The 120,413-nt window shown below is 41.9% G+C and overlaps 6 protein-coding genes and 1 long non-coding RNA gene across 13 annotated transcripts; 1 reads left to right on the top strand and 6 right to left on the bottom strand.

Annotated features, from left to right (window-relative positions):
- Positions 1-2,738: 2,738 nt before the first annotated feature.
- ccr12a (chemokine (C-C motif) receptor 12a) lies at positions 2,739-5,367 on the bottom strand. The gene has a single exon (XM_053651894.1). It carries the CDS (start codon positions 5,136-5,138, stop codon positions 4,071-4,073), a length of 1,068 nt encoding a protein of 355 aa, XP_053507869.1. The 5' UTR covers positions 5,139-5,367; the 3' UTR covers positions 2,739-4,070.
- Positions 5,368-5,426: 59 nt separating this feature from the next.
- On the bottom strand, positions 5,427-35,851 carry si:ch211-106n13.3 (vWFA and Collagen domain-containing protein). Its single transcript, XM_053651919.1, has 31 exons — positions 34,962-35,851; positions 34,709-34,811; positions 34,450-34,583; positions 33,631-34,194; positions 32,685-32,850; positions 32,335-32,560; positions 32,072-32,245; positions 31,549-31,626; positions 31,451-31,462; positions 31,264-31,347; positions 31,079-31,132; positions 30,456-30,509; positions 30,175-30,228; positions 29,909-29,962; positions 28,994-29,041; positions 28,855-28,908; positions 27,573-27,626; positions 21,409-21,462; positions 19,621-19,665; positions 18,818-18,871; positions 16,492-16,545; positions 15,782-15,835; positions 14,334-14,405; positions 14,170-14,205; positions 11,683-11,727; positions 11,469-11,501; positions 10,421-10,567; positions 9,179-9,233; positions 8,038-8,229; positions 7,778-7,855; positions 5,427-7,156 (listed from the first exon to the last, which is right to left on the bottom strand). The coding sequence occupies exons 3-31, from the start codon at positions 34,532-34,534 to the stop codon at positions 6,966-6,968; spliced, it is 2,871 nt and encodes a 956-aa protein (XP_053507894.1). The 5' UTR covers positions 34,535-34,583; positions 34,709-34,811; positions 34,962-35,851; the 3' UTR covers positions 5,427-6,965.
- Positions 35,852-43,839: 7,988 nt separating this feature from the next.
- On the top strand, positions 43,840-71,183 carry zcchc2 (zinc finger, CCHC domain containing 2). 7 transcript variants are annotated; one of them, XR_008388719.1, is made up of 15 exons: positions 43,840-44,774; positions 49,435-49,540; positions 49,657-49,727; positions 60,609-60,680; positions 61,067-61,164; positions 64,575-64,669; positions 64,960-65,043; positions 65,993-66,053; positions 66,790-66,910; positions 67,027-67,070; positions 67,891-67,988; positions 68,759-68,854; positions 69,072-70,091; positions 70,302-70,506; positions 71,005-71,183. XR_008388719.1 is itself a non-coding variant. In XM_053651430.1 (14 exons), the coding sequence occupies exons 1-14, from the start codon at positions 44,085-44,087 to the stop codon at positions 70,433-70,435; spliced, it is 2,787 nt and encodes a 928-aa protein (XP_053507405.1). In that variant the 5' UTR covers positions 43,840-44,084; the 3' UTR covers positions 70,436-71,183. The 7 variants fall into 7 exon arrangements, 5 of the variants coding, with proteins under 5 accessions (XP_053507405.1, XP_053507407.1, XP_053507404.1 ...); XR_008388721.1 differs by having other exon boundaries at positions 69,072-70,110; XM_053651430.1 differs by having other exon boundaries at positions 49,438-49,540; positions 70,302-71,183.
- LOC128624105 (uncharacterized) lies at positions 50,628-51,354 on the bottom strand. The gene is made up of 2 exons (XR_008388723.1): positions 51,217-51,354; positions 50,628-51,116 (listed from the first exon to the last, which is right to left on the bottom strand). It is a non-coding gene; the product is annotated as an uncharacterized LOC128624105 (long non-coding RNA).
- A 1,776-nt stretch (positions 71,184-72,959) lies between the features above and the next one.
- On the bottom strand, positions 72,960-82,475 carry exoc3 (exocyst complex component 3). Its single transcript, XM_053651454.1, has 13 exons — positions 82,337-82,475; positions 79,842-80,003; positions 79,303-79,522; positions 78,035-78,716; positions 76,866-76,983; positions 76,335-76,460; positions 76,161-76,261; positions 75,952-76,062; positions 75,717-75,858; positions 75,357-75,479; positions 75,053-75,214; positions 74,651-74,772; positions 72,960-74,552 (listed from the first exon to the last, which is right to left on the bottom strand). Exons 2-13 carry the CDS (start codon positions 79,983-79,985, stop codon positions 74,372-74,374), a joined length of 2,232 nt encoding a protein of 743 aa, XP_053507429.1. The 5' UTR covers positions 79,986-80,003; positions 82,337-82,475; the 3' UTR covers positions 72,960-74,371.
- Positions 82,476-83,072: 597 nt separating this feature from the next.
- ahrrb (aryl-hydrocarbon receptor repressor b) lies at positions 83,073-109,252 on the bottom strand. Its single transcript, XM_053651456.1, has 10 exons — positions 109,076-109,252; positions 108,583-108,624; positions 108,340-108,433; positions 106,138-106,319; positions 95,175-95,281; positions 93,655-93,744; positions 91,410-91,530; positions 90,165-90,298; positions 89,658-89,836; positions 83,073-86,722 (listed from the first exon to the last, which is right to left on the bottom strand). Exons 3-10 carry the CDS (start codon positions 108,399-108,401, stop codon positions 85,783-85,785), a joined length of 1,815 nt encoding a protein of 604 aa, XP_053507431.1. The 5' UTR covers positions 108,402-108,433; positions 108,583-108,624; positions 109,076-109,252; the 3' UTR covers positions 83,073-85,782.
- A 2,050-nt stretch (positions 109,253-111,302) lies between these two features.
- On the bottom strand, positions 111,303-119,236 carry mcm6l (MCM6 minichromosome maintenance deficient 6, like). Its single transcript, XM_053652192.1, has 17 exons — positions 119,084-119,236; positions 117,639-117,785; positions 117,163-117,273; positions 116,703-116,952; positions 116,435-116,600; positions 115,936-116,081; positions 115,630-115,780; positions 115,385-115,526; positions 115,144-115,285; positions 114,900-115,007; positions 113,995-114,150; positions 113,736-113,864; positions 113,496-113,657; positions 112,898-113,006; positions 112,618-112,812; positions 112,394-112,533; positions 111,303-111,696 (listed from the first exon to the last, which is right to left on the bottom strand). The coding sequence occupies exons 1-17, from the start codon at positions 119,176-119,178 to the stop codon at positions 111,574-111,576; spliced, it is 2,472 nt and encodes an 823-aa protein (XP_053508167.1). The 5' UTR covers positions 119,179-119,236; the 3' UTR covers positions 111,303-111,573.
- Between the last annotated feature and the right edge of the window lie 1,177 nt (positions 119,237-120,413).

The raw sequence follows: 120,413 nt of genomic DNA, 5'->3' as shown, positions 1-120,413 counted from the left end.
ACGTCCCGAATGGGGCACCAGTCCATCCATGGACACCATGCAAACATACTTTCACACCCATTGGCAGTTTAGAGTCAGATTAGATTTCCATCGTGTCTGGAAATCCGAGAACCTGACAGACGCTGGGAGAATATTGGAAATGCCATACAGAGTCACACAGAGTCCGATGGAGCTGTGAGGTTAATTGTAATGATAATGATAACGAGTCTTCATTGATCGCATATACATTAAAGAACAGTGACATTATTTTCTTCTCATACCCCAGCATGTCAGGAAGTTGGGGTCAGAGCCCCTGAGGGTTAAGCAAGGCCTTCCTTGCTCAAGGGCAGTGACAGCTTGGCAGTGCTGGGGCTTGAACCCCCACTCTTTCGATCAGTAACCCAGAGCCTTAACCACCAAGCCACCATTTCCCACCACTAATAAGAGTCGCCTTCGATTCAGAGCCTGTTCCAAGGAACACTAGGTGGGATGTGAGGATACACGCTGAATGGGACACCACATCACAGGGCGCCATGCATACACCCTGATCTAGAGTGACTTATATGTATGTCATTTATACAACTTAGCAGTCGCCTTGCTCAAGGTGACAGCAGGGACAACTTGGCAGTGCACAACCTTCTGATCAGTAGTCCAACATCTTAATCCACCATCTCTGGAAACGTGAGATTGCAGAGAAAACCCACACTGACACTTGGAATGGAACTCCACACAGGAGTTCAGGACCGAACTGAGCAACCCTACCCACATCACCACGTGTCTCCCTGACTGGAGGCAGATTGGGTTGGGGGTTTTTTTGTTTTGTTTTGTTTTTTAAATAAAAAAGCAGTTATTTTGTTCAGCTAAAATAGCAAACGTATGTCAAACCTTAGTGGCTGTGCCATTTTCACACCAATACCAATGGGGGGTGAAACTACCACACCAATCTGGCAACCATGATGACACCACCCACCAGCGCGCGCGTAAACAGGTCTGTGGTGGGTGACACAAGCAGTCAGTAACACATGTCCAAGCTGAATATTAAGGTCGAAAAAGCTGTTTAGTCTGCCTTTAAACTCATACAGCTGCTATAGTTCGACATTTTCGATGAGGGTTATGGTCAAAACCGTGTAACCAAACTGTCCTCTATCTCTGAAACAGGAAAAATCACTCCAGAATTTCCCACCATTAAACTAAATATACTAAGAAAAGAGGCTATTTACCTTATTAGATATTTACCTTATTTAGGATGGATGTGTGCGGTTTTGTTCATAGCCTAAATGTTAGAAATGTCACGAAAGATATTTTCAAGTCGAGAAAAACAATTCATTAATTCAAAACAGACCCTCACAGGGGGCAAAAAAAGCTGCTAAACAGCGCCATCTGTAGGTATAATTAACCGCGTTTCATTTACAATCCTACCATTATGTCTAATATCTAATTAACACTTTAAGACCTTGGACTAAAAACTAGAAAGCTAGGTACCACAGATTTCAGGACATCTCCTCAGATCTCCTCATCGCCTCTGAATTCAACCATATGTCACATGTTTTTGAAATTATACACGTATTAACCGTTTAAACTGTGTGAATTCATCTCAGCAACAATTATTTTATATATTTTACAAGACTGTTTTTTTTGTTGTTGCTGACAATAGCTGCTAAATAAGTGACAGTATTGAGGTTTTCAGCATGGGATTAGCAAATACGCATCCATGCTAATGACACAAGGACATGACGTAAAGATGTACTGATGATTTACGTAACATTTACAATAATAATAATAATAATAATAATTCACTTTCGGTCTATAATTTAGGTAACAGTGTTGTACTTTCAAAGTGACTTCATCAGTCATTATTACAATATCATTAAAAAAATAATAATAATAAAGAAAAAAAGTGAGAGAATGTACTCTTTTCTTCTTCACGTGATCTTCAGAAAATTCAGATGATGCAACTTCCTGTTGAATGACTTTCCGCATAATTCATAAGGATCATTGTGTTCAGATTGAGGGAATGTTGTGGGACACTAAAATATTTTTTTTTTTTCAGTAACCAAGTCAGGGCACTGATAAGAGACTTTTAAGGGCTGTCTCAATCGCAAAATCCTTTCAGTGCACTGGAACGTTCGCTCTCTAAAAAAAATCCCACAATGCACCGCAAAAAAATCAGGGAGCATCGATGCTCACTATGTTCCTGTACTGGAAATGACATCATATTTTCTGAAGCCTCTCAGATCAGAAAAAAAAATCCGGATGAACTCTCAGCCAATAAGTTCAGTCATAAGTGTCCCAATGTGTAGTGAACCAGGGTCCTTACCAGTGCCCCAACTCGTGTATACGATATACTGATTCACGACCTAGGGAGCTGATTGAGACGTACCCAAGGACTCTTTCAACAACCCTTCAGTGCAAAGTACATGCTGTGTGTTTTCAGACCAGTTGATAGCAAGCATTTACATATATATATATATATATATATATATATATATATATATATATATATATATATATATATATATATATATATATATGTCTGGTTTCTGATCCTGTTCTGGTTATCATGTTTTTGCCCTTGCCTAATCTAGTACATGTTGTTTGTTCATCGCCTGACTATTGCTGGTTTCGTGACCATGTTCTTGTCTCACATTTTGGATTATCTTGCAAGGTTTTTAGAATAAAGCCATTGTTTACCTGCATAATAATAATAATAATAATAATAATAATAATAATAATAATAATGATGATGATGATGACGATGATAAAATCACAGGTTTATTTTAATGCACTTGTTCTATGTTATCATTTTCATAGCAACAACATACACAGAGACTTCTATGGAGTACACGCCACATAAGCAGATAAAAAACAAACAAACATGTAATTGTAAATATTGGGGAAATTTTCTGTGAAGAAACATTTATTTAACATTTTTGGGAAGGAGTCTCCAGTGTCAGCCCTTTTTAACAGTCAGAGGTAAAGCTGTAAGGTTTTTTGACACCTCCCATTAAAACTTCAGAACAAAGGGCTTTGCAGTTTTTCAATAACATGACGTTAAACGTAACTATAAACAGATGAAAAGTACACGTTCTTTAATGAAGTAAAAAATTGTTAGTATTGCAAATTGAAAAAAAAAGAGGAATAAAAACACTTGGAGGCATGCTGTTATTGGAAAATAATCAACTTTGATGGGGTCAGAGTAACGCTGCTTCACGTAAGACTACACCACACTGATTATTTTCCTATAACAGCATGTCTTCAAGTGTTTTATTCCTTACTTAATACCAGGATGCATTTAGTTAATCAGGAAGGAACGTCTACTCTGAGTTGAATTGAGAAAAAAAATATGAAGTTAAAATCTTAACTCACTATACATAACTGAAAAAGACACATTGATCAGATTCGAGGGTTTAAAATTTTTTTTTTTTTAAATTCATCAGTTGTTTCAGTTTCCAAGCATCAACAACACAATAAGAAAAAAAATTAGAACTATTTACATCTTATTCCTAAAGATCTGAATAGTAAATTTCATGCTACATTTTCATAATATGCTAAATACTCCTCATTTACACAACAGCTACAATTAACCATAGAAAAACAGCATAAGCACAAAGAAACCAAAGATGGTTTTATCACATGTTGTGCAACTTCCTCGTATTCATTCCTTTTTGACTCATTGCAAATTCTGAGTATTATCACAACAGCTTTCAACACTTTTCTGAAAGGCACACACCATACAAACTACTTTTGACAAACCATTGAAAATGCTCGCAGTCTTAAACCCTGCAGCCAGCATCAGTGTGTCAGCTATATACAAAACTTTCAGAAACTTCCCAATATTCAGAAATTCAAAACTTCCCAATATTCTGAACTTCAGAACCTCGCAGTATTAAGCGGTTCAGAAGCTCACAATGTCAAGAAGTTCAGAACCTCCCAATATTAAGAAATTCAGAAGAGCCCAGTATTCAGAAGTTAAAAACCTCACAATATTATCGTGTGAGAACCGTGAAATATTCAGAAGTTCAGAAGAACCCAGTATTCAGAAGTTTAAAATGACCAAATTCCAAATTCCTTCCAGTGTGAAGTTTCATCAGTTAGTAGTACTCAGTATTGGGGCTCCTGAAAGATGTGGTCCTGCTGCTTTGAGACGACAGGATGGTGGTCTTCAAACACGGTATGTGCTTAGCTAGAAGTTTCCGGAAATGACTCTGGAATTTCTTCCCCACAAAGGTGTAGAACACAGGGCTGATGCAGCAGTATAAGTATGCGATGTTACGCGTGACATATTCTGCGTAGTCCAGGTCATCGCCACATGATTTGTCTCTGGAGGACAAGCGAAGGGCCTTGAGGAGGATGACCACATTGTAGGGAGTCCAGCAGATGAAGAATGTGAAGATGATGACAAAGATGAGCTTGACAGCCCTGCACTTCTCTTGTATGCGCGTGGAGACGATGCGAATGGTGATTCGGCCGTAGCAATAGAACACCATCAACAGTGGAAGCAGGAAGAACAACCCGAACTGCTGGTAGTAACCCATCAGCTGCCATTTGACTATGGTCTGGTACGAGTAGCCACTCTCTTCACACACCCAGCCACTTGGTTTATTCTCCCGTACATTGTAGAGGACCATGTCTTTAAGGCTAGAGATGAGACTGAGAACCCAGACGACAGAAGACATGGAGAAGGCGTACACCCTCCGGCGGTTCTGGGCAGCCGTGACGGCATGGACCACAGCCAGGTAGCGATCGAAGGTCATGAGCGTGAGGAAGAGGATGGAGCTGGAAAAGCCAATCGAGTACAAGCTACCTACCAGCTTGCAGAGGGCAGGGCCAAAGATCCACTCGGAACGGTGGTAGACGGCCCAGAAAGGCAAGGTGGAGGCGAACAAGAGGTCCGAGATGACCAGGTTGAGCAGGAAGATGTTGGTGACCGTACCGAGCTTCTCATACTTGTAGATGATGCACAGAACCAGACCATTTCCCAAAAGGCTCAACAAGAAGTTCATGTAGTAGAACGTCGGGATGAACAGCGCACCAAACCGAATCACGTTTTTCTTTTCGCACAAAATCACAGTCTCGTTGTGCACGACATATTGTGCGTCTTCGGTGATGTTGGACGAAAAAAAATCTTCCAGATATTCGTCATACTGGTCGGTATCCATGGCAACCTCGGAGGAATGACAACAAATAGAATTTCTTTGTTCTAGCAGCCCCTCGGCCGTCTGATGTCTTTTGGAAGTCAGGGGGGTTTTTTTTGTTAGCGCAGGGGAACTTGCACTCTCAAGCTGTGAATCCTTCTGTGGCTTTCGCTCAACTGCACTTCAACAAGTACTGCTACTAGCGCAGCACCAGAAAGAGGAACTACACACTCATTTACTGGCAACTTAAATCCGCTTCCTATCGAGTGTACTTCTAATCTGGGCACAGAAACCCATAAGAATAAATTCATTACTCCAGAGCAAATTGTATGTTTTAGGGATAATTTTTTTTTTTTTATTTGATCACTGTTACATATAAATGGTTTCAGTTCCAATGTAAACAACACAATGAGTATGGAAATGAAAACACATGAAAATCTAGTCAATTAGCAGACAATCTTAAACCAACCGAACGAACAAACAAACAAACAAACAAAAAATACTCATGGCTTCAATTCGACGAGAATATAAATAGAACGTGTTGCTGATGCACCCAGTTTGAACTTGGGCTGAGTAAAAGAGCTGCTAAAACTATAAATATGAAAGGGTTGCTTTTGAGATAAATGTTTAAACATTCAAAAAATGCAGTAGTCCACACACACACACACACTCACACACACAAAACTTGGACGTGATTCATCACACGCATCCATCACAAAAAACAGAACAAAAACAAGAGATAACCTGAGCAGTCTGAGATATCAGCCAACACTTTTATAACAAAATATCGTTACAGTCTAGCTGTTGGACTACTTCGCGTCTAATACAGAGGTAGTATATCAGAAGGCAGTGCAACACCTATGTCTATTTACAATAAAATGGAATTCACCAAAGCGAGCACCAATGTGAAATTGAAACAAAGTTTGTGGTTGTGGGAGGACAAAGTTTTTTGTGGTCAGGTGACTCAATACGAAATGATCTTATCTTTGTTGTCCTAGTTTTGTTTTCCCAATACAATTTCTCTCATCAATATAGACTTCTATATATTAAAAGGCTGCCACAAAGCAAACACCTACATGCTGTCAGAGCGGTGCGCGGACATTTGTGAACCCTTTAGAATTTTCGAAACATTTCTGCATAAATATGGCCTAAAACATCATCGGATTTTCACACAAGTCCTGACCTTAATCCAAGAGAAATGTTGTGGAAGGACCTGAAGCAGGCAGTTCATGTGAGGAAACCCACCAGCATCCCAGAGTTGAAGCTGTTCTGTACTGAGGAACGGGCTAAAATTCTTCCGAGCCGACGTGCAGGACTGATCAACTGTTACCCCAAACGTTTATCTGCAGTTATTGCTGCACAAGGGGGTCACACCAGATACTGAAAGCAAATGTTCACATACTTTGCCATTCAGAGATACGTAACATTGGATCATTTTCCTCAATAAATAAATGACCAAGTATGATATTTTTGTCTCATTTGTTTAATTGGGTTCTCTTGGTCTACTTTTAGGACTTGTGTGAAAATCTGATCATCTTTTAGGTCATATTTATACAGAAATATAGACATTTTTAAAGGGTTCACAAACTTTCAAGCACCGCTGTACATTACATGATCGTTATTCTAGCTTCGAACCAAAAGTAGTAGGTTTGACAAATAATCTCAAGTAAAAACTGCCACGGTCAAATCCTAAGCCCTCGTTTTTGGGCCTAATACGAAAGTTAATATCAAATCAATCCAAATCCAACACAAGCCAGTACACACGAGTCACGTCAGTGTGCCAAGTTTGGGCTCAGGAGCATGGAGGGAGGCCCTTAAAAGTCGGTACAAAGTGTGGATCAAGGTGGTTTGCTAAAAGTCAGGCCCTTTGATGAAGTGACCTTGTTGGCCAGCGTAACCCATGTAACAGGAGGATGGGTCACAAACACCGGCAGCTCCTGGAGGACCTCGTTTTCCCGGGATACCAGGTGAGCCAGGTTTCCCTGTTGATCCTGGGGGTCCTGAATATCCCTCTCCGTCCAGTCCACGAGGACCTTGCAAACCTGGAAGAACAAAAAAACAAAAAAAAAAAACAAAGTTATGTAATAGGAGATTATATCACAGTTATTACAATCAGAGTTATTAGCTAGCCCACCAGGCTAGTGAAACCTCCAGTGTCCTAAGGTTTGGTTGCCTGGAAACCTAAAAGTAGTAGGTAAGGTAATTTAATAACATAGTTTAAGAGCTCGTTAGATTGAATAACAGCATGGTCTGGACTGGAGTGTGTTATTCCACTTATACTACAGCGATGTACCAACGAAACAGTGTTTAATTGAATGGTTTAGAGTTCGTTTTGATATTGTGACATTACTCGAGTTGTAATTTAATCCGCCTAGTCAAAGCTGATGCGTGAGATTCGGAAGCGTGCGCTACAGTTACAGTAATCAGGTTTGTTGCATCACCGTGAAAGCATGTTAGGCTTAAAAATAACCACATATCAAATGAAAATGTTTGTTTTGTGAAGGTCAACAAAGAGTCCCCCCACACACACACATTTTCTGGTTATTTAACCTATTTGAACCACAAAAAAAAAAAACTACAAGCCTAGATATGGTATTCTGCTTGTGGATTATGGTTTATCAACCCCTTTAAAAGTTACATCTAAACTGAACAGGATAATATACCTGGTGGGCCAGGTGGACCTGGGAGCCCGTTGTCACTCTCTCCTTTGGCACCTTTCATGCCCATTGGTCCAATTTGACCTGTGGAGTGCAGATCAAATTAACAATAGATGAAAACCGCTGAAATATGCAAAGAGTTTCTGTTTCATTTATGAAGACTGAAAGTACGCGAATAGCAGCAGTTCCTCTCATTTTAAATCAACAACATGACAACTGTTTCAGAAAGGAAAAAACAATCGGTGGCCATAATTGTTCTGTCTTACCTTTCGGGCCTACTGGACCCATCGCCCCCGGTTGTCCCGGGTAACCCTGGGCTCCAGGTCTGCCCGGATAGCCTGGAGTTCCAGTTGGGCCTTTGGATCCAGGTGGGCCTGGATCACCTGGGGGTCCCTTAATCGTCTCACACTGTTGGCACCCTCTGGGGGACATCGCCTGAAGGAGCTGTGGCAGTTGATCTGTTGAGAAAGTAAAATGTTGTTAATTGGTCAGAAGTGACGCTTTTGGCTAGTATCATAACTAGCAGGGATTTTAAAGCAGCACCCTTTTGATGGTTAGCATAAATGGTACGGAAATAATCTAAAGCTAATCGTAAACAGAAAACCTGCTTGTGGTTATTTAAGCAAGTTTAAAAGTATGTTTGCATTTTTTGTCAATCTGTGTTCTATTTACAGTTGCAATCAAAATGATTCAACCCCCATTGCCAATCATTGTCCAAATTGACAGACTTTCAGCTGTTTGCACTGAACAAATCAAACAAAAGCGATTGAAATAGTTCAACACAACGAATGACAACACTTGTTTTGCATATTTGTGCTGTTGTGAGGGATTCTATTCTGGGGGTTGAATAATTGTGAGACTGGAGAAGTCATTATAAGTTGCATTTTCAGTTGAATTACGGGAAACCACTCGAAGCATTCGTTGTGTTGAACTATTTCAATTGCTTTACAATTTTGATTGCAACTGGACATACAAAATTTGAGCTTGCGATGACCCAAGCGTGATTGCTGAACTATAACATATATGAAAAATACAGTAAAGTGCTGAAACATATGGATTGGGCAACTGTGTCTGTTAAACAGACTTATGGTTTTCCTCTAAAATAGAGAATTGAAAGTGAAGTCCCTTCTTCCACAACTGCAGATGTTTCCAGCTTGCTGCTAACTGACAGAGCCGGTCTTTCCAAAGCTAACTAATATGCTGATGCGCACAATAACACAAGTACACAGTGACGCAGACACCTGAACCCGTGTGGAATCGGTTAAATGCTGTTAGAACTGGGCTGTGTTGAGTTTTTTGTGTGGACAGATGTTGGTGTGTGTAGTAACAGTGTGTGTAGTGACTATTAGAGCTTAGAATTTTGAAATCTGTTTCTTGATGATACAGTGTATTTTATCGAGCACTTACTCTGCAACACTGATGCACAAATCTTCATCAAGTGTTCTTCTGAAGGAGGCTTCCCCTGAAACACAGATCAGTGGCTAAGGCATATATGATCAGGAAGAAATCCCTTGGGGTAATGGAAAATAGCTGATAAAGAAAAGAATTTAGACCAAGACATTTAGTGATGATGTTCATCACTCATTCATTCATTTTCAGTAACCGTTTCGTTCTGCTCAGGTGGATCCAGAGCCTATCCCAGGATGGGCGTGAAGCGGGAATACGCTCTGGATGGGACTCCTGTCCATCGCAGGACACCATGCACACACACGTTCACACACTCTTTCACACTTATGGGCAATCTAGGGTTTAGGAAACCAGAGAACCCAGATGAAATCCATGCAGACATGTAGGTAAAGAGTAAACCAAGCTCAGGATCAAACTGAGGAACCTTGAGTTGTGAGGCTGCAACACTACCTTCCCTTCATCCATCCAATCTCCGTACCGCTTACCCTATACAGGGTCGCGGGGAGGATACCCTGGACGGGGGGCCAAACCATCGCAGGACACAATCACACACACTAAAGACAATTTGGAAATGCCAGTCAAGCCTACAATGCATATCTTTTGACTGGGGGAGGAAACCAGAGTACCCAGAGGAAACCCATGCAAACATGCAAAACTCCATGCAAACAGGGCAGAGGCGGGATTCAAACCCCCAACCCTGGAGGGGTTGGACAAATCATATATTTGGATGTTAGCGCATGGACAAATCATCTATTTATTAGTTAGCCCACTGGGAAAGTGAAAGCTCCAGTGTTCTGCCTAGTTCCATTTTTTGGAAACTGAAGTGTAATATGAACTCAGGAGAAGACAACTGTGTAGCCATAGTCCTAGGCGACCTACAATTCATTTTGAACTTCTTGCAATTCTTTGGATTTGTAGATGAATTGTAAAACAAGAGGCAAATTTCTCTTTTTTTTTCTTCCAAAATTCAAAAATGATTAGGGGGTACAAAACTTTGCAGTATCGTATTGCAGCCTGTGACATGTTGTTTCCTCAGCAAGGCTGGGCATCACTTTATTTTATTTTGTTAACAAAATCTAGTTTTTTATTTTAAAAAATAATAATAATAATAATCACTTGGGGTGATTAATCAGAGCATGGACATGGACATCATCTTGGACGTGATTTGGTGCTCACTGAGTTGTTGCCTTCTGTCTGTTCTTCCTCAGGAATGTGTAATCCTGTGAACTGAGCAACACTTACCGGTTTTCCTGGGTATCCTGGGATACCTGGTTGCCCTGGCAACCCATTGTTTCCTGGATATCCTCGCGGACCTGCAGGTCCCATTAAACCGATTTCTCCCTTCTTCCCATCGGCGCCTCTGATTCCCTGATCTCCGGCTCCACCTCGCTGAGACAGAGAGAAACAGAGACATCATAACCCATGGCCTAACGAGCTTTGCAACGATTCTGCGTGTACATGTGAATAAAACAGATGACGCAAATTCTTGAAAAATGACTTTTGATAAAGTAATTTGGTCACCTGCCAGTTCCCACCCACCAGCCAACTCACCCCTATTATACAACAGCGTCCAACCAGAGAAGGGGAAAGCTAATATGTTCTTCCTCCTAGATACAACAGCCACCTGCACCCTTTCAAACTACTGCTCATGCTGAAAATCCCAGTGGTATGACACACCTTGTAGGTGTAATTTTAGAGCTATAAAGCTACACGTTCCGAATTGTGCCACCCGCTGCACTACACACGTTCCAGGCAACTTTAACATGGGACCAGGTGGCTTAGTGGAACTTTAACTTTTTCGATTTGTCCAATTGTGATATGATAGCATTCTGTATGATAATGATGATAATTTTCCCTTCTCGTCTGACTATCTCCTATACTGTCGGGTGTGGATTTACATATTTTCCCATTAGCCAAGATAAGACTCGTGGTTCTTACAAAGTGACCTGCAATTCCAGTGAAATCATTGACAAATGTTCTGACTCCACCCCCTTTCTAATGAAACTAGTGGATTATCTGCTCCACTTTGCCTTAAGATAAAAAGGCAACTCTCTCAGAAGGGATGTTCTAAGCATGTCACAAAGGAAATAGTTAGGTCCTACAGTATCTTTATAATGTTCTGGAAAACAAAATTTGCAAACTACACCTTTAATCACTAGGTCTCTGTTTAAAGTACCAAAAAAAAAAAAAGTCTGAAAAAATGTCAGGAACTGAAAGAGCTCCCAGTTTGTGAATAAGCAGGAAGCACTGTTGTGAAAGTGTCTGAGTGTGCTTCAGTGTGAATACACACCTCTCCTTTGCTCCCCCTGAGGCCTGGCTCACCCTGCAAAAGCCCAGGTATAGAAAGAAAACACACATCCATTCATTCATTTGTTCCACGTCTACAGCATAACACACATTTTAAAATGTTTACATTTTAAAATTCCTGCTGAAAATGACACTTATTAATACTATTAATAATATTATGGGCTATTGTTATCATGAAGTGATTGTATGTTACGTACAGGTTTCCCAGGTAACCCAGGTGATCCCTCGCTGCCTTTCTCTCCCTGGAAAGAGAAATGCAAGGCATGTTAGTATAATTATATATATATATATATATATATATATATATATATATATATATATATATATATATATATATATGTGTGTGTGTGTGTGAGATTATATATTTGTGCGTGTGTGTGTACGCACAACCTCACAATAGTGCCTCTGCTGTGGTTAAAATAGATGACAATGAGTTTCCGTTTATTGATGGAGAAACATCGTGTTTCAGAGAAACCGTGAGTCATGCCCAATACTTCAGTGGCCCTGAAACAGCAAATCTGTGTGATACTTTTCGTCAACGTATTTCGTATACGCGTCTAATTTCTCGAGTACTCCCTGCAAACTGTGCTATGATAGAAAACCGAAAATAAATAAATGTACACATTCCGCTGTTAGCAACAATTTGAAAAATAATGCAAAATATGCTCATTCAAATGTTATCGTTTCTATCGTAACGACTTACACGGGTCTGTGGATATGGATAACGCCGTAGAAATGGATTAAAACGTGTTGTAAATGTCGATACTGTGACGTTTTCTTTGATGAGAGGTTTATGTAACATTTGTAGGAGTCTCAAGTGTCAGACGTGAAGTTGTAGCGGTAACACTTTACAATAACAGTGCATGAATTGCATGCTTAGTAAATTCGCATATTTTGAACGTAGTTTTAGGATTACGGTTACCGTTTGAATTCACGAGATTTCTGAGTGATAGAAGCTCCCACAGCATGGGGAAACTGTGGCGTGCTTTGGACATCCTGTGGGCAGATGCATTCTCTGCTCCATAACCTACCACGAAACCCACCATACCAGGTCGTGGTGAGCTAAAATGTGTGCAGACAAACCACACACGATAACATTTAAACACGCAATCAGGTCTTTTAAACAAACTCAGAAAGGATGGCTACCTATGAAACTAAATTCAACACTATACATGTTGTAAATACAATTTCCCCACGGATGCTTCCAAGCAATGCTGTGCTGCCTGCATCGTGACCAGGTACCATTATCTTCCCAGAAGAGCAATGACTATCTTAGATGATCATTTTAATTTGATAAACTGTGTAACTGGTGTCATTTATTACGTTAATGTCATCGTGCTGTTTAGCTCGCTATCTGATAAGTCTACAAAGTGTACAACAATATATAGTGGTAACCTGTTAGCTATGGAAAGGGTACTGGAGTTTTCTTTTCTTAATTCTAAAGACAAACTGCCATCACTAGTTCTGAATGGATGACTACAATATGGCCACAACTCAGACGTTAGTTCCATATCTCTCGTTGCCAAGCTAGCACACCTCAGCATTATGCTGAGCCTTATATCTGTAAAATCGCTTAGTTGTCCTTAGCCCAAATGTAGTGTAAAGGAACGAAACTTTCCTCACTTTCACCCGCATTTATAACAGTCTGTCACAACGTGAGCGTTCACAGCGAACTCGGCGGGAGGATACGCAAGTGAATGGAACGTTAACGGTCAAAAACCGGAACTGACGTCAGCCTAGCCTACTTGTAAATTATGAAAGTGATCCGGCGCCATCCGATGATGTTTGCGTACGCAGCTGCACACGGCAAATGATATAAACAATTCGAAAGGATGCACGTTTAATTCATATTCTTTCTTGAAGAGCGTGTTTGATTTAGTTTACCCCTACGTGTTAATTAATACATTAACTAGCGAACGTATTAACATGTACTTAAGGTTGTCGTTATTCATGCATGAACTCTCATCGAGGACTCACGTCATACTTAAGGTTAGCTCGTCATTAGTTCGTGATTAGTACGTGCCTTATGTCATCATTAGTACATATTGAAGTACAATAAGTATTCATTTAGGGCATGATTATTCATGTACGGTTATCGAACTTGACATTTTTTCCAAAATTGGAAAGTCTCCACGACAGACTTTGCGTTTTCTTGTTACTCTCTAATATGATGAGTTCATTTTTCATTTTTTAAAAAAATTAAAAGGGCCTGTAAAAGGGAACAACAATTTATAGCTGCTATAACATAACCGATAACTTATTTCTTGGGTGTCCACAGCATTACACATAGCTATAAATGGATAAAAAGTGCGTGTCGTTCTGTAATTGAAAAAATATATATTATTGGCAAGATTGCTGTGGGAATAGAAGAATCAAACATTTCAAAAATAACTCTGCGGGAGTAAACATAGCTCCACGTCACCCCAGACTTTTGCTGTTACAAATATGTTGTTCCTATAGCAACGGGTCGTTTTAGTTCTTACATAAATGTATTGGGTTGTTCATAACAACCTCCACCTTGCTCTCGGTTTCCATCTCTGTCTGTTTCGAGCAGAAAGAGCTGAGTAAGATCTCAGCACATCGTTCACACCATCCACTGCACAGAGACTAAACATCCTCGATACTAACACACACAGCAGGAAAATAAATGTCACAGTCCATCACCCTCCACTGAGCTGCAGTACCTGACTTCCTTTTGGACCAGGTTCTCCTGATTCCCCCTGCAAAAGTAAGTCACAATGCGTACAATTAGAGACGGTGACAATTTCACACGTTAAACTAATCTCAGAATGAACACTGATTGAAAACTGCGTCTACTGGATTTGGCAGCGTTAGAAAATAGTCTCACATTATGGCCTTTTAAACCTGGTAGACCCATGACGCCTTGAGGGCCTTGAACTCCGGGTTCGCCCTGTGATCCCTATGACACACACACACACACACAAAATGAGACACTCGTACAAACTCACAGAAGGTGTATGGACTACAAACGCAAAGATGATGTGTAATAAAAGGACGTGACTGGTAGAAAAGTGTGAATAGTGTTTCCTGTCAATCTTTTCTGTACAAAGAATAAATATGTTGCAGTTAATTTGCCCCTCACAACTGACAAGATGTGTTCAGGGACAAAAATAAGTGTGTGCCTGATACAACCTCATCTGAAAATGGAAGTGGGCTGATTTTAGAGAAAGTCTTAATTCCTCAGAAGAAACAAACAAAAAAAAGAAATGCAGAAAAACCCCACAGATATAGATTTATCAGCACTTGTGTTTACAGAACCTAGATTAAAACTTTCCACTTCACTCTAATACTTACTATACATTTCCTGCTGGCTCCAGAAAAGTTTCATAACCTAAAATAAAGTTTCATTTGAGGGTTTAATTCTTATTCCTTACTGATCTGGTCATTTTATTTTAATTACAGTGAATTGACAGACATCATTTGAGAATACACTTTCACAAAGTTTTTATTTCTTTTTTTTATTTTTTATCAAGGATCTGGTATTATATCACAACTCCACCTCAGATATCTATTACTGATAAAGATTTATCCGTTGCATGTATCAAGTTTTCGACGTGTTCCTATGAGGTCTGTGTAGTCATACTGAGGATGTGGTTATGATGAGAAGGTGAGGAAATGACTGCATTTTAACCTTTAAAATAGAGCAGAACAAACTTCACAACACGATTCAGCCCGAGCTAATGAGGCAGTAAATCTGAGTTTTAGGACATAATATTTAATTATGTTATGAAGCATTCATTAAGCTCTTTTATTTTTAGGCTGGGTCGGTAACTGACTAACCGGACTCTCAGTCTGCGCCTCTCGGAGCCCGTTTTGTCGTGTCTTATTGTTGAACATGAGTCTCAGTTAAGACAAAGACACTTATAGCCCAAGACAAAAAAAATGTTAATACATTTTCATCAGAGATTTATTTTTTATTATATATTTTGATGCAAATCAGCTTTCCCACTCCTCTTGCTCATCCTGTGGCTGTTTTATTTGATTTTTTTTTTTTACTATAGTTTGATTTATAGCATTTTGTTTTGATACTCAGAACCCCACTGGGACCGTGTTGGGTCAGTCCGACTTGATATGGGTCATACCTGGGTTCTACATACGACATACAGTAAATTACCGCGTACATATCACTATAATGTAACGATTTGCAATCTAAACTGCTCCTCTTTCGTTTGACGCCACCATCCGCTCTTGCCATTTTCTAAGCTCTGAGTAGCAGGATATTGTTTTCACACCTTTTATGAGGGGAAAACCCTCAAATTATGCCATGTAACTCACTTTCGATCCAGGTGCACCCGGGACGCCGTCCTGCCCTCGAGGCCCTGAGTTGCCCTGAAAGAACAGTATCATTTATTGCCATTACACAAAAGAATCTATTCACGGACATATAGTCAGGTCCATAAGTATTTGGACACTGACACAATTGCTGAGCTCGCCAGTGCATTTCTTTCTTTTTAAGAACGTACCAATTGTTGATTCGGCCACACCTAAAGTTTCCGCTATGTCTCTGATAGGTCTGTTTTGTTTTGTTTTTTTCAGCCTATTGACATCTCTTTGGACCGCATATGAACTCATGAGAGTTCCCATGAACAGCTATTAAATGCAAATTCAACGCTTGGAATCAACTCCAGACCTTTCATCTCCTTCATTTGTCATGAAATAATGAGGAAACGGGCCACACCTGGCCATAAAATTGCTCATCAGTCGATTGTCCAATTACTTTTGAGCCTGTGAAAATGGAGGGACTCGGTTAATGGTTAATGCAATATTTTTTGTTAAGGCCTTTGAATTAAAGCTGAACGTCACATCTTGATTGTTTCATTTCAAATCCACTGCGGTGGAGTACAGAGGTAAACTTACGATAATTGTGTCACTGTCCAAATACTTATGGGCTTGACTGTATATCAGTTTAATTGTATCACACACACACACACACACACACACACACACACAGATGTTCCTGTTTGTTTAAAATTACAATCAAATACCTTTGGCCCGACTGGTCCTTCTAGACCAGGTGGTCCCATTGGGCCTGGGGGTCCCTGAAAGGTCACAGATTAGTTTTGTTAAACCAGTATATTTTGTACTAGCAGTTCTATGAGTCTGTGGGGCAAAATTACACCTACAGTAAATAGCTAAATACAGTTGCAATGAAAATTGTTCAACCCCCATTGCAAATCAGGTTTATTGTCCAAATGTGCAGACTTTCAGTTGTTTGCGATGAACAAATCAAACAAAAGCAATTGAAATAGTTCAACACAACAAATGCTTCAAGTGGTTTCCCCAAATTCAACTGAAAACTGACTTCAACTGACTTCTCCAGTTTCAAAATTATTCAACCCCTTCATGGCGAGCATTTTTAGTACTTAGTAGAGCACGATTTTGCTCTTATGACCTGCTGCAAACGAGATGCACAGCCAGGCATCAGCTTCTGGCAGAGTTCCTGAGGAATCTTCTCCCGTTCCTCATGAGCAATGGCCTCCAGTTCAGTAATATTCGTGGGTTTGCGTGCTGCAACCGCCTTCTTCAAATCCCACCAGAGATTTTCTATGGGGTTCAAGTCAGGTGACTGTGATGGCCCTGTAGAATCTTCCAGGATTCTTCTGCACCCAAGCCTTGGTGGAATTTGAGGTATGCTTGGGATCATTGTCCTGTTGGAAGGTCCAATGATGCCCAAGCTTCAGCTTCCTCACAGACGGCATGAGGTTTTCTCCTAGGATTTCCTGATACTTCAATGAATCCATCTCGCCTTCCACGTGCTGCAGGTTTCCAGTGTCAGAGGATGCAAAGCAGCCGCAGAGCATCACCGATCCTCCACCATGCTTGACTGTGGACAGAGTTTTCTTTCTTCATTCTTCTTCCTCCAGACATACCGCTGATCCATCGTGCCAACAAGTTCCAGTTCTGTTTCATCGCTCCACAGAACAGAATCCCAAAACTTCTGTGGTTTATTTATATGATTCTGAGGCGAATTTTCTTGTGCTTTTGGGTCAGTAGTGGTGAACGTCTTGGAGTTCTGGCATGGAAACCTTCTGTGTTTAGTACGCGCCTTACTGTCCTCACTGAAACCTCAGTGCATGTTACACCAAGTCTTGCTGCAGGTCTTTTGCAGTCATTCGAGGGTTTTTCACAACCTGTCTTCTCAGAAATCTGCTTGCAGCTGTTGACAGCTTCCTTTTTCTGCCCCGTCCACGTATTTAATGAATTTTCTTCCCCTAGCCAGTTCAGGTATTTCATGTGTTCCAGCTCAAGCACACCTGTGCAACTAATGAAGCCCTTGATGAGTTGCATCAGGTGTGCTTGAGACAATACCTGTTTTGCATATTTGTACTATTGTGAGGGATTCTATTCAGGGGGTTGAAATAATTTTGTCTGTAGATTTTTAACAGTAAACCTGATTTGCAATGGGGGTTGCATAATTTTGATTGCAACTGTGTGTCCCAACACCCCCCACACACACAGAATCAGTGCATACATGACAAGAATTTTTTTCAGTCTTTTTAAATCTTTTCCTTGAAAAGTACCTGAAGGGTTAACGTCACTCTAGCCAAAGCAACTATAAAACTAAGCTCCACTATCTAGTGGCTAGCTAACATAAACAAGCACATATCGATGTTCCCAGGGTCCTATGTTCCCCAGATTTATACGGCACTTAATATCACTGCATGGGTATTTGGACATTTCAGCAATGAGATTCAAAATTCACTTTAATTTATGTTCGTCACATTAGCTAACTCGCTCAGTACACGTTAAATCAATCCCCACTTAATACTGCTCTCAAATGTACCCATCTTTGACTCAGTTTAGAGCAAACTAAATCGAGACATAAACAGATCTATCTACACACTGTCAAAGAAGTATTCATTTGACTGCATTTGTTGATTCAGAAAAGACATGTGGCATGAACCACATCAGAAAGCACAAGTCTCGAACAAATCCCAGGAAGTGAAACCAAGATGTTGGCAACCGAGAAAGAAAAAAAGCAAAGCAAACGGTCTCTCTAAATTTAGACTTTTAATTTTGCTGAAGTGCCCAACCAGGATAAAACACATATCCTCTCTCTTCATCCTTCCTACACTGAACACACTCTAACAACCATGCTCAATATAGTCAACATCAGCCTAGAAGTCATAGTACCCCTGGCCTGAACATATCAAAACATACTGTTCGATCATGACATTATGAGCACTAGTAATAGGTTGAGGTGCAACACTAGAAGCCTCCAGGTGGCAGTAGTGTCCCATTAGGAATGCACGGTTCTCCATTAGCTCACGATATGAAGAACACATACTCGTTCTATTGCACTATACATACCTGAGGTCCTTTTGTTCCCACTGAACCCGGTGTCCCTGGCAAGCCTCGTTCACCCTGTTACAGTTAAATACTGCGTTCACAAATAGCAACACCACAGACATAGACAACTTGTAGAAATGATATTGTTTCACGTCAAGGTAAACACCGTTCCACTGTACTCGGAAAGCAGATATTTCTGACTCATAAATTCACCGTTCGTCTGGCTTTGTCCTAAAACAGCACACCACTGCAGTTCTGAATTCGTGAACCTAATGATCGAGAGATGTTGATTCATTTTCTAATACATAATACATCATTTTCTGTAATAACAACATACGCAAGGATTTATATAGTGAACGCTGTATAGTGTGAACAGATTTCAGAAGCCTTTGCGTTTTGCAGGGTTTTTTGCTTTGTTTTGTCAGATTAACCCAAGTGATCAGTTGGTTTCGCAGATGTTCCACAGTTTTAAATGTAAATCATTTTAAAGTATGATTCTTAAATAAAGAAAGCATTGTTAGGATTGGCAAATCGCTGTTATTTTCTTATAACAGCACATCCTGTTATGATTTATCCCTTACTTAAATCCTTTATTTGTCCAAATAGATCATCAGAGGCACAGGAAATAGAGTATATCGTCAACACATGGTCTGACTCAGCTTCTTCTGAACTCTTGCAACTCTCTAGTAATGTATAATGGGAACCAGAAATGCTGTTTTTACATAGAACGCTATATTTATATTTAAATATATATATATCTTTTCTTGATTTTGAGTACAATGAAACACTTTGTGTCATTAGGTATGTTTATTGCAAATGCTTACCTGAGGTCCAGCAGGCCCTGTTTCACCTGGATGTCCTCTCATGCCCTGAAACACGCAGAGACCAAAATGCACGTACGTGAGATTAAATTCTAGCAACATCTCATTCGTAAGTGCAAATACAGTCCATACCGAGTAATGTATAAACTTATACAGTACATAATGTGCAGAAGGAGATCTACTAGTGATCTAGAAGGTTGTGAGTTCCTATCCTGTCGTTTTGTCTGAGAACCCGTGGTGGATTCTTTAACCTTTAATTCCTCAGTGCTGTGCTGTGCTGGGTTTTGGCCTCACTTCCAAATTGTTTTTAGAAGAAGAAAAAAAGTGTCTCCCAAATGAATAAATAGTAGGATACAGAAATGCTACTCGGTAATGGGCTTCTTAAGTCTAGTTTTCTGGGTGTTCGGTTTCCATCAGCCGTTTGTTATTTGTCGTCTGGCAAGTGGACTTCTCCCTCGTTAGAGCAGTAATTACACCCGAGAGAGACTTGACGAGAGTGTTGATTAAAGATTGGAGGAGAGGAGAAGACTTTAAACCGGCACAGTCGTTTAGCTGTTCAGGTCGTGTTCCTTTCGAAAGCTCCCCCACCCAAACAGCCTCAGGAAGATGCTAAAGATTTCTTGTTGAAATGAACCGGCTCGGTTTGGCGTAAACAGGAAGGGCAACCCTTGCCTTGAGTTAAGGAGTGAACGAACGCCACACTTTTCAGCAACCGAGCAGAACGTTCCCTCATCAACGGTCTTTTCCATAAACTACCAGTGGATCAAAATGAGAATAGTGTGCAAGTCTTTGCTTAGAGAAATAAGGAGAATCTAGAGGGACTTGACGACCTGAAGTAAGGCGCGTTCACGTTCTGGAAATATCCCCCTGCACCTGAAGGCTTAAATGTTCCACTGGAAACAGAACATCCAGAGGTTCACCGCAGGCACAGCCGAGGGTCTGTATTAACCACCGGATTAATCACAAAGACTCAAAATAGTGCTCAGGCATGTGACATGAAACGGCCGTCTATCTACCTAAAAGATTCCATAGATCCTGCTTCCCACAAGGAGGCCACAAGAAAACCTTCACGCAGCCGCAATAACCGCCTGCCAAGATGAATAAACGTCAAATAAACTTAGCTGAGAGTATTTAAAGCTTTAAATTTATAGCAGAAGCGTCCTCGCCAAAAAACCTTCACTGCTGGTAGGATAGAATGAGAGCAGATGTCTGCTGAGGAGTGACATCACACCAAGCTGTTCCATTTCGTTTTGCATTAAGAGCCCCTGGCCTCCGAGATAGATCACTGGTGGCGTCAGGATTCTTCGGCTTTATCCACCAGCTGTTTGTGTTATGTCATTAGTCAAGCTGTTCCAAATTTGTGGAAAATACAGAAGCTAATCAGACCTGATTGGTGGTTTGTTACAGATAGTTACAGATCGGAACGGGATCCGATCTCACTTCAGCTGCCCACAAAGGAGCTGCTCTACTACAACCCAGCAGTGTATTCTGGGAGAGCGCAATTACTGTGGTCACGCTGTTATTTGGACTGGAATCACGCCAAAGATGGCGACTTTATTAAAGCAAACGACTCGAATGACATTTAAAGCTGAAATTGGAAATGCTTCCACGTGTATGGAAAATCTATGAAAACTGGAGGACAGGAAACCATAACTAGAGAACAACAACGCTGTGGTTGATGACTAAATATGACAGTAACACCAGTGACGATGACAGTGATGACAATGATGACTACCCGGGGGGGAGGGGGGGGGGGGTGTGAAGTTCATAACATTCAGAAGGTTATCCTACCGGAATACCGTTCTGTCCATCACTTCCAGGCTCACCGACATCTCCCTTTTCACCCTGCGACACAAACACATGGCCACACGCTGCATCAGAGAAAAACAGTCGATGTAATATCAAATGATTAATGAACCGATTCATTAATTGATCTATAGGTGAAATGAAGCGACTTCAAATTGCGCAAAATGAAAAAACACCAACAACTTCATTTCAACATTTGAAGAGGAAGAGAAAGCATAAAGAAAGAAGTTCAATAGGTGAGTCACTCTACACTATTTATGCAACCGTCTTATATCGAAAATATTCGACACGGAAGAACGTGAACTGTAGATTAGGCTCTCTTCTTTGATTTCCAGCACACCGTGTTGATTTCATGCAAAATGCACATGCACATCTCAGACAACTCCCAAAGATAAAACAAACAAACAAACAAACAAAAAAACAGCAAGATAATGCAAAAACAATTGTATTTTAACATTCCTGGTAAAATAAAAAATAAAAAAATTTTGTATTAAATGCCTCAAGTAAGGAGAAAACATTTGGGGGCTTGCTGTTATACAGGAAAAGAATCGACAACAGGGTATAATACGAAGCAAACTGGATGTTAACTTTCAATAAATGAATAAATCGTGATGATCTTTAGTAACGTGAACTCAATGAGACACGACGTCCAATCATAAGACATATTCGCATTTAAAATCTTGCTGACATATTGAAACAGGTCTTGCATCACTTACTCGGTTAACAATTCTCAGAATTGCTCTTTAACACCTCTATAGTTAATAGGAAAGTTTCAGATCATGTATCGCTACAGTTAGACACGGCGATCCGGCTGTCTAATCAGCCGTCGACATCTATGAACAAAACTACACTCCTGCGCCGACCGCACGCACCACAGACGAAGTGTGTCAGGTTTACCCATAAAGCAATGCAGAAAGAGCAGGCCCTTTATGAGGTTCACCACATGCACATGTGCAAAATCTTCATGCAACTGCTAAACATAAGCAACACACCCTGTCATTTAAAAAATAAGAACCTGGTGGGGACTCGAGGCGAGGTTGTAATAGCCGTAAATATTGAGCAAGACAAGTGCTGCTTGTGGCGAGAGAGGTCTGACCACAGGGGAGTGTGAGAACTTGGCGGGATATGAGTCTGATCATGAAGAGGATAGCACCTCCAAATGAGGTGCTCCCATTTCCTCCAAGTTAATACTGCAAAATAAATACTGTGTTTTTTGGCCCAACCATAGTTAGACTGGTGTGTCTATCAAAATGTGATTGCTACTAACAGAGCAGTTATCATAAACAACTAAGCAAAAGCGTGCTCAGCAATTGATGTTCAAAAGTAACGTCAATAATTAGGCAGGAAAAGTTCCTGGTATTCCGAGTCGTGTTGCGCACCTGCTTAAGTCGTGTTTCTGGCTTTTATTAAAAAGACCTGCGTGTAGTTCACGTCTCTGAAATCGGCCACAGCGGAGTCTGGAGCCTATCCCAGGGACCTCGGGGCACGAGGTCAAGGGTCACCCTGGACAGGGCACAATCACACACACATCCACGGACAATTCGGGAACACCAATCAGCCTACAACGCGTGTCTTTAGACCGGAGGAGGAAACCGGAGTCCTCAGAGGAAATCCCGAAAGGTGGGATTCAAACCCACATCCCTGGAGGTGCAAGGCAAATGAGCTAACGTCGAAGCCACCGTGGACCCCATGGTTGAAGATACAGATCTTTTGTTGTCCAATATAATACAGCGTACAACGTACGAAAGCAAGGGGAATTTTTTAATAAATAAATAATTTCAAAATACGACGATATATGACTGAGAAAATGGAAAGCATTCAATGTAATTGTATAATTCTATGTTTTAATTTGATCAGGGCCTAAATAACAATTGTGTGGTCGTATGTAGTCCTTTCATTCCCCTTAAAAAAATAATGCAACATTCAGAAAGCTGGGAAAAAGTAAATACACCCTTTCTTCTTCCATATTCATTAAAAGAGTAATTAACAGCCAGATGTTACTAATGAAACGTACAAGAATACTTAATCAAGAATTGTGACTACCTCTATAAACAGCACTTGATGCAGCGAATCATATTATTTTCGATTTTGTCGACAGTTACTCATGCTCACTTTAAGTTAATTCATAACTTTATCCATAAAAACTCCGGTTTCCTCCTCCGGTCTGTCTAAGCAACGTCATTGAGTGCAATGCTGTTTTCTGCATGCAAAGATGATTTTTTTTAAAGGGGCAGTACTTTTAATTCATTAACAGGGTCATCATTATGTGTTTAACATTGCCCTCGAATGGCATTCCATAGTTTGAGTGTATTCATGGCCCGAAACTTAAATTTCAGAGTGAAATATTGGGGATAATTAGCGTAACGACCTACTGAGCTCAGTATTGGTTTCAAATATGCATATCTTTGAGCAACATGAGGACGATAACGTTTGAGTATTTTTTAAATCAACACATGAGGCCACTTCACCACACCAAACTGTCACTTTACCAGCCTGATGGAAATCCTGGCCCTGGTATGTATATCCTGATATAGATCTCAGAGCGCTATAGAAAACTTTTAAACACGTTAAGATTAAACCATACACTGTATAATTAGAGCTTAAACCTGGAAAGCTGGAAAATCCACGACATTTTTACATGCTATAAAAGAAAGCAAAAATGTCGCTGTAGAAATTACATGCGCGAGTATATAGCACGCACGTGTCCTAATTGGAAAGCGAGTAGGAACTTTGAGGCAGCCTGTTATTAAGATCTGAAATATGCTACGCCCATGACAGCCAGACACAGAGATATCTATAAGATTCGTAATTTCACTCACTTTTCCCCCGAGTGCCAAATTACAAGCCACATTCACGCTGAAACCCTTGGGGGAGACTTCAGTGGGACCCTCCTTTCCAAGGAGACACCGGTCTGTGGTCATACCTATGTTAAAAATAGCATCTGTATTTCTGGCTACACATGTGTGCAATGTGTCAGAGTAGCACGTGAGGGACGAACATGGACACGCCGAGCTAATGGGGGAAAATGAATTCCGTGACATTTACTATACGTGCAAAATCAGCAACAAACGTTTACCCCAATCGAAATATTTCCAATCAGATTCCTTCACAAGAATTCTTATGTTTTGGTTTGACATTTTACTCACAGTTTTATGCTGTTTGCAAAACCGACAAAGGAAAACCGTGGCCAGGGAATTAAGTTCAAAAGTTACGTCAGTAATCACGCGGGAAAAGTTCCTGGTATTCAGAACCGGGTTGCGCACCTGCTTGAGTCGATTTTCTGCTTTCCCTATACAGATTACTAAGATGGAGTACTCAGGACAGCTGTGAACCCCGATCACAAAGCTGGCATGCTAACTACTGTAGAAACGATAACTACAGAAAATATTAGTGAACGCTAATAACAGTGTTAGCATAATATGCGTAACTGCAAGGGAAAACGTCTTACTTCAAAAGTTAAACTGTATAGCTATAGCTGTATTACTAAGCTACAGTTATACACTAGTTGCTGATTTATTAGGTATCAGGTGCTAACAGGATCTAACCTGAATTCTCCTGGATGTTCCCTAAAATTAGGCGTCCCTACAGTATAAACGGATAAAAAGTATGACGGGTAGTTCATTAAAAAATAATAATAATAATTTAATTATCGGGAAACTGCTGGTACACGAGAAATAACACACTGTAATCAGTTTTGTCGTGGCATCAGCAGCTCTACGGCACTCTATTGTTGATTATTTTCCTGTATCAACACACCTAAGTATTTAACTAGTCCTTTTCCATTCATAAATGGGCTACAGACAGTAATCATGGCTGTACATATGAAGTGGCACCTGATACGAGTGCATGCATATACAGTGTGGTACAGTGTGTACCTAATAAAATGGCCGCTTGTTGATGGACATGAGCGTCCCTGCTCTAGACAGAGCTACCAAACACCCTTTCATCGCTGTGAAAAAAAAGCCCGTATGCAACCGTAAGCCTTTGATAGTCAGAGACCTCACACAAAGCACACGGTACTCAAACACGACATGGAATAATTGCACCCTGAACCACCCGTTGCCTCTGAAATCATTTCCACGCACCAATTACGCAGCTTTTTTTAACGAGACAGCACCTTAGCTGCAGCCTTACGAGTGTTCCGTGAGGAATTTTATTTTAACGCAAAGAAATCCTGTTGCGTTTGGCATTTCGCGATAACACGACGACGCATACAGAATTTTACAAACACAGGAGCAAGCTTCTGAGAACAGGGCGGCTGGTTTTACTGGCCTTGAGCATATTCCTCCGAACCCTGTAATTACACAGCTTTTTCAGCGACAACCGTGCCAGCTGGGCCCCGGCAAACCTAGCCCGGGTCGAGCATCTTTTATCCGCTGTGCCACATCAAACCGTACCACGGTTAGCTAATCACCCGCTACAGCCCTCAACACGGTGACGGGAAGCCTGGAGGAGAGATGTGGTGGGGTTTCTGATCTAGGAGTGGAAGCCAAAATGGGAAGGTGCATGGAGAGGGTGGAGAAACAGCCACATGAGACAAGATCATCCCACTGATCCTCACATCTCATTCCGTTCGCCACTAGTGTATTGTTTACTCAAGTGTCTTTTAATGGTTTTGCCTGGCTGACATCAACCAGTCATTTAGACAGGTCTGGGATTTAAAAAAAAAAAAAAACAAAACCCAAGTTTTTGGACACACTGTGTTAACATTTTTGGTCGAAAACAAAACAAAAAACAGGCTCAAGTTATACTGTAGAGATAGAAAATCTAATTATTGTCATCGACGTGTTACATCATATACGCATCCATTTCCCTTAGTCTGTAATAATGCTCTTAACCATCTAACGAGCTCTCTATGCATTATTACATTACGTTAGCTAACACTGGATCTGGAGCTCTTTAATGAGGCAGCCTAATGTATTTGTATTACAGCTGATATTACCGTGATCTAATATCAACTGTAAGACAAATCTCAGCTTACAGTATAAGTGTAATTAATAAAGCATTAATTCAGAGTACCATTCAGAGTGGATGAGAGTGCGAGTGAGACTGGATGATGAAGAAGTCCTTATAACCCACCCACCCCTTCATCCCCGCCCTTATTTCATTGCTAATAGTGGTTGAGCCGTAAACGTTTGACTGGTAGCTCAAGACACTTGAAGGCCAAGTTTAAATAAGATGCTAAAAATATTCCGTTCAGGATAAAGAAATGATCTTTCCTCTCCACTATGCAGGATTATTTTTAATTAAGTGAAATAAATCAAAGGGGGGGTTGGGACGACAAACCAAAAAGGTCACATCTTCTAAACAGACCCATTTTGAATGATCAAAAAAAATCATTAACCATTAAGCTTTGGCGTGCAATTTAATAAAAATCCATTTACTACTAGGTCTGCACAAGTTAATGGGGCAGTAAATGGAAGGGATCTTAATTTTCACTACGCACGCAGGGCGAGCACGAGTTCTCCTCGACACAGATGCTGCAACAGATGCACGGAGTTGAAAATAGATTTGGGTGAAAGACGCCACATGTGCAACTTAAATACGGCCATTCACGTCCCAGCTCGTTATAATCTCAAAACACCCGCCTACTCCGACGGTCTCTCTTAGTTGATGCGTTTATTTTTACTCAAAACAAGCATAACTATATATATATATATATAAAAATCTTTGGAGGTTAAAGTCTTTTTTTGGGCTTCAGTAAATGAACAGCCAGCCCACTGTCAATGTTTTGACTTTAAACACACCTTTAGCAACGTGCAGCAAAATAGACCTGAACAGAGAACTGTGTCATCCACCTAGCATACTCTAGGAATTGGATGTTCTTTGTTTTACATGATTAACAGCGATATATCTGCGTCCTGTCATTGAACAGCTCGAGAATGTCAGAGAGGACGAGGAAAAAGAGCAACCGCAAATATGCGCCGAGAGCCGAAAATAAATCTGCATAGTCTTTCCTAAGAAAACTACTCATCTGACATCCAGTAACTACATGGAGCTCATTATGTCACAAGATCCGGCGCTTGTTTGTCATACAAAATCTAGACATTCTGGTGCAGTCAGGAGAGGTGTGTGTAGTGTCGTGAGAATAGTAATCACGGTTAAGAAGACATGCCATTTGCATCCTGTGATTAGAGATATTACTGTACCTTTAGTCCAAGTTGTCCTGGAAGTCCATCATTTCCAGGTATCCCAGGCTCCCCCTACATCGAAAACATGATTTATTTATTGGCAGTTTCCCCCCTGACCCAGTGCAGAAAACATATTCTGCTTACAAGCCTCTTTAAAAACAGCACTTTTATCCTATTTACATACCACTAAACATTTAAAACAACCTTTGTAGAAAAAACAATTGTAAATGGGTAGGATCATGTCTACACCTGCTGTGACATTAATACAAATTTAAGGATCAATAAATATACATGAACATGTGTAACAAAGAATATGTTATAATAATAAATATGAACATAAAAAAAATATGAACAACCATATTTAGACCATAGTACCCATGGTAAAACCACACTAGTCTTGGTACAACTGTAGTTAAACCAGTAACCATAGTTAAACTATAGTAGCCATGGTGAAACTGTAGGTAAACTATAGTAACCATGTTAAAACCGGAGTTAAACCATAGTAGTCTTGCTAAAACCATAGGTAAACCATAGTAGCCATAGTTAAACCACAGATAAACCAGAGTAGCCATGGTAAAACCATAGTTAAACTATTGCAGCCATGGTAAAATCACAATTAAACCATAGTAGTCATGGTAACACCAGAGTTAAACCACGTATTCTTCTTAAAACCATAGGTAAACCATAGTAACCATGGTAAAACTATAGGTAAATCATAGTAACCATGTTAAAACCACAGTTAAACCATAGTAGTCTTGGTACAACCATAGTTAAACCATTGTAAGGATTGTAAAACCACAGTTAAACCATGGTAGCCATGGTAAAACCACAGCTAAACCATAGTACCCATGGTAAAACCACAGTTAAACCATAGTAGCCATGGTAAAACCAGAGTTAAACCATAGTAGTCATGGTAAAACCAGAGTTAAACCATAGTAGTCTTGCTAAAACCACAGTTAAACCATAGTAGCCTTGCTAAAGCCAGTGTTAAACCATAGTACCCATGATAAAACCATAGTTAAACCATAGTACCCATGGTAAAACCATAGTTAAACCATAGTACCCATGGTAAAACCAGAGTTAACCCATAGTAGTCTTGGTACAAGTACAGTTAAACCATAGTAGCCTTGCTAAAGCCAGAATTAAACCATAGTAGCCATGGTAAAACCATAGTTAAACTATATAAGCCATGATAAAATGGCAAATGACCAAATAACAATATACTGTATAACCAAAGCCAGCCATCCAAAAGGAGTTCACCTTTTAAGAATCAGCTTTTTGAGTTCAGACGATGACTCACCTGTGGTCCAGGTTTCCCTGGGGGTCCTATTTCCCCTTGCTGCCATGGGATTCCCTGTGAGTTAACACACTCAGCTAGATCAGTTCGGGTGGAATAACATCGGAACTGTTTATCCATGATGTGATGTATAAAATCGTACCTTGCTTGCTTCTACACCATAATCATTCCATTTCGGGAGTCCAGGGCCCTAAAAAATCAATGTGTGTCAATTGGTATACTGTACATGCTAAGTAGCAATCCATATCATACTTTTTCTGACAGTAAGTTGCTCTGACATACTGTATAATGGTGCAGCAAAATGGAAACGGGAGTCAAGTACAGTACACAATACATAGGTCACTGAAGTGGATTAAGTTGTAAGAATACCGTTGCTATGCAACTGGGAAATATGGACATATATGGGCAGAAGCTACAAGTAGCCTACTGTAGCTAATGACTGAAGCTAATGATATATCTAGCCAGCACATAAGATATTAGACCTTATAAGGACATTGCGAAGGCATATTTCCCTCAACTGTGTTGGTAAATGAATTTCTCTAGTTTCCTGCATATTGAGAAATGTCAACATTGTGTCACAACTTGTGAAATCAGACCTTCTGAAAGTCTTTATTTTTGTACGTTACAGTAAATATCTAATGAACTGGTTTACTTATACTCGTGAGGCCAAAATAATGTTTATTAAAGGTTTCAAACAGTGTTTTTGTCAGCCAGTGTTAAAAAAGTCTTAGTCGAATAAAGGTAATCAGTTAGCAAATAGCAAATCTCATACTTTAGCTGCATACCTTTCGTGATTTTTGCTTGGAGTTTGTTTATGAGCATGCTAATTATTTACATGAGAGGTTTTACTTTGTGTTTTGATTTCTTGTTTGTATAGCGCTAATGCAATAATAATAACCCCACGTGAACAATATAGTATAACAAAAGTTCGTTCTGGAAATCTGTATGTGTGTATATATATATATATATATATATATATATATATATATATATATATATATATATATAAATCAGCTGTATTTTTTGAGAATTTTTTGAGAATTAAGATTAGCCTTACTGTTGGTCCTGGAGGGCCCGGCCGTCCTGGTGGCCCTTGGATTCCCATATCACCCTGTGGAAAGAGGTATACATCATAATCAGCAATATGCATGCAAATATTGATAAAAAAAACCCAAACATGTAATAATCATCAAAGGTGTGTTCCAAATCTGTCGGCTAAAAACCTACGTCACTTCTTAATATAGGTACACTGCTAAATAAAAGCCGTTACATGACTAATTTGGGCAGCTTAGGCTAACTTTAAAGAATGATTATAAGACTTACTTTGGGACCAGCTAGTCCTCTCTCCCCCTTTTGTCCTGGTTGACCTGCTTCGCCCTGGAAATGGACAAGGAAGCGTTAAAGGGAATAAAGTAAAAATGAACACTCACTATAAATGAAAGCTGACAGACACCACTACAGCATATCTACCAGCTTTCATACATTAGAATCAGTGTTAGCTGATTCGTTTGGGCTTTTTTAGGCCTCGACTATCAAACGAATTGTCTTTTTATTATTATTATTATTATTATTATTATTATTATTATTATTATTACATCACTCACTTTCTCACCGTCTCTTCCAGGCTGCCCAGGTGGACCCCTCTCTCCCAGCTTTCCCTTAACACAGAGAGACCATGTGATGCAGATCCAAACTTTATTTAAGCTTTATTCATTTCGATTCTCCACCATCCACTAGTATTACAGTGCTAAAATTATATTCCGCTTTAATTATACTATTACTACAAGAGATTCTTTTATTTTAACCGATCCGTTCATATTCATTCACCGATCCGTTCAGCGACAAACAGTTTGTATATTGTAAAACAGCTAATAATCATAGTTATTTCATAGGATGCTTGTATGTGTGTGTTATTAAGACAGATACCCAGCCTAACTTAATCTACTAATAAAGAAAAATTCCAGCTTGGACTAAATGACTGGGAACAGAATTCACTGAGACATTTCATGAATAAACATATAATGGAGACGTACATCATATCTCTGTTTGGCAAACATAAATCCGGCTATCTATGGAAATGGCTTCCATGGTTCAGTTTTGTTGAATGACTCGTGCATGGCAGTGACTGATACTGATTTGTTCACCTTAGGGACTTGCACAAAAAACCCCCCGAAACAGTCCTAGCTACTACTGAAGGTGCTAAATATGACATAAATGAGCCACTCACAGGTTTTCCGTCTGGGCCAGGAGGTCCCTCTCGACCCTTCTCTCCCCTGAAGCCCTATGATTAGCGCAGATGAAGTTCAAATCTGATCAGATTTTCTAAACTATACCATGATTAAGACCACAGCTACATCCTTACATGAACTATGAATATATTAATCTATCCATTCAGCTTAATTAATGACTCACCATGGGTCCAGGTAGGCCTGGTGGGCCAGGTTTACCACTGGGGCAATCACAGCCCTCTACAGCACGAGAACGATCAGTAGGACACTAAAAAAAGTCGTGACATGGATTAAAAAACAACAACAACAACAACAACCAAAACTGAAAACACTCCTTATAAAATTCATATATACGTAGACTGGAGACTCACCCTGTCATCGTCCTGTAAAAAAGACATAAGGAGAAGTTAGAAAGTGAAGGAAATTGTAGGTGCCAAATGCTGTAGGTAAACACTGAGCATGGTCTTACTGCGGAGTAGATCTCACACGCTGTCTCTCGTTCGCTCTGCAGAGGGTCACAGTAGAGCCGCAGCTTCTGCAAGACGATCTAAACAGGAGACATGGACACTGCAAGCTTTGCTTAAAGGCTAATATGGCTAACAATCAGAGGAAGCAGGGCATGAAAGTACAAGCTGATCTCGATTGACCTGGCTACCTTTTTAGCAGTTTGCTTTAAATCAGGGGATCTCATCTTCTGTCCTGGGGACCACCTGACCTGCGTCAGCTAATTATTAAGTCTTTGAGCAGTAAGAAAAACTTTCCCGCAGGAAAGCAGAGGACCCCTAGGACTTGAGTTGAGAACCCCTGGTTTAAACTTATTAGCATATTATTAATTAGGGACTACCCAAATGAGTAAATAAGTTACAGTAGCAAAATAGCTACCACTGGAATACACAGCAAGTCCATTTGATCCAGCTCCATTTGGATAAACAATTAGGTTAGTGCATAGAGATTTGTGGTGTTCTAAAACTGCTATTCATGAGGCCACCTACTGGCACAGTGGTTTCTATGTTGACTTTTTTGGCCACTTGGGTCTTCCCGTTGATGTAGATGGGGACAGCTTCTTCCAAGAGCTGCTCCTCGACATATGCATCATCTACAAAACAGGTGATGCGTTTGGGCCTCACCAACAACTTCAGCTGGTGCCAGTCTGTGTCAAAGAGCCTCTTCAGTGGATAGAACACAAGAGTGAGTCGAGTTGCATACCAGGTCACATAAAACAGGGGCTCGGATTTTTTTGTGAAATCTGACAGACCTTAATGCCTCGGTCATTAAATATGACAGTCTGCTCTTTCTTCATCGTGCTGGTACTGGTAAAGGTAACCGACTTGTCTAGGCCATTCAAGGTCACTGCGACTTGCTTGACACCTTCTTCAGACAGCACCCTCCAGAGGTCAAACTTCATGCGGTGGACTGGGTTCTTCACCTGCAGAGTGGCCACAAATACATACGAAGGAGGCAGGCCTTCTGGAAAGATCCCTCTGTGAAATAATCAGATGCATCAAATATGAAGGTCAAGGTCAATTTGAGTCAATATGGCTAAGTAGATTAATCTGCATTAACCGTACGTAGACAATTCTACAAGTCGAGTATGCTGGCTGTTACCTGGTGCTGCGAGTAAGGTTCAAGCGAGGGTTCAGGAGGTAAGCCCTTTCTGATACGAGAGATCCCTGGACCTTTTTAGCCACGACCTCGATCCCCATCATACTTATCAGGTCGAAGCCCTTCTGCCCATTGATAGTACCAGGGATCCTCACAGGACACACCGACTCTGGGAATGAGACCAATAAGATTAGTTACGTCACAGTTCTGAAGTAGCTTAGAACAAGAAGGATGTAGATTTGTCACGTATGTATTACAGTATAGTAAAATTCAACTCTTTGCATATTCCAGGAAGTTGCAGGTCAGAGCACAGGGTCAACCATGATAGGGCTCGCCTGGAGTAAATAGAACATAAGCACACTAAGGGCGACTGGGGATTGATCTCCTGACCTTCTGCACAGTAACGCAGAGCCTTAACCACTGAGCCATCACTGCCACTGTATGTGGTGCAACTGATTACCTAAAATAGGTTCTCAATCCAGTTAAACTAGGTTTTTAATCAGAGAACCAAAAGACTGAAAGCCCTTGAGCTCCTGGTTCAGGTGCATGAGGAGCTAGAACAAAACACAACATTTGGGCTGGAAGACTGCCCCAGAATAATGAATTGAAAACCCCTAACCTAAAAAAAAAAAAATGGTGTAAAAATACTATAATTTGAAATGAATGAACTTCACTGTGCTCTTAAAGCTATTAAGGTAATTGCTGCACTTCATGAAGATAACATAAGAAGACACAAAATAAAAATCATTCATCATCAGTCTTTCATCATCCTCTCCATCCAAACACACATCCCTAAACAGTGTTTGAGGAGGGTGCCATCATTTCCAAATCATCCTCAACAGCTCATCCTCACGATTAGATGGTGTCGGGCCTCAGTAACCCTTGAAGCCAGAAACAACCCAATTGTTGGTCGTCTCTTTCTGAAATGACCCAGTGGAGCTTGACTCACCCTCACAGAGTTTCTGCTCCATCACATCCCTTATATTCCCAATGGAGGTGTAGTCCTCCACATGCAGCACGTATGTAGAAGAAGGCTTGTTGGCCATGGACACCAGCTCAGCATTGGTAATCTCATCTCCCACGCCCACAGCAAACAGGACAATGTTCTGTGCTTTGGCCTCCATTGCTGGATCCACCACATCGTCTTGTGACCGTCCGTCCGTCAGAACCACGGCAATACGGTTCCTTGTGGTCTTCGTGGTATGGTTTACCACAGAGAACACATGGTCAGTGGCGAACTTAATAGCACGGCCTGTCTGGGTTTTGCCACCAAGGTAGGAGATTGCAGCGATGTCCCTCAGAAGGGTCTGGGTGTCCTGGTGCTTCCCGAGAGGGATCTCCAGACGTGGCGTATCGCTGTACTGGACCACAGCCACCTGAGTGTGTCGGGAGCTCACATCAAAGCCACTGGTGATGTTAACGAGCCAGCGCTTAGCTGTGTTGAAGTCCGCAATCCCAAGACTTGACGAGCCATCGATGATGTACACCAAGTCATTGGATGTGGTGCTACAACCTGCAAGTCCAGGAAAACCTTTTTCCACAGGTGTATATGTACAGTGCAATACATTTCCAAAGAAGATCAGGGCAAATAATTCAAGCAAAGTATACTCTCAAATCACATACCAATAGTGCAAAAATTAAATAGAGAATTTCACCAACAAGGAAACATAGCAGTAATGTGGACATTGCTGTAGCAGTTGGCCAACATTGATAAGATCTTGGTAACTACAAGAAAGTGTAGCAAAGGAAAAGCAATATAATAACAAACCAGCTTGACTGTCCTCCTGATCATGTCCTTTGGTGTGGGTCAGGAATAGACAGACAATTAGCGATCCCAAATAACATTCCCTCATTATAGGTCAATGGGGCATCAAATCTGGGTCTGGCAAAAGGAAAGAATTCCTGTATGTGAAAGGGCAGACATGAGTCATGGACTGGTATTACCTCCAAAGCTCAGTCTTTAAAACCATGTAAAAATGAGACAATCATATTCATCAATCTGGAAATGGAAAGAGATGAATCCCTACATTTAAAATGGTAATGCGGATGTAAAGCGGTATCTCAGGGTGCCCCAGACACCTGTACCAGGTAGTCGGTGTTCTTGATTGCCTGGTTTAGGTATGCTAGAAGCTGTGAGAAAACAAACAAGTCTTTACATTTGACTTCCTTCATTGCTAACTCATCACCACTCTTCTGCACGTTCGTGAAACTTTCACTGAGACCCAACTGCACGTTTTCTGAGATAAATTAAGCTGAGTAGTAAACATTCATTTTACTCACCTCTTGTTAGGACTCTCAGATCACTGCGACTTCCCAGAACAGTAACTAAAAGATTAGTCTAGCTGTGCTCATCATGAACACAAGTCACTGTGCAGACGTCCAGTGGGATGGAAGGAGGGATGCAGGAGAGTGTTTATAGCTACACAGACAGTGACGTATAACCTCAGAGCTCTGAATGAGAGGGTGAGAGGGCTCCAAAAGAGAGAGACACAGAGAGAGAGAGAGGAAGGGAGGAGTGTGTGTTCAGCCCCTCCACAAAAACCACCTTCAAAGAAATTCTAAATGGCTACACACTTTCAAGACATAAATAGTACAACCGACACGGCCTACTGTCAACCGTTTAATTATTTGGTGCAGCCTATTAACATTAGCGCTACCTTAGGAGGTGCGTTTACTCCTCAGAGGAGGACAATGCTCTTGTTCTTCTCCAGATATGCAGTTGGACTCCAACATAATATTTGCCCAGGTTTAAGCTAAATACATTAACACAGATGTCGGCTACTTGCATTTACTCGAGGTGAGCGTTAACCCAGCCAGCAGGGTTCTGAAGGAAAAGATATGTTTACAGGAGAAGGTGCAGACAGGACGGATTTGGATAAAAACAGTCAGCGTGAACCACAAACGGGAGACGAGGTGGGCTTCTCAAACCGTGAAGGGCTATTTAAAACAGTCCCCTCTGTGTTTATTTACACATCCACAGACCTGCACTCATCCTCAGTTCAAACACCGGTATATTCGAACGGCTATTTTGAATCAAAGGTGCGTTTACCGCTGGCGGAACCAAACTCGGTTCAGGTAGGAAGCTGAGACGGACGTAGACGAGTCATTTGAGGCAAAGGTTTTCGTAGTGGGGACAGCAGGGGGTCTGTGATTTCTACATGTTTGTTACACAACCCACTCTTAGATTGTATTCATTGAGTTTTTATAGTTATACGCTGGTCTAATTGGTCATCCACATAATGGATTCACTCAGAAACAAGTAGGCCTTGTCAAATCGGATCTAATTACAATTTTAATAAAAACGTCAGGAATAAAAATAAAATATCATGAAAACGAATTAATTGGCACCCTGTCCAGGGTGTACCACGCCTTGTGCCCGATGCTCCCTGGGATAGGCTCCAGGTTTCCCCGTGACCCTGAAAAGGATAAAGCGGTATAGAAGATGGACGGATGGAAAAACTAATTACGTTTAAGAAACAAAAAGCTTGACAGCACTAGTGAATCTTCAAAATATCATTTTAATGTGCACGTTTATTGTATATAATTTAGGCAAAGAGCCCGTGCTTCAATCCTGAGCTCAGGTTCCTATCTTTTTTAAAAAATTTCCATGTCATGTTCACATGGGTTTCCTCTGGGTTCTTGGGTTTCCTCATCCTCACTAACCTCTCTCTCTCTCTCTCTCTCTCTCTCTCTCTCTCTCTCTCTCTCTCTGTGTGTTTAAAATGGTAGAGCGGGCTTTAGTTTAGTTTTGCATCCAAAGCGAAAACAGAAAAAAGAAACCGTACATTCCAGCTGTATGCATGTCTCAAGGCAGCTGTTGCAGGCTGTAAAGAAATGACAAAATATCGACGTTGAGCACCAACAACACAAAAAGGTTACGGGCTAGACGGTTGGTCTGATTATTAATATCATAATAGTGTTATCTTCAAATCTCTTAATTTTTCCTCATTAGGACACGGGTTCCCGACCCGGGTCCCGGAGAACCTCCTGTCCTGGACATTTCAGCTTTTCTGCTCCAACACACTTGATTCAAGGAGAAAGATCAGAGTGAGAATGTTTTCTCACATAACAGGATCTTGTTTTTGTTTTTTTTTGGAATATGCAGGCTGTATGGATATAAATGAATGTGAATACATTATTCAGATTGAACAGGTAATGTGTTCTAAACAGATACAAATACAGGTGAAGGTCTCCGCTGGTATCCGTTTGAGACTGCATGCAGGGGAGTGTCTAATGTGACAACAAAAAAACAAAAAAGTCATGCAAGCAGGAGGCGGGTGTGAGAGAACAGTCAGATAAAGACCGTGTTCATTACAGTTGCAATCAAGATAATTCAACCCCTATTCAGGTTTGAATAAACCTATCAGGTTTATTGTCAAATTTGTGCAGACCTTCAGCTGTTTGCGATGAACGAATGAAACAAAAGCAATTGAAATAGTTCAACACAACGAATGCTTCGAGTGGTTTCCCCAAATTCAACTGAAAATGCAACTTATAATGATTTCTCTTGTTTCAAAATTATTCAATCCCTTCATAGCGAGCATCTTTAGTACTTAGTAGAGCACGATTTTGCTGTTATGACCTGCTGCAAACGAGATGCACAGCCAGACACCAGTTCCTGGCAGCTTCTTCCTGCGGAATCTTCTCCCGTTCCTCATGAGCAATGGCCTCCAGTTCAATAATATTCTTAGGTTTTTGTGCTGCAACCGCCTTCTTCAAATCCCACCAGAGATTTTCTATGGGGTTCAAGTTGTGACATGCTACACTGCTTAGTAACTGCCTGGTTTAAATTAGGCCGAGTTTGTTGACATTTTGGGAAACAGAACCGACTAATTCGTTCCTAAATGTCGCAGGCAGGTACAAACAAAAATAGTAGCCGCAGGTGATGAGGTGAGGAGAACTGGAGTAGGGTTCATATTTAATTAAAATAAATAAATACATATATAAAACATCCCAAATTCTGGTTTAGGCCACACCCACTTCTGGTTGAAATCTGAATACAGATAAGAGACATGAATATATGAAGTACAGAAAAGATACAGATAGTGGCATTGCATTACAACATTAATAAATGAACCAGAGGCTAAATTAGGTTCATTTGAGGGTGTTATATGGCATTATCAATATATTCATATAAATATTTAATATTGTTTTCAATATTTCTGTACTAATGGTTTCATTTACTGAACAGGAATTTGGCAGCCTCACATCAACATGCAGCTATTTTCTGATAAAAACTAATCAGCTAATGCAGTGGTTTTCAAAGTGGTGGCCACCAGGGGGCGCCCGGGGGCCTCAAAAACTTGGTGTGCCCATTAATGCCACTAGTATGTTTTCTCTTTCTCAATCTCAGACAACCACACACACACACACACAATCAATTCCTAATGTTATGTAATGTAAAGATGTAAGATGTAATTATTAATAAATAAAAAAAGGGGGATATATTCAGAAATCTGTATTTTTAATGTGTTTTAAAGACATCTTGCAAAAGGGGGGCCTCGGTCAAATGTTAATGCCATTTGGGGGGCCTTGCCCTGGAAAAGTTTGGGAACCCCTGAGCTAATGAACTGAACCTCCTCAGTTGAAGTGGGTGTTAGAGCAGGAGAAAAAAACAAACAAACCCTAATGCTGCGTCTCAATTCGCCAATCATCCGCCCTAACTAGTGTCCGAGATTAGAATGAGTTTGTCCCAAATAAACCGTAGCACATTGAAATGAGTATCCCAAAGGTTCCCGGATGGTCTACTATATAAAATAAAATCCCGGTAGGTTTTCAAAGCGTGGACCCGTGGACGCTTTTTCAGCTAATATTACCCACAAATCCTTGCGCGAATTCCGGGATGCATTTTAGAGAGGTGGAAATAAAATGTGGAAACCACATGTACAGTAAATTAAATTGTGTAGTATAAATTACATAAGGAATAACGAATGAAGAAAAGCTGAAATGCAACGGGAAAGCGTGTTCACGGCGACAGTGTACGTAACTAGGCAACAACGTTCTGATCCGTTACGTGACGTGTTAGTTCGTATATCCCAGTATTTGCATACTCTTTTGCTACACACTCAGAAGTATGTACTTTTTCCTTCATATAAGGAGTGCATACTTTTAGTGTACAGTATAAGTAGGTGACTTGGGATAAAGCAAAGCAAGTGGGTTTTCTCCAGGACCAGGATGAGATGTTTCCAATTCTCCACTAGAGGGCGATATATTTACAGGCAGATTTGGCGTACAGTTGTGATACCACGTCGACCCCTAGTGGACAGAATTGGTGCCAACATAATGTATTCCATTACAAAGCAACACATAGTGTTTACTTTTATTTGTATTTTCAATAAATTGGACGAGATGCACATATGAATGAGTTTGGGAAATATTGACAAAATAATCCATCAGTTTAAAAACATTTCCTCATGTAATAGTGTGTTCTCGGTGACATTTGGAATATAAATGGGTGTGGACCGGTCAGATTAGGATTTAAAAATGCACATGGGAAGTCAACAAAATGTTCAGGTTGATATAAAAAATAGTTTGACTCTTTAATGATTACTAATAATACTGTAAAGCATTTGAAGTACAAATTCCTGCTTTAATGATAGTACATCAGAGGTGCCAATATTTACAGCTTACTCATCGTGACATCACCGCTTTTGACCTCTTGCTTTGGTGAGATTAGAGACACCTGACACGAACACCTTTCTTTTAGTTTTGAAATGAAATGATTTCTTCATAAAAGGAGTGACACTGGATCACTATGCCACTCTGATCGCCCTTTAGCTCCGCCCACTGCTCACAAAGTTTAAAAGGTACCATAAAAACAAGTTGTATGAACCAGACATACACAAAAGGTGCCACTTTATTAGGTACACACAGCGACTCATCGGTCATGTGATCAGGTCCGGTTACCATTTAAGTCAAACAGGAATTATCGGCTTCAACGTTAACGACGGCTGGTTCGCAGATTCGACTTTACCGCCCTGTGAAATAAAGGGCTTAATAAACTTTATGAAATAAAATATATCTATGATCTCGTCATAGTCCAAAGAGTCTGTCAAGTCTTTTTCGAAGGACAGGAGGCTCAGAGGATTGAGCTGTGCTGTCAGCATTGTACTCCGACTCGCGGTCTTGATCTTATTCACGCTCGAACAAATTCGTTCGTCTGTGCAAGCTGTGATTGGTAGAGTCAGCAGGATTCGTATTAAGAGGTGCAAGTTTGGGAAGTTTTCCTCGCTGCAAGTGTCAAAAACCTCTATCAGGGGAGGACACGGGCCTGTTGAGGACGTTTGCCGTAAGATTTGAGAAAACGCGAACAGCTCGGCGTCGGAGACGTCAACGCTGTAGGATTTGCTGACGGGATGGACGTTTTCCGCCAGGATGCTTTCGTCGTTAGCGCGCAACGCGGCTGCAGCTCTCATAAGGCGGTAGGAGTCTCTGTGAAACCTGCTGTCTAGCTCATTTATCTGGGAGTCGAGAATCTGATACCAGAGGGAACGCAGGTCTTCGGCGCAGCGCACTCGTGTGGATTTCCCGAAGCACGCAGACACGGGCGAATCGTCACGACTCGGGAGTTTTCGTTTCCTGGAAAACGAAACGTCCCAGTTTTCAATCTCGTTTTTCCCCGTCAGCTCGTTGGCCGCGGTCAAGATTTGATCGAATCCGTTGTGGCGCAAATGGGCAAGAGCATGCTTCAGGCACTCGATCAAATGGATGCATTCGTTCAGTGAGAACATCTCGCTCTGCAGGCCTTTCCCGGCCGCGTCAGACACCTCGGAAAGTTTGCAAGACGCCACCAGGAGAAACGTAAACTTCTTGGTTTGAACTTGCTGAAGTAGGGACTGCGCCTCAAGTCCAGCCTGCCCTCCGCTTTCTGCGAATTCGGCCAACGTTTCCAAAACGACGTCGAACAAACTCAGTACGTCAGGGCTCGGGTGCGTCCGAGCGCCGCGGTCGAGCTCCACGGGTGTCCGATCCGGATGCATCTCTTTCTGGATCTCGAGAAACCGAGCCTGTCCGCGTGCATCGCGTGTCAGGAACAAACACAGCGCGTTGACCGCTTCGGAAAAAGTCTGAAAGTCCGGGCATCCTTTCGAGGCCTCGGCGAGCACCGAGCTCAAACGGTGCGAATGGCGATGCACGTACAGCGCACGCGGAAACGTGCGCTTCAGGATGCTCTGCACACCGGACATGACGGATGCCCCGTCGAACCCGAAACCTACGCACAAACCGGGATCCAACTCGAAAGGTTCCAAGATCTGCAAGATTTTCAAAGCTATCCCTTCGGCTGACGCGTCACCGGTATCCACGAACCCGACGACTCGTTCTCTGAGAGATCCCCGGTACAGATATCGGAGATACACCGCGGCGAGTTGGCGCGTGGACCGGTCCGAGCACTCGCCAGCTAAAATGGCATAATACGTGTTCTTAGTGTTGTGCAATTCCTGCTTTATTTGTCGGAGCAGCAGAGACGCCGCGGCGTCGATGAGGTCGTTCTGTAGATCCTGACCAGTCAGGGTTGAATTCTTACTCTTAGGAATGGCATCGAATCGACTTTTAATTCTCGGGTCATATTTACACAAGAGCTGAAAGAGCTCGTGGAAGTTGCCCAGGTCGTTTTCTTTGTGCTCACACGGTGCAATGTGTTGCCTCACACAAAACATGACAATGTCCAACAGGACTTTGATGTGATCTCGGTTGTTCTGGATCAGTCCAGGAGTCACGGTGTGATGGTTCTGAAGAGTCGATCGGCTGGACTGCTGGCATTCCTTGTAGCTCCTGTACTTACACAGAGCTGTGTTGTGAGCTTTGCTTAACTCGTGCTTTGAACACGCCTGGTGGGTGCGCTTCCAGTTTCTGAAGCCTCGAGTGAATTTATCGGCGATCAGATTGTTCCCGAAATGCCTGCAGGCTTTGCAAAAAATCGCGTCTTTCTCCGCGCTGTACTCCAGCCATGCACCGTATTTACTGTACCAATGAGCTGTAAACCTGCGCGGCTTCCCTGCTATAACCGAAACCGGAAAATTCTGCAATATGGGCTGAACAGGTGACTCGTCAACGTTGGACAAATCCGTAACCTGGTCCCCTTGTGACGGAGAACCGCAGGATCCTCTCTCAGCCCTCTCTGCACAAGGGTTCGCTCTATCAGCTAACACCACATCCCAGTCGATAATGACAGCATTGCTAGCGATGGGTTCTTCACTCGACGATGGGCTGTCATCGAAATTTTCCGTTTTGATATCAGGCTCAGTCCCAATGCGCACATCTACCGGCTCGGTCTTGCCTGTAAATGTTAAAAGGTTTGTTTGTGCAGCCATTGCTGCAACACTCTGGGACGCTCAACGTTCCCACTTCCTGTGTGTTAATATATCCATCCGGGTCGCAACTTTCAACGCTATCATATTATATAAACGTTCCGGGGAGTTAATGTTAATACGTTTTCAAGGTCAGGACAATGCTCCAGTGTGAACATGTTTAAGTTTCGTTAATAAATAGTCAAAGTTTTGCTTGTGTAGCCATTACTGCAGCTCTCTGATCGCTTTACGCATAACTTCCCGCTTCCTGTGTGTTCATAAATCCATCCGTGTTGCAACTTGCACTGCACCCAAACGTTCCGGGGAATTAAAATGATTATATTTTAATCTTGGTAAAATTAGTAATCGTTAGTAAAACATTATAAATGTTAGTTAATTGTACGCCTGCAATTAAATTTATTATTATTATTTTTTTAATACCATTATCACTTGGAAACTTTACACAGTGCAATACTTTGTCTTGTGTATGCTAATGTTTTTCTCTTTTTCTTTCTCAATTAAAAAAAAAAAAACTTTGCTCATTTAAGCTCTTGTGTTGTGTGTGTGTTTTATATACTTGGTTACACTTTACCTGAACACCTCCATAAGCATTTCAGTATATATGTCTTGACTTACTGTGCAAATGATAAAGAAACTGTACTGAAATTGTGCATGGTGCAATGTCACCCAATGCAAAGCAGTTAATTTTACTAGCCTGAAGTGGATTACTATCCAATAACAGCACATCCTGATGTGTTTTATTGCTTTTATACCACAGCATTCTATGTGTTACTTTATGTAAAAGACAGTCAGTGACCACAAAAACCAAAAACACTAATCATTCTGAATGACATTTTTGTTTATTCATTAATTTGTTGAAAATCATATTTTCCTATCCATCCATCCATCTTCTATACCGCTTATCCTTCAGGGTCACGGGGAACCTGGAGGCCCAATACAAGGGAGAATTGGGCACAAGGCGGGATACACCCTGGACGGGGTGCCAATCCATCGCAGGGCACAACCACATACACATTCACACACCCATTCATCCACTACAGACACTTTAGACATGCCAATCAGCCTACAATGCATGTCTTTCGACTGGGGGAGGAAACCGGAGTACCCGGAGGAAACCCCTGCAGCACGGGGAGAACATGCAAACTCAGCACACACAGGGCAGCATTGGGAATCAAACCCCCGACCCTGGCGATGTCCGGTTTAAAAAGTTTAAAAAATAAACTTAAACATAGCGCATGAAATGATGCTTGTGTTAGCCCTCGATGCTAAGTGTAATTACAGTGTAATTTTAGCTGTACTAAGGCTTCTTTAGTAATTTACCCACAGATCTAAGGAAATATTTGGAACAGTTTTGTAGTGGTCGAAAAGATATATAACACAAAAAAATTACAACACAAAACAAAATCCAACAACATTATTACAAACAGCAAGCACAATTTAGGGGAACGCCAATAAGGGTTAATTGTTGTGGCGGTTACAGAAGTCCTGTTTCATACTGGGTGTGGCTCAGGTGACGGGGTACAGACCATAATTTCTTGTTAAATGTCATTTCCACCTTCTCTAATTACTCTGAGGAAACATTTCTACTGTCTTTGGTTTTGCATTACGGCAATTTAGATTTGTGTTGCGTTAACTGTGTAGTGTTTCACATCTTTCTGCTACCATAGTATTTATTTTGTCTTGTTTTCAATGCTAGTGTTTAGCTAGCTAAATTTGTAGCTTCAGTCAATAGCTGCTTTTTTTTTTAGCCCGACGTCCATGTTGCTTAGCAACAACAGCCTCGCTCTGTGTTTCTGTAATTTGTGTTACAAAAACAACGTCCGAGTAATATGAAAGAGGAGATTTTAGGACCCAGTGGTTGCTGAAGGGTAGACGAGTGGGCGGAGTCAAGCATTGATTGACATAGAGGCTCGGCGAGCGAGTAATCTGGCAAACTGACCACACTAAACTAGCTAGTCACGGTAGCTCGCGAGGAAAATAATAACAATAAGAGAAAAGAATTCCGGTTTAATACGTAAACGATTCCGTAGCGAATGTATAAAAATCAGTCGGAAGGTGATCTCTGTTACCGATGCCCGCTCAACGGTAGTTGATAATGCTGAAGATGAGGCTGCCAGCGGCGGAGGGAGACAACGACGCGGCCGAAGGCGAGCGACGGGAAAACAACAGCGGCGAGCCCGGCTTCCTCCCTTTTAACCCCGCGTTGGATGACGAGGTGGGCCGCAGACAGGCGCGCGCTCCCCGGCAGCTCGACAAGGAGGCGGTGTTCGAGTGGTTCGGCTTGCGGCTCAGCCCGGCCAAGCGCGTGGAGTTCATGTGCGGTCTGCTCCACATGTGCCAGCCGCTCGAGCTGCGCTTCCTGGGCTCGTGTCTCGAGGACCTGGCGCGCAAGGACTTCCACATCCTGCGCGACGTCGAGGCTCGCGCTAACAGCCCCGCCGACCTGCGACTCCTCACTGACGTCGCCGACCCGGTCGTGCTCTCGCGGCTGCTCGTCTGCCTCTCCCTGCTCGGATCTAAGAACCGAGAGTGTGCCGGGATCCTTTTCGGCACGCTCAGCCGAATCGACCTCCTGCACTCGAGGAGTTGCTGCGGGTTGAATTTACCCGAACCGGGACCGGCTGCGGCTCCGCTGGAGCAGCTGGCGTTGCTCTTCGCCATGGCCTCGCTGCACCCGGCATTCACTTTCCACCAGAGGGAGGTCGTGCGGACGCAGCTGGAGCGCGTGGAAGCGTTATTGGAGGAGCGGCGCCTGAGCCACTGCGCATGTGCAGCTCAAACTCTGGTAACTCAAATATTAACGTTCAAGGAAAAGTCCACCCTGAACCACTTTATATAGGTTTATACTCAGACGTTCCTGATGTTTTTTAGCCATTCTTGTGCCAGCCTGGTGGTCAGGGTTATACTCTTGTTATCCCCTTGAGAACTTGGTGCATGTGCCTCTCTGACGTCACGGGGTGACACTCAGTACTTTTACATGGACGATAATATTCCGATATTAACTCGATACTCTGATTAAGAAACTACCATGGAAACAGCGATTTCTGATGACCTTAATCCCGCTCAAGTCATACTCGAAATAAACACAAATCGAATTAAGACATGTGAAGTATTCCTATTTTAGTCGCATTATCGAAGTGTGTTACTGATATGTACACACCTTAATCATGCTATTAACGTCATGTGTGAAATTCTGGAGGGAACGTCGGACGGCGCGGCGCGGGGACGTAATGACGTGTGCCGTTAATCGATTTACGTTCTATAACACGTAAAACGGGTAAATGAAAGGAGTATTCTAAAAGCGACTCATGTAAACATATCTTTATAAACCTTATTCAGAATAAGGTCAATAATTAGATTACTGCTGTCCGTGTAAACGTAGTCACTGTTACTGCGATCACATCTCAAGTTCGCTTCTTACTTATACCGTTTTACATCTCATCGCCGTTCTGTGTTATTATTTACGACACATCCAACCCAGAAGTAGTACCGGCGCAGACGTCGGACTCCGAGTCCCAGAATGCATTGCAGCTATATGAGCTAGGTAGCAATCTACGAGATGACGAGCACGATGGCGTTGACGGCGGCATTAGCACGAAAGTTGAAGCTTTGGAAGCTTGTTTTGAGCATAGTGTATAGATAAGATGAGGGAGCCGGACAGACTAAAAGGATTAAAGTGCCGCTGCATCGCTCTATCAGCAGGCAGTAATGTAGGAAACTTTTTGCTGAATGAAAAGAAAGAAAGAAAGAAAAAAGTCAACTCAGAATTTATTCACAAAATCTCAAAAAAGAGATCAGATATCGTTTATAAATATGGATGCGTAAGTCGTTGAGTTAAAAGGCGGTGCTTATCTTATACCAATAAACAACAGCGAGAGGGGGCGGGGCTTACAGCAGCTTCAGGACAACCTGACGACAACGAAACATGACGTTTCGCTGTATTTCGTTTATACGACTCGGTACTAACTAGAATATCACCATATTCCGATTAATAGTGGAATATTGACGTGCATGTAAACGTAGTCAATGATATCGTGATAAACACTCACAGTATGCTTTTCTGAGGTTATCGTCAGTATTTTTAACACTAATGCAGACTTCCTCATGTACATGTCTGAATGTCCCGTTTCCTCCGTGTTGACTTTTTCATAACGAGTCCGGTGAAACCGTAGAGCTCTGTTTAAAACGAACCAAACAAAAATGATCATGGTGACGATTCAGTGATGCTTTTGTTTACTGCTTTTAAACCCATAAAGATGGCTCTGCGTCATAGAAGTAGCCGACGATACCTGTCATGTTATTATAAGGATATATTGTGACCCGATTCAGGCAGCTGTAGACCGTGATGAACAAGTAATGGTAGAATTTCCCCAGTTGTGCTCCTGGTGTCACCCTGCACTGCCTGTTTTAGGGTTTTTACTGCTCGAACACACCTGACTTGACGCATCAGCTCATTAGGAGGTCCTTCGTGAACGTTAAAATAAGTGTCTGAGAGCAGGGAAACCCCAACAGAATGCATCGTGGTGCAGTTTATTTCGTGACGAGAAAGCGCTGATCTAAACAGCTGCGTTCTGAGTCTGTGCTTTGGGTCAAGGATTCAGGATTTCCAGGAGTGTGTGAGACAGGAGGGCTGGGGTGACTTTATAAATCAAAAACTCGTTATTTGCGCTGTAATTTAGGCCTAATCTGTCAAGTCAACACAAGGACATACAGCATATAGAAATGAACATAAAACACATTAGGGTTATTTGATATCAGGGCTGGGTGATGAGATAATATCAGTATTGTGATGCATTATTCATAATCAGTATTTTCTCAGGCTGGATATTTTAAAATCTATCTTTGTACAGAACGTTTCATATTTTCCCCCCATACTAATTTCCAGGGTAAATAAGTAAGGAATAACCTGATGCACAAAGAGTTACCTCACCCGAGGTTTATTATTTTCCAATAACCGCCTGTACCGAAGTGTTTTATTCCTCTTATACTATAGCGATTTGCCAACTACTGCAATTTTTAAATGTATTAAATTGTTGACACGTCATACCTACATATTTTATCCACTTATAGTTCCATTTAATGTGGCGGAACCTCCGTGAAACTGATCAGTTCCTGCTAAGCCTACGATTTGACTCGGATCAGATTCAGGAATTTAACGACGCTGTGATGTATTCTGTATTCGTTTTTATAGGGTGTGTGTTGAGTAGAAACACAATTTCTTGAAATTTCTCGAAATCGGATTTTTCGACACGTTTTCCGAAAACCCGACACGAAATCCCATCGATCTCAACTCGATTTGACCAGTCAAATCGGACAGCACGTGTTAGTAATTCCAGTCTTTGACGTCAGAGATTTGCATCAAGATCCTTCTTGACGAAAACCAGCACGGAAGCCGGTCAGGAAAGGACCTGGCCTTACTGTAGTAGTACACGTACCGACGGCGACTACAATCTAAAATATGAAGTCGTAGGCGCCGATGACGTTCCGCTACGGATTGGCTGTCAATCATTCGTGTCGTTTAAAATGTTTTGCTACAAACAGCTAAAAGATTGTTTACTCTCTTGAAGTCCAACTTCAAATCCATGTCTCTTTTATTCGTGTCTGCGTTTGTTAATGTTTCATGACTCTGCTATCAGATGACTGACTGAGGAGTTTCACATGACTGACAGCTGCTCAGTACACGTGCATTCATGCCTCTTGGTCTCTGGGTGTGGCCTTGATAACCACAAGGCTTCCTATTGGTTGGAATGGTGAATACGACTCACCTGAGTTTAGAGAGAAGGAAGTGCGGGTTAGAAGATTTAGAACTGGCTGTGTTGTGATGTTTAATAGGGTTTCAGGCATTCTGGGATAACTAGGCTAGCGGCTGCACACTTGTATTTGACCTGATGGTTGGGTTTTGTTTTGTTTTTTTTTTGTCTGACCGAGAGCATTGCCATAATGACCGCCTGAGGCGGGCGTTTAGACATGGATGTCCCGGGTGTGACTGCTTCTATTCTTCTTGCGTGCTTTTGATCAGAGGAACGGGCCGTCTCGGTTGACTAGCTGCATTATGAGATCGGTATTATGTTACCACTATGGGACTCGGCCGTATGTTTGCGCATGGGACATTTTTAGTTCCCCTTTATGTAAGGACTCTCCATATTTGATGTAACTCCCTACGTGGTGTTTCAGTGGCTAACGTTTGGAACGTTGTAAATTCAAATTCCAGGACTGCTGGAAAATGACCCTAGGCCTTTCAGCCGCTCAACCGCATCAATCAATAGTAAATCGTTTTGGATAAAAGTGAGTAAATATAGCTGGGTGTAACCTGAAGGCTCTGCTTCATCACTCAGCCCTTTCCCACCAAAGCTGTCCTATCAAGCGCAATAAATAAATAAATAAATAAATAAATTAGCCTGCAAATTCGCCATCGTCGTGATTGTCGTCATGAACCCTGTCTCAAATCTAAAACCTGTGAGCTTACGTTCAAAAGTGTTGACTAATCTCGAAAATCCAGAAGTCTGATCCACAGAACAGACCTTTCGGTAGGTTTGAAGACTATGTAAGAGGTATTAGGATTCATCAGATGTAATAGGAAAACTGTGTTTGTTTGAATTTTGCACAGCGTACCAGAGAGCACAAAAAGAAACGACTAGCCGTTTATATATAGATATAACGTAAGCGATGACGGGAACTTGTTTGGTGGACGTTAAACGTAATAAATGGATAGAAAGTTGTGATGATGTGCTTTTCTTGAATAAATTCAAATGATAATTATTGGCAAGCTGCTCTGGATGTATAAGTGGATTAAAACACTTCAGAACGTGCCGTCATTGGGTGGTAATCAACTTTGGGTGGACGGCGTGTTTGGTTTGGTCCTTACTTTAGAAATGAATTGGGTTAGATTCGTATCCGTGTGGGATACAAGCGGAGTCCCTCCGTATCGCTTTCCGTTACGCCGGCGCTTCTTTCACCGCACACGCCTGGAGTTCAGAGTGACGCTGTGGATATCCTGTTCTTCATTCTGACCTTTAGCTGATGTGGCTGTCAGGTTCAATTTGCCATGACATGGTGGATAAACCACTGAGGCCAAAGAGAGGAAATGCCCCTGGATGTCAGGCTCTGCATGCTTGGCCACTTAATCGAGCCACCCAGTAATGGTTGGTTGCGTTTCCAGAACAAATTGGAACTTTTTGTCAAGGGTGTGTTTGTGTGCTTGGTACTTAGCTTTGTGAGGGTTTTGTTAAAGGATTAGATCACACAAAAAAAAATTGCTGAGTGTAAAATATTTCAAATGGTTTGTGTGATACCAGTGAAAGGAAAATTTGTAAATGGCTGGATGAACTGGGTTTTATAATGGACTATTTGACTAATTGTTTCTGTTCCGATAGTTTTTTTTTTTGTTTGTTTGTTTTTTTTTTTTTTTTTGTAAGATTTACTTAGCGTATTCTCTTTCGCTTTAGCAGAGCCAGTTTTCCCAGCCGGACGAGCTCTGTCCACGCCCCGAGGGGAGCAGAACATGGCCGTCGTGTCCGATCCAGCACCTCAGCAGCATCCCTCCGAGCCAAGGTACCGTACACGGCGCGTTTCCGGGGTCTCGGTTGAGATAACCGAGTTTCCCGTTCCTGAGTCATGCAGCAGTAGCAGAGCTCTGACTCCGAGCTCCTTTCTTTTTCATGTTACAGTGGTGCACATTGAGAAGATCAAACTGAAGGAGATCTCCCTGGCAGGAGACAGCACGGAGTACAGCTTCGAGGTAGGTCTGCGAAATGTCACCCGCCATAAGCTGTCACCTACTGAGAGTGTGTGTGTGTGTGTGAGATTCTAGGAACAGTTGCTGATTCAGAATGACACGGTGTGGATTACCCGGCATTAAGAAGAGAAAGCTGCTGCTACGTTTAAAATGAGGTCCATAAGGTTTACTTAAAAAGTTTCACGTTAATTCCTTGAAATACCGAGTATTTGAATATATTTTGCATGTAAATGCAACGTAATCTTTGAGATTTGTTTTCCTTTATAATTCCACCGTAGTGTTTGTTGCTGATATTTTACAGCGGATATAAATTAAAAAAAGTGTCTGCACACAAATCGAAATGTTTTAGGGGAGAAAATAGAGAAAAAGTAAACATTTACAGGAAAAACAAGTGTAACTAATCACTAATACTTTGTTAAAGCTGCTTTTACTTGTAATACAGCACTCGGAGTCTTGATTTGCCTATTTACTTCCACTTTTCCTCACAAAAAATGCTCCAGATCTGTCTGAACGCAAGGTGATGTCCCGTGCGCAGCCTTCTTCAAGTCTTTCCACAGGTTTCTGACAGGATTTAGATCTGGGCTCTGATTGGACCGTTCCAAAACGTCGATCATCTTCCCTAAAATGTTTTTCTGTTTGGGTTATTTATTTATTTATTTATTTATTTATATATTTCTCGTTTTTTCCACTTGACTTTTCTTGGTTGCTATATCACATTAAATGTGGGAAAACGATCTGGCAGGATTTATATTGGTTTCAGATTGTTATATCATGAAAAAACTGCGGTTTTAACAGGGGTGTGTAGACTTTTTTTTTTTTTAATCCACTGTAGATAATAGTTAGCTAAATCCAGACAAAATACAGACATGGGACATTTAGCCAAAAAAGACTAGGAAATATGACTTCCTTATGAATTAAAATGTATTCCGACAGCTTTACTGTACTATATTTCAGAAGCTTAGCTAGCAATTGACGCTAGCTGTGTCTAGGGTACAGGGGGTCATTCCTGTGTTCCCAGGGTCCTACAGTATGTTCCCCAGTTCGATATTCTATTAACACACATTAATTAAGTAAACTTTTCCAAAGGTTTGAGGTAGTCAGGACTCATTTCCCCAGCGCCCTGTTAACTTTATTACGTTTTAACTTTAACCGCCAGAGGCGCATTTAAATGAATAACAACATGCATTTAGTTTCAAATCCATCCTTCATCCACACTTGAAATTGATGGAAGTTATGAGCTTGGAAAATGAACTAGGTTGTACACGCTGAACCCTCATTCGTGCTGCTCTAAAAATAGCTGTTAGTCTACATTCATACGTTCATAGAGTTCAACTCCGTGCATGAACAATAGTGAAATGTATAGACTAAACTGAAGAAATGCCGTCCTGTAGCCTAGAAAACACAGTAAACGGTCATGAAAGGAACAAAATGTTAAGTATGAACATGTCAGAGCTCTCACTTCTATTGAAGCCTAACTACATCTTTAAATCACCTATATGTTCATTATGTGCCATATAAACCTGGGGAACGTAGGACCCTGGGAATATCGATACGCTCCCTGTTTATAGTGTCGTTCTGGTCCGACCGAATCTTTTCGTGGTAATTTATCAACACATCTGAGGAAAACGTTGATGTTTCCAACAGTTTTGTCTTGTTTCTGATGGCACTGTACCTCTACATTGCCTCTGTTCGAGACATCCCGGCTGAATGCTAGGTAGCTAAACCGTTTGCCACAGTCATTCGTTAGCTAATTCTTGGTGTTCGTATTTCCCAGTTGCCTAGCAACCGTGTTCTCGAGATTTTAACGACAGAACGGAGTCATTTATTTGCCGTATGATTCCAAAATGCGAATTTATATGAACGAAGCTAAATACCGAATGCATTTATTCGTCAATTCGTAAAAAAACAGAAGAACTGCGCTACTCCAGTGTGAAAAATCCAGTTCGTCTGGTACAACGTCAGATGAGAAGCCATGGAATTATGTCAGTTTGCGTATACGGAGACGCTCTGTTCCAGGTTCAAATCGGATCATTAACGTGGGTTACTGTAATTGCGTACAGATTTGTACAGTGTAAGTTTGTATACAGATTACACCGTCAAGATTCCCGACGGATTATCTATTGCACCTTTTGAAAAGAATTTTGTGACACTTCTCCGTTTCACGTCAAGGACTCGAAGGAAAGAGTTCAAAGCATGCTAGCTATTCGTTTAGGACGGACGTGACGGCGTGCTATAAAAGGAGAACGAACTAGTGCGTGTCTACAGAAGCCGACGCGCTGCAGTGACTGAGCTGCGTTAGTGGAGGATTTGGCACACACCAATCGTAGGAGGTGCTCGTCCACTGTTTAGTCATCATTTTGTTGAGCGTCGCCTTTTGTGGAGTTTTGTGCACGTCGTTCAATCTATATTTAAAGTCCGCATGAAATCCGAATCGACGTTTTATGGCTTTTATTGTGAACATGTTCGCTTTAAGGTTATCTGTAAGCTAGTGCGTGCCAAAACAGTGACGAAATTCGCTTTTAAAAGATTTATGCGTTCAGAAGGTACAGTCTCTCTCTTTCACCGATTCCGTTCTGCACTTCAGCTTCTCGTCAGATTTTCTATCCAATCAAATTGCTCTCTAGAGTCTGAAGTGTCCCGCCCCCGACGTTATAAAAATCACCTTGCCTAAAAGATATTGGCTATTTTAAAAAGGGGCAAGGAGCCACTCGATATGTCTCGCCCTGACTTCCTGTTTCAGTGGAAATTGCGTCGAATAACGCTTTAAGGCACTTCGGAGACTTTAAATCGGTTCAAATGCTTGTTTGGATGATTGGCATTTATCAACATATGCACAAGTGTGCACTTTTATAAATCTGGTGGGAACTTGTTTGGTTGCACCTAACGAAAAGCCATAGGTTCCTTAATTCCTGCTAAATTTGCAGGTTTGTCAGCTAAAAGGGATTAACCTGTTCCTTTTGCTTGTTGGCGCACGATGTTCATGTTGTACACGAGCTACCCTGTTCCATTTGCATTATGCATGGAGCCTGAAAATGACACGGCCTGCGCGCTGGATAAATGCCATAGCGAACTAGCGATAGCTTAATTTTTTTTCCTCAGAGGGACACTTAGCAGTAAACATCCGGTTGTTGACGGAATGGACGGTCCCTCTGGTTCAGACTGAGAGAGAGTGGATGGCTCAGCACCATATCTCTCTCTCTCTCTCTCTCTCTGAAAAAAGGTCCTTTAAGGACTTATTTTGGCTTCTCGGTTGTCTCAGTAATTGTTGCAGGGTCACTGCTGTGGTTCTGAGGGAGGAAAAAGTGAGTAAGTTTAGCCAGGAAGACCTCCCTTCCCTGAGTACACATTCTCACACACACACACATCCTGCTAGGCCTCGGCTGATACAGCGGATAGGATTCCTGGAGATTCTTGGAAAGACTGTTGGTTTTTTTTGTTGGTTTTTTTTTTTCTTTTTTTTTTTTTTTCTTTCTTCCTTCCACAGTGAAAGTGCGACTTCTAAATATGCGGGCAGCAGTCGGGGGCCGAATCAGTTTTTGTATTTAATTCAGAAGACGCTGTAGAGAAGGTTGCTCTCCGTGAACCCAATTCAGCGTCGAGTGTCGGCGTCTCTCTACAACGCCAGCTTCGACCCGTGCTAATTATTCAGCGTTTTTATTTATTTGCGTCAACACGCGGGGAGAAAATAGAAGTGCTGGAGCACACCACAGCTATTTAAAGGGTTATAAATAGAGTTTTCCTACACGTTTGGCGTTTCTGGAAACCTAACGCGATTCCCTCGGTTCAGTTCGGCCAAGAACGCTTCCTTTCACAATCCCAGCCTTTATGTACTGTATGTCACATAAGAGATGTACAGTAAGCAAGTGAAAAGAGCTTTTAAACCAAGCAAATGGACCAAAAGTATCAGGTGTGAAAGCGTCCGAAACAATTTAGGGGAAGTTGAAATGCGTCCATAAAGGTGGTCAAACCAGCCATAGCTAACATGCTAAAGCCTGGGAAAATTGCTGACAAATGTCCCCGAATTAGTTTTCTTCGCCGACCGAGACAACAAGACGCAAACCGGTTAAGTCTCAGGACGGCCTTTGCCCTCGAGGAGAATATTTTGCTCTTCTTCTGAACCAAACTCGTCCACAAGCGGGTTGAGAAGCAGCAGCTGCATTTCAGAACTTACACAAGTCAACTAATGAATATTAATGAGCACGGGGGTCTGCTTATGAATATTTATGAGTAGTTGGGCGGCCCCTGTTTCAAAAGTAAAAAATAAGGCTGAGAGTTAGAGAGGCAAAGAAATTGCAATTAGTACGTGTTTCCAAAGTCGCTCAGGAATAAAGTAATAATAATAATATTACTACTACTACTACTAATAATAATAATATTAATAATATGTAGCACCTTTAATCTTTTAAGTCTTGTGGTGGACTCTGGGATTTGAGCTCGATTCAGGCCTTGGGAAAGGTCATTCTCAAGCACTGAGTGTTTTCTTAACACAAAGGAGCTTCCTTACCATGCAAAACAGTATTCAGCCTTTTCTTTTCTCCCAAAGTGCGACTCATTGTGCTGTTTCGAGTCGGAAGTCGTAACTGCACGTTCGTGCAGAAACACGATTTGAGGTAACGCTTTGAGGATTTGAGTTTTTCTTCCTGTGTCAGGACGATCGCGAGATTCAGACGTTAAATACCGATTGGTCGTTCAAAAAGGGGGCGATGTATAGGTGTTTGCTACATTTTGAGATTTAAGTGGGTCAAGCGTTTTTCCCTATATTTATCTCCCACTTTGTCGTATGTCCTCTTCGTCCACGCTCCAATTTGCACCAAGAAACAGTTAAGAAAAAAAATACCCCCTCTCTCTCTCTCTCTCGATAACGCCGTCTCGTTTGTGGGATAAAGACATCGTTGCTGACAGATTTGCATCTGCGTGTGAGCAGGGTGCAAGTGTTCTCACTACTGACTAGGAAAAAAAAAGATGTTAACGTTGCTGGATGTCTAAGAAATTAAGCATTTTTTCCTCCAAGATAAGCTGTCATTAGCAAACCTTTAATGAGCAAATCTTGTCAAATTTGCAGTGAACAGAAACCGAGACCAAAATTTGCTGTGTAAAAAAAAAAAACGGTTCCATATGTCTGCCATCCCCAAACCCCCCCCCCCCCCCCCCCCCCCAAAAAAAAATAAATCTGTGAAGCATTCAGGCCCGTGCGTAAAAGCTGGAGGTTTTTCTATCAAAGCAGTAGGTTTTGATTTGTTGTCCTCTGAAATATGCAGCTCTTGGCTCGACTCAAAAGAGCATCTCTCTGACTTTTTTTTTTTTCTTCTCGCTCCAAAGGGAGGAGCGCATCCATCTTGTAGTAGTTCTTCAGAGGCCGGAGGCGTGGGCGAGACATATTGAGGACACTTACGAGGACGTGACTAGCCTTCCGGCCGCCTCCTTTGGCTTTTCCCCCCGATATTAGCGAGCGGTGATGGAGAGTCGCTCTGACACTGCCTGCAGTAGAAGTGTTCTCGGACGCCGCCGCATGTCATTACAAGTTCAGCGAGTGGCAATCGAGTGTGACAGCAAATCGGTTCAGTTCCTGCTGTGAGCAAAATGAGATTTACACACTCGGGGATAGACGGAGCTCGGCAGAGCTCGGGGGGTGGGGAGGGCGGGGATTTCGCTTTTTTTGTCCTTGCCTGGTGGTACGAGTGCGCGTGCACTGATTTGTTTTAGCAATTATTAACCAAATCCTAAGCTCCTCCCATGCCTGGTTTCCACTGCTATCTATGACGAACATCATCGCAAATGTCTCACCGGCTGAAATTATGGAGTTAAATTTGTGCCAAAAGTACCGAACGTAACGTTTTCAAGAAACGTCGTATAGATGTATGCAACGAGAGAAGAAAAAGACTCTGCAACTGAAAATGGTGAACTGCTAAGCTTCGTTTTCGCTGATCGTGGTTTTACGAACGCGCTGCCGGAGTTCTCGTTTACGCTCCGCAAGTTTACGTCCGCCATTCTGGCACAGACCTCTCGTGTGGGCGTGGCTTAACTGAGACGAACTCTCATTGGCTAATGAGATTTGGATCGACAGCTCCCTGAACTGGAAGTAGAGACTTCAGTGGTGCGAATTTTGGAGCGCGTTCCGGACGCGCTTCTGCGTATAGTTCTAGCGTTTACTTTGTAGTGGAAATGACTTCCTTAGTCGGTGTGTTAGTTCGTAATCGATGTTTGAGGTTTGGGTAGTGTCGCACGAGCGGTACGGAGCGGCACCGTCATCATCCTCGTCAACATTCATCATCCTCCTCGTCGTCTGGACACTCTAGCTGTCGATCTAAATCTCACTAGCCAATGAGAGGAAATCGCTGTTAAGCCCCGCCCACACGGGAGGTTTTGTGCCAGGGTGGCGAGCGTAAACCTGCGGAGCGTAAACGAAAACTCTGGTAGCGCGTTCGTAAACCATGATTAGCACAAAACTAATCTTAGAGAACTGTTGACGAAGGACGGCGTTTATTTGAAGAACGTGTTAGATTATTATTATTATTATTATTATATTTATTTATTTATTTATTTATTTTTTTAGAGTTCACTGTTTTTAACTTTGAAATATTTATTGTATTGTATTGACTTTTAGTGCATGCCGAGGTTCTTGAATTTTAGCTTACACGTAAAGAAGGTAGAAATTATTCACACACACACACACACACACACACACACACACACACACACACACAAAGACAGCATATGAGAAGGGAGCTGGAGCTTGGCGGGCCGTACCATCTGCTTGCCTGTATGTGGCATAGGGGAATTGTGTTCTTGCCAATTCATCCGTCTTTCTTTAGCTCAGGCTGAGCACAAGCAGTCAGGCCTGAGTAGTAAAATCTTTTCATGAACTCCGCCGGTAATAAACCTGCGTCTGTTTATATTAGCCGTGTTAGTTTCCCCGTCATCAGAGTGGTATTTTCCTCATGACCGAGAATGTCGGTTGTGGTTTATTAATCCAGACTTTCTGCATATTAAAGCTAAGGCCAAACAAACACACAAAAAAACACCCCCACCCCCATCACACTCGCACGGTGTACTGGATTGTATTCCATGCCTGTTGTTTACTTGTTTAGTTTACACGTTCGCTAAGAAGTCACAGAAGTCTGTTTTTGTCCTGAAGAAAGAGGTTGTCCAAAATGGCCGCTCCTGTAGCTACACAGTAGATCTGTTAAGCCACGAAGTTTCCTGGAAGAGGAGCATCCCAGAGTGTTTTATTTCTCTTATACTAAAGCAATTTGCCATAATAAATAAATAAATAAATAAAGTTTTAAAACCCCTTTAATGTTACAGTATTTTCAGTGTTCTGGGACATCCTACAAGTTAGTTCCTGTTGGTGTTGCGCTCTAGAAGTTTCCACACTTTGGCTTTTAAGTTCATGATAAAGACGAGGCAGCTCGTTAGTGAGAAATGTTCGCCTGGTGGAAAATTCAGTTACAAAAAGTGTTGACTCTGGAGACTCCTTCCGAAACTGTTAAATAAAAAAATCTCCTTAGAGAAAACCAAATTTTTTCGGTTGTTTTTCTTTCCCCCCCTGTTAAATAACAACACACCGGGGCGCACGGTGGCTTAGAGGCATGTTCGCCTCACACCTCCAGGGTCGGGGGTTCGATTCCCACCGCTGCCCTGTGTGTGCGGAGTTTGCATGTTCTCCCCGTGCTGCGGGGGTTTCCTCCGGGTACTCCGGTTTCCTCCCCCAGTCCAAAGACATGCATGGTAGGCTGATTGGTGTGTCTAAAGTGTCCGTAGTGTATGAATGGGTGTCTGGATGTGTATGTGATTGTGCCCTGCGATGGATTGGCACCCTGTCCAGGGTGTACCCCGCCTTGTTCCCAATGCTCCCTGGGAAAGGCTACAGGTTCCCCGTGACCCTGAAAAGGATAAGCGCTATAGACGATGGATGGATGGATGGATGGATGGATGGATGGAACAACACACTGTTGTATTAATAGTGCTAGATTGAGTGGGGTGTCTGCTTATGTAAATAGTTACTATTGAGACTAAACAAATATCTTCTGACCAATCAGATGTGAGAATCCAACAGCACTTTGTTATAACTCTTTAAATCCAGTATGTACAACTTTTCATTGCCGTTATTTATTAAGGAACTGAAGTGTTTATTGTTTTGTTTTCTTGCATGGCGCTGACTGGTGTTTAATGGCGGGTCAAATTCCAGCGTATTCCGATAGCACAGCTCACCATTACATAATAATCCCGGGCTCCGCCGGCTTCCTCTCGTCAGACCCAGCGCTGTTCGAGTGTGTGCGGGTTTGAAAAGCAGCCAAAAAGCACGGGCTGGCCGCTTCACGCTTCACACTCTACACACGCTACACACTGCTCCTGCTGGCTTGGTGTGTAAGAGATTCCTGATCTAATCCTTTGTTTCCCGTTTTATCTCCAGAGGATTGGGGTGGAGGAAGGGAGGGAGGGGTGGAGGAATCCCGGGCCGCGCCAGCTTTTCTAAAGAGCAGGAAATGATTTCCTCTCGCTCTCGGCCTTCTGTGCATTTCAAGCAGAGCTCCTCATACATCACTGCCAGCGGAGGTTTCATTCCCGGGCCTGCTCCATGCTAGAGCCTTTACTACGTGCTAACCTGCTATGAAGGCACCAGTATTGCCCTGATTTTCATTTTTGCTCAGACTTTGCAAACAGTCTGCTGGCAAGAAAAGAGCGCAGACAAAACAACTCGTCGTTTACTTCATGCTCCGGGCCGCCTCGGTGTTGAAAGGCAGTTCAGCGTTGTAGATAAACCTTTCAACACTCCCCCCTAGCCTCCCCCACCCCTCACCCCCCCGTTGGCGTCTGGGGAATGATGAATTGCTATAATTATAACCGTCCTCTTATCGACGCTGGCTGCGGCTGCGCGTGCCAGAAAATGTCAGAGGCACGCCAGTTATTTCTCTCTCTCGTTTTGTTTTGTTTTACAAGCAGGTCTGCGTTTGTTTGGGTTTTTTTTTTCTTCTTCCCCCCGTTCTGCTTTGAGAATTTTATTATTAGCCGGGTGTGAGCGTAAGGTTAACGCACTGCGTCCTGAACTGAACCGAGCTAAACTTTCATCCTCCGACCTCTAGCGAGTGCCTCGGGATATACAAGAATTTTCCGCCATGACTCACACCGAGATAGCACAAGAATGAGCTCAGGAGTGGAACGAAGTCTCTCTCCGTCATCCTCGCCGTCGCGTCCAGACGCCGTGCGCAAAGGCGTAAATATTTTCCACACGTACAATCTAAGCGTAACCGGATCGAGTTTAGAACTGCCTTTGGGATTCCTCTAGCCACCGGGACGTCCCACTTTGAGCCGTGTCATTGGTTCTAAACGTAGCAGGTCGAAGGAGTTTGTCATTAGGAAAACGTGTGTTGTATGTATCGATGTACGTAAGTGTTACAGAACATCGTTGTAAAGGTGTTTTAATGAGGTGAAATTTGTAGAGATCTTCCCAAGGTTTCGTACAGCTGCGCTGTTGAATTCTCGCTTCTGATTGGTCGGCAGATTTGAACCAATCAGCTGATCAAATCACAGGTTTATGGTAATACGCTCGTCCTTATGGTATGGCTTTCCAAGGTAGCTCGTGGTATGATGGATGCTCCACGTCATCTAAGTCTAGTAACAAACAGATTAAGGAAATGTTTTGTTCCATACGGCACCGTTTCCTGTTCTGTTCTGTTTGTTTAACTTTTCATGGAAGGAGTCTCCAGTGTCGGCACTTTGTAACAGACGGTCAGGAAGTTTCCCGCCATGGGAAAATCTTCAGGACGGAGGACTTTGCGCTTTCTGGTTTCTCTGTAACGTGACAAGCTGCATTATTATTATTATTATTATTATTATTATTATTATTATTGTATTATTAACTTGAAACAAGCGAGGCTGGTCAAGGAAAAGATTATTTACAGCTGCTGTAACGTAAGTGATCTTGTTTAGCGGATGTTTCACAACATTAAACGTAACTATAAAGACATGTTAAAAGGATTCGGCCTAAAGTGGCGCGTACGTATAAAATTTCTTGCACTTGTTCTAATTTAATATCAATATTAAATAGTAGTAATAATAATAATAATAGCAATAATAATTGATCTTGCTCTAAAGCTGGGGTATAAATAACGGGATTCATACAGATTGTTGAAAGTCTTTTTAAAAAAAACAAAAACAAAGTGTATGTAGGATAGAAATGAGTTTGAAACGATTCGCAGACATTACACCATTTACATCTGGTTTAGCTTTAATTCACTAAAGAAATGAAAGTTGTGGTAACGGGGCAGAGGGCAGAACAGTACACACTGTTGTATTGTGTGCGGGTGGAAAGCTTAGGAATAAAAACCTCTAATTACCGCGTTAAATAAATACGATGGCGCAGGACGTGTGTAATATTTGAACAGTGGGATTTTATACACGCAATAAACGTCAGCGATGAAAGTTTGAGCCTCCTGCTGTACGCGTTAAAATGTCAAACGAGCAGACTAGCGACGTTCTGGTGAAAAACGATGTAACGACCGATTTGTAGCTCGGAAACACTCTGGCCGCGCACGTCGCTGATGTCGTTATCGCGACTGACGTTTCTGACGCGTCGTGCGCCGCCAGCTTGACGTTTTGATGGGTTTATTTTTTTCTTCTCCCTTCTGTCGCACTTTTTAAACACCAGACGTGTAAAAGTTAGGAGTCGGCGGCTGAAAACTTTACACCGATTTTTCATTTCCTCCTGCTGTCTGAACTTCTTCCCTACGACGCCGGAAACGTAAACGGCACCAAGACAGAAACGATGTGAGCGGGAACGCTCTCGTGTCTGAAAGAGCGCAGCGCTACTATAAGCAAAGCCAGAATCGGTCACAGTTTCGAATAACATGTCTGTATGGTCTAACCCTGTCGCTCGCATTTCAGGTTAAATGGTCCGATTCGTCGTCTACGGCTGTGACCAAGAGCCACCGTGAACTCCAGGACTTTCTTTTGAAGGTATTTATTTGTTTGATTTTTTATTTTTTTTTAATTCCTTTTCGAGCGCTGCTTCGAAACCACAGCTGACAAAGCAGGTCATATTTGTGTAAATCATATCTGCTTGCCTTTTTAAAAAAAATATATATATGTGTGTGTGTGTGTGTGTGTGTGTATATATGTATATATATATATATATATGTGTGTGTGTATGTGTATGTGTGTGTATGTATATATATATATATATATATATATAAAAGAGTGGACTTCATATCCTCCTGTTGTATATAAAATAAATACATAAAAGAGAAGTTCGAGAACTTTACCTGTGCGGGACAAAGAGATGGTCTGATCCAGCAAGCGATACGTTTTTAAATATTGGCCCCCCTGTCTTGTTTTGTCTGTAGCTGTGTAAGGAGCAGAGCGCAGGAGGTTTCGAGCAAGATGTTATCGGATTACTGAGTCGGGCCGAGGGCGAGCGCAGAGACCTGGAGAAAAGGCTCAGGTGAGTGTTCCCTTCAATCCTGCCTCTTTCCATCAGTCCAAATCCATTTGTTTATGATTTCGAGTTATTTGACCACGATACGATTCGGTTCAGTAGTTCAGCTTCCGAGACGTGATGAAGACCTAGAGAAGGACAGTTTTTGGTGGGGGGGAAATATCAGAGTTAACGGCAAATCACCTTAGTAGTGTATTATTTTGCGCATTAGTTTCAAACTAGGAATGACGTTTTATGCGTCGGTTGTCGTGCACACTAAACTCGGCGCTCTTGTTTAGAGAGAAGTCCTATCACAGTGTTAGTCAGCCGTATTCGGTGGCCTTGTCTGCATTTTTAACAAGTCTGTTTAACAAAAAGTCTGCATTTTTAGACAGCGAGAAGAAGAATTTGTGCCACAGGAGGGTTTATTCGCCAGGCACATAGCAATTTCACAGTTTTTTAAAAAGAAAGCCGACGATGTACGTGCTCTTGATTGATTTGTAAAGCAAATATAGTAAGTTTGGGTCGTTGTTTTATTAAATTGTTGTTGTTGTTTTAATTCACGTCCCGTAACTAATCGACCGATTCGTTTTTAAAATGGATACCGAATGAAAACATGACAAAGTCAAATAAATAAAAGATACACGTCCAAACTGAACCCAAAATGCAACGCTGTAAATAAATAAAATGAATCCAAAAACACTTCAAATAACACAACAAAATTTCTCAGTGACCTGCCGGTCAGATCGCCGCGGTGATTCGCCGCTCTTGTACTGGATATAACGACAGCGGACCCTTCTCCGCCGCTCCCGCAACGGACGCAACCGCAGGGGAAAAAACGGTGTGGAATTTCGCAGATAACCGATTATTCACACATCCGACCGTATAGCGAAACATGGTGGTGGTAGCATCACGTTGAGCGCTGGACCCTTGGTTGCTTCTCTGACCGTACGCCATGACTGATGTTTAGTGGATGGCGTCATGTAGGCAGAGTCGCAGTTCTGCCATATTCTTTCCATTTTTAATAATGGATTCGCCGGTGATCCATGGGATGTTGAAAGTGTGATATTTAACAAAACCAAACTTGATGCTACGTGATACTAAAACGCTCAGGGCTGGGGTTCTTGGTTGTATTTACATCCTGTCTTGCCAGTCAATTTACGGGCACGCCCACGTTTTTACTACTCGGCACAGTTTAGCGCTAAACCGCTAACATCGTCAGATACTACTGTTGCGAGGGGGGAAAAGTACAGTTATGCTGGAGAAAGAATGAAGCGATTAAATCTGGGCGGTGATTTTTCCAACTGCACATCTGTAACTGCTGGGAAAGAAGGGAAAGCGTAGATATAGATTCTACAGCTGTAAATACTATAGCCCTATGGTAAACTAGACTAGATTAAACACTTCTGACCCTTCTGCTTCTTAAAAACTAGACTATTATTACTGATTTTAGTTCATCTTACTAATCGTACATTATTCGAAATTAGCTCGTGTGCTCACATCTGCGATTCAGGTTTCTCTGCATCTGCACTGCACACTACAGCGTGCCGTAACTTTGCATTCGTGGAAATAGCTTGCCTATCCCTTTTCGCAGTAGTGTTTATTTCCCTCATATACTAGTGGTCTGGAATGTATATACAGTGTGCACATGATTCTAAAGAAACACAAACGCGTTTCCATGAACCGGTGCGGCTGATGAAAGAGAGATCAAACAGGAATGTAGATCTCCAGCTGAAATCAGCTCTGTCTGTGTGTTTATCTGATCGCACTAACAGCTACAGCTTGCTGTCCGTTCCACATAACTCCATTTTTTATTTTAAATCCATCAGAAGCATTGAAGGCAGGCTTGGAGATGGTCTGCTTTGTGTCATGTAGATCAGAGAGGATGATTCCGTGTAGATGTGAATGCTTTGAGGATGCGCTGCTTTGTACAAGTGGCTGGTTGGGATATTTAGGTCAGCAGGCCCTGTGTGTGTCTGTCTGTGTGTGTGTGTGTGTGTGTGTCCGTCTGTGTGTGTGTGTGTGTGTGTGTGTGTGTGTTTGTGCAGGGTGGGGATTTATCTTCCTCTGGTGGGAGTGCTTGTCTTTCGAGTGCATCGTTCGCTCGAGAGTAGATTAGTCCTGAGGGAAAGCAGAGACTGGCAGCGGGCTACACTATTAGCTCATGGAACCATTTAAAACCCTTACTGTGTAGCCCTGAAAAAAAATATATCTGTGGATCGATGGGTTTTGCTGATTAAGTAGCACCGATAACCGATTGCTGGAGCTATCGCATATCGGCAAAAATCTACAGTACACCGATAATATTTCCCGGTTGCGTCCATCGAGGGAGCGGCCGAGAAGGTCGCGCCGTCATTATACGGTACGAGAGCGGCCTCTAGAGGCGAAATACCAAACTGACCAATCAATGACAAATTTTGTCGTGTTATTCGAAGTGTTTTCCGATTCATTTTGGATGTCTGTTATTTGGAGCGTTGCTTTTTGGTTCAGTTTGGACGTGTATCTTTTGTTTACTTGAATATTTATTAATAGTTCATTCAGTGATTTTTCTATGTGTATATATATATATATATATATATATATATATATATAATTCTATATATTTCTTTTAAAAAGTACAGTACATTTTCACGGTACAGTCAGTACTGTTTATTATTGTAATAAAGCTCAGTAATATTTTACTTTGAGTGTTACGTTTTCATTTGGTATCGTTCGATTAATCGGTTATCAGCAAGTACCGCCCGATTGGTTACCGGTATCGGTAAAATCCGCTATCAGTCGACCTCACACGTGTTCAGATGGCTGTGCTCATGACTTTTCCATGGTGTAAAAATTTTTTTTGACCTAACCGAATCATATTGAATCAATTCTGAATCGAATCACATCAGAGCTGAACCGAATCGTATCAGAACTGAATCGTATCCGCAGGCTCGGGGAGTAACGGAATACATGTAACGGTGTTGCGTAACCAGGATACAAAGGACAGGTGACTGTAATCAGTTACAGTTACGTGAAAAAAAAAAAGTAATCAGATTACAGGTACATCGTGTAAAACGCTGTTGTGTACAGCGTCAAACAGTTGCTTTATAATAGCAGAAAATGTCAGCTGTCCCGAGTCGAAATAACACCCATGCCCATATAAGGTCATTTCTAATTTCATGTTATCGCATTGCTTCGTATTACCCGGCCATTCAAACTTGAAAACGATGGCAGAAGGTTCACTCGTGGCATCTGATATCTTATTCCATGGACATTCAAAAGAATGTCGGAAAAAGTGTAAAACACGGCCAGAGTGAAACTCGTTTTATTTATTATATATATTTATGTGACGCTAATAGTGTGTGTCTGTTTCGCTGTATTGAAGTCTGCGTTCGTAGTAACGCTGTTCTGAACGCTATTAAGACTGTGGTGTGTATCTCCGTGTCTCTCTCATACAGGGCGAGGTTTGCATCCGTGCCACGGGAGTTCCTACAGATGTGCCAGGCCTCAGGGTTTTTCCTGCCCGACACGTCTTCCTTACACAGCAGTCACGGTACGCGTTCGCTTCATCAGCACTAACGAGCACATCATTACACCAGAGACGCACAACCGGCACCCGCTGAGACGCTCGAGCGGCCCGGAATACAAAGCGCCTGGGGGGGGGGGGGGACCTTAGAGGGGATATGCTGGTATATTTATTAATTTTTCTTCTTGAGTAATCCACGGAGGAGGAGGAGCATGTTAAAGGAAAAATCCGGATATATTTCAGGTGGTGTGTGTGTGTGTGTGTGAGAGCGTGAGCCAAGGGAGGTGTAATATCTGGCTGTCTGCTCCTCTGCGCAGGTAACAGTACACCTGGAGCCAGAACCCGACAGCCGGCGCCTCACTTCTCAGAGGACTGCTCAGAGACTTCCAGCCTCGATGAGGGTAGGACACGGACACACACACACACACACACACACACACACTCACTGTCACACCCCTTATACTCTGAATGCAAGCATTAGTTTAAATTCGCTAGTGCTGCGTCCCAAATCGTCTACTATCCATCCTAAATAGTGTCCGAGATTAGAAGTAGCGTGTCCCAAATAAATCGTAGTACGTCGAAATGAGAATCCCACAAGTACCCGGATGGCGTACTGTCTCCAGTAGATTTTCGAAGTGGTGGAGGAGGAGTTAAACAGGAGGAGGAGGAGGAAAACTAAACAAAGGGAACGGTAAATGAACGGTGAAATCAGGAATGACGAACGAAGAAACGCTGAAATGAAACGAGGAGCGTGTTTACGGCGACAGCGTTCTCTTGCGTCACATGACGTGTTCGTATGTCCCAGTACTTGTGTACTCTTTTGCTGCACACTCAGACGTACGTTCTTTCTCCTTCACAAAGAGAGGACATACTTTTAGTGCATGGCAGAGTAAGTCGGCGATTTGAGACGCAGCGCATGCTTCAAGGACTTGACTTTTAGAACCGCTGATGTAGCTGTAGCAAGTACAGGAAGTAGGAAGTGTACAGCTACTGTTTTAGCTGTGTGCAAATAGCAAGGCTACGTCATTACACGCTCGCGTTGAAAGACATTTGGCTCAGTACAAGTACGGGGGGGGAAAAAATGAGAGAGAACTCTGAACTGAATCGCTTCTAATGTACTTCACGCTTTAGGCCACGCCTCCTTCAGAGTAACAGCTCTAACTGTAACTAGGTGCTGAGGAAGACAGGGAATCGTTTTCAAAACGGCACGTGGACTAGATTTAGCTCGTTGTCATTTTGTACGTCACGGTGTTCAGAACCACACGAATGACCGTTTGAGACTCTGACCAACTGGAAATGGTTTTGAGGATCTGAAAAACACAGACCTTTCATTTTGTGTCTGTCATCTAGACCTTGACGAATACGGGGTCTCGCGCTCCAGAACACACAACGCTGGAAACACGGGCCATGGGTGAGCTACACTCACACGCGCGCACACACTCGCACACTCTCGCACTCACTCTCTCACGCACACACATTCAATCGCGTTCACACAAGCACACACTCGCACACGCACGTATTCACACTTGCACTCACATGCACTTATTTATACACGCACACATGCACTCGCACTTATTCATACACGCACACATGCGCACTCGCACTTATTCATACACGCACTCGCACTTATTCATGCACTCGCATGCACTCATGCACTCGCACTTATTCATGCACTCTCATGCACTTATTTATACACGCACACATGCACTCGCACTTATTCATGCACTCGCATGCACTTATTCATACACGCACACATGCACTCACGTACTCGCACTTATTCATACACACACACACATGCACTTGCACGCACTTATTCATACACATGCACTCGCACTGGCACACGCATACACACGCGCAATCACGTGCTGTTTCTACCTGAGTGGAAACCTCTTGCTCATCTGTCTCATTTTTATTCACTGCCTATTCATATTTTTCTGTTGTATATTTTTACATCCTGGTGAGCACCAAACGTCCCCACAAGGATAGGATGGAGTGTCTGACAGTTTTGTTTGTTTTGGCCCAGCTAAAAGGTTTCTTTTCGGTTACTGAGGATGAGGATAGCGTTACATTCGATAGCATTAATTAGCTGCATTAATAATTGTCAAAGGTCCTCGAAAGGATAGTAAGACAAATATGTGTGTGTGCAGTAAGCAGCACAAGGACAGCGCTCTGTGGGAGTGCAGCAGGAGGAGTATGCACGGCGAGCCCTACGGGGAGGTGACGGGGAGGAGGCGCAGCTCCCAGCCGTGTGGGACGGAACCAGAGCAGGTCGCTTATCTCTCGCTCTCTCTCACTCCTTCCTTCCATCTTATTATAACTAATACATAATTAATAATAACATGATTAGGGATCTCGAACGTTCTCTGCTTTCTTGCGTCCGACAGGAGTGTGAGGAGAGGAAGATCAAAGCGCGACCGGCAGGCAAAAGGTAAGTTAATACCTGCAAGTGTAAATCAACTCGCAACTCAAAATCTCAGACCGGTACACAATAAACACCGTGTACACAATACACCGTGTATGTGATACATTGCTAGTATCATATCTTTAAAAAAAAATATTTAGAAATTTTATTATGGCAATTAAAATCTTTGCACATGTTGTAATTGCGTTTCTTGTTGAAAGCCGGTGACTCGAGTAAAACGCAACTCATTTAATTAACACGACCCCCCCCCCCCCGACCCCACATTCGGCCCCCTGAGAGCACAGCGTCTCAGAGGTTTGTGCGTAAATAAGACCATATAACACAGCAGAGATTTTTTTTTTTTTGCCCCGCTGAAGATGTGAGGTGCTGCACTCGGCAGAAACGAGGCAGCCTCAGCAACAAACGACCAACAACGGCCTCCGAGTTTAACGGCGTATTTGGAGGTTTTCTCAGGGCGATGGCTGGAACTTGGTTTTCAGAAAGTAGGTAGACGTGAATAATCACGGGCCAAAAAAGAAAAAAAAAAGGTGCGTACGTTGTGTACTCGATTAGAACTTTGTGTGATCGATTTAGAACGTTGTGTACTCGATTAGAACGTTGTGTACTCGATTTAGAAATAACCGAGTACACAATTTAATTAAGTGTGAAACCAGAAACTCCAGCAGACATGATGACCTTCACCGTGAGCTGTTTCAGCAGCTCTGTAGTTTAATTCTTAAGTCTAATTCTTACAGATAATCAACTGAAAAAGAAACAGAATTGTGTGTGTCTGTGTGTGTCTGTGTGTGTCTGTGTGTGTCTGTGTGTGTCTGTGTGTGTTTTACAGGGACAGAGGCAGGAGAGGCCCAGTGGGGAAAAGTTTTGTAGCCAATGGGATTCAGAAAGTTCCTGCAGTCCAGATGATGAATCAGGTTACGTGTAAAGGTAAGAGAGTGTGTGTGTGTGTGTGTGTGTGTGTGTGTGTGTGTAATGGTAGGTGTGTGTGTGTGTGTGTGTGGGTGGGTGTGTGTAATGGTAGGGGTGTGTGTGTGTGTGTGTGTGTGTGTGTGTGTGTGTGTGTGTAATGGTAGGTGTGTGTGTGTGTGTGTGTGTGTGTGTGGGGGTGGGTGTGTGTAATGGTAGGTGTGTGTGTGTGTGTGTGTGTGTGTGTGTGGGTGGGTGTGTGTAATGGTAGGGGTGTGTGTGTGTGTGTGTGTGTGTGTGTGTAATGGTAGGTGTGTGTGTGTGTGTGTGTGTGTGTGTGTGTGTGGGTGGGTGTGTGTAATGGTAGGGGTGTGTGTGTGTGTGTAATGGTAGGTGTGTGTGTGTGTGTGTGTGTGTGTGTGTGTGGGTGGGTGTGTGTAATGGTAGGTGTGTGTGTGTGTGTGTAATGGTAAGTGTGTGTGTGTAATGGTAAGCGCGTGTGTGTGTCATGGTAGGTGTGTGTGTGTGTGTGTGTGTGATGGTAAGTGTGTGTGTGTAATGGTAAGCGTGTGTGTGTGTAATGGTAAGCGTGTGTGTGTGAAACGGGTGAATTGAGTAAATCAGCAGGTCTTCATTGTGGGTTGATGACGAATTGCTTTTATCTAAATGCTAATGTAATCTTGCTGTGTGTGTGTGTGTGTGTGTGTGTGTGTGTGTGTGTGTGTGTGTGAGGAACCTCTGCAGCATGTATAAATCAGGTTTTTATGCACACTGTGTGTGTTTTATCGAAGCTTCAGGCAGGGACACCTACGGAGACACGTCTTCAGAGAGCTCCAACTCTGTGCCGTCGAGCCCTGTCCACCGTCAGCGTAGCCGGGAGACACGAGGTCAAGTCTCTCACTGTCACGCTCTCATACACACAGCATGCACACAGCATGCACACAGCATGCACACAGCATGCACACAGCATGCATACAGCATGCATACAGCATGCATACAGCATGCATACAGCATGTTTGCATGCACTAGTTTTTAAATTTGTGTGTGTATGTGGTGTGTATGTGGTGTGTATGTGGTGTTTGTGTGTGTTTTCAACCTTTTCAGACACAGAGAGTCAGTCGGATAACTCCGTCCCGGAGCCAGCTGACGCACCCCGCCTCCCCCATGGGCAGGGCACGGTCAGGAAGGCGGTTGCCATGGTGAACCCGCTGGTGGCGGAACCGGAGCGCGCGGGTGCAGATCTACCGTCGCACCCCTCAGCTGTGGTGGAGCTGGCGCTGACCTCGTGCCTCCCCTACGCCCTGCAGTACAGCACCGCGCAGAGAGACGCAGGCAAACCCGGAGAGAGCAAACTCACCATCACCATCCCTCTGGGCAAACAGGATACGAGGCCCAGCATGGCCATCCCCAGAGACCCCGCCCAGTGCCCACTGCCACCCGCCTTCCCTGAGCCAGCTCAGCCTCAGGGTCCACCCAGCACCATTGCTGCTCCGGGGAAACCATGTGCCAAGGCCAGTGCTCAGCCCCAGAGGACTCTCGCTAGCACCATGTCCGCTCAGATACCCAGCTCCGCGCCTCTACCGCCCCCCGCTAGCATGCCCGGCCCGAGCGAGAACGCGGCATACATCAGTAGCACTGCGCAGTCACAACCCACAGGCTGTAACACCTGCGGTTGCCGTGGTACCTGCGGAGGCAGTGGAGCCCACCAGTCTCCCGCCAGCTTCTTCCTTCCGGCGCATCCGGCCCGCCAGATGTTCGGCCCACCGGGCCCGTTCTTCCAGCTGGCACCGTCGCTGTGCAGCACCACCTTCCCTACACAGGGCCATCAGGGGAACGGGACTCCACTGCCCTTCTACGCCCACACGTCTCCAAGCGCAGCCTTCGCCAGCAGCGCGCTCCTGCACGCCCACTCGGACCACCTGATGCCCGCACAGCCCAGCTACACCACCCTGCCCCAGGTCACACCGTTCGGACGCTTCTACCCGCCCGTCTTCCCTCCCGTAGGTGCCATGCCCGGCGGTGCGGGAATAAAGAAGAGCAGCACCGTGTCCTGCTATAACTGCGGCATGAGCGGCCACTACGCGCAGGACTGCAAGCAGCCGTCTATGGACGCCGGGCAGTCAGGTAACGCCAGTGCCAGGAGGTGACGAGTATCCCCGCAGTCTACATCGTATCCGTAATCTATCTGTCTATTTTTTTTTTTTTTTGCTTTTGAGTATTCGGAGACTCCCGGTGCCCCTGGATAAGCCAGGAACAGAATTTATTTTGTCATCTGCACGGTTGTATTGTACACATTTGTATGCTCTCGATCTTTCAACAAAATTGTGCCCACAGGTTCGGTCCGTTTGTGCTCGGCGCTAAAGAAAACGCTCTGCGAGAACACGACAGACATGTCCGGAGCTCTCGCGTCGTCCCGAGATACGATTTTTGAACTGTCGCTATGGCGATACGGGAGTTTCCTCAGCTAAAGAAGCGATCAGTCCGATCACGAATAAAATTCACCTGGCGGGAAAGCCGAGCGGGACGCGGAAGACGCACGGTACATTCCTGACCGCTTTTACTTTTCCGCTCTGACTTTTCCGGAGTGAATTTGGACCCTCGTTCCTTTAAGCCAATAGAAAACACGTAGGCGGGACTGTTGTTTATTTGGTTAAAAAAAAACAAAAAACCCAGAGTTGTTGCTCATTATTAAGTCATATCCGACTTTTAACTCTTAACCTCTGCACGTCTAAAGAGCGGATCAAATAAAAATAGAAGCTCCAAAACGCCAGCCGCTTTAAACCTGCATACGCTTGGCTTAGCAGTGAAATCATATTTTCTTTATAGCAGAATACAAACAAACAATTTTTAAAAAAAAACTAAACGTGGGCACAATTTTAAAACTCACCTGCTGACAAGCTCATAACCATCGTTTAGTATCCGATGACCACCTTGTGTAAAAAACAAAACAAAAAAAACCACAATTGCGTGAAATGTCTTGCTGCTCTTCTGAGCCGTGTGTGTCTTGTGCTTGTGTTTTTATATGTGTGTGTTTCAGGTGGCTTCCGGCTTAAGTATGTCGCCCCACATTCGTCGGAGACACTAGACAAAGCCGATTGACAGCGAGCTGAGGACCAAGGAGACGCTCGGTCTCGATTTCTATATTAAACACACCAGAGCTCGTGTGTTAAAGCGATGGGATTCGCGTGTGTTGTGTTGTGTCGTATTCGCCACTTCTATAAGCTCAAGTCCTGGTTTTGCGAGACTCTCGGGACGAACCTGCTCCAAAACACGACTCCGTGACCTTTTTTTGTTTTTTTTTTTTTTTTTTGGGGCCCCCGGTCTAGATTCGGTCCGTGACGTCGAAACAGGTTTGGATTTCGGGCGACGCTTCCATGTTTTCATTTAAGCCAGGATGCGTTCACATTTACACTGAAGTCTTCGCATTCGAGCTGAGAGAGGAGACGCGTAAACTTGAGTACTTAACCGCCTCCGGTTTGTTTGTTTGTTTGTTTTTTTTTGGAAATGGACGTTTTATTATCGAGGCCCGAGGAAGGCTTTGAGAATCTTTTATACTTGCAGCTAAAAAGAGAAGTTTATTTACTGTTTATTTGGGAAGAGTGGATACAAGAGTTGAGATGTGTCATTAAATGGAAAAGCTTTTCGTTAACACTACAGACTCTTCAGCGTGAGTGTTCTGAATGTAAAACATAACTAAAGTCAGACGTCGTACTGTGAAATAAAGCTGTCTCACGCCGCCACGCGCTCTGCTACAACCGTTTGGACATTATGCACTAATAGTATTGTTTTCCAGAATCCTGTGTGTGTGTGTGTGTGTGTGTGTGTGTGTGTGTGTGCACACCAGGTATCAAAGTGCACTGATACTCACAGCGTAAGAGTCGCTGCCGTTAACTCAGATCTGCGTTTGTCCAGCAGGAGGCACCTCTGTGACCGATGCATGACGCATGCGTTTTTTTTGTTTGTTTTTTTGCGGAGCCTCACGCAGACTTTATCAGCCGCAGCACAAAACGAGCGCACGTCCCGCAGTAGGATTGACGGTCCTCGCTGCGGAACCTAAAGTCCAGGGGGTGGAGTCGGACCTTATCCAATGCTGTAACGTAAATAAAGTCACAATAAAGTGACGTTTATAATGCGCATCTCTAACCAGAGCCACATTTAGTTGGCTCCACTCCCTGGACTTTAGCGGTTTGATTCCAGGCAGGCGGGAGGAGCAGGATGAGGTCCGACTCTGACTCCTACCGGACGTCTGTGTTCACTTTCACACAGGCAGGAGGATCCGGTGCAGGTCCGACGCAACCTCCTGGATCTTTGGTTCAAATGTGCGCAGGTAGGAGGATCCGGATCAGGACCTCCTGGACTTTCATTACAATTACACCCAAGGAGGAGGATCCGGATCAGGTCCGACTGCACCTCCTGGATTTTCATTACAATTCCGCCCAGGTAAGAGCAGCCGGATCAGATCCGACTCCACCCTCCCTAGACTTTGGGTTCTGCAGCGAGGGCTACGTCCCGGCAGCCGGACCACGCCACCGCTCTTGCACTCGCATTCAGATTTCAAACAAGGTCTTTTGTGTGCGTCGCCTCTTTCAAGCCTTATGAATAGAAACATGACAAAGACTCTGTTGAGGACGTTGTAGCTACAGAGAGCAAGGAAAGGAGGCCACGTCTCACCCTGAAGATTTATTTTTGACTTTTTGAGGATGTCAAAATGATCCTGCCTGCTTATTAAAACCTTATTTTCTAATTATTAGGTGGCATATATATTTATATATATATATATTTGTGCTGATTGCCACAAGATGTTTTGATTTTCAAAAGTCTTAATTTGTGTAAGTTGTGTAACTATTCAGTCTTGAGGTTGTGATCATTATTGAAGAAGAAGGGCGGGGGCGGGGGGGGGGGGGGGTGGGGAGCATATCTTAAATTGCCAAAGCCACAGAAATATTTGTTTTTTCTATGGAGAGATTTGGCTTGTTTTTGTACTGATTAATAGAGAGTCAGGATGTCATTTTGATGTTCAGGAGAACCAGACTGAGAACCTGAGGCCTTTAAATTGTTGCAGATTGGCAGATGTTTGGCCAGTTGGTTTCAATTTTATGCCAGGCATTGCCTTTGTAAACCTTTATTATTATTATTATTATTATTATTTTGTTTGCATGTTCTGAGATGTTAAGTTTCAGTCTGGAAGACGAACCCAGGAACCCTGCCAACTGTATTAGTCAAAAACTTTTAGAGGTGTAAAAGGTTTACGATGCTGTACTGTATAAAAGAGTTTGTTTTTATTTAGGCCTCGGAGATTGTTTATTGTATTTCAAGTGTAAATGTTTGATTAACATGGAGGTTACAAGTTATCTCTGATCGTATTTGCATTTTAAGCAAATGGAGCATTTTTCTCTGTTGAATTATTAGCAATAAATGTTGGAGGAAAAAAAAAAAAAAACTCCAGTCGTCGTCTTGCTGTGTATTACACTGTGCAGCCACTAGGGGGCAGAATTTAACAACATAATGGACTAAATTGCAGTACACAAAGCTTGTTTATGGTATTTGTACGGCAAATTTAAACACACATGCTCTTTACAATTCATTTATAATCGTTCAGTGTTCTGTGAGGACGCAGGACGCTTATAACTAAAAGATTTTCTTACTTCATAATGAGATTAGCCTAATAGCTTAATTACAAAATGAAAAGAAATCGAGTGCTGATTGTGCGCGTTTGTTGAAATCACGCAAACGTTATACTTCCGATACGAGCATGCTTGAAGGTCGGGATCAGACAGAGATCGGCCAATAGGGTAAGAGCAGTGATTCGCTTGTGTGAAGGTTTAAATAAGCAAAAACAGGCACCTGAGCTGAGCGAGGTTTCACGGTTGCCATAGACACCATCACAGCTGGGCATGTATTTTGTAACTTGCACCGACAGCTTGAATTTGTATTTATTAATCATGATTTTTATTCATCTTAATTGAGTTTCTTGGTCTACAGTGGCTCTGATTAACTTTATAGCGTGGGTGTATTCCGTGCACTCGGTGTTGTTCTGTTTCACACATCAGGAAGAAGAAATCATCAAGTCACGCATGTAAACAGGAAGTGCGGGTATTACAGGGAACTCTGGGGAAAAACTGGGATGTGAGAGTTGGACTGTGACTCGATAGCTTTCCCAAAGGATCATACAGAAGCTCCCGGCGAAATTATTATCCAGTCTTGTGCGCAGTGCGGGGAGGAGGCGGAGGAGGAGGATTTTAGTGTTTAAAAGAACAAAAAAAAAAAATCATCATCTAGGGGTTTTCTGTGCACACGTCTTTCTGTGTGTGTGCTGCAGGGGGCCATTTCTCATCATGATGATGGTGTGCTCCTTAAGGTATAAAGCCAAACAGGTCAAAGGACAGGTGTTAATAATAATAATGTTATTTCAGCAGTTTAGGCACGGTCATTGCTGTGATGGTTGGCACGGTGATGTCTCTGAAGACGTGCAGCGCGTTGGGGGAGACGGCTGGTTTGCTCTGGTTCAGCGTCTCGATGATCATCTGCCGCGTGTCACGATTGGCATCGCCTCGAACCGCCAGCAAGGCCACGATGTGCTCCTCCCTGCAAACCCCCACCCCAAGGACACACATTTCAGTCACTCACACATGTACACACCCACAGTAGACCTGCTGAAGGTGAAACAGGAAGTTAAGGCCGACCTGATGTCCGGGTACTTGGAGACCAGTGTGGACACCTCCAGGAAGAGAAGAGTGGGGTCAGTCAGCTTAAACACCTCCGCTATGGCAGAGATGGAGCCGCACAGCCAGTCCGTGTCCTCTCCCTGTGCACAGTCACACTGGCGTTATAACTCATTATAACCAAGTCAGCGTTATAGCCTCTAATAATAACCAGTCAGCATTATAACCACGTACAATCAACATTACAACTCCTTATAACCAATCTTTATAACTTACCACCGATTAACCTTGCGTTATAAGTGATCCACATTATACGCACTTATAAGTGATCAACAGTAGAAACTTTTTAGAACCAATCGACACTAATGTCTTATAACCTCCTAGGCATTGCATAACCGGCACAGTTTGTAAGAGGAGACTCACGGCAGAGAGTTTTTTGAAGAGAAAGCTGAACTGATCTGCCTCTTTGATCATCTTCTCTGCTCCCTCCTTCCTCTCATCTGCGTTTTTAAACGTGATGCGTTTCTGCATGATGGCCTTCAGGTACTCCACTACCACACGCCGTTGAGCCTCCTTCGTCATCTCCTACACACACACACACACACACACACACACACGGATTTATACTTTTCTAAGAGCTAAAAGCAGAGGAAAAAAAAAACATGCCTAAATATTAAGTCTGACATCGGCTGACAAAGCGCACAGGACTCGTGAGCGTCTCCGATACCTGATTATAAGGCTTTTTAATTTTGGCGAAGTCACTGAAGTAATCGTCCACCGTCACACAGATGGTTTCCACTGCATGAGAGCCTGTCAACCACTTCCGGGTCATCAGCTCATTCAGGTGATTCTGTTAAACATGCAAGAACAGCCATCTTTTTTCTGTAACTGGACAAGCTGCACTTTTTTTTTTTTTGTCTTATTAACTTCAGACTAATATGTTTATAGCTTCTCGATCATAAATGATACTGCTAACTAACGTCTTGTTTAGACAGATGTTCGACAGCATCCGTTAAACATTTAAATGGATTCAAAAAACAAAAACAAAAGACAGGTCACTCCCACAAGAGACAGCAGCCTGCATTACCTCCAAATCCAGGAAGACTTCATCCAATAAGAACTGGCAACCCTCCTTGACCACGCCGTTCAGGGTTTTTTCAATAGCTGCGTCATTTTGGTTGGGCTCCGTCGACTGGGAGTATTTCTGTTTCAGACTATTTTTAGACTCCCTGAAGGAAAGAACGCAAACACCTCACGAGGGTCAAAAAAGACGAGAGAACCTCCAACCCACGCGGTTAACCGAAACCGTGAGCGAAACATACTTAAAGGTCTGGCAGTTGTTGATGATGGCGATCATGTACTGGATGTAGCACTGCGGAAGCTGACGATCTTTCAAGTGCTCCTCCTTGTACGCGATGGCCTCGTCCCTGTACCTGAAACGCACAGTGAGACAGGACCGCGCCGCTTTACACCGGACAGGAAATGGGTAAGAAGCGGGAATTCTGCTGCGGTACGATATTCGATATCTGACCTGACGAGGAAGGAGTTCATCTGTTTCAGACAGAGCATCAGCACCTGCTCTTTAAACGTCTCGTTGATCTGCGCCGCCACTTGCAGGTTCTGCTCGAACATCTGAAGCGAGACGGAAGGAAACGTTGGAAAAGCGTGCGGTTAAGCTGGAGGACGAGTTCGGAGGTGCGCGTACCTGGAAGACGATGGCAGGTAGAGTGGTCTGGTAGTAGCCGTCCTGATCTGCCTCGGGCTCCGTCTCCTTCTGCCAGTCCTTCTTGTCGGTTTCCAGAGCTTTCCGCAGCCAGCCGGTGATGTTAGACTGTTACGGCGAGGTAAAATGTGTATTAGATTCAGACCTTCATCGGCAAAAATTTAAAATAAACAAACACTTTTGGACATGTTTGATAAGAGAGTAATCAACGACAGGAAGGTGTGACGTGACGCAGCCAAGCGTCACATGAAGGTACTGTGTTATGGATTATTTTCCACAGCAATTTGTTAAAAAAAAAAAAAAAAAATTACTTAAAATGTGCACTTTTTATCCATTTATAGTTACATTTTACTTTGTGGAAGCTTATCGCAGCTAGAAACATTCGCTCTTTCACCAACCTCTCTCAGAGTTACCAGTCTGTACGTGCGAGTACGTGACTATCCGCTATACCAGTCATTGTGAAAGTTGTTGCTATAGAAACGACAATGCAATGCAAAAACGGCGTAAACTCACGGTGAAAGTGGTCAGGTATTTGCCGAGCAGTTGGTTCACCACATCCTCAGGCAGCAGAGGCTCCAACTGCTTGGCGTCACACTCGGGGGACAGATCTGGATGGCCCATCATCTCCACACTGAAATAACAATAAATAATTTTTTTTTTGAAAAAACACAAGCACACACTGAAACGTGCATCGATCTTACAGCAAGCAGACTCACGGGCAAAACTTCTCCTTCATATCTCATCCTATTAGCCCTTTTTAAAATATATATATATATATATATATATATACACACACACACACACACACCACACACACACACACACATTATATATATATATATAATGCTGCACACGCAATACGTTGGACAGCAGAAAAAAACCCAAAAAACCCTATTTTCTTTTCCAGTCCGTATTTTCTATCCCTCGTGACAAATCTGGCAACCTCGAAGGCGTGAACTACACACGGGTCATTTGCATAACCTGTACGGACAGGCCAGAAAATCCACTTAAGCAGGCGAGTAACCTGACTCCGAACTCGCGTAACTATCCCTGCGTCGGCACTGACGTAACTTTCGAATACATCACCGCTCGGTGACGCGGCAACCGGAAGTAGCGTCGTTATCGTCATCGGCACACGATACGAGTCGGAAACAAGAATCTTTAAAAGAAAAGAAAAGAAAAAAGTGTCATGTGCATATATTGCAAACAGCTGCGAGAGAGCTAGCAGGAGGATCGGGATCTGCGGCGCTTAAACCCGGTAATCCGACACATGAAAAGAAACGCAGCGGTTGAACGTAAAGCACGGCGGCGGGATTTAATCCGCAGACGTGGTTTACCAACAGGTCCCAACCTGATCATCCCTGAACAATGCATGCAGCTGCTGCAAGACAAATAAGCCTTACAACTGAAGAAGCTCTGTAGAAAATGGTGCCACCTGTCACTGTGTGTGTGTGTGTGTGTGTGTTATGTTACAGATAAGAATCTGTGGATTCGAGTCGAATCATGATTCAGGGAGCCATGATGCGATTTATAACTTGATTCTTCATGACTTTTGATTTTTATAGCCCGAGTTATGTAAAGAATAAAACATGTTAGAAATCACAGCACGTCCTTAGCGGTTTATTCCTCTTGCACCAAACGTTTATTTATCAGGTATGCTCTCGAGTGCCGGTAGTACTCACCTTTTGTACGTGTTGAGCACCCAAGTGAGCAGAGACACGATCTCGTTGGGCTCCAGGTCGTCTTCGGCGAGCTCCTGGACGCGTGCCGAGACGGCTCTGTGGTAGAGGCCCAGGAACAGCCGGAAGGTGTCGTAGTGCGGCGGGAAACACTGCACTACCAGGCTCTTGACGATGAGGAGGTCGTCCAGCACGTAGCGGCGCGTGAGCTCCAGCAGGCGCACCAGCCACATCTTGTCGGACTGTCGCGTCTCGGACTGCGCGCTCTCGACGCGCCCGCTCACCGTGCCCTCCAGCGCCTCGCTCATGCGGTTCTTCCAGCGCTTGGGCCGGCCCGGAGGGAGGAAGGAGGACTGTCGGTTACGCTCCAGCATGCGGCGGTCCATCCTCTCTTCGCGCTCGATGATGCGCACCACGGACACCAGCATGGTAGGGTCACGCCGCACGGTGACCAGCGCACGCTGCAGGACCAGCCATAGCTGCTTGGCGAGCTCGTCGGAGAGGCCCTGAACCTCGCCGAAGTAGGCGCCGATGAGGCCCGGCTCTGGCGCGCTCCTGCTGTCCAGTCGCTGCTGTTCGTACAGCAGGTTGTCACGTGTACACTCCAGGTCCATGAGTCGACGGTGCGCCTGCAGCAGCTCGCCACGTTCGATCAGCTCACGTGTCTCCTGCACGATCTCCGGGACTAATGTAGGGATCACGTTACATACAATACATTTCAAAAGTTTACACACAGTCATTCTTTATTTTTATTTTCTCCCCCACATTTTAGAATAAAAATAATAAAGTCATCAAAACTCTGGAGTAACCCAAATGGATCGATGGGAATTATGTCGTGATAAAAAATTCTAAATAAATCAAAATCATTTTTTTGCATCTTCAAAGTCGACGCCCTTTTTGCCTAGAATTTCCAGAAATGTATTCTTGGAATTTCTCGAGCGATTTCTTGAGGAATTTCCCTGAGATACTTTTTAAACAGTATTAAAGGAGTTCCCACCGACGCTGGACTCTTATCGACTGCTTTTTGGAATATGTCACTCCGGTACATCCTTTTAAAAAACTATTTTATTATCATGAGAAACATTTCAGTCGAAGTGTCCACAAACTTTTGACCGGTAGTGTACGAGTAACAAGAAAAGCTCATCACCGCTAATCTAAACTGAGCTTCTCCACATCTAATCAGAGTTGAACATTAATGAACATATTTGGAAATTCTATCTTTATTTAAAAAAATAAATAAATAAAGCGGCTTCTTCTGTGAGCTGTTTCACCTGAGAAGATGTTCTTGAGGTTCTCCACTGCGGAGGCCAGCTGACTGTGCTGCACCACGGCCTCTTTCACGTCCTTCAGGTTCTCGATGGTGTTGATGCTCTGCCTCCAGTCCTTACTGACGTCAGCCAGCGAGTTCTGGATGTCGTTGACGTCACACAGGGCGTTGTGCAGCTGCGTCAGGCCTGTGCGTACGCCGTCCAACTGAGACTGGATGGCGGCCTGCGAGAGGGAGAGAGGAACAACTTACAATCGACCTTGTTAACAGCTTGATTTAAAAAAAAAATTTAAAAAAATAAAAGTATCACAGTGCATAAGCATTCCTTGAACTTTTTCCACATTTTGCTACAATGCTACAACCTTGAACGTGAATAGATTTGCGAGTTTGACCATTTGATTTACACAACATGTCCGACTTTGAAGGTTTCGGACATTTTTTATTGGGATTCAGCGGCATGTTTGCTGGCAACATGGAAATGTTCAAAGGGGAGCGAATACTTATACAAAGCTCTGCATGGAGGACAAAGACAAACACCCTTACCTTAAGTCTGGCCTCTACAGACGCCTTCTTGCGCGCCTCTCTGCGTCTGTACTGCTCCACTTTGTCCAGCTGGTCGGAGCGCTGCAGCATCCCGGCCACCCTCTGCACGGCAGTAGCTACCGCCTCTCTGTTCGTCTCCTCCATCGCTGCGACGGCGGAACACTGAAACACCACCCGATGATGCACAAGATGCTAGGTAAATATTTCTGTAGCTAGATACGGGATGGACAGTTTCCCTCCAAAGTCCATCACAACCAGCCTCCAGTCTAAACAACGTCTGCTTCGACTTGTACAGAGCTGAAGAAGGTCTGAGAAAACTCACCAGATGACTTACGCAGCCAAAAAAAGAAATACATTTTTAAAAAATCAGGTTTCAAAATTCAAGTTTAGTAGTAACATCATATAATATACTTTGACATTTCTACTTTAAGAAAACATAAATATAATTTCATCAAAATGATGCAGAAATGTTTCAAATTAAAGCCGCCCTGAAGCGTCCTGAAATGCGCAGTGTTATTCGATGTGTTGACAATTTCCACTGAAACAGGAAGTCAGGGTGGGACATATGGAATGGCTCCTCCCCTTTTTAAATAGCCAATAGTGTTAAGCGGCGGAGAAGCGTCTGCCGTCATTATACAGCACGAGAGCGGCCTCTAGAGGCGAAATAAAAACTATCGCTGACCAATTTTGTCGAGTTATTTGAAGTGTTTTTTGATTCATTTTGAATGCCTCTATGTTTTTGTTATTTGAAGTGTTACTTTTTGGTTCAGTTTGGATGTATATATATTTTATTTACCATAATATGTATTAATAGATAATATATATGTACTTCATTTTAAAAAAGTACCATACATTTGCACGGTACAGTCGGAACTGTTTATTTTTGCAATAAAGTTCAGTAATATTTTACTTTAAATGTTATGTTTTCATTCGGTATCGATTTTTTAAAAACTGTCGGTCGATTAATCGGTTACTGGCAGGTACGGCACATTTACGACCCATACTTGCTGATACAATTTCTCTCGCTCAGCAACGCCAACTTCGGTAAGGTGATTTGTATTACGTCGGGGGCGGGACACTACAGATTCTAGAGAGCGTTTGATTGGTCGGAAAATCTGATGAGAGGCTGAAGTGCAGAATGATGTCAAATTTTGAATGCGTACATCTTCTAAAGTTAAAGATAAAGTTCAAAAGACATTAACAGCAAGAAATTTAGTCAACAGAACAGAAGTGAGCGAATGAATAAGCGATTATTTCCCCACTGATGTTTAGCGGAGTGAAAAGACGACGACGAGGATCGAGTTTAAACGCCGAGCACGACTTTTACCTCAGGTGACGAGGCAAAGAGCGAGGTGAATAATAATGATAATTAAAGTTAAGTCTCATTTCTTATTGTAAACTTAGCATTCTTTCAGATTTGGCAGGAATGGTGTGTACTAGGTTATAAATGTAGAGGTAGGTGAGGTGTCCGTCAGTGGACCCGGAATGAAATCTTTAAACGTCAGGACTAATATATATATATATATATATATATATATATATATATATATATATATATAGTAGGAAATGTCAAAAAATTGACAATAGGCCACATAAATAATAAACTGATTGCACAACAACATACTGTACTGCTGATAAAAACCCACCTAGAAATCCTCAGACTTTATAAAGGTTATAATGATTATAATGAGAATTGTACTGGTCTTAATGGAAACTGTAATGGTTTCTAGAGATAATTTGTTGCCTTCTATTTGTGGCATGTTATGTCTACTGGATACCATTAAGGACCAATAATGTTAATGGTTTTAATGGTTAGCTGATGGTATGTAATGGTATTTGTAGTCACAACCATTAGATTTTCTGTGATGGTTTTTATTGTTTTTTTTCCACAACACAACAACAATGTTTAAGTTATAAAATTACACAAATTGTTTTATTCTGTATGTACACTTTATATTCTACACATAATATTCTATGCTGCAGCTGTTTGGTGAAAAATAATTCATACAGTATATCTGGAGCCACCATTTTGCACGTTAGCTACTTAGCTAGCAAGATACACAGACTAACCAAGCTAACTAGCTAATACACGCTAAATTTCTTCACTAGTTGGGGGGAGAAAACCTTGAAAAAAATGATTACTTAAATTGAACTAGGTGATCACAGAGGAGTAAAAACAAACAAACAAACAAACAAACAAACAAACAAACTGGGTAGCAAAGGATAGTACAAACAGGCTTATTTCCTCATTAGAGCCCCCTAAAAGTCCCGCCTCCTGCTCTAGGATTGGTCAATAATCCAGTCCATACTACACTATCCAATCTATGTTAGGATAAATCCACGGTTAGCCAATCACAGTACAGAAGGCGGGATTTAACCGAATACGGCCTATCTAAGCTAATACAGCGCTAAGTCTGCGAAAAACGACGTCCATTCCTTTGACACGGAGACAATTGACACATTACAGAAGATAAAACCTGGTATAAATTACTTACCCAATGACTGATTAGGTTCCTTATGAACTACTCGACGCTTCTTGAAGTATTAATTTAATATTATTGGCTAGAACATCTCTTACTGCTAGTGCAGAGCCTTCCTGGTTGCTATGCGCCGCCCAGCAACAGCAGCTGACAGTCGGTGTGTCATTCAGGTCAAGTCTGCGTTAGTTTTGCGCAGTACACTTGGTTGATATTTTATCGTTTAAGCACAACTGGCTTACACATAATTTTTTTTATGATGTGCCTGTATTATATAATTGACTGCATGTATATAATTTCTAACTGTAGTCAAGTGTTCTGTTGTTGTCAGTGAGTCAAATCATTTGCCTCAGCTTTCCAATAATGCCCGACTTTTTCGGCTCCCAAAAAGGCTTATTGCCATTTTTAAACCGGATTGTTTACCATATTCACGATATTTAGGACATAATTGTTTATTCGTCTTTGCCTAACTATGGCTGAAGTTGTTTCATGAAGTCTTACTCCATCTTCTAATCTGCAAAATGACCTATTGAGCTATTTTAAATAAAACTATTAAAGTAATTATAAAAGACAAAACAAATGTGAAATGCTGTATCTGTGTTTCATTAAACTGCCTTCAAAAAATAAACAGAACAAAAAAAACGGCATATGTTGACAAGTTGACTCTGAAGATTCGGCTAAAAGATCCGGAGCAAAGATCCGACTCATTTGGGAACGACACATCAATAATACAGCAAGCATCCGGTTTTTTTTTTAACCCCCGTCAATTTATCATAATAAACGAAAACATATCTCCGAAATGAAACACATACAAGTGGTTAATGCAGTAACCGCTTGTATGTGTCTCATTACGAAGATATGTTTTCGTTTATTATGATAAATTGATGGGGGTTTAAAAAAACAAAAAAACCGGCTCATATAAGTCAGCTCTTAACGCTCACCTAAAAGAGCCAGTGTAAAGAGCCGACTCTTTCGCAAACCAGACCAGACTAATATAGTAAACAACATCAATGCGTTAATGTAATTGTGCCTGTTGTGTCTTCGCCTCACACCTCCAGGGTCGGGGGTTCGATTCCCACCGTGGCCCTGTGTGTGCGGAGTTTGCGTGTTCTCCCCGTGCTGCGGGGGTTTCCTCCGGGTACTCCGGTTTCCTCCCCCGGTCCAAAGACATGCATGGTAGGCTGATTGGCGTGTCCAAAGTGTCCGTAGTGTATGAATGAGTGTGTGAATGTGTATGTGATTGTGCCCTGTGATGGATTGGCACCATTTCCAGGGTGTACCCCGCCTTGTGCCCCATGGTCCCTGGGATAGGCTACAGGTTCCCCGCAACCCTGTAGGATAAGCGGTATAGAAGATGGATGGATGGGTGGACGGATGGATGTGTCTGTGCCTTATTAAGAAGAAAGGATATTAAGTTCCATTTATCCTGATATAAATGTAATATTATGATTGCCTGCGCCTACTAAAATAACGTATTATGCGAGTCAGATCTCTAGCCGGTTCACTTAATAGCGCCGACTCACTAATGTTCATATGTTTTAATGAATAAATACTTGGGTGGTGGACTTTTCAGCACAGCAGTCACACTGACATTATCAATACTAACGATATGGTACGGTATCATTATACCAATATATTACCTGTGACCCAAATATGTAATTAATAGAGTCTAGTATAAGCCTATCTAATGATACGGGCATGTAGGCTGCATGTAGTCTCCAACATGTCCTTATTTACTCATTTATTATTTACATTATATGTTATGGTATATGTCAAAGAAAAAAAAAAATATTACATACAACAAACTGGAGATCCATCATTATCTTAATACAAATCCACACCGTGTTGAAATAGTGTACTTTCCACTGAGCAATTCAGCCTTTTTAATTCAAATGTCTAAAAAATATATACAAAAGAGAAATAAAATGCAAGGTGATGAAAACTAAGTGAAATAAGCTCACTGGAATCATAAAGGGAAATGCTAATAAAAATGAATTTAAACAACAAAAACTTTTCAGTACAACTGAACTGATTTAAGGTTTCGACCATAAAAATGTCATCATATTTATAAAGGGGACTTGCGCCACCATTTAATCACTTTCCAAAAAAAAAAAAATTTTAAGAGCTTAACTTTCAGCTTTTTAGTGATCTCAATATTATCTTAATCAATATTTATATTCTATTTTAAAAAAGAAAAGCTTTTTAGACAAGGTTAAATTAGGACATTTATTCAGACATAAGGCAATAATTTTTTTCCCATTGCAGCATGATAATATACAAATACACACACACACACAAATGTACACTGTCACATGCACGCTGGCACGCACATGCAAATCTGACGCCACGAGCATCTTCGTCCTTGGATGAAATGGTGCTCTTGATCAGACGATACAGAAGCAGAGGACACTTTTCAGCTGATTGTAGCACGTGCATCATCCTCTGTCTGAGACCTTCAAATCAAAGCTTGTTTTTAACTTTATTTCAGAAACCAAAAAAAAAAAACCCATCCAAAACCAAAAAAAAATCCCAGAATTAGGTTTTTGTCCTAAAATCTTACCAATTCAAAATGACAGAACAAGCCGTAATTGTTATCGATGCAGAATACTGTTTTACATCTCATCGTTGACCCGTGAAACACCTTCCATCCATCCATTTTCTATACCGCTTATCTTTCAGGGTCACGGGGAAACTGGAGCCTTTCCCAGGAAGCATGGAGCACAAGGCGGGGTACGCCCTGGACGGGGTGCCAATCCATTGCAGGGCACAATCACACACACGTTCATACACTACGGACACTTTGGACATGCCAATCAGCCTTCTATGCATGTCGTTGGACTGGAGGAGGAAACCAGAGTACCCAGAGGAAACCCCCGCAGCGGTGGGAATCGAACCCCCGACCCTGGAGGCGTGAGGGGAATGTGCTAACCACTAAACCACGGTGCGCCCTTGAGACGCCAGATCATATATGATATGAATGACTCTATATTTTTGTTTGTTAAATAACAGCACATTTTTCGATAAATCGATTTATTATTAGTCTTAGATCATGTGGAATGTCTGCCACGCAAGTCCCTGTGAATGAGTTGTTACTATAGAAACAATAACGCATTAGAAAGAGTGCACGGAAGAGTTCAACATCTTCTGACCGATCAGAATGGAGAATTCAATGTGGTATAAATAGTGTAATCTCTTAACCAAGGGACTGTCCCTTCTTTTTGTGGTCTGTACATTTTTAAAACCAGGCTGTCGGAAGATGCGATAAATGAAATATGCAATGTATATGATGTAAAATTCCATACCAGGTAACTGCAAAGGTTATGCTACAAATATTACTTACAAAATACTCTGTCGTCTTTTAAAGTGCCATAATAGAGAACTAGCCCTTAAAAACAAGTGTCATAACACCTATCTATAATAAGACATCTACCTGAGCATCGAAATGTAGCATTTGGCACTGATGATTATTGCATATACAAATAGGCGCTGGTTTTGTGCACCACTGTGTTCAGTGCACAATTTGCCTCATTTCTGTCCACGTGTTGTTGAATAACATCATGGCTGCCTTCAGTCCAGGGCAGAGAGTCAACGGGTTCTCTTTTGATGGGGTGAAGAAGACTGTGGTTCCTCACCTCGTAGCTGAGCTTGTAGTCGGGCTGCATAAAGACCTTGGACTCAGAGCTGTTCGTGTACGCGTGGCAGTTTGTATCCTGGAGGCTGTGAGGATCAGAATGGTCTTTATTAAGGACGCATTTCAGCGGCCTTCCCGCTCCTGTGTAGGGATATTTGTGGTGTCCGTTGATGCTGGAGATATTTGTGATGCTAGGTTTGCTATAATACTCATCATAGTCTGCCTCTGTTTTCACCTGGTGTGCGTCTGGGAAGGGTGTGCTGTAGCGCCAGGCGCCGTTATGGGGCGTGCCGTATATGCTGCATCCGTTCTCCGAGTCGGAGTCATGCTCCGTCTTTATGGCGGTCTCGGGCAGCAGGAGGTTGTTGTAACAATCATTATTGCCCGTGTATCTAGTACTCTCAGTCTTCCTGTAGCCACAGTACCCGTCCTTATCACCGAGTCCATACTGCTTACACTGGGACATCGCCGCAGCAGCGCAACCTGGGGAGAAGCGGAATTTTCCGGACTGGACCTGCTTCCCCAATTTGCTGCTGAAGTATCCGCCCTGTGAGGCAGAGTGACACCGAGAGTCCCAGGGACTTTGCGTAGGCTGCACTTTATGGGCCGCCATAGAGGACATGCAGAAGTTAAGGGGCTCATCCTGGACGTACAGACCTTCACCTTTATATTGGATGCCCTCTTTGGTAAGAGCCGACCACGATCCGCTGTGCCAGTTAAGATTCATGTCGTCAACGTCACAAGAGGTGCGAGAAATGTGGTGCCTCTTTTCACTGCAACATTTAAAACGGTTCAAATATAGCATGTATACACTAAGACACAACAAGATCTAAACCACCTTATCTTTATGGTGAATGGATCTTAGGTTTCATATAGTATCTAATCATATTTAGACAACAAAAAACAAGCAACTGTATGTGCTTAACGCAGGCAAATAAATTTAGATTTATATCAGTCTTTCGGATGAGACGTTAAACCGAGGTCCTGACTCTCTGTGGTTGTTAAAAATCCTGAAATTCCCCCATTGGCCCTTATCTATCATGGCCCCCTGATAATCTCCAGTGTGCGTTGGGACGTTTTTACTCTCATGCAGGCAGGACCAGTCTGTCAGATATGAAGCTTACGGGACAACGAAAGTCCATGCTGATCAACATGAGCGCGTACTAGATGTACTGCGGTACTGCGTGATACACTACAGTCATGGGAAAATGAAAGTCCACCCTCCTTCAATTCTATGTTTTTATTGATCAGGGCCTAAATAACGATTGTGTAGTCCTTACCAACTTCTAGAAACAAAGAAATAATCTCACCAAAAAAAAAAAAAACCCCAACTGATTTCAATATCTAGTCATTTTATCCCAAAAAGTAAACCAACATTCAGAACCTAGGTGGGAAAAAATAAATACACCCTTCCTTCTTCCACACACGTTAAGCGAGTAATTAGCAGCCAGGTGTTACTAAGCTTAGTAAATCATCAAGAAGTATGACTACCTATATAAAAGCAGAACTTTTGTCATTTGGTGTTGTTGAGCACTCAGCTGTGTGTCTATGTCATGCCAAGAAGAAAGGACATCAGCCATGACCTCAGAGAAGCAACTGTTGCTGCTCATCAATCTGGGAAGGGTTATAAGGCCATCTCCAAACAATTTGAAATTCACCATTGTACAGTGAGAAGGTCTGTTTACAAATGGAGCGTCTTCAAGACAGCTGCCAATCGTCCCAATAAATTCAGTCCAAGCTCAGGCGGTTACTGCTCAGATATATAATGAAAAACCCAAGAGTTACATCATGTGACCTACAGGCCCATGTTTAGGTTCATGACACTACAATCATAAAAAGACTGAAGAAGTACGGATTTCATGGAAGGGTGGCTAGAAAAAAGCAACTTCTCTCCAAAAACAATAATGGCCAGCATGACTTAGGCATGCATCTAAGTTTTTGCATCTGAAAAAAGCACAAACATTCTGGAACAATATCCTTTGGACTGATGAGACCAAGGTGGAGCTGTCTGGACATCATACACAGCATGAAAACCAAACACGGTGAAAACCAAACAAGGCACATCACCAGAAACACCTCATACCAACTGTAAAGTATGAAGGTGGACGGGTGATGATTTGGGCTTGTTTTGCAGCCACAGGACCTGGGAAACGTGCAGTGACTCAGTACGTTTACATGGACAACGATAATCCAATATTAACCCAATTAAGACAATACTCTGATTAAGAAACTACCATGTAAACAGCCATTTTTAATTACCTTAATCCGATTAAGGTCATACTCGAAGTAAACACAAATCGAATTAAGACATGTGGAGGACTCCTGTTTTAGTCGCATTATGGAAGTGCATTACAGACATGTAAACACCTTAATCACATTATTAACGTCGTGTGGGAGGACAAGATCACACACGGCAGTGCTCAACCGTTTTACGGCAAACAAGAGAGCTGCGTCCCAAACCGCGTACTTGCCTACTATAGGCATGTAGTAGACGAAATACATGTAACTCGGCTACTATATAGTAGCTAAGTACGCGGTTTGGGACGCAGCCCATGGTTTCAAGCAGTCGTCTATTTGCACATACAGCATGACAAATAATTAACCACACTTGAAGCGTCCGTAAAAATGTTCAATAAAAACATCCAAAACTGTATACGGTACCATAATGAAGACGAACTGTATGTTGATACGTGAAATTCTGGCAGGAACGTCGGACAGTGTGGCGCGGTGACGTAACGACGTGTGCCGTTAATCGAACTATGTAACTATGTTACTATGTATGTCTATAACATGCAAAACGGGTAAATGAAAGGAGTATTCTAAAACGACTCATGTAAACACCTTAATCACAATATTGTCTTACTCAGAGTAAGATCCATAATTAGATTACTGCTGTCCGTGTAAACATAGTCACTGAGAGAACAATGAATTCCACTTTATACCAGAATATTCTTGAGACAAATGTGAGTCCATCTGTCCAGCAGCTTAAGCTGGGTTCAAACACCAATTAACTGAAGCCAAAATTTCAGAGACTGATAAACTCCTGCAGAAAACTGTGTACTTCAAGTTATTGTTGCTAAAGGTGGTTCAACCTGTTACTGAATTATAGGGTGTACTTCTTTTTTCACCATCTGGTTTCAGCAGGGTATAATGACTACATTTCAAAGTTTTTTTTGTTGTCACCTGAGGTTATTTGTTTGTTTCTAGAAGTTGTTGAGGACTACACAATAGATACTGTATATATACACACAATAATACACATAAAACTGAAGGAGGGTGGACTTTCCTTTTCCCATGACTGTATATGTATATGGCCTGTATGTGGACATTTATTTTCTAACTAACTAAGGTATTTTTAGCAGTGTCCACTATCATTTTTATATAAAATAATGAAAACAGTTAATCTATTAGTCAAATGGGGGAAATGTTTGATATGATATGTGTAAAATGTTACTCATAATTTAATTTCCATCACATACATAGGAAAATTGTCAAAGCTCTAAAGCACTGCTCGTAGATAATGTGTGTGTGTAGGTTTAGGGTTAGGGATAGGGTTATTCAGCAAAATGATTTAGTAGGAATGAATGAGAGAATACTAATACCCATGAAGTCCATAAAGGCAAAAATTAGATTTACACAAACTCTATATCTACTTGTATCTCACTACATGCAAATGAGCTATGAGATACTCCTGCTTGAAGTACGAACCTGATGTTGGAGCCTTTCTGTTTGCTCATCATGCCCTTCATCTTCAGCTCGGTGATGGAGGGCAGGACAAGCGGCACGGCCACACAGAACAGAGCCAGCTGAGGCGGCATCAAAGCTCCGGATTTACTCTTCCTCTTCTGGCCTTGGAGGAACTTCAGACTGCCCTGAAACTGCATCCTCTTTAGGAGAGAGAAGAAAAGATATCAGACAGCGTGTGACGAACAAAACGACAAACATAAAGATGATTCTGGTTAAGATCTGGATCACATTGCGTGGTATTTTTCTTCCTAGTGTCAAAACATTTAGAACGTTACGCAGCACGATAGGCCTCTCTGACAGGAACTGAGCATGTACTGCTAATTTTTAAGGAAAGTACAAATGTAATGATATGATGCATATGTTGTAGGACTGTCATGGCACATTAAAGATGACTTCTATACCAATAACAATTCACAATGCCTGACATCAAAATGATACTATATGGGCACACTCGCTGTAGTGACTCACCAGGAAGCCGGATTTGTTGTCGAGCAGGCAGCGTACTCGAGCGATGAAGCAGCGAGTGAGGAATGGAGAAAGTTCCGGAGGGACGCCGTTTAGCTCTTGAGCGTTAAACAGACTTCTTACCATGTAGTCTTCATCTACGCGTGCACAATTCGAATGCAGAAAGTAATGAATAAAAATATTCTACTCGTTCATTAGCATACATTTGATTTTTTATGGTGCGGTCTAAATGTGGACCGTTATTAAAAATCTTGCCTATTTAATATGGATTATTCCTGTAAAAACCTTTACGAGATAACAGAGAAGTATCATGTAATACAGGATGCAATATAAGATGTGAGACGGCGGTCTAGCCCAAAGTACAACCCCAATTCCAAAAAAGTTGGGACGCTGTGTAAAATGTAAATAAAAACAGAATGCAATGATTTGCAAATCTCATTCTGTGGTCAGACGAATCGAAATTTTAAACTCCATTTTAAAAACCATGGATGCTGTGTCCTCTAAACTAAAGAGGACAAAAGAGGAGAGGGAGCATCCGGCTTTTTATCAGCACTCAGTTCAAAACCCTGCATCTCCGATGGTATGGGAGTGCATTAGTGCCTATGGAATGGGCAGCTTGCACATCTGGAAAGGCACCATCAATGCTGAAAGGTATATACAGGTTTTAGAGCAACATCTGCATCCATCCAGATTCCATCCCATCTTTACTTCTGAAAGACTCCGCCTCTCTAAGATCCTCTTTTTATACCCAATCATGTTACTGACCTGTTGCTAATGAACCTAATTAGCTGCAAAATGTTCCTTCCAGCTGTTTTTTAGTAACACTTACTTTTCCAGCCTTTTATTGCCCCCGTCCCATATTGTTTGAGACGTGTTGCGGCCATCAAATTAAAAATAACCTTATTTTTTTTCCTTAAAATGGTCAATTAACTCAGTTTAAACATTTGATATGTTTTCTATGTTCTATTGTGAATAACATATGGGTTTATGAGATTTGCAAATCACTGCATTCTGTTTTTATTTTTATTAAAATTTACAAAAGCGTCCCAACTTTTTTGGAATTAGGGTTGTAAATAACATAACCTACTTTTTATTAGGATCCTTAACTGATTACATCACGAAAGATATTACCTGGTTATAATTCTGTCATAACCAAAATATATAAACTATACACAGTTCAGCCTTCTGCCTGTGTGTAAAGACACACACACACACACACACACACACACACACACACACTACACACACCATTTCCTGAGGGAGAGTGGTGTTCCTGCTGGGGATTCATGGCCCAATGCAGCTGTCTTCTGAACTCCTGCCGCTCGTCCACATGGATGTAATCGAAGACATTCTGGTGCATCACATCGGTCTGCCACAGACAGAAGGGAAAACACACACACACACACACAGCATTGAGTTTGACCCCATTTAACCTCCTGCGTCAGTGACCCCTTTGTGTTTGGCCACTGCAGTGTAATACACACTTGACCTGCTCCATGGTTGGGTGAGTGGTGTACAATGGGCCTGCCAATAGGATCTCTCCTGGTTTACACTGCAAGTGTCAGTAACAGGAAGCCAACAGAGCGAGTCCAACACGCACACACACTCTAGGTGTGTGCGTGTTGGACTCACTCTGTTGGTACCATTTCTGCACTGATTGTGAGAAAGGATTTTTCTCTGAACAGGCACTCTCCTGGGACTCTCAAGCATAATAAGAATTTATTTTTTAACATATTGTAGAAGTAAATCATTTATGTTGATTTTATTGATCTTGTATTGCAGGCATTTCACAGGATTTACTAATGTGATGAAACCTGTCCATAACTTGGCAAAAACCACCCACTGGGCACACTATTTGCAAAGGGTGCTTGGACCCCATTGATCGCATCTATGTCATTCATTTTATGCCTGTTTTTTTTACTGACTGACCTCAAATGACCCCCTCATTGAAAGTTACCGATCGAGATATTTCATGTGGCTAGCAATCAATGTACAAAATAAGCAAATACCTGTTTAAAAAAAATATATATATATATATATATATATATATATATATATATATATACACACATATTTTGGCAATAATTTAAAAAATGTATTATAACATTGTTCCTACATGAGTAAGTCAGAAAAGCTTTTTTTCTTTTTTGTTGCATGCACCAGTAAGTTTCGCAATCCACCAACAAACCCACCAAAGAAGAAGTCGTCATAACATCTAAATTTCCTGCTGCGGTTATTGGTCTTTTACCATAGTAGATATCAATATACAGTATAGCATGTTATCTAGCACTTCTAGAAACTTAAAAAAAAATCAGAATAATTCATGTAAATGCACTCAATAGCTGCCATACAAGCAGGTTTACTGTGCACATTTGCGTAACGCTGATTACGATCGTTCGTTTATTTTTAGCCGTGTTAGTGTTTAAAAGGTTCTTTTAGTGCCAGGGCGTCTGTCTGACAGCTTGAGTTCTCGTGCCTCTCTCTCTCTCTCTCTCTGTCTCTCTCTCTCTTCCTCCTTGCTGTGAGCTGTGGGGGCAGGGCTTCTACAGCTCTAGTTTTGTTTAGGCATCGCGTGACAGCAGGTCGGCCTGCATGATGACAGACAAAACCATGCAATGATGATGAGAGAAAGAGAGAAAAAGACAGGGAGAGAGAGAAAGAGAGATGGAAAAAAACCCTGTTCACATGCATAATTCCACCACACACATTTCCCAGAGTTATGGCTATACCCTCTGTTTACAGAAAAAGAAAAAAAACAACCTCCCAGTAAAATATTCAACCTTCCCTATTATAACCCTGAGTGAAACAGGCACCGCTCTGGACGCTTTGTCTCGCGAAGCCATGTTCGCACGCCCAGTGAGGACCAATCCCATCTAATTTTCCATCAGCTTCCAGATCCGATGACTCTTTTGTTAAGTTACTTTTGTTACGAGAGCTGTTTTAGTGCTTGCCCAGGAAACTTAACACTTACAACCCTGTAACAGACCTGTAAAGTAACCTTGGGGTAAAAAACAAAAAAACAAAATACGTGACTTCTCTCGCATGCCAACTTTTTTTTTTTCTTTTTTTTTTTTTAATTATCTTTTAAACAGACAACCACACATGATTTTTGTTTTGATTCTTTTGAGAACAGGGAGACTTTATATGCAATGAAAGTTTCATAGGCTATAAACAGATGCTATGACTTCTTAATTTAGTATTTTATTAGAAACTTTAAACAGACTCTACCTGTTACTTGTGATTAAATATAACAGGTCACAACCTTGCAACTTTGTCGTAAAAATTTGACCAGTCAGCAGTCTGATTTTAAACAAAGCTGGACAGGAATGTAAATTTGTAATCTGGGAAAAGTGCTATACTAGTTCAGTAGTTTAATCTACATAATATTTTGTTCCTATACTAGTGTATACGTTATCATTCTGTATCAGCCCATGACTAAGAAGATTTAAAAAATAATAATAATAAATAAAAAAAAAGAAGAGCACATATTTACCTGATGGAAGCCCAGGTATTCTACGATTGTAGAGGAAGCATAGAAGATGACACCATCTGAGCTAACGATCAGCGCAAACCCTGTCAAAGACTAGAGAGAACGAAAGGACATGGACAAATTATACACTCAATACTCAGTTTCATTCCGTAAGAGTAATATATTATGAATGTAAAACCACATTACTGCTAGAGGGAATAGTGCATTTTAATAAGGCATTAAAAAAAATCCCTAGCAAATGTATGAACTAATATATATACAGTATTAGTGCACTACTCAATACCTGTAATAAGTCAATTGAATATGAGACAAGAACTTTTACATTTGCAGGTATATATATATATATATTTTAAAGTCTTATTGTTTCTGTGAGTGAACTGGTTCCCTATTAACTATTAATCAGGGTGCACCCATTTTGTGTTAGCTAGATTTTCAGTGAGCGAATTAAATTCCCCCTGGATGGTAAGTCAAATGTACGACCGTTGCCCGCGACTTCTGCATTTCTACAAGCGCCGCGATGTACCTGCGATTTCTTTCAGCTCAATATCAGCTTGTCGTGATAAACACCGGAGACCACTAAAGCCAAAAGCTTCTTCCTAGTGCTCTATTTAATCCAGAAAATTAGCGTTTTACACTTCTGTGTTCTTGTGGTTTCAGGTTGCTAGGCAATTTGTAACATAGAAATTGTTTATATAATGTCAGACCACAGTGATGTGTTTCCTGTGCACGTACTAGTGATTCGGCGAGCGCCTCTCTTACTGCTGCTTCAAACAGAACAGTCTAGTGTCGTGTATGTATTATATAGTGAACGAGTGAGTGAGTGAGTGAGTGAGTGAGTGAGACAGCGATCTCGGACCTCAAATTGAAAAATGAACACGGATGAACGATCGCACGACGTTGTTCGCAAAGTAACCTCTGTCTGAAGCTGTTCCCTCGGAGTAATCCCATCGTAAAATTGCACAGACCTGACCCAGCATACTATCACTGAGCCTTGATTGATGCAGAGGATTAAGTGGTTCAGTGAACTGCACTGGTCTTTAATGTTGACTTTTGAACCTTGAGACAGACAGGAGTCTGCTTCCGACTCGACACGTGACCTAACACTATTTTACCATCTTGTTACACGGAGATATTTTAAGCCCTTTTTTCGCGACAGAGAAGAAACCAGGAAGGAAGGACAGATGGACGGAAGAGCACACTTGGCCTGCTTTCTTTTCATGTCACAGTCTGATGAAAACACCAAGATTGTATCCTTTATGTGCTTCCTCTCAACTGGTTGGATGTTAAAGACCTTGATAGGGTCTTCTCCACAAACACACTCTAGTATTGCATGTAATAAATGCATTCATGTTAAACTAAAGCACAGTTTCTTTGGCCTTTATGGCTTCTGGTGATATATTCACCATTTCTTAAATGTTTCCTTATTTCTCGCAGACATTCTTGTCCCACCAGGGTCACCTAAGGACAAGTAGATTAAGGACTCTCTCTCTCTCACTCACTCACTCACACACACACACACCTACCTCAAGAAGAAGATCACTTTCCAGAATACTGTTGCCTAGACTGTGTTTCTTGGGCTCAGGGCTGCAGGAGGCAGGGCTTTGCTTTTTGCTTGATTTCTCCTGAATTGCTGTGAAAAGAGAGAGAGAGAGAGAGAGAGAGAGAGAGAGAGAGAGATGGGTTCCATGCATGCAGCCAAAACAAACCTTTTTTTGGAATGAAGCATGTGTGAGAGGTTTATGAATATTTGTGCAATTTACCAGGGAATATCTTTTGAAATGCTGTGAATTAAAATCTTCCTCCCACGTACACATACTCCTGAGATGCTCGATTATACTCTTTAATAGCCTGTTGGCACAACACACGCGCTAACGTGAAAACGTGAAGCCGGTGTTAAACTGGATGAACCCACTTGCACTTGAGTTTGAGATTTGGGGTGTGGATGGAGGACGCCGCTGCAGGTTGAGCGTCTCCCACGCCAAAAACACACAACACAAAAAGACATTGATCCCCACCCTGACCCTCCTGGCCACATGTCAGGCCACACGGGAACCATGGTCTGCTGCCGTGACGGCCCTCGCTTTTTTCGCCGCCATTCCTCTCAGAGATCCTGATGGTTTTCTCAGAGCTTACCGCAGAGCTTTCCGTGACCGGTTGACTGAGACGGGGAAAAATAACTCCAAATGTGCGTGCCTTTGTCGAATATGGCGAGTCAAGTGGCATATGTTTGCTTTGCAGATCAAAAAAGGGCTAAATTCCTAAATACTGACTCCTTGTGAGGAGCCGTGTTAAACTGTGGGCTTCGCGTGGAATGCTCCTTTTAATTTAAAACATTTTTGTGGCCGATTCAAAGGTTAGCTGCAAGGTTCACAAGTTATCCCTACGCTTTATTTGCTTTGAAACGAATCACAGGATGAGTGTACAATTATTCTCGGATTTATGCGTTTAAGTGTCGGATCTTGACATAAGGTAAGCATATTGTGCCAGGGAAATAATTTAGCACGGCATTCGTTTCAGCGTGACAGCCGAGAGCCAAAGTTCTGCAACAAACATGCATCTTGTGATGAATCGCATATGCTTGGAGTAATGCGTAAATTGATTCGAAAACAAAAGTTTGAAAACAAAAGTCGATCTCTGCCTTTTAGTGTTTCAAGGCAGACTCGGTAACATTCTGCGAGTCAAGACGACCGCTCTTATTCGCACCTGTACGTTTCACCACGTTCGACATCACTAAATGGGACGATTTGTTCGAAAAGTAACCGGTTTTAAATTTTTTGTAAGGTATAAAATTTACAGCATGTACTCCTGGTTTTTCTGGTTTTTTTTGGAGGTTAGTATATAACTGTAATGATAAATCAACCCCTGTAATTCAAATCATCAAAATGCATACGGTCATATTTTGCATCTGTGCTGCAACAAATATGCTGTTCTGACTTTCAAAGGCAGTGGAAATCTTTCAGTGGACGTCCCAGCCCTGAGCGTGTAATGTCCAACATGTGAGTCAAATATTCACTTCCTCTTTCTTAATAACGGTCAAGACGTGCGTCATAGTCCTTCTCACGCAGGTATCACATGTAATATATATACACAGTACTGTGCAAAAGATTTAGGCACATGCAAAGAAATGCTGTAGAGCAAAATAAATAAATAAATAAATAAATACCGTAAAGAGCTGTTAACAGTATAAAATGAAACAAAGGCGATATTTGGTGTGATAAAAATAAACAAATAAAAATAGTAGTTTCCGGTACAAGGTGTGTAGTTTTATAAGGAAATGAGCTGTAAGTTTTATTGAGCATCTTACAGAACTAGCCACGGTTCTTCTGGAGACTTTGACTGTCGCACTCGCTTCTTATTTTTGCAGCAAAACCCAGCAGCCTTCATTGTGGTTTTTTTTTTTTTTTGTTTCTTTTTTAATCTGAATAGTGTCTGGTTTCTTTACTGACATACAAACATTTTTCTGTAACATTTAATTTTGTGCTGGAGAACTAATGTTTGGGAATCGAAAATGTTTTTTTGTACTGACTCGATAATGTAGAAGTCATAATTTATACAGTTGCAATCAAAATTATTCAACCCCCATTGCAAAGCAGTTAAATTATTGTTAAATTTACAGACTTTCAGCTGTTTGCACTGAACAAATCAATCAAAAGTGATTGAAACAGTTCAACACAGCGAATGCTTCGAGTGGTTTCCCATAATTCAACTGAACATGCAACTTATAATGACTTCTCCAGTTTCAAAATTATTCAACCCCCTGAATAGAATCCCTCACAACAGCACAAATATGCAACTATTGAACTATTTTGAATAATTTCGATTACAACTGTGTGTGTGTGTGTATGCATGTATATATATAGAGTGCGAGAGAGAGAGAGAGAGAGAGAGAGAGAGAGAGTATATTTAACATAAAGAAACTGTGTGAATGACAACAGATTTTAAAAATGGAAGCATGGTGATTCTTCTGACTGGTTATTCAGCCATTTAAAGTCATTTAATGAGACATTTCAATAAAGAATAGACAGATACAACTCTCAAAACATCTGTTCATTACACTGGGAACTTTCACACCCTACTTCCCTCATTCATAAGTCACGCTACAGGGTAATAAAGGCTTCCTGCATCATCATATAAACTACTAGATAATATAAATCATATAAGCTACTAGATAAAAGGTATTTGATTATTCAGCTTGTTTAATATCTGTCTACTCTCAATATATATATAAGCTGGAAATACGGTCAAATATTTAGGGCAAGAGCAGAGAGGGTTTTGATAAGATATTCGAGGCATGTGAGCGTTGGCGGTGGAGAATATGCAGAGCTGGGGTGTGTGTGCGATTTCACCTGATTCATGTTAAATCTGACTGCTTACCATCAGGACAAGAAAAAAAAACAGAGGAAAGAAGTAGGAGTATGTAATACATACAAAATGAGTGGTTAGGGAAAAATTGTGTGTGTCTGTGTGTGTTGGGGAGGGGTGAGTGAGGGATTCCCAAATCCGTCTTCAAATAATCCCTGTTGCGTGCAGAGACTCTGTGACTCAGCGTGCGAGTGTGCTATTTTGCCTTCCTTACCACCCCCCCTGTACAGCAGTGACTGTGTGTATATGTATATGTGTGTGTGTGTGTGTGTGTGTGTGTGTGTATGCATATATGTGTGTGTGTAAGCAGCAACCTTTACAATGCACTCGACAAGAGCTGAAGTTAAAAGCTTTCTCGGTAGTAGTGTTTAGTCTTAGATCTGTTATTTTCCCTGACTGACCCCTCGCAACAACACAAACACATTCGCACACCATTTTTCCTCCCTCTCACACGAAACACAATGAGAGTCACGTTGTTTTTTCCTTTTTTAAATTCTCTGAAGACACATGCCTCTGTGTTGATTCACTCTGAAACCAGTGCCAAAATCTTCAGGTGGTCCATGTAAGGCAGGTGGATGAGCTACTCTTCACAAAACCATTGTTTGAAGAAAAAAAACATTTCACCGCTGACCTGTTTCGATAAGGCGATGGAAATAAAAACCAGGCCCACTCCTGACCGTGACGTACGATTTATGAGCAGATGTGTGTTTATGCCCCTGCTAGAATACGTCGAGAGAAACTGAATGACTCCGTCGCCCGACGCTGTGCTCGCCCAAACCTCTGGTTTGTACATTTTCTCGCCACATACGACCCCGATTCCAAAAAAGTTGGGACGCGGTGTAAAATGTAAATAAAAACAGAATGCGATGATTTGAAAATCTCATAAACCCCTATGTTAATAATATGTAATAGAACATAGAAAACATATCAAATGTTTAAACTGAGGAATTGTAACGTTTTAAGGAAGAAAATAAGGTAATTTTTGGCCTTATTTTGGTGGCCGCAACATGTCTCAAAAAAGTTGGGAAGGGGGCAACAAAAGGCTGGGAGAGTAAGTGTTACTAAAAAGAAACAGCTGGAGGGTAACTAGGAACAGGTCAGTAAGATGATTTTGTATAAAAAGAGTATCTTAGAGAAGCAGAGTCTCTCAGAAGTAAAGCTGGGCAGAGGTTCACCAATCTGCGAAAAACTGCGTCTACAATTTGTCAAACAATTTCAGAATAACGTTCCTCAATGTAAAATTGTGAAGACAATGAATATCTCATCATCTGGAATTGGAGTTGTACTATTCTTAAATATCTTGTGTGTTTATTCTTAAATATCTTTCTAAATCGGTGTTGGTTTTCGAGCGTGTGATTTCAGCTTTCTTTAAAAGATCTCGTCACACTGTACGAGATTATCACAGGAAAATCTTAACTGAATTCTATAATACTCAGCGATGGATGGTGTGTTCTCCATGTCAGATTATATGCTGAAGATCCTCTACCGGTAGACCTGTGATTAAAGAAAATGACTACGTTCTGCTTACGTCATCAGCCACTGCGATCTGGGCTCGTCCATTAAAGTGAGCTTGAGGTAATAAGGATGCTTTTATATCTGTTAGCATGTTTCGTTTATGTTTCGTACAATTGCTTATTGTACCTGTGCTAAAGAGAGAATGGTACTGCCATCAGCTACGGCTACTGCGACAGACAAGCTAATCTGTCAAGCGATGTTACGAGTCGTTGGCATTTTACAAAAACAACCAACCACCCTTATAAACGACGGATTTATCTCATACTGTATGTTCTCACGCTAATTTAAAACAGTGGTATTATAGCTATATCAGATGTTAGCCTATAATATAGTATGTGCAATGCCTTTTTTTTGGCAGGGTAGCTAGTCTGAGCCTCCATGTTATCAGCTTGATTGAGCACTGTGTACATCATTACCTTAAATTAAATTCATTCGAATTTTTGCTCTTCAGTATTTACTTGATAACCCCATTATCGCTGGAATAAATATCCCCTATTCCTAAAACGAGGCACACGTTTAGATTAGGGCACACGTTTGACAGCAAATTAATTGGGAAACTCACAAACAATAAATTATTTTAACCCTACTGGCTAGACATAAGCAGATGACATCATAATAATAATAATGATTTATGAATTTACTTTCCTCCATGTTTCAACATAATGGCTTGCATTCCTGGCCTGGTCTCAATCATGCAATCTTTCCCCAGCCAGTGTGAAGCTACACCACCAGTCGAGAGCTCTTTTTCTATAGCAGAGTAATAACTGCTGATCCACTCTCACATGGCTGAGTAAAGCACGCTTTAATCCCAGCTGACTGATCAGCTTTACACTCAGGTAGCTACCCTTTTCTCTTTACAACACACAATGGGATTATAATAGGCTGGAATGTAATGTGTGTATTTTTGTGCACTGACAGTTCAGGAGCGTGTGAGAGAGATACAGTAGACAGTAGGTGGAAGGAGTACGAGTCTGCAGGCTCATTTATGCACGGCTGGTCTCGTGCGCCCTGACGGACAGATCATTTTCATAAGCGGCTCTCTGAGGTCAGGGCCCAGTCTGCTACAGTCACGCAAGCCCTGTTTTTTTTCCACTCCTATTGCACGCGCAGTCTCTTAAAGGGCCAGCGTGCTCGCTTTAGAGCCAGCCACACAGAAACAGGCGGTGAAGTTCTTGCTGTCTTGCCGAAGGTAGAACGTATCGGCTTTATGTGGTGAATTCGTGCTTTGTTTTTGGAAGAGGAAGTGGGGGTGGGGGGGAGCACCCTGCTGAATGAGCTTTAAAGGAGGTTAGTGATGAAGACATGACGCAGAGATCAGTCTGAGGGGAAACCTTGTGACTGGCCTTGGTGATGTGATAAAAAGAAGGCCTTATTCCCAATTAGGTGTGCAGGCACATACAAACAAACGTACGTGTGTACACCAAAGACAGATGACAAATCGATGTGTGGGCACACCAGCGTCAAACACGGACCATACAGTAGTATAAAGCTCATCTTTCAAAGGCAAACCAAAGCCGCAAAGCGTTGCCGATCACCAACTCTGAAGCCTTTTAGCCACTTTAACATGTCGGGATCTACTAGTACTGTGAACGTTAATGCATTCATTCCAATCATTAATCTTTTGCTCAGATCACAGAATGAGACCAAAAGAAAATTAACTTAATCAGAAACACAAAACAAAATTTCCTTAAATCTTTAAAAAAAAAAAAAAAAAAAAAATTTAAAGTGTTCCAGATTGAAAACGTTAAATTAGCGCTATTTTAACTTTGTTTAACGTTATTTGTCAGTTCCAGTGCGATTGTTTTTTTTAAAGAAAGTATAAACCTAAACATTTTCCCAGTAGGCCTTAATTCCCGTCTACAATTCGTCACTTCCGGTAACGCCTCGCTACGAGAAGATATGACATTAGACCCAGTGCTATTAAAAAATTCGACCTTGTCCTACGATTCCGCCAACAACAAATCGCCTCTGAAAGTGTTCAAAATAAATAAATACACATGCTTCTGTTTAAATGCAGTGTTAGGTTTTTATTTATACCCTAGTAAGCTATCACATGTAGAGAATATTAACCATTAAACGCTCTTTCATTCCATGTTAACAGGTTTCCTCTGGAACAGGATCGTAGAAATATAGTTTCTGTTCAGAACGGACCTAATCCTGTTTCTAATCCCTGGCTCGGATTATTCCCAGTGCAGTTAGCTAATGGATTATTATTAACTACGCACTGAAAAAATCGGTGTGCGGATCTGCATTCCGCTAACAAAACCTTATTTGTACATGTGACGACCTTGGAATGTATCTGAAATATTGCATTGTACACAGATGAAACTGAATAAACAGGGTTCAAGGCTTAATTGGTTGAAGAGGTGTAAATCGTAACCTACAAAAATAGGAGCAGCACTTTCTCCAAACACCCACTCCCGCTAATAAAAATGACACCTATTGCCCAATAGAGTTTATTTAAATGCAGCTAATTAGAGGAAGAGTGCACTAGTCACTAATTGCTGTGAAATTTAATTAATGGGAGAAAGAAAAAAAAAAAATCAAGAATCTTCACAAAACATTAATTTGATCGGTGCTTCTTTGAGCAGCGACACATTCAGAGAGTAAATGTGTAAAATATTATATAAACGGGTTAAATTACCCTCAATTATTAGAAAACTTGACAAGGAACAAATGAGGGAGTTAAAAAGGAAACGTCGGGTGTACATAATAGCAGCTGTCACACAACACAGCGTAGCTTACAGCTAGAATTCTTTATTTGGGTCATTTATTGCCGGTTTGCACGACACTGCGTGCAAACGGGCTGTTTTCTGTTGCCAACAAATATAAACCTGATCAATTTAGTTTCCCCTGAATGCTGTTAGTCTCAATTATATAACAATTATTCAAAATTCGTACTATCTCACGCGGATCATGAGCAATTTGCACAAACAGGAATGGCAGGTGGAGGCATGCAGGGCATAAAGGCAAATGGATTTCTCACGAAAGAGTGTTAAAGGCAGCGCTCTGCCCTCTGTACTAAACTGCACGCTGGGAATGTGCCGAATCTCAGCGACATACCTTCTTTTTTAGCTCGTAACAGACTCTGGTAGGAATGTAACACAGACACACGATAAAAAAGGCAACAACAGGAAAAAAAAAAAAAAAAAAATCGAGAGTGTTTTGCATGACAGGCAGGCTGTGATGGAATTTCCTCTAATCTGCACGCAATGCTCGGTAAGGATCCGCCAGAGAGAGCGTTGGAATAGCTGCCAAGCACACACGTAATTGGGATTCCTTCATGGGCATTTATGACCCCAGGGATCAGCGTTCTAACATCTGTTCACTCTGGTTATCTCTGAATGAACTCACATACAACTTCGGCAGGCTCTTTCTTGAGCTTGAGGCTTGGCTTTATTTCAAAAAATAAGAGTGAGAGAGAGAGAGAAATTAGGCAAGGAAGGAATACATCCTAGGTAAAAGAACGAAATAAATGAATAATCCCGTTTTGAATTGACATCAGGCAGATCTGATTCCTTGCTGTAGTTACGGCACTGAAAAATATAATATAACTAAGCCTGAATGAGATGGAGGTTTGCAGTAATGCAGCTCGATATAAGTCAGCACACATACACAGTACCTACAAACCTCGTACCATTTCACACAGTACATTACAGTCACATTACTTCATTTCTGACAAGAGTTGACTGTAGGGCAAACGCTCGGTTTTATATTTTATGGAAATTTAGCCACTGCCTTTCTTGCCTCAGGGACATCTGAACAATTCCATTAACATCTCACGTTGGAAACCACCCATTTTGTTCAAGGAGTAACCGGTCATAAAATCTTCATAACTATCAAGATATAAAAAGCATGGGACAGAACCATTGTCTTTTGTCACGTGAGGGAACGAGCGCTTGATCAGGACTCTCCGAACGCGTCCAGGAGCACTAAGAGTGTTGGTGAACCATTAGGACCTTCCTCTTTTGCTTTACACATCACCCGGAGGCTGTGAGGCTTGCCAGGTTGCAATCAGGAAAGCATTTCCCAAGAGGCATTCGGTGCTAGGAGTCTCTTATCTTGGCAGCTGCCAGCTTTTCCATGTGGAGCTCAATTACTCCCTCATGTGCTGTAATGCATGGATTATTGTAGGGGTCTCAAAACACCAAAGCACCAGCCTCCTGAAAGCCTCTGCCCAATGGCTCGGAGTGCTTTAAAAGGCTGAAAGTTCTCATTCGAGTGCTTTAACATACCCAAAATCATTATATACTGATGTGGTAAATGATGTAGTATGCCATCTTGCATTTCAGTCAAATCAGTGATGCCACAATACAATGGTTTAACTGTTCAGCAATATGAATTTCATCTCAATAAGCTGGCCATAGGGAGATAAAACAATGGGTTATTATCGTCATGTTATATAACAAGACACGTGCTGTATGGATCCACATCAGCTTTCACTACAGATATGGGTAACGAGATGTGATGTCAAATTTTTGGAGGTGACAAGGCCAGTGACTTGACATATTTCTGCCATCCAGTTTCCTTTCGATTTTGTATTTACTGCAATGCTGATTTATTTTATTTATGATCTGCTCTTCCAGAGCTGCTGTGAGTCGCCCTGACAATCCTGTAACAGTAATTCATGGTTAGTACTGCACTTCGTATGCATACTTTAAACATCATGGCCTAACTTTAGGCCTGAAAGAAGTCTGACTATGACTCTGGTGACATATTGAGAGTCCGATGTTATCCTAGGAAAGTAAAAAGGATTGAAGGAATTGTAGTTTTTTGTTGCTTAAGTAGTAAGGCAAGTCATTTACTTGTTCTCCAATATGGTGGGACGCTAGTAAATGGTAGATTATGAACGGTTGTATGGGATTTATAATACCCCGGTTGTGGGTTATTATAGTATTCACGAGTTTCTTCATAGGTTTAGATGTCAAACTGGTAAGAGTGAGCAATTTGAGCCCACTCCTTACCTGAACCATGTCTCGTTATCCTCTGGTCTAGGTTTTAGCTAGCGTGCTGACACGATTCAGCTTGTGCCAAACGTTTGACAAATCAAAACACACAAATTGCATAACAAAAAACATATTCAGGTACAGATCACATTTTTAGAAAGGCATGTCCAGGCATTGCCATGTTTTACTGAGGGAGGGAAAAGCAATCTTGGTCCAAGAAGAGCAACTATCTTCCCTTCAATCAGAGCTTATCTGATTACATTTTAGGTGGCAAGTTTATGTGCTGATCGTATCGGTGTTGCAGACGGTCACAGTAAGAGCTACTTGGACGTATTACTTAACACAAATTGTGCAGTCTGGGGCACAGATGTTTACGAGAGGTTTTTACGTAAGTAGCATGGAAATTCCCAAATCATGCACCGTGTAGCTGTCAGTGATGGTGACCTCTCTTAAAGCAAATTTACATCAAACAAATTTATCTGACTACAGAGTGAGAACAACAAAAGAAAAACTAAACATAAATACAACACAACCTGTGCATTTGAATTGACGTAAGTGAAACTGGGAACTTTTACTGCTACAACAACAACAACATGCTAATAGTAAAACTCTAAGGATTCATCAGATCCAGATATCCTTGCTCTCCTATGTTACACCCACGTTTCGGATTCTTCTTCTACTTATTATTATTATTATTAAACATGCTTTAAGATACATACTTGAATAATAAGGCGAGATTTTACATACTGTATATCTATCTATCTATCTACATATACACATCATGTTCCACTCAAAAAAAAATAGTTCTTGGCCTTCCACTGTAATAATGTACTTCCAGAAATAAATCTTTCAGAAAAAAAGGACCATGTCAAAGTCAACATTAACCTAACCAGCCCCATCAGAGCCATAATATTCAGAAGGCCAGATGGCGTGGTTATATTGTTCTATTATTTGGTTCCCTGTTTACATTCCAGGGTGTCTTCTGAACACGAGAACAGAAGGTCTAAAAATGGGCGTGTAGGTATACATATACACAGTAAGCATGGCAAATATCTTACTCTCCACTCACACTACCTGGCCAGAGAGTTCATGCTCAATGCACATGCGCGACACAAATCCAAGGTACGATGCGGTAAAGCGACGTTTCTTTACTTCCCCAGTTATAACTCTGGTTCCTGGCTGCAAGGCGTTTCCGTTTACTCTCTGACGCAAAAAAAATGGGGGAATATGTGTAACCATGGTTTCCTCTTATCCTCTCATTAAATGCCTTTAGAGATATTGTGAAGAAAAGTCAAGCTTGAGAGGAAGCAGCAGAGATTGCTGGTGTATCTGGTGAATCTACGCAGTGAGTATAGTATAGTATAGTATGGTATAGTATAGCTTGCTTTTCTTATATGGTCACAAAGATAAAGCTACAAAGCCTGTAAAACAAACTTTTAAACAAAAGTGGTGTGTATACTTCGTATACATAGTGGGATGTAGGTTATATATTATGGCTATTACTCTGAGCAAAGTGCTATCAGTCATCGTCTGCATACATGAGCTCACAGATGCCTGTGATTGGCTAGATTTGTTGTGATTGACAGGCGAAAGAGAGGCTGCGGATTCAAACACCTTTAACTAGGTAAAACAATAGAGGGCTCTGATGCGTAATCTTTCTTACTTTGAAAGAAGCTCTTGACGCGGAGATAGCTCACGCTGAGACGCAGCACCGACAGTTTGTCCAGTTTGGAGATGACCTCTGGATTGAATGGCAACAGGCTGGCCAGTCGGTCCAACTCGGCATTGAGACGGTCCCGGTGTCTTTTAGACGGGTTCGACTTCTGGTTCACCCCTGCTGGTTTTCTGTTGGAACCAAACAGACAAGAAGTGTCACATACACGTTCGGCCACCACTGATGGAGAAGAGGATGTCAAGGAGTTAAGTGAAAGTTAGATTTCGCCCAGATGCTTCAGTTTTGTTCCACACCCTCCCCCCCAAAAAAAGCTTGTGAATCGTTATTCAAAAGCAAGGAAAATTATCCAAATCTGATGTGTTCTCATGTTTTTTTGTTTTTTTTTAATCTTTTTATATTAGTGTAGGACTCATACTCAAACAATAACACGCAGAGACATAAATATTGAATCTGAAAATAGATTAAACTGCTTAATTGTGTGTAAGACACAAAAAATACGGTACAGACCAAGGATAAATGTATGTCATTACCGACTATGGAAAGTTGGGGAGTTATTTAAAACTCATTCGTTCATCTTCTTAACTGTTTTTAATCATCGCCAGCGTCGAGTTGGATCTGGAGTGAGTCCCAGGAACACTTATTCACACCTTTAAGTACTAAATGATTCACTTATCACTTATCTCTTACCTGTTATCACTGGCTCGGGATAATTTCGCTGAATTTATATGCGTTAATTGTGAAGAGAAATCCTACATGTACTGTATATTTACTGTATATTTTCTTGTGAATTAACCAAGTTGCATCTTGTAATTTAGATGTAAATTGCAAATAAATTTTCCTGAGGGTGTAATTTGTACTTGAATGGTGTAAGTATAATGAAAATAATCGTTTAAAAAAAATTCCTTAAAGATTTATAAAGTAAGGTTGCACAAATACTAGAGGCGGCATCGATCCGGTATCCAGTATCGCTATCAAGCCGATTTGGGGGGGGGGGGGGGGGGGGGTTGATGGAGTCAGATCAGATATCTGAGAAAATTCAGCGGATTTCGGATCCTGTTACAATTGTCAAAGATTGGAAAATAAATATTTTGGAATCTGGAAATATTTACATATAAAAACACTTCACTGTTTTGATTTTTTTAAATTATTTATACTTTCTACTTTATTATATTTATTACATTTACAATGTACAAATGTAGAGCGTAGTAGTTTTTGAGCAGAACAATATCAGATGGGCATCGATACTAGCTCATAGTCAAGGTTTCATAAGGTTTCGATATCGCTGTCGGAAAAGAAAAAGTGGTATCGTGCCACCAATATCAATCTATAACCAATATCAATCTATAACCAATATCAATCTATAACCAATATGAATGTCATAGATCTGAGTATTATTGTGTATTTGATATCGTGCTGACTCTGCAAGATTATGCCAAGTCATGTGATGGTGCTATGTCCTACTTTCTGGAGCAATCTGTGTCATCTCTATCAACATCACACATTTCCGACATTTAAAAAAAAAAAAACAGATACAAAACGTAAAATACTGATCCAGCACTTCGAGGCAATCTTGGTCTGATACGTAATCGCCGCACATGTCTACTCATTACCTCTCTATTAGAAACTTAACAGTGTGTTATTCATGTATTTATTTATTTTTTTATTTAAAGGTCCATCAGATAAAATGAATCAACTAATTTTAATCAAGATTAGATCGCTAACGGTTATGTACGTGGGTTTGACATTTGAACGATCGTTCCCGTTCATCTCTGCTGGTGAAAATGTGTCTATAAAAATGACTGACAAGAGGCCCATATAAACACAAACAAGCCGGTTTTCCAAATGAGGTTTCTCAGCTATTTACTACACTTGTACTGAGATCATGGCTTAAACCAATATTTTTTCAGCATGTTCGAAATATCCTCCAGGTTATTTGTACAAGTAAGAAATTTCAATTTAAATTTAAAAATCATCTATTGCACATTTAAATGACTCAAGCAATACAAATTCATCCATATTTGTGAATCTACTGTTGCACGAACAGTAGAAATATCTCGTAATAAACATGTATAAAGTATTAGGAACGTCAACGTCACTGGAGCGCCTCTTTTTTTTTTTTGCATTCAGCCAAGTTAACTCTCTTATGTTTGGCTATTCTCATGAGAACAATAAGAGTTTTAAACACTCAGCTGCTTTTGCATGGGCTTTCTCCTCTTCCTCCCAGCATACAGACACTCTCCAGGTGGAATCATGATGTTTGGCCAGTCGCTATAAACACTATAAACTGAACACAAAACATGAACATGAATGAAAGTTGTTTTTTTCTAAAAAAAAGAAAAAAAAAGTGTGTTTATATATATATATATATATATATATATATATATATATATATATATATATATATATAAAGAGTGTAGACTCTTTGAACCATACCTGAATTTCATCTTCAAGTAGAGATATTAAAACTGGAATGAACTAAAAGTATACATTAAAAAAATGAAGTTAGAAAGCAAATTTGACAATGGTAGAAGCTGTGTAGTTAGTAGTACACTCTCAGGGGGGAGGAAAGGGTACTTATCATTGGGGTGGTATCCATAACTACATAACTAAAAGGTACTTAAGCAATTTTACCTGGAAAGTGAAGCCTATTACTCAATTAAAACTAAATACATGTGCAAAAGTGGTCCTTAAATCACTTTACAGGTACTCTATATTCACATTACAATTATTATTATTTTTTATTTGATTTGATTTTAAAAAGGGGTACCTTAGTGTGAGTACCATGTCAGTTGACAAGCAAAGGTATATTAATTTTTTTTTCTAAGAGTATAAGTTCAGGAAGTTGTAGTCAGCTTAGCTAAATCTATGCATCTATTTAAAAACAACAACAACAACAGCAACAACAACAAAAAAGCGTTTTACTTACCAAATTCTAACAGCAAAACTCTCAAGTACATCCAACTTGCTTTCCTTTCGCGTATGGACAATATATACAATCTGTTCCGACTTTTTATTTGAGAGAAACAAGACTTTAAAAAACCCAAACCGCTAACATCTGAGAGGTGTGTTTGAAAACAGAGAGCGGTTCTCCGGGCAGATGTGTCTGAGGGCTTTATATACCCGACTCAGGGTGGCGGTTACATCCTTGTGTTTCAGGCTCGAGCTTGGCACGCGACGCTCTCAGGATTCAAACGAACATTCTCTCGCGCGCGCACATCTACGCTGCCGGTGTAGGATTACAACTGACAGGACGCGCGCCTCAGCACCGCGGTGTCAGGTTACCTCAGAGCATTTGAACAGTTATATTTATCACAACATGTATGAAAATGTAGGTGTAGCCTATTACAGTACCGATGACTACTCGGGATATAAATGAACAAGTTGACTATAGGAAATCTTCGACCTGGGAGACGTATTAAAGGTGCAATGGTCGATTTTGTTTTGTTTCTTATTTGTGCAAATAACCTGCAAAATATGTAGAACATGATCAAAAATAAAGGTTTAAGTCATGGAGTCAGGACTAAAAGTATTATGTGGTGTGAGAAAACCCATTTGGGAGACTGATATCCGGTCCCGAATGCTTGTTAGTGTTTGATTAGTGATGTGTCATTTGGAACGAATCTTTAATATGACTCGGGAACAATGAGTTGTCTCAGAAAGTGATTCGTTCATTTTTGACAGGGCATGGACTTCAACATCCCCATAGGTTCTGTACAGGAAACAGAAATGATTCGGGTTCGGGTCTTCGGGTTCGGAACGTTCGTTTGTTCGTTCAGGAGTCGACCGCCACATAGGAAATGCACCATGCAATACCGGACGTGATGAACGACCGACTCGAACCCGAAGACTCGAGATGTGAAATAATCATTTCTGTTACCCGAGAACAGACGTGACAAACATGACGTGACAAAAGAAAGAACGACTCGGATCGGGAGGTGAGGTGAACTGACAGACCGCACGGCCTGAAGACCCAGCTAAGATATTAATTAATAATTTGGGTTTCTCATAATTCGGCCTTGGCTGCAATACCTTAAAGCTTATTTGATAGTTTATTAAGTACTAGATATGTTGGGGAATTTGATATGTAGCATTTTAATTATATTCTGCTGAAATGAACGAAATGACTCGTAAAAAGATTCGTTCATTTTGCTGAATGAGATTCAAAGATCCGAGTCAGTAAAATGATGCAAACTTCCCATCACTAGTTTGGATGGGTTCCACCGACCCCCGCCCCTCAGAGGGCGGGGTTTCGTGAACATGGGTGGGAATGGGGTTGGGCTCAATGGGTTAAAAAAAAAAAATCATTCAAATGTCAAACCCATCTACTAGAGAGCTAATCTTGAATTATTTAACTAATCTTACCTAATGCACCTTTAAATATATTCATATTGAAGAAAGAAAAAAAAAGGCTGATTTGTTGCTTGATGTGACATCAGTCACGCTGACGTCACAACAGGATACATCTTTGTTATCTTTTCCGCCATTACGATGCTGGTTAATAGGAGAAAGATTAGATTTCAAGCATAATGGATAACGGTCAGGTTTTGCTGCTAGCTCCATTTCTCACCCTTTTTTTATGCGATGTTCAAGGTCTTATAATGAGAGATCCAACTTTGAAGTTGTGGAGATGCTGCAAATGTTGGACCACAAGTCCCAGAATGCACTGTAGCTATACGACAGTTATGGCTCTGTTCAAGCATAGTAGTGCAGATGAAGAGGTGAGACAGCTGAACAGACTAAAGGACTTAAGCGCCGCTGCATCGCTCTCTTTAGGTAGAGATTCATTACTACTGCAATGTCATACTGGTAATATTACCATACATTTTGTATAAAAAAAAATATAAAATGGAGTTCAACAGTACAAATATTTGCAATGGAGGGACAGGACAAAAACATTACTCAAAGCAAATACCTACACCTTAACGATTCCAGGTAGCTTAAATGGACAACCCCATTTAAAGCACCCCTCGACAGTGTATTCAATAATAAGCTAATAAGAAAAGCTCCTTTGTGAAGTGAAGGCCTTGCTATTATTATTCACCATAAACACATTAATAATACATCCTTGAATAATGGCAGTAATAATAGCAGCATGCAAAAAGGTCAAGGAGTTCGGCTTCATTTTCACCTGGAGCTGAACTAATTCAGAACCTGCCTTAAGCCCTGTGTAAATGTCTTCGGATTTTTTAGGATTTACTTCAAAAGCCTGCAAAACCCCTGTGTATATTATTGCAACAGATGCCAAAGTTTTAGAGTCTATTGTATATTTGCTACACATGGAAATTGCTCCACCTAGTGTAAGAAGTACACGGACAACGAAAAGACCAATGTTCCCACTTTTAATTTATTCATCACATCATGAACAATAAATAATAAATAGCCAAGAAGCGGTGGAAAAAAGACAAAAATCAATACCACTCTCCTCTAGTCTTCCAATACATAATTAGGATTAACCACTAGGAAAGGGTCTTCCTCCAGAACAGGCTCTTCTCCTTCATCTGTGACCTTCTTTAGGCCAGTTTTGGTCAACTCTATGATGATATGGTCCTGTAATAAAAAAAATAAATAATAAAAAAAGTACAAGTATATAAAGTATAAAAGTATAAACATGAATAACACGAACAGTGACAAGACATTATCTATACATGTACAGGTCAACTAAAACATGTGATCCTTGGCTCACTTTAGAAGGTGAAGGTCAACAACCTAATAATTTTTTTTTTTTTTTATGTCACACTGTTGAGGCAGATTGTTCAAAATAAAGAAGTCCAAGCCATTTTTTTTGTTGTTGTTTCCAAGGAAGAGAAGTTTGCTGAATAGCTCCTTTCTTCATTACACATCTGTTATTTATTAAATCTAGTAATGGCTTAAATTTAAATTTGCTGGCCAGCACAAATTAGGTCATTATTCAGTCAAATTAAATGAGAACTTGAGCATTGAAGATGGGAGTATTTGTGCAAAATGTGTTTTTCCATATATGAATAACTTTCAAATCTTATTTTATGATAATTTCATGTTAAATGGAAGGCCTTTTATAAGTTAAATTTCCCTTGATTGAATATGAGGTTCATAAGAACCAAGTGCAAGTAGGAACTAGGTCATGGGAGATTAGACCGCAGTGGTCATAAGGCCACCTGAAGCATACGATTGGGGCGGAGGAATTTACTTGAGCCAAACATTTGATTTGTTAAAAATCACGATATACGCATCAAGTTTAGGAAATCTCACATCGATCTACACTCACATAATGGACCAACCGATGCAACACTCTCTCGATAAGATTCTTCCTGGCAATGAGGTCAGCCTCAGACTCAATCTCACTCTCAATTTCCTTCAGGTACCAGTTGACGAGCTCGCTCTTCTTTAGAGACGACTCTTCATCCACTGAAATACAGAAAGTCAGTTCCAGCTCACTTTCTATGATAAAAGGCACCGCGATTTCAGTTGTAAAAGTTCGTAGTGACTCACACTGCTCCATTTTCTGCATGTGCAGCACCAACAGGTTGGAGATTCGGCGGTACTCTGCGAAGGACATGCGGAGAGCCAGTTTGGCTGTAGCAGTCTTCTCTTGCCGCTCTGTCTCACCGGTGTCCATGGCCTCCACTGCATCGCCAACAACGCCATTTTGACCCTCCATCTCCCCAGTCAAAAGCCCATTCTGATCTACACGAAAAAAGGACCAGATGCTATGAATATAGAATCCTTATTCAAAGGAGAATCATACAATCTGATGACGAAATATGATAACCATTCATATCTTCATCTTGTTCCTGGTCAAAGTTGATATCGGGCGAGTCGACACGAATGATAGACTTGTTCAGGAGTCTAAATGCTTCTTTTACATGTTTAGGTTGAACCTTAGGCGTTAAGAAAAGAGGGAAATGTTACGTTACTATCACAAAAAAATGTAACGTACTCCGATATACGTGGTGGTCTGGGAAAACCCATCTGACGCCGATGCGGCCAGAAACGACTAAAGGGGGGGAAGGGGGGAGGGGTTCAGAATCTCAGGAAAGTCTGCAGTTTTCTAAACTGTTCACCATGTGAAGGGTTTCCCCAGGCTACCACACATTAAATTACAATTTACAGAGCAATTTCATTTCTGTAATACATGTATAATAGATGTATCAGCGTCATACTGAGAAAGCCTGCTGTCCCTCGCAATCCTCTTATTCTGATGTTCTTATTTTGTCTCAATATAGATTTTCTCGCACACTCTTAGCTTAGATTTGCTCATTATGTGTCTTTAAAATCCTCTTGTGATAGTGTGTTGTCGAAAGCATTGCAGAAATGGGATTAGAGATCACTAGAGGTACTACACATACGAACACGCGAGTTCATCCGACCTCGTCTGAGCAGTAGAGACGGGCCATGGCCTCAGACAGGCGCACCATGCTCTCCAGCTGCCGCACCGTGATTCTCCAAGCCGATTTGGACGTGCCGCCTCCGTCTCTCTGACGCAGTCGCTTGTACTGCTCCACGACAAACTCCTGGGCTTCTGGGGTGATCTAGAAAACGCATGGCATTATGGGCGTGTCAATGCAAAAATCAGTGCTTTGTGCGAATTGTTAGAGTGGTGCACAGACCTTTGGCTGAAACTGTCGGGCAAACAGTACATATCTCTGGATGTCTTTCGCAGCGTAGACACGTTCTACCGACTCCACATTCCTGGCATGGAGGTCGACAATCCGCCTGGCTATGGCGTAATCGGTCACCTAAAAACGGCAACGTTAGAGCAAAAACGCATTGTTGAGGAAAATTTTTCATTTTAACACCAGAGACAAGCAACAAAATTCAAACAAGAAGTATTGAAACTAGAATCAGCAAAGCTGTGTTCAGATTCACCTCGTTGCATTCGTCCACCAGAATGAAGAAGAGGTCAAATCTGGACATGATGGGGGCGGACATGTTGACGTTCTGCTTCAGAGACTTGGAGCGATTGTACCTGCCATCAATGGGATTGGCTGCTGCCAAGATTGACGTGCGGGCATTCAAAGTAGCCTAAATACACACACACACACACACACACACACACACACACACACGAAAAGGAGTTATGATCTTTTGAATACTCCGATGATTTAGAAATAATTAAAATAGGTCATCTCCAGTCAAGAACTACCATTCAGGATAGAACCATCAACCATCCCTTTAAAGAAATTAGTCTGTTAATATGGATAAATGGAGAAAAAAAAAATAAACCCATTCAATCCGACTATTAGGGTTGCACAAAAAAAGGCACAAAATGACGACCAGTTACAGTGCAAATAAATCCATCCATTTTCTGTACAGCTTATCGCACACAGGGTCACGGGGGACACCCTGGACATCGCGCACACACATTCAAACATTAAACATCACTATAAACAAATACAATGTATAAACTGTCATTCTTTAATAAGTAATACATTTTACATAACGTGGTACAAGAGGAATAAAACGTTTGACTGATATGTCGATGAGTTTTTTTTCTATAACCGCGTGTCCCAAAGTGTGTTTATTTTTAAACTTGTCCCATTCTTCAGCAGTAAACTTTGGGGAAAGCCTTTATTGTATTGTGCATCATTTAACACAGTCTGACTGGAGGAGAAAAAACAAACAAAAAAAAAAACAAAGTCAGCTACTCCAGTTTAATGACTTAAATAGATGTATTCACATCTGGACAGCCAGAAACACCATGTCAAATCCGACAGCACATAACTATGGACATTCCTGCTGATTGTCATCGCACACCTTTTCTGATTCTATACCTTGACTCCAGCCTTAGTGATGGAGATGGTCTGCTGCTCCATGGCTTCATGGATGGCCACCTGGTCCTTCAAGTCCATCTTATCAAACTCATCAATACAACATACTCCCTGATACAGGAAGTAAAAGGTAAAAGCATAGATTTAGCACAGTTTAAAACAAACTTCCAAACAAAAACAAAAAGTTTAGAACACACACACACACACACAGAAAAAGAAAGAAAAACTCCTGAACCAAACTACTTACATTATCAGCCAACATGAGGGCTCCAGCTTCTATGACAAACTCATGCGACTCCTCGTCTTTGACCACAGCGGCGGTGAGACCGGCGGCACTGCTGGCTTTACCGCTCGTATACACAGCCCTGGGAACAAAGTCTTCAACATGCCTGAGAGAGAGAGAGAGAACAATGAGGTGTCAATAGTTCCTTTATTTATTCATTTTTAAACAGTTTACTCAGAATTCCACAGCAGGGTATTGTGCTTACTTGAGAAATTGGCTTTTGGAAGTACTGGGATCACCAATAATGCAAACATTGATGTCTCCTCTTAGAGATGTTCCTTCCATGGTGGTCTTGGCGACACCACCGAAAAGCATGAGCAATATCCCACGCTTGATTTCATCATTCCCTACAAGTAGTTTTATCAATCACGAACACCACAATGATAAATATCTTTATACGAACCAAACAAATAGGGTTTGATACAAATACACTAACAATATTCAACACACCATGGATGGTAGGGAAGAGGCTGGTGCACAGGTTGTGGTAGAGGTTCTTGTCCTGGCTCATCTCAAACACTTTCTCCCACTCCTGCACGGTCATCTGATTCTTCACACTCTCTGCACTCTGGTCTTCCTGGCGCAGCTCCTGCCCTCCAAACTGCACAAAATGAACATTCAACATATTAACAGCATTTTCAAAACACAACCCTGTTCACCAAAAGCATGCACCATATCTTACACCAAGATGGTAGAAGTGAACATCCATGGTTTTGGGGGAAACCCATGGAGAACTCTAAGCCTAGTCCTCCTCACCCTGGGGTTGGTCGGAGCAACATTGTTTGCCAGAAAGGCGAGTCTGTAGGACAGCTCTCGGACTCCCAAAGCCTTTAAGCCTTGGATCCCATCAGCCTCAAAACCTTCCTTTCCAGTCACTCTGCTGCTAGTCTCTGCCCTGGTGCCTGCAGGACATGCATACACACACACATGAGGAGTAACACTAACACAATGTATTTCTAGAGCTTTCACCCAAATTTTCCCTTGGGGATCAATAAAGTACATGCATCCATCCCTCTAATAATACAAATGATATGTTTTTCAATATCATATGTTATGCATCGGGGTTGGTTTGGTGAAAGGGAAGTCTCATCAGTATTCTTCCAGGAACTGCATTTTACTTCTGAAGCAGCAGAGGGCCCTCAAAATTACAACCTACTCCTTTAAAGTACGGTTTTTACTCTGGAGATGGAATGCAGGACAGCACAGTACTCCGTCAGGTAAACATATATTTTTAAAAAAGTACCGTGATCCTTACCCGAGAGAGCCATGGCAGACACATCTGGGACCACAATGAGAGTCCCGGTGAAGTCACAGCGGTCTCCGGCCTGCGCGGCCTCCACGGCCTCGGCCCTCAGAATCACCTCCACGCTGCGTGGGATAGATCCCCGGGGCAACTCCGCCTGAGTCTCCTGAATACGCACCTGAAACACACAGCACTCTTCCACCCACAGGATTCTGGTGCTTGAAGTGATCGAGGTGAAGTATTCCCGACACCTCACATCACAAGTATTTCCTGTACTTACCTTTTGGAAGTCGACAAAGCGTGACTTATTGGTGTCCAGCATGAACCTGCGTCGGTTGGCACACACAGGGTTCTTGCAGATGGTAGGCTGCGTATATTTGAACTGCTGCTCCACATCTTTAATGATGGACTGGCAGTCGAGGCAGAGGAACGTACCACTCACCAGCTCTGGGTGAACAGGGTGTGTACGCACCACCTGTCCGCTGATACGCAGCAGAGTGCCGATACGTGCAGTCGAAAGCTCGCGGATCCTGCAGAGAAGGAACACGATACAGCAAAGTAACCAAATCTTCTGGCTTGTGGAAAAGATTCACAGAATCAGAGCCCTTGGTTGCGAGCATAGTAGATTATGCATGCTTACAGATACTTCAATTCAATCAGAAACCATCAAACATGTACAGCACACAAACAAACAGTTTAGTCATTTGTATTCTTAGGAATCGTGACGTGAAACGCTTTACTTTTGTCTTGAAGGAAAACCAGAAAAGGCCACGTAGAACTCTTTGGATGGTGGGATGTTACCGTGGTCCCGAGCGAAGTGGCGCACTGCTCTACAGAGAAACGGGTACACCCTAAAGAGAAAAATACACGCACGATTTCACAACACACGCTCAGGCTAACGATAAGGAAAGTAAGAGAGAAGCCAGCAGACACTAGAAGGGAGTTGCAGGACGACCTGAAAGCAGCAGGAACAACAGTTACACAGAAAACAATAAGCAACAATAAGTTCCTACACTTCATGCAAAACTCCTTCGCTGAAAAAGAAGGACAGAGACACGTTTAACATTTGAACACACGCATTTAGACAAAAATCGGCACTCAAAAGATCTTTTGAGGAATAAATAAATAAATAAATAAATAAATCCATTTACATGTAGATGTTTGGACCTCCACCAGTTTGAACCACAGTGTCAGGTTAATACTAAATCAGACTCACCTGTAGTACTCCTCCTGAATAGTGGTCGCCAGTTGTTGATTATAACGTTCAACGTTGGTGAAGCTCACAGTCAGAGTGTTTCTCTCTGGTCGGATCAGCTCCTGAGCTTCTGCTAAATACAGCGGGTCGCCAGTTTTATCCTGAAACCTAAATCGCATCAATGAAGAACAGAGTTGAGACTCATTTTCGGGCAGTCTTATCAGATTCGAATTACACACAGGGGCTAATATTCCTATACAAGCTAAAAGGTCAGAGCGCTGTTTAACACATGTGCAAAAAATTAAGATCATTTTGAAGAACACCACAGCTAGGCCGAATCTAAATTCTTTCCGATTATGGTCACATTTTTGCGTGACCGTAGAGTACTCTGAACTTTGAGTCGTACAGGAAAATGAGACACGAGACCCTTTTTTTCAGACTGTAGTTTGCAGTGGCTTTGGCTCTGGCTGCAGTGGTGCAACAGATGAGTCTTTGTCCGATCATCCAAAGATTATAAGATCAAATCCTGACTATGCCACAGCAATCCATGACTGGGAGGTCAAGAGAGGGTGTGAGAGGCATACGCTCCCTTTTGAGACTAGCCAAGTGTAGGCATCTATGAGCTCATGTATGGAGAAGAGGGAAGATAGTTCTTTCCTCTGAGTGTGTAACACAGCCCTGTAACACAGCATGAGCAGCAGTTCAAAAAGATGTGGTTGGTTGGCTTCATGGAACTCTTACATGGAGAAGGTCAAAGTTAAGACTCCCAACTGGTAGCAATTGTATGTTAGGGGAAAGATGGCTGATGGGTAGGAATTAGGCAAGACAAAATTAGGGAGAAAACAGGGACTATGAAAAATAAATAAATAAATAAATAAATAAATAAAGGAATAAATAAAGTTGCTCTGAACACCCTGCTGAAAAAACAAACAATAGAAACCATAACAGAAATTCAAATGGTTTCCACTACAAATACCATTACAAACCATTAAAATCACTACCGGTCCTTAAATGATATCCACAAGACATAACATTCCACTAATAGAGGACAACAAATTACCAGTAGAGATTCACAGTGGCCATTACAGTTTCCATTAAAACCAATACAATTCCCATTTCAGCAGGGCATTGGTTCATACTGGTAAATTAGACAGACATTGTATACACTATGATATGATCAGTTTAAGAAAGGAAAAAGGGTACCAACAATAAAAACGAAAGCAGATACACGCACTCACGCATTTTCCATTTCAATGGCGTTTACACACAAAGCGGATTTTAAAAGGAGCACGAGCGCCCTCTACAGGCGCAACATCGCATCTGCAATCATTTATTTATTAAATCCCATAGAGCGACGGTTTTAGGAATCGTGTTTGATTTGGAAAATATTTCATTCAGTCTGTTCACTCTGACTTTGGACATTCATCCCAAACCGACTCAAACCCAGCAGTCAAGCCCCGACTTACTCCTCCAAAAACTCTAGGAATAGTTTTTGGCATTTCTCGGCGAGGTCATCCCGCACGTGCACGCCTGTGTTGGTGGTTTCTGTCGCAGGCTCCATTTCCAGCACCGAGATGAGAAGAGATGAGAAGAGCAGAGAAGAGCAGAGAAGAGCAGAGAAGAGCAGAGATCCGCCTCTGCACCAGGAAGCTGTGCTCCAGGGGGCACAATGAAGCGGCTAAATGAAGACACCTGAGCACACCTGCACCCTGACGGTCACTGATTGGCTCCCAGATTTCCGGAAATTTCCGACATATATCTATTTCCTTTATTAGTGATCCATGATAAACTTTAACCACACTTTATCCTGATTGGTTTAGATCTTTATTTAAAAACAAAACCAGTTTGGTTGAATTCTCGATTCTGATTGGTCAGAAGGTGTTGATTAATTTCCTGTGACAGCAGCTCTCATGCTGCCTTCAAATCCTCCACAGGAGTTCACCTACGAGCTCAGAGGTCGCGATTACGACGTGGTGTGTGTTCGTGTGTGTGTTCGTGTGTGTGTTCGTGTTCGTGTGTGTGTGTGTGTGTGTGTGTGTGTGTGTGTGTTTGTTTTTGTGGTAGAATAAATGCAGGGCGTAGAAAAAAAAGAAAAACAATCAAATTTTTTATTACTAATGTTATCGTTTCTATAGTAACAGCTTGTATGGTGGACAGCGGACACAGCACATACATGAAGACTAATATTAAACAGATTAAGAAAAAAAAAAGTGTTGACATGGTGAAGACGTCTGTAAGGAGACTTTATGGGAGGAGTCTCTAGTGACAATGCTTTGTAACAGTCAGCAAGCATGACAAGATTTTATTTTATTTTTTTAACTTAATAACTTTAAGAGAGAGAAAAAGAGGGGCTGGTTGGGGAACCATTGTTTATAGATGCTACAAGGTAAGTGATAACAGGAACTAACCTGTTTGGCAGATGTTCCACAAGATGACATTATAATTATACACTGTTATAAAATACAAAGTGCTATTCTTTAATAATAATAATAATAAAAAAGACCATTCTTGGCAAATTGCTGTGGTATAAAAAAAAAACAACAACACTTTGCTTTTATAGGAAATAATCCCCTTCATGAACCATTCTCAGTACGCTAACTGTATTCTGGCTGTTTATCACTGGGATTTTTTTTTATGTTTGATTGCCAGATGTTTCTCAACCCAACAGTGACATTAAGAAAAGTCTCACTTTTGTGAGATACTGTATACACACACACACACACACACACACACACACACACATATATATATATATATATATATATAAAATTTACATCCATATACAGTATCTCACAA

The sequence above is a fragment of the Ictalurus furcatus genome, chromosome 20 (assembly GCF_023375685.1).
Source record: "Ictalurus furcatus strain D&B chromosome 20, Billie_1.0, whole genome shotgun sequence".
NCBI lineage: Eukaryota > Metazoa > Chordata > Actinopteri > Siluriformes > Ictaluridae > Ictalurus > Ictalurus furcatus.
The sequence above is the reverse complement of the archived record's forward strand: the minus strand, read 5'-3'. Positions and strand labels throughout refer to the sequence as shown.

Excerpts from the sequence above, each read along its gene's own strand:
- ccr12a (XM_053651894.1), bottom strand. The coding sequence starts at position 5,138 with ATGGATACCGACCAGTATGACGAATATCTGGAAGATTTTTTTTCGTCC.
- exoc3 (XM_053651454.1), bottom strand. The coding sequence starts at position 79,985 with ATGGAGGAGACGAACAGAGAGGCGGTAGCTACTGCCGTGCAGAGGGTG. Across the intron at positions 78,717-79,302 it reads CCTCAAGAACATCTTCTCAG|TCCCGGAGATCGTGCAGGAG; the intron begins GTGAAACAGCTC and ends TCCCTACATTAG. Across the intron at positions 76,461-76,865 it reads AATACCTGACCACTTTCACC|TCTAACATCACCGGCTGGCT; the intron begins GTGAGTTTACGC and ends TCGCCGTAACAG.
- mcm6l (XM_053652192.1), bottom strand. The coding sequence starts at position 119,178 with ATGGAGCCTGCGACAGAAACCACCAACACAGGCGTGCACGTGCGGGAT. Across the intron at positions 115,286-115,384 it reads TCCAAAAGCCAATTTCTCAA|GCATGTTGAAGACTTTGTTC; the intron begins GTAAGCACAATA and ends TCTCTCTCTCAG. Across the intron at positions 114,151-114,899 it reads TCACTAAGGCTGGAGTCAAG|GCTACTTTGAATGCCCGCAC; the intron begins GTATAGAATCAG and ends GTGTGTATTTAG.
- ahrrb (XM_053651456.1), bottom strand. The coding sequence starts at position 108,401 with ATGATTCCACCTGGAGAGTGTCTGTATGCTGGGAGGAAGAGGAGAAAG. Across the intron at positions 91,531-93,654 it reads AATACCTGGGCTTCCATCAG|ACCGATGTGATGCACCAGAA; the intron begins GTAAATATGTGC and ends TGTCTGTGGCAG. Across the intron at positions 86,723-89,657 it reads CAGAAAGGCTCCAACATCAG|TGAAAAGAGGCACCACATTT; the intron begins GTTCGTACTTCA and ends TAAATGTTGCAG.
- zcchc2 (XM_053651429.1), top strand. The coding sequence starts at position 44,085 with ATGCTGAAGATGAGGCTGCCAGCGGCGGAGGGAGACAACGACGCGGCC. Across the intron at positions 44,775-49,434 it reads CATGTGCAGCTCAAACTCTG|CAGAGCCAGTTTTCCCAGCC; the intron begins GTAACTCAAATA and ends CTTTCGCTTTAG. Across the intron at positions 61,165-64,574 it reads GACCTGGAGAAAAGGCTCAG|GGCGAGGTTTGCATCCGTGC; the intron begins GTGAGTGTTCCC and ends TCTCTCATACAG.
- si:ch211-106n13.3 (XM_053651919.1), bottom strand. The coding sequence starts at position 34,534 with ATGAGGGAATGTTATTTGGGATCGCTAATTGTCTGTCTATTCCTGACC. Across the intron at positions 14,406-15,781 it reads CGGGTGCACCTGGATCGAAA|GGATCACAGGGCGAACCCGG; the intron begins GTGAGTTACATG and ends TGTGTGTCATAG. Across the intron at positions 7,157-7,777 it reads AGGTCCACCTGGCCCACCAG|GTTTGCAAGGTCCTCGTGGA; the intron begins GTATATTATCCT and ends TTGTTCTTCCAG.